Source organism: Catharus ustulatus, chromosome Z (genome assembly GCF_009819885.2).
Source record: "Catharus ustulatus isolate bCatUst1 chromosome Z, bCatUst1.pri.v2, whole genome shotgun sequence".
NCBI classification, from domain to species: domain Eukaryota; kingdom Metazoa; phylum Chordata; class Aves; order Passeriformes; family Turdidae; genus Catharus; species Catharus ustulatus.
Window position 1 is genome coordinate 43669517 of NC_046262.2, and position 121896 is coordinate 43791412.

Below are 121896 nucleotides of genomic sequence, written 5' to 3' on the forward strand. Positions count from 1 at the left end.
AAAAGAGGAAAAAAGATAAGCTTGTAAACATAAAGAATGAGAGAAAAAGAGAATATGGAATTGAATACAGTCTTTCTGTAGCAGCATCTTTGAACCAGAATATTGTTTATTGTACATTTATTTTAAAAATCTAATTTTGTGAACAATAGCACGTACTCTGTCACAATTAAAGTCCAAGTCTGATTTTTCACACATGATGTTGGGATCTCTACATGGGCAGCTGTGTTGGTTAGCACAGGAGAAAGCCAGAAAACAAAGTTTACCAGGTTATCCTCGCAGGAAACTAGAAACAGTGCTAGTAAAGATTTCAGGATCAGCAGTATCAGTTTGTATACATAGTCCCCTATTTTTCTTGGTACTATAAAGACTGCAGTGCCGGTGTAATATAATCATGGCCACTTGGCCAGAAAGAGCCTCTGAACTCCCATCAACTTCCAAAGAGCCTAGCCCTGCACTGTGAGAAAGGGGTATCATTCAGCCTGAAGTTCATCAGAGCTTGTGAGTCTGCTGGTGTAAACAGTAGTGCAGCACAGTGCGGAAATATCCTTTCATCTGACTGATGTCAGATACATGGAAAAGTGTATTTTTGAAGATTCTTCTAGCTTGAAAAGGGACTCTTTAGTGCAGCCAACTTCCAGAGAAAAGTAAAAATGGTATTTAGTACTGTTAGAGACTTTAGATTGTTGAATCCAGTGCTTTGCCTTTGCAGTCAACCATTTCATATAATAATTTTTCATCAAGATACAACTAAGAGGCATTTTAAATGTTTTCTATATACTACTTCAACTAGAATGTAATTTAAGAACCTTGCTGCTCTAATGGTTTGAAATGTTCCAGCCTAATTGTATTCACAGCTCATTTATACAATTTGTTCTTCTCTCTTACCAGGAATAAAGATAAATAGCTGTACAACACAATCATTCCTCCAGATCCATGGGACCACTGATTTGCAGCTGTGTACTTGAACTTGTTCCATGTTTGTACATGCAAGAGTCTCAGAAATGTCATGTGTGATGTGACCGAGAGCACAAAGCCTGGAGGAATACCACATTTCATAGCTCCAGAATAATGGCACAAAACCTATTCTGCATGAATTGGGCACTACTGTATTTGGTATGGACAGACGGGCCCCAGAGAGCAGCTCCTGAGCATAACTGAAGTCCATTAGTCAGAAAAGTAAAAAAGGGAAGGGGAGTGGGGCAAGCCAAGAGAGCCCTCTAAGCCGGAATTAAACATATTGAGACCTGAAAACATTCTAGATAATGGTAAACTGTAAAGCTTGGTAAAGATACAACAGCAATCAGTTTCATCAGCTTAGTTTACCTCAAAAGGAGTGGGGGTGTACATAGCTGTACACAGCTTGCACAGCTGTATGTGTGCATTTATTAACAGGCATATGTGAATTCACTTGCTAGGTACTCATGAGAACAGGACATTCAGAAAATTCTTTAAAATTAAAATGCATCCTATTTTGCTGCTCCATTCTGTGCTCACCCTTCTGTGTCTGAGTGGTGCAGCATACAGAGCATCCCACATTTCGTGGGGAAGATAGCAAGGGATAAAGTGTTATCAAATCTGAATTCTGCACCTCTCAAGCACTTGAGAATGGTCTTTCATGATTTATTTTCTTTTATTCAGTTGGGAGAGGGACAATCTACTGAAAAAAAAAAAAATCATGCCTGTCAGTGGGATGCTGCAAAGTTGTATGTCTCGGAGAAAGAAACATCTTGTGCTATTTTATTCAGACTCCACATTTTTGTATTCTTCTATCAGTTAAGTTAAAATGTAGCTTTCATTTAAAAGAAATAAAACATTAATCTCTCCTTAAGCCACTGCAGTGACAGTGCTATAAACTAGGGCAAAATTGAGTACATCCAGTTTTAATGAAAGACAGCTTGAAAAAAAAGGTCATTACTAGCATCCCAGCACACAGAAAAATGATAGTTAACTGGCCAGTGTGCCTATGACCAGTGTCTGGCTTCCTTGCTAGCCCCAGTTTACAACATGCCATGTTCTCTACATAAGATGTTAGCTTAGAGCATATTTTGCAGTTGTAACTCAGGCAAAACTCTATTGACTTCAGAGGAAATTCTGCCAGAGACAGTAGTGTGGATTTTGGCTGAAGAAAACAAACGCCGCTAAATCCAATGCAAAGCTACGCCTATTGTGCAAGGTAGTGCAGAAAGACAATGGAAAGAAATGTACCTGTGTAGGAACAGAAAGCTTCAAACGTCTTCAGTCTCTGCCTGTCATTGCACCAGCTCTTCTTCCTCTGTGCCCTGGGCTCCCTCCAGCAGAAAGGAGCCCCTGTCTCAGCGAAGGGGCTGCAGCTCCTGCAGCTTCTCTTTGCGCCCAGTGCAGGCTGCTGTCCGTGCTCTGCTCCCCAGTACCTGCCCCTGGACAACGCTCCTGCTGCCTGGATCTCAGCCTCCCCCTTTCTGCTCTTACTGACTGACTCCAGCCTCTGCTAATGCTACAGCCTAAATGGCGACTGCGAGGCTCATCCAGGCTTTTAACTGCCACCTACTGAATAATTGTGGAATATGTATATGTAGAGGTATATGTACGTATAAGCTGTAATGTTCTGGTTTTCTCGACCAATGTAGTAGATTTTTACAATTAGTCCATACAGCCTCCAAATTGTAGTTTGTCATTTAAAGCTGTAGATTCCATTAACCTGCGCTCACAATTCCCCATTCCTTTCAGCAATGAAACAGAGAACAAGCCTGTCTCTTTAACTTAAAAAAAGCTTACAAAGCCTTTGATGAGGCTAATCCCCAGGGCAAAAATCAGCATAGTCCTATTCAGATCAATGGAGCTGTGCTGATTTTTATTACTTGGAAATTTAATCTCTTAGTTCTCATATTTAATCACAAAAACCCCAAAAAACCAACCAACCAAACAAACAAATAAACAAACCCTAAACAAACGTTTTCATCCAACATAGCCCCTCAATGTTTCACTCATCTGAAACAGATCAGATTCTTTCTCCTGACAGCTCTGTAAAACAGGATTCCTGAGATTTATGGACAAACATAAATTGTTTTCTGCCCTTTTAAGGGTGTGTGGGGGGGGGGTTGTGTTTTGTTTTGTTTTGTTTTGTTTTGTTTTGTTTTGTTTTGTTATGGGTTTTTTTTGTTTTGTTCTGTTGTTGTTGTTGTTGATGACAATGTTGGGGTGTTTTTGGGGGGGTGGAGGTTTTTTGTTTTGGTTTGGTTTTTTTTTTGTTTGTTTGATTTTGTGAAAAATCTGAATGCATAATCCAGTGTCTCCTTCATCTATTTAATTTCAAAGCAGCTTCTAACACTTTCCTTTCCAAGTTAGAAGTGAGATCCTCTGCAGAAAGGAAGCATAAGTACAGGATCTCTCTACGAATCTCTGTCAATCCCCAGGGAAGGTGTATGGATCCCAGTATTTGCTCAGCTGTCTAGAGTCTGGTGCTTTAAACACCAGGACTGTGGGTTCAACCCCACAAGTATGTTAAGAGCTGGATTTCATGATCCTTCTGGGTCCCTTCTAGCTCAGAATATTGTGAGATGCTACCTTTAGAACAAAATAGCAGGAATATGAAGGACTGTGGTTCCTCTAAGCCAGCAGCCAACCTGTAGCTGAGTTGTGACGTAAAAGAGCCCTGTGCCCATCTCGGGGAGCACTGCCCTGTGGAGGGCTGGTGGCACCCAGAACCTGCCACAGCAGCCAGGAAAGAATTCAGTTTTTATGCTTGCTCTGACTGACCAGTTGAGCAGCCAGCTTCTTAGAGCTGATGTGATAATTTTTAAATGGCACCTCTGTTGGCATTTAAAATATATTTTATTTGCTTTTTAAAAATGGATTTGTTTTGATTGCTCCTATGAAAGATTCATTTATTGTGTTAAAGCTTTTGTTGAACACAGAAAAGAAGATGTTTCTTCTGTGTGTGTGTGTGTCACAAAGTATATGTGTATTAAGATACATGATGACCTGCAAAATATGGCCTGAGGAAATAATTTGCATTAATGTGTAGTTCTGCTACAAATTAATCCTGAGCCCTGTTTCCACAGGCTCCCAGGCAGCAAGCTGTGGAACAAACCATGTGCTACAGGCCTGCTCCCAGAGCCTGACAGCAAAGTCTTAACTTTGCCTTTGTCACTGCTTCTCACCAACATCTTAATCCTGTGTGCATGGAGAATCAGCTAATTAATATTCCAACATGAAAAAAAAAATGGTAGTATAAATTAAAAATCGTGGTATAATTACTGCAACACAGCAAAGGTCAAGCTATAAAATTTTTAATATTGCTCAGGGATTTTGCCTGTGATTTTTCCTGATTCTGCCCATGGTAGCATGAGTTCAGAATCCAGACACATATATTTAATAAGTCAAAGTGCTCTTGTATTTACAAAGAATATGGTTTCCAAATAATTTTCAAAGGTTAACAGATCTCAGTCCTCAGTGAGTAAATCCTTATTGCAAAAACACCTTTCAATTTTCCTTAAAAATAGTGGAAATGTCTGTAATGTTTGTAGGTTTTTACAGCCATGACTTGCCACTCAGCTCGTATTACAAGTCTTGGAAAATCTAGTTCTTGCACCATATTCTAAAAGGACGGTGTTCAAACTTTGAGAACATACTTTTTCAAAATGCTGATTCTTTCCAAAACTGAATTTATTTCAAATAAATGTATAGGTATAACCTGTCTTCATTCTTTCCTTACCTGTCAAGGAACTGAAAATTTTCATGTGCAGGTTGCAGATATGTGCCTCACTGAGAAGCAAAATGTCCATTTCTACAGCTTCCACCTATGCTCTATCCCATCAAAACCACTATGAGATTTTTCTGATAGGAAGCACAGTACTGAATTGTCATGCTATAATTCATTGTAAAGGAGCCTTGTGTGGGATTTCCCTGACCATCTCTGCTAAAAATTAACATGGCAGTTACCTCCTTCAATGAGGGTTTTGTAACATTTCTACTTTTTTTCAGGTGTGAACAGGCAAGACAGACTTCCAAAATTTCAGGCATACCTCACCAAAAAATATTATTCACAGGTGGTCCCAGCAGAGAATCCCACAGAACTTAAGGCCAGGCCAGCAGAGGAACAGCTGGGTAAATATTTTCCTACCCTGAGCTGCAGGGAGGTTGCATTGCTCTGGATGCTGATGCATGTGAACGTGGGGCAGAATGGACAGGGTCTGTTTGCAGCGAAGATCTTCCCTTTTCCCAGGGGCACCACAGAGCTCCAGTCTATAAAATATGTGCCAGTGTGCATCATCTGTTACTGCATAGAAGGGAAAGTGGAGAAGGGCACAAAGCTCTACCAGAGTATTTCTGTTACCAGCTTCCCTCACGAAGAAAAGTCTCAGGCAAGCTACGTGATTGTCAGGTTTCTGTGCTGAGCTAGAGAGGGCATTTAAGGAACAAGAGATCTGCTTAGCTAGCAAAATATGAGCTTCCTAAAGCTTGCATGCACATTTAGCACAAACCTTCATGAGTACTGAAAGTACAACTTTTGAGCTAAAATTCAATCCATGGCCTATATATGACATAGGAAAATGAGAAAGTCTTCTGTTTCCCTGGAAAAGTTTAAGATGTTAAACAGTGGCTGTCATGTAAAGATTTTCTCTCTGGAAGGCAGAACAAAATCTTGACAAAGAGAAACCAGCAGAGAGCAAGGACTAAGCTCAATTTTTTTTTGTTTTAGAATGGTTTTCTTCCTGATAACCTGGTTCTCTGGAATGCTTTCACTAAACCACCACCTGTCTAAAATATATCCTTCTTCTCCTGCATGTTTGGAAAGCTAATGTCTTAGTTATGCAACATCATAAAAAAAATTCATTCTTCCTTCCAACCACCCTTCAATATGGCAAATAGTGTAAATTTATAATACAACTTTGGTGTCTTCTTATGCTGTATTTAGTTGTACTAAAAAATTAACTAATCTGTTGTCTACATCATCAGTAGGGAAGACAGTGAAAAAGATTTTAGCATCAGAAATATTTACAGGAGGTTTTGTCCAACAGAGAAAAATAAGTCTTCAGAAAAAAAAATATTATTAGGAGTGCTTCTCCAGGACAGCTGATTATCAGCAGTAGATCTTTTAATGCCCTGTATTTGGTGCAGTAATCAGATTCCTGCTCCTGCCATGATATGGCAGTAGGTACAGGACAGTTAATCATAAAGACTGTATTTTGTATTTGTGCACTGCATCTGAACACTAGGCAGCTTCCACCATTTTGTAAATGAAGCATAAAATCTTCATGGTATTTTTAGTGCCTGCATACTGCTTAGAACCAGAAAAACTAAAAAATAAATTTTATAAAATATTGTTATCAAGTAACTACTGCATATAATTTTAAAAATATAATCATCAAATGATTTACAGTACTTTTGCAATTCATCCAAGTACATCATAGCAAGTTTGCAGTGCAGTGAAGCAGGTGACAACCTCTGGTAGAATTACATATTTTGTATAAATCAAATGTGATTAAAACATATGTAGTATATCAGGCTGTAAGTGGTCTACACCAAAACCATGAGATGATGAGACCAAATTCCTCCTGGGTATAATCAAGGTTCTCATTTATGTTGAAGGGACCCTGGACTACCTCTTGATTTGATTGGATTAGAAAGATGAGTCCTTACCCAATATGTTTAAACAGCAAAGTTTCACTTGACAATCAGCATTGCCCTGTGTTGTACAGAAAGTAATTCTTTGGAGAGGGGCATTTTATGCTGCATTTTATGCTGCATTTTATGCTGAGGGCAGATGGATGAAGCACTCCTTTTGCTAGCTGTGGAATTTTAGGGCCTTCTTTTTTGCTTTTGGGTGGGTTTTTTTTGTTTGTTTGGTTGGTTGGTGGTTGGGTTTTTTTGTTTTGTTTTTTGTTGTTGCTGTTGTTGTTTGGGTTTTTAATATTTTTATTTTATTTTATTTTATTTTGTTTGGATTTTTTATTAGGAAACTTTGTGTTACACACAAAAGTTACACATAAATTAAAAAAATATATTGTTGCAATAAAATCCTGCTTAGCTCATAACTTGCGATTAAAAAAAAGCAGTTAGCCCACCAAAATTCAAGATGTCATTCTTTACAGACTATAGATGAAATTGGTAGGTTGGGTAAAATATTTTCAGATTCCAGAGTGCCATTTTCTTCTCTGCGAATTTTCAATAGCTTTCAGCCAGTCTTTCTCACTCACACCTCAATAGGATGAATGCAGTTGCCTCCCGACACCTTTTTGACTTGCAATCTCCATTATTGACTGTACTACTCTGTACAAAAATTTCCTAAGTTTTAACCTGATTCATGATGAAGGGAATGGAAGAAGATATTTTTGCCTTATTGTCTGTATGAGGGTCACAACTCCAGAATTTGTTTCTGAACAATTGAGAGCAAGAGATTGGTTGCTCATTTACAGTAACACGAGGCTTAAATGTCATTGGCTTCTGGGATGCCAAATATCATAATTGTGATTGAAAGAGAGAGGTCATCGAGTGGATTCTCTTACATCTTTTTGGGGTACACAGGGGAAAGTTTAATAGTCCCTGAAAATTGATAGCTAACTGCTTTTAACCTGATTTTCTGTGAAAGGGTAAGATAATGTATCACTACTTGGTATTTAACATGATTGTTTAAAAAAATATATTGATGGCATTGTTAATAACCAGAGGAACAGAAAATTTCTTTCTTGTAAGCATAAAAAAGGGTCACATTCAACTTATTTGATGAGAAAAAAGTAGCTAAGCTTTGTTAGAAATCCATAAATCATGTTTACTGTTACTAGGTGTTACTGTTATTAGATGTCGGTGAAATCTCTAAATTCAGGTTAAGAACCCTTTATAGGAAACCAGAGTATTTCTGTCTTTATTAGTATGCATAATCACCCATGGTACAATATACTGGATATAAATTTGTTTGTTAAGAAAAGTCTTTCCATTTACTGATCACTGTTCACGCTAAACCCCACAGTGTGCTTGACCCATAATCAGCCAGTATCCTAAAGGAAAATTCATTGAAGGAGGAAGGTTAAGAAACCATCCTATAAACATAGATAAATGACATTAACCACACAACATTCATTGATCTTAACTCTGCTATTCATGGCTGCCAGTAAATTAAAAGAGGTGTTACGTCTTTCTTGAGGATACTCACCATGAGAATTAGCGTCATGTATCTGCCAATGCCGTCGGCTAAGTTGAGCCGTATGGTCTTTCACTGCTTGATCACCAAGTGGGTCACTCCCCTCACTGCGTCATGAAATGTCAAATACTGCAGCAATGTTTGACGTAGTGAACAAACCTTCTGAAATCAATATCAATCAGAAACTAGACCATGAATAAGATAGTTTAAGAATATGTCTATTTCTTTTTCATTGTCACGTAATAGAGTGATAGACCCATCTGCTTCACTTTCCCTGTCCCACAGTGTCGGCCCTCTACACCACTGAATCAACACTCTCATCAACATTTCTGTTGTTGCAGAGATCCCATGTGTCTCAGGAAATGTTTTAACAAGCAATGTTCTATCAGCTTGCCAAGAATAGCTGATGATTTTACAGGTTACTCCCTCTTAGCTAGAAGAAACTCTGCCCTTTACATGTTCAAGTGAAATTAATTTTTACCTGTCAAGGCTGGAAGAGAGATACTGAATGCCATAACCACCTGTCTGTGTTTCAGCATGGTTGGCCAAGTCTGCTACAATCCCGCGGGTGACTAGAACATGCAGGCGAGGACAGCAGCTCTGACAATCTGTGCAGAAAGCATGTTATGTTCTTCACTGCTTCTGCAGGGCAGCTTGCTCAGCTAACACTTGTCAGAGTGAAAGTTGAGCAGACTACTCCTCCTCCTGGCATTGATCAGGAAGGTTTGTGTCAGCAATGGCAGGAACCTTGTGCCACCTCGCATTACAGAGATCCTCCCCTTCCCCTCTAAGATTCCTTACATTTGCTAGCCAAAGTCAAGAAAAAGGTTGTATTTGTTCTCAGTGATGAAAACTCTGTAAGTAATGAGAATTAACAATATTAACAATATTACTATCAGATTCCCCCTTGTCATCTTATTTCTAGATTTTCTGTGGTTTTCCACATAAATGATGAAAATATTTCTATCTGCCCTTTACTTTTTGATGACTTTTCAGTTTCTCCATGATCTTTACTATGTACTTCTCTGTGAAATGTATTAGCATTTCTACAGCCTTTGCTGGCATCTATCTATACGCTTATGCATATCTGTAGAGCTATATAAAATGTCATGGCATCAGTAACACCTGATTCTTCTTACCAATTGCCATTGATCCATGTTCATTATGTCTCTGTGGACTCCCTGAAAAAACCAGTGGGTCAGACACATTGATCCTCCTTGCAAATACAGTCTCTCTTCTGAACAGCTCTGCATATCCCTAGTATTACACAATCTTGAGCAAATTTGTTAGCCACACAAAAATATGGAATTGCCACAGTGGACCAGAAAACCACAATAGACTTAAGTAGCTTGATCAAACAAACAAATAATTAAAATATCTACTAATTGTTTCTTTATTGTTTATGGATTGTCTTAGAGAATGTAAAGTGAAGGTTGCTTAGTGGATATTACATAATTTAAAGGCGGTTTTACAACAATGTTAGTCAAGGTGTCAGGAAAAACATCCCAAAGGACAGTTTTGAGTAGGCAAAATTTCTTGGCAGAGATTCTAGTAATTTGGAGTGAATTCCATTCATTGACAAAAGTTATTTACCCTTCTAATCAATATGCCAAGTAACTGAACCTACAGACCTTCAATTTTTAGAACACTGCTCAAGTTTGAATAGATTATAGGCAGACTTTGCATTTTCTTCACTTACCCTGAAATATGAACGATAAGAGGGACATTAAAACTTTCTCAATAACATATTAGATCATAACCCAAGGAGAGATATCACTGTACTTCAGTGAGTAGAGTTGGGGACTGGAGAGGCGAATTCACATGTCCAAACTGACCTACTCCACTGGTAGCAGTGCTAAAAAAAGACTTTGCTGAGTCCCAGAGAGCTCACTAGCCCTTCCCACAAGTCATCGATAGCGCTCTTGAATATGTGTATGCTGCATATGTGTTGATAGTAAAGGTATAGTCTAAGCCACACGGAAAGATTAAAAAAAAATGCCTAGACAATTACACTGCCCCCTGTGTTTAGTGCATTAAAAAGTGTGCATTTTTATGAATCATAAGGTGTGTCTGTTTTCTTTTTAGGTGATAGATATCTTGCAAACTATCCCCCGAACACTGTGAATTTCCCAGTCTTTTTATCACACTTTATTTGGGTGGGAGGTCTTTAGAAAATAATTTCCATGATTAGGAGAGCACCACTAATGAACTGCAGTTCATAATGATCTACAGCTTCTGTAGCCTTTAAATGGAAAGAGACAATGAGGATGAGGAAGGAGGGAGGGAGCTAACGTGGTGAGAAAGCAAACACAGATGAAAGATGTGAGTGTAGGTCTACTGTCTCTGAGTCCTTGCATAGCTACAGGAAAAATGACCAGCCTTTTTCCAGAGAAAGAGGGAAGCAGCTAAGACTGTATCAAGGTCCAAAGCATGATAAAAGGTCAAACACTAATAGAAAATATTGAGCTGCAACCTCCCTTCACTGCTGTGTTAATACTTTCGGAAAGCCCCATTACACAAGTCCCTGCTCACTGGGGTGAATAATGCCATTAGTAGTTGTCTGCTCTGAATGAACCGTGAATCACTGATTATACGTGATGAGGCTTCCTGTATGCAATTCATGGTACAGTTCCTAAGTATAAAATAGAGCTTTCTCTCAGTACAAAATATCCCAACATCAAAAAGCAGAGCTACCTGTATTTGTAAAGTGTTCATAGGTATTTTGAGACTCCGCTTTTTTCCAGCTAGTTGCCTGTTGGTCTGATATCAATAGAGAAGAAAAAAATGTATATTCATCCTGTGGGATGTCAAGAATGTGACTGTAATAAAAATGTTCCCTGCTTGAAATATAACAGGCCTTTTAGTGTAATTTGAAGGCCTGCTGTTCATTCAAATTACCCACTGTGTGGGCTGCAAGCCATTATACTGCGTAACATGTAGGAATAGACAGAATTTGTTTTCCCTGAAAGAAATAGGAAATGTTAGCCTGCAACATTTTCAGAGCAGTATAATCATATTTACTTAAGAAAATTAGTACTTTAAAATTAAAGAAAAAATTAAAGAATTATACCATGTATGGAAATTGATTCTGCCCTTTTCTCTGCCACTCTTATCGTAATACTTGTTCTTATTAATATAAAAAAATATGGCTTTGTTTGGAGCTTTAGAAGCCTCAAAAGACCTGGACAGTAACTACTGTCTTGAAAGTCTTTGTGCAGACAATCAGCTAGGCACCTACTAAACCTAAACTTGAGTTGTTTGAACTTGAGTTGTTTCTGTTGAAGAAAGGTGTTAGAATTGGATGGTGGGTGCATGACTTCTGTTTTTAGGCTCTGAGTCATTTAGAGTCTGTCTCAAGAACAAATTTAGAGTATGTCTCAAGTGTGGAGGTATAGAGAAACTTGAGCTTGTGCTAGACAAGCTAGCTCCAAAGTCAAAACTAGTGCCACTGCCTTGGCTCATCAGCGTTGTCAAAGTAATTAGTTCTGCTGAAAAGTGAAGTGCAGCGCCTTCGGTGACACTATGCTTGCACACCTGACACCTTTGCTAGCACCTGGATCCTGTGCTGCACAGATACATCCTGCATGCAGATGTGCCCAAAGAGCCCACAGACTATACAATGACCAAAAAATCAAAGGTTTGTCTTGTTAGAAGAGTTTTACTCACCATGTAGCCATGCAACCACTACTGCATTCATTCTGAAGGAGCCATTCAGGTATATAAACGGTGTACCTAAGAAAATAATTTCCCTGAAAAGCCTACATAATTGCTAGACAGACCTTGCCTAGTAGCCCTTTTTTTTCCTGTAACAGAACTTGCTGAAAAATTGGATTTCTCAGAATAAACTGAAATTGTTTTGTAAGAGGTAAAGCAGACTTAAGCCTCACACAGTAGGTGATAGCCTACCATCATCAAAATTGGACTTCAAGATGTAGTTAGCAGAGCTGAGACTTTGAACCTTTCTGAGTAAGATGGTTCTGGTAAATGAGCCCTCTTTATCCTGTAATGCTGCTGCAGTGCTGGAACAAGGATGAATGCAGGTATACTCGGCCCAAATCGTTTGTGCTGGCATAGGAAGAGAGAATACACTTGCATTAACTGCTACCACTTCATCATTCTGTGAGTAAAACAATTTTTCTAAATCTAGCAAATGCTCTTCACTTGCTAAATTTGCTGATACCTCACAGATAAACTCTAATTCATTGCTGTGTGGACATTAAATATTTCATTTTATAAAATACTCCTAATATAATTTCAGGAAGAACTATGTTGAATGCAATTTGGAATCAGGCGAACATTTTATTAAATCAAATTTTGGCTGGAAACACTATGCACAGAAAAGATTTGCTTAGAGATGGAATCTTAATCTGTTCTAGTTAAACACAAAGGCATCTCCTTAGGGAGGACAGCTACCAGAGGACACAAGAAAGCATAGTTTAAAATAGCTCATTGAAGTTCTTTATGTACCTTTTAGCAAAAGAGGAGCTGCTACATGTAAGTCTGAAATTTGTTATTTCAATTAAACCAAAATTTTAAATATACATGCCGGTTTGGTTCAGTATGCCAACTTATTTTTCTGTTGGTTTTGGACATATATCATTACTTTACAAAGCTTCACCATGATCTTCTGATCTTCAATCATCACAAAATAACCCCAAACTCACTAAGTTCCTACTGGCAAAGGATTATCTGGATATTGTCACAGTTTTCTGTTTCAAAATGAATCCAGTCTCACGATTGTTTGTTTGGGTTTTAAAAATAAGTGTTAGCCGAGCAGTGTCAGATTTGAAGACCTTTCATAGTGTCACAAGTCAGTAGGTGCTGGCATTGCTATTATTCCACACACAGTAAAATCTAGAGCTCAGTTCAGGAGTCTGAGCAAGTATGAATTCTTGTCAGTAAGGCACAGCACTTCCAACCTCACCCTCATGAGGCATTAACACCAAAAAAGGATCAGCACAAATGTCCTGGGCAAAAGACACTTTTTAACCTACTATTTAATAAAGTATCAAAAAACTCCACTCACAACAAAAACAAAACAAATTAAAAATGCAAACAAAAACAAATTAAAAATGCAAACAAAACCAAAAAAATCCCAACAAAACAAAACAAAAGTATTGCTAACTACCTCTAAGTCTTGAATGAATCAACATCTTTTACCAAGGTATTGTGTATTATTTGTGGTCATGTTGTGACCTCACATTATTAGTGGTAGGATCATTCTGTAGCCACCAGCCTTGCCATCTTTGCTCACTTTTGTATAGGTTTGTGTACTCCACACCAGTTCCCTGACCTCATAAACACTCAAAAGCCTGCAAAAGCCATGCACATCTGGTGTACATTTCCCAAAAGTACTGCATCAATCAGTATTTCAGTGAAGCTTTTATGTGATCTAAAGTTCTGATGAGGTCCTTACTATCACTCAACTACAAAGGCAATAAACTTCACCACAAATGGCCTGGGCTCTTCACAGTTCACTTTAACAGCTAAAAACAAAGATTTTTAACATGGTTTCTACAATTAAATACACTGAACTCCCTCAGTACCCTCAGTAAGAGAGTAGTGTAAAATCTGCAGATTGAAAGCTTCCCATCCTGTTGGTCTTCTTTCAGGATATGAATGTTAAATATGCATACCTCATGTTATGAAAAAATGAGATAACTCTTTCACAACAGGGAAAAGCTGGCCCAAGCACCTGAGTGCAGTCCTGTTCTGTCCTGGAGAGCTGGCTTCAGCACCACAGCCATGGATAGACTATCATTTGCACTGTAATCTTTTTTTGAAGGTTTCACTGGACATGGTTAAACAAAACTTGCTCTAGCTTTTCTGCTAAAGAGATTTCCAGAAGCATAGTGTCCAGGCATTTACCTCAAGAATCAGGAACAGGAAACCTCCCAGTGAGATAACCAACACCATTTTTTCAAATGCTCTCTTGATGTTCTTCTGTCCATCTGGAAATTCAGTACAGAAGGCTATTTTGATAAAGGCTACAGTCACCAGAATTGATTGTCCTCCTATCAAACCCTAAAGGAAACCATGTGAAGGAAAGTTTATGCCATGTCTTATGTTACACCTTGTTAAAGTTCACAGAGAAATTTCTCTGCTCCATTTTCAGCAGTTCATCAGTGCCTATCTAGCCAATAATGGTGACCTTTGTGTGTCACCTGGTGATGCAGTGGTAAAAAAAAATCCATTTGAAAACATCTCACCTTGAACAAGAGTAAACCTGAGGAAGATTTTCTTTTTAATAGCCAAGTTATATTAGGGAAGAGATTCATTTTAGTTATACCTTTCTAAGAAAAGATTAAAAGGATAGCTTTACAAACAGTTCAATTGCGGCTTTGTTGAAACCAATGGTGTTAAAATAATTTATTCCAGAAAAAAAATTTATCCTATAGTATATATTAAGTAAATAATTTTTAAAAAATATAGAACACTACTCAAAAGTGTAATTACTATTGACAAGGCAAAATGGATCTTTATAGAATCTTTTTATTAAACTTCCTGTATCATTAAGACTAAATTAAATTTCTGGTGGCTTAAAAGACCAGTTTGCAGTTTAGTTTTTTTCTTAAATTTCCACTTTTTATACTCACAAGCAAAAGTACTGGCACTGTCTTAGAAATGTATGAGACAAATGAAAGATTAACCAGGAACACAACGTTTTAATCAGAAAGTCATAGAAATGTGGTTTGCTAATTTTTTTTCTAAAAAATTACAAAAATTTGATAGCTTCTTGTGCTGTGCTGTATGACATAATGGTTACGACACAGCTATACCAGAAATATTTCTCCACTAGCTCTTGAAAATATTGAACTGTCTGGTAGTTTCATAGAAATTCCAGTGTTCTGAAAACTCATAGAAATAATGTACAGTAATTTCACGAATACAAGCCGCACTGAGTATAAGCCGCATCTCTGGGTGTTGGCAAACATTTCGTTCTTTGTCCATAAATAAGCCGCACCTGAGTATAAACCTCTCTGTCGTTCGCAGGGAGGACCCGCGTGCAACAAAGTTGCCAAATAGTAACAGAATGGCGGCAGGGCAGGGTTTACTGGCTCGGCTCGGGCTGTGCAGGCTCGGCCTGCTCGGGGCTGCCGACGGGGCCAAATGACCCAGCCCGGCGCTGCCGCTCGGCGGGGCCGCTCGGGGCCGGCTGCCGCTACCACTGGGTTCGGTCACCACGGCCCGGCGCTGCCCCGTGGTGGCAGGCAGGGATGGAGCCCCTCCCCCGCTCCCGCAACAGCGGCGGCAGGCAGGGACGGAGCCCCCCGCCGCCTCCCCGAGCCGCGGCAGTGGCAGCCCGGGTCCCCCGCCGCCTCCCAGAGCCGCAGCAACGGTGGCACGGGGCCCCCCAGTCTCTTCCCCGGGTTGCGGCAGAGGAGGGAAGGAAAGAGCTCTCCTGCCTCTCTCCCTGCCCCCCGTGCTGCCTGCAGGCAGCCAGGCTCCACCCGCAGAGCAACAGAGTAGCAATTTGTAGCAATCACAAAATGCTGACTTTGCAGCTGCTCGACTCGGCACTCTGGCTGGCACTTCTGAGGTTGTAAATGTCAGAAAATTATTCACATATTAGCCGCTCCTGAGTATTAGCTGCATTTCCGGTTTAGGAGCAAAATCTTAGTCAAAATGGTGCGGCTTGTATTCGTGAAATTACTGTACTACAGCAGAATGCTGGTGAATGTTTGTGTAAGTTACAGAAAAAGAATTTGAGTGGGCAGTGAAATGGTAAAATAAAAACGTGCTAATTAAAATAAGTAAGAGATGCTTTAAAAATGTATTTGACAGGGAAAATAAATGATATATAGAAAACACTTAAGAGCGTATCACTGTCCATCTTTCCAGAAGAAGGTATTTTTTGACACCAGACCTCTCTACTATCACCAGGATTTGTAATAACATGTTTTTCAGTAAATAACGGTTTTGTTCCTTTTTTAAATAATTGTGCAAATTTACCAGAAATATTCTACAGTACGGTAATTTCACTACTATAAGGCGCACCCTTTGACTAAAATTTTCCCTTGAACCTGGAAGTGCGTCTTACAGTCCGGTGTGCCTTATCTGATATACAAAGTTGAGAAATTTGCCAAACTGGAAGTGTGAGCTGTGAGTCGTGGGGGCAGCCGGAAGTGCCACGGCAGCCAGCTGGGGGCAGGCCCAGAGGCCCATGGCACCGCCCCTGCCGGGAGCAGGCCGGCCAGGGAGCCCATGGCTGCTGGGTGAAGGCAGGCCAGGGGGCCCGTGGCACCCCCCTTCCCAGGTCCAGGCAGTCCCGGGGGCCCATGGCTGCCGGGTCCAGGGAGGCCCGGTGGCTCGCAGCACCGCCCCTACCGGGTGGAGGCGGGGCCGGGGGCAATGGCTGCCGGGTTGAGGCGGGGCCTCGGCCAGCAACTGCGCGTGGTGAGTTGGGGGCGGAGCCTCGCTGCAAAAAAAAATGCACCTTATAGTCCAGTGTACCTTATCTGATCTACAAATTTGTGAATTTTGCTGACTCCCGGGGGGTGCGCCTTATAGTCCGGTGCACCTTATGGTTGTGAAATTACTGTAATAACATTATGGGTAATCACAAAGCTAAGAAAGTGAAGACAGAAGTCCATGTGCAAAAAATCACTAGCACTCTGCTCTGGCTCAGTTTCTTGGCATACTAGTGCAGATTTCCACACTGCAGAACTTCCTTCAAACCATATTTTACAAATAGCTCCTTTCAAGTCAGTACAGCAAATCAAGATCTGATTCTTCAGACTCTGCTTTCAGAAAATTTCTGTTTGACTGAATCATATCTCATAATAGGTCTATCATGTATACAGGCAACGTGGGAGTGAAAAGATGTAGCATTTGCCTGGTGTTTGGAAGGGCAAGGCTATCTGGTTTTGGTGTAACACTCTGTAAGGTGGGATTCAAAAATGAATAGAGTACAGTAATTCCACGAGTATATGGCGCACGGGATTATAAGGCGCACTTCGGGGTGTTGACAAATTTCCGAACTTTGTCCGTATATAAGGCACACCAGTGTATAAGGCGCACTTGTTTTTTGCAATGAGGATCCACATGCAACAAAGTAACGAATTAGTAACAGAATTGCATGATCGTGGGGTTTACTGGCAGGTGCTCAATTTGCAAACATTTTTCACAGATTGGCGTAGCCTTTAAACGCAGGTCCCCCGTGCTGCGGGCCCTGGCACTCCCACCCGCCCCCGGCGCCAGCTGGTGCGGCTGGTGCAGCTCACGGCTTGACTCCGGCAGCTGCCGTCCCTTGCGGCTCGCACTTCCAGGTTGGCAAATTTCCGAACTTTGTCCATATATAAAGCGCACCGGATTATAAGGCACACTTCTGGATTTCGATCAAAATTTTAGTGTACCTTATAGTCATGAAATTACTGTACATTTCATGGCGTCTGTCAGTGTCAGGTCTGTGCCAAGTGGAGTCTCCTCTATCATCTGGCTCTGGCTCTGCAAGGGACACAGGAGTACCATGAGTGTATTTGGAAACCTTGCAGGCTTTTGTTCAGTTCACAAAAAAAGTCTGTTAGCTGTACCTGACCTCAGAATACACAATGCCAGGATGACTCGTGCTGATATTACACCTCGTGTCTGACTTACCCTTCGGGGCAGCAGGCTGGCTGGATCATTTGTCCATCCAATTTTTTTGCTTTGAGCCCTTTATGATGTCTGTGCTGGATTTCTTGGGCTTTAAATGGGACACTGGTGACTTTTCTGTCCAGCTTTAGCTACCACCAGGATGTTTAATCACCCCGCCAATGAAAGACCAAGTTAACTCTATGGTTTTCTCTTCTTACCACACAGTCACACAAGATGTGGACTGAGGCCAAGTATATGACTCTAGGACTCCAGTGATATTTTTAGTAGTATTTTTAAAACATTATTATCCAGGACACATTTTTTTCTGGTCTTTTTAAATATGGTCTATGTAAATAGAGCAGTCCTATGCAAAATCCAGTACATGTGGCTCAAGACAGTACTACATTTGTTGCCTAAAATTTAGGTAACACTAGAAACTTAAACTGAATTAACTGATGTTCAGTGCTCTGTTCTGCATTTCCTTAGGTGGTGCAGAACAGAAACAGGGAAAAGAAAAGTTAATGATTCAAAAGGTCATTTATGGCATATACTACTTGATGTCAAAACACAAAAGTGAGATTGTGAAATTTGGTACATGCTTTACAACAAGAAAGACTGTCAACACCCTCACTGATTTCTTGTCTTTAAGGGGTGTTGTCTACATTAATGCACTAGGTTTGGTTTGGATTATGGGGTTTTTGTTGTTTTTGTTTTGGGGTTTCTTTCTGCTTTGTCTTTTGCATCCTATTTAAAAATAGTAAATTTAAGTTAATGCTGTACTCATTTGGTGTCCCAGTCATCCTTTCATTTTTTGTCCTGCCATGACAATTTTGGCCTTGCAAACCAGGAATAAACAAAGTCAAGAAAATGAATCAGGTCTGTAATTTATCAGAGTGCTTTTTTCATTTTGGCTATCTTTAAATTACCTTTTCACATAACAAGTTCCTTAGAGTGGAACAAGTTAAACCAGCAATCATATCAGAGCTTTTTTCATTGACAGAATATCACAAGTGAGTTTTCTGTAAATATGCACTACCTCTATTACTGCAAGTGATGGATAAAACTAAATCATAAAATTTCCATATTAGTCACAAAAATGTTTTTTTTTTTCATCCACTTTGTTTACATGTGTAAGTATTTTAAGTGTATATGAACAGAAATAGTCAGAAGCTATTAAGTACAATCAACTTTCTGTATAATAGGAAAAGGGGCTTCTGGACAGACTAAATTGCTTCAAACAGGGTATTTTCAGATCCAGCTCCCAGAAAGACCAGCTTAATGTACTGAACAAGAGAACGTGTGGTAAAGGGTAATCAGAAAATGGAATAGAAATAGGAAATGAAAACTACTGTATCCCTCACCCTTTGAGGGACAAAGAGTACAGAACAAAGTTTAAAAAACAGCTGTGACTTGAATGATGTGCTAAAGGTCATTCTGCCTCTAACAAAATGTTCAAATGTGCGTTAAATCAGATTACCACAATTTTTATAGATGATAAAGAAATATTTTGAAAAGTCCCTGGTATAAAAGCTGCCTTTTTTGATTACACTGCATGAAATCTCTAGGCCAAAGTAGGGAGCATTTGTTTCACTGTAGAACTAGAATTTCGCCATAATTGTCTGAATTATAAATTTAGGTGAACATAACATGTCAACAAGCAGAACTTTACTCTATGTTCCACCAATTTCATTGTTTTTCAAAGCAGACTTATTTTTCACATTCGTGTATTGGAATGGTTAGACATCTTAAATGCAGTAGCAATAATTCCTTTGTATCTATGCAATTTTGCAGTTCTAATTATGTATTAAAATTCTGTATTTATATATCTCTGTATTTGTATGTCTCTGCAACTGTATTTAAACATATAAATACAATTATTTTCTTTAGGTGCACATTTAAAACTTGAAAACAGATTTGGGTTTTGTTTATTTTTATAACAGTACGTAGAACAGAAATTGATCTATCAGCCAGATAATTATTGTTCATTTCTAACAATGAACACCACAGTGTCACTGGTACTACAGTATATTCAGTTAGTAAACAGAACATACCATGCTGAAAATACCGTACCAAAAAACCCACTTATTTGTATTCATGGCTACTTGGCCAGTTGTCTACCTCCATTTCAAAATTTAGGGCAAACAGAAACATTTAAATTAAAGGATCTGGACAATTTCCCAGTATCTTGCTCATTCATTAAGCACATGCTACTGCCTGATTTTTTTGAGAATTTCAGCTGCAATGATCATTAAATCTATGCAGATTTACTGGCCACATCACAGTGATTGTACTTATTGTAGGGACTGGATACTATGTATTTATATATATACAATTTCCACAGCCCAACCAAAGCAAAAGTCACACATTTTGAAAGGATAGTTAATGCAATTTTTAAAATTTGTCCAGAAAATGCAATTAGTACAGATCTTGCAGTCTTTTTATCATCTGAGGGGATGGTCACAAAGTAAGAAAATGCAGTGTTAAGTCTTTTTCTGCTTTAAGCAGTGCAACATGGCTGATGAAATTGAATTGGAAACCAGTGGGTTGCTGCCAACCATGTGTTTCTGAAACTGATTGCATGTGAACACTTTTAGGAACTGAAACCCACATAAACTAACATTTCCTGAGGGTTTGAAAATTTGCCCAGTAAATACAACCAAACTAAAAAAACCTAAAAAGTAAAGCATAACCACCCTAAAAAAATAAAGAAAGAAAGAATCAAGTAGAAAAAAAATAAAGAAAGAAAGAATCAAGCAGCAAAAAACCCAAAACCAACCCTGCAGAGGAGATGGTTAAAATACATTTAAAAAATAGATTTGAGTTTTTTTAGAATAGGATGGTATCAAAGCCCACCATCATGACCTTCTTATACCAAGCCCACTTATGAGTATGGCACATCAGGAACCCTTAGGGAAAGAATGAGATTTCAGAAATGATGATGATGATGATGATGATGATGATGATGATGATGATGATGATGATGATGAAGAAACATTTAACTAATTGCTTTGCATGGGATATTTTCATTTAAAGCAGCTACTGCTTGTGTTTCAGAACTTTGTAACATACTGCACTCTCTATTTAAACCAAATTTATATGAAAAAATATTAAATCTGCAAATGCATTACTCTTCCAGTGTCATTTGCATATTTTGTCCAAAAACATTTAGACTTTTTCTTCTTCAGTCAGTCTTGAAAAGTCAGATGGGAGACTGAAGCACAAATTGTGCTTTTCAGTTTTCATCTCATCATCTGAGGTTACTGAAGGTGAATACTCTTTCTGAGATGGAAAGTTAACATAGTCTTAAAGTGCATCAGGCCAATCTCTCCAATTAATTATGAACATTCTGTGACACTCTGCTCTTCACCCACCTACAACTGCAATTACTGGATAATTCTCAGGCTCCTACATGGCATTTAATGGTACCTGGCCCCTTTCAGGTGCAGTCTGTGACCAGAATAAAATGTACCTATCCCATTGCACCAGGGAAATCTTAACAAAACACCTGCAAAAGTCATGCTTCAGATTGAGTCAGTTGTTTTGCACCTCTTTTTATAGCAGCTCCCATTGCGTGTCTGAGTTGGAGTAGGCATTAGAAATGGTTAGAAAAAGAATCAAATAAGCTTTGAATTTTCTGAAGTATTGATAATAAAGATCAAATTGTTTAAGTGGCATGATGATTATGATACATTTCTCACCTCATATCTGCTCAGTTCAGTCATGCTGAGTATAATTAAGCTGGACATATAAGTCCTACTGGTATCCTACAGAACCAGAAAGGATTATGTTCAAAGAAAATGGAAAATTGTTAACTCTAACAAAATAAAAAGAATAAACTATTTTATGGATTGATTTACCTTCTATTTCAAAGCAGTTCTATCATCTTTTAATGAATAATACTTCATAATGATCCATGGTGGAATCTGTAAGCAGGTGGAAGAAGGGAAGCGACAATTGGTCCCCAAATAAAAGAACATACAAAACAAAAAATTATAAAATCCAGACCAAGAATGGAATTTTATCTCTCTGAAGCAGCTCTCTTTAAGCAAGACATCAAGTTGCCAAAGTGCTACTTAGAAATTAGTGACGTTTTGGAAAATGTCTTTATTTTTATGAAATGGGTCAACTACAAATCAAGATGTAAAAGAAAAAAATCTTTTTGTTCTCAAAAAATATTAAAGAGGAGCCATAAATATATGATGGAACAAATCCATCCTTGGCTCACCTGTTACTGAGTCAGCACTAAAGAGGAAAGCCATCCAAAGTGAAGTAACATTTTATTAATCCAAAAAGGAAAATTAATCATTTACTTCCATATATCATGAGTGTTTTGGTTGCTGTTGCTGTTAATAATTAATAGCTTTGTTAGGGTTACATCCCAGACTCATTCTGTTCACTGAAGGGAAGCTGAAGAGTGAATGACTTAAGTCCTGAGGGTGTGAATTTCTGCCCATTTCCATGCACAAAAGCCTGTTACTGATTCTCAACATTTTCCTTCTGCTGTTCAGAAAACTCAAAAAGCCCTCAAAAAAAGGAAAAAAAGAAACAATTACCACAGAAACCCAATCTTTTAATTACCCTTCTGATTATGGGAAGAGAAAGGGATTGATATTGAATCCCTTGCTTCATCTGGATAAATAGTTGTGAGGAAAGTGTCTTGTTGACAAAGATATTCCTGTCTCTGATGCTGGATCAGCGGCTGTGGCTGTGACGTTACAGATTCTGAAAATGCTCTTCCATCTCCTCCATCTGTCTAACACACTCACGACGACATCACAGGACAAAGAGCCCTCCGTCACCATTATCTTCCTGATCCTTACTTGACCATGACAAACAGTGTCTCTCCACTGACATCCTGGAAATATTGGTGGGAGTCTTTTGCTGAACACAGTTGCAATAATAACTGCAGGTTCCAACGATTCTTCCCAGCACATGTTATACTTAGGAAGCAGAGGAGAAATATCAAAAAGTACTCTCTTGCTTTCAGCAAACCACTTGAGCAAGGTTGTAGTACATCTTTTCATCCTGTGTATTCCCCAGTCTCTAGTTAAGTGCTGATGAATGCATATATGTCTTTGTTTTTGCATATGTGCATCAAATAATTTGGACCTACCCTATACTTTTATCACCCACTCAATGTTTTTGTAAGATGAAAGTTATCTTTTCTCTGATACCTAGGAATTTCACTGAATTTATTGGCATTCCTTCCATAAATATTAAAACGCATTAGATGAAAGGCATGGAACTATTCACAGGCTACTTTGGTCTACTATTGATCCACAGATTTGTGACAGGCTCTGGCAGAGGTTAGGGACATTCTACCCAAGACAGTTTTAGTGGCATGAAACCAGGACAGATAAAGAGAAAGTCAACTGCCAGCTGCATCCTAGGCTGCACCAAAAGCAGCACAACCAGCAGATCAAGAGAGGTTCCACTGGGAGTTCTGCATCCAGCCCTGAGATTCCCCAGCACAGGAAGAATATGGACCAGCTGGAGTGAGTCAGAGGAAGCCACCAAGATGATCAGAGAGATGAAGTACCTTTCCTATGAGGAAAGGCTGGAAAAATTGCTGGTGTTGAGCCTGGAAAAGAGAAGGCTTCAGGGTGATCTATTTGCAGCCTTCAAGGACGTGGGAGAACTTATAGGAAGGATGGAGAACAAATAATTACAAGAGGTTCGGAATGACTATTTAGCTTTTTGCAAGAGCACATACTGACAAGAGAAGGGAGAATGGCTTAAAACTGAGTTGATTTACATTACATTTTAAGAAGAAATTCTTTACTGTCAACATGGTGAGGCACAGAAACAGGTTGCACAGGGAAGTTGTGGATTCCCCATTCCTGGAAGTATTCAAAGTCAGGTTAGACAGGATTCTGAGCAACCTGAACTAGTGGGAGATGTCCCTGCCCATGTCAGGGGTGTGGAACTACATGATCTTTAAGGTTCCTTGCAACTCAGGCCATTCTATGTTCATGTTCACATGTGATTTTTGTTTTGACTTACAGAACCACAAAGGTGACTTTTTCAAGCACTCATCTAACTGTGTTCTTGAGTTATATATTGCTGAATTCTTCAGCAGATGTCTTCCTTCATTCAGATGGGAGCAGATGATTGTAAAATACTTTGACAGATTTTCATGGTCACTGATGACAAAAAACCTCCATGAATTTTTATGCCTCCTTTCCTCATTCCACACTGTCTGGGTTCCAGCTAGCCAGGAGGACCCAGGGATTATTCTATATAACCTCACTTCACTTTTTGGGAATGGGGGAAGAGATCCCATCTGGATCTAGGGTAGCAGAGGGAGCAGCTCCCTATTGTCAGGTGTACCACTGTGAGCAACCGCATGTGAACTGTTCACCTTTCTTTTGTTCATTCTGTCATTGGTATTGTTGTTACTGTTCATTGTCTCACTTCATTGCTGTTTCCAGTAAATTGCACTTATCTCAACCCATGATCCTTACCTTTTGTACCTCCAATTCTCCTCTCTATCCCACTGCAGGGGCATGTAGGGAGTGGGGAGAGAACACTAAATTGTGGGAATACTGTTCCTAAACCTACATACATGTTTTTGTGTTAGGACACTGAAAACAGCAGCATCTTCGTCTTCATACTGAGACAAACTCTTCTGTTGGAAGACTTCTTGGGACAGAGGAAGAATGAGAAAGAGCTCACATAAAAATACAAAACTCCATTGTTTTACAATTTAATTCCTTTTTGCATTATATGCCTTGAACAATAAATTTTTTGCACTCAGTTCTAACAATGCCAAAATGATAGATTTGGATTCCAACAACTCTTTTTTGCTTAATCAAAATGACCATGGAAATGTTCATGAAAATTTCTGTAATATCTCTATTCTAGATAACTCTCTTTCTAGAATTTCTATCACTCAATTTTAAAATTTTCTTTCTTTTATTTTTTTCCTCCTTTTTCAACCTGAAAGAAAAAAACCCCAACAAAATAGAAAAAATTCTACAGACAAGTAAAAATTATAAATATGTTATAGTAATTATAAAACTAGTTATAAAAAATTATGAAGTCACGGGAATATGCTGATATTGCATTGTGGAATGGAATCTTTCAGTCATTTTTTTCAGAGGTTTCTGTTATAATATTTCAAGAAGTCAAGAAAATTGGCATTAATGAAGCAGAGAGTTTGGCTTCTTCCTTTAATGTTATATTTTTTATTGGCAGATCCTGACAGCAGATTTGGCCTTTGACAAGCATGTCTTTGCTGACAGATGGTTGCATTGAGTAAGGTTTCAAAGAACTCTAATAAAGTTAGCGCTGGATATGTGCATGCAATTCCCCTTTAAAATCAAAGGAGAAGCAAAGAGAGGCTGTTCTGAAAGGGCAGGGATGCTGCACAGGTGGGGGAATGAGAGCTGGACAGGCAGTGGCCTTTCTGGCCACTGGGACAGCAGAGCAGGGCTACTGACAGAAATCAGGATCAGCCAAGAGCCTGAGTGACCAGGGGGCAAGTCACAGGCTTGTGACACATCCATTGAGATGGGCATGGGCAAGACAAGATTTGTATGCAGTGGCTGTATCAGGCTAATACTTTGAAATTATCTCTAAATTGTTCTCAATGATGAATATTAATAATTTGTGTACAATTTTATAATGTAGAAATATGAGAGGAATCCCTCAGTCATTCATCTTGAACAACATTGAGTTCCTTCACATTCATGTTTTTTTACCAAATAAAGCAACAATTTGACATTGGTGTCAAATAAATTAAAAATCAGCTTAATGGTGGCAAATAGCACAGCAGTACAGACAATAGCATTTGAACCTACGTATATAGAAAACTAAAAGAAGAAAGAAGATTAAAGCATCAGCACAGTGAGAGTAAGGATCCTTTCACTTCTTTATAATACATTCTTCCACAACTGTATGAGCTAGGATTTCTAAGTATGTGATGCTGCATATCTGATGCTGAATCTGCACAGCCAACTCACCCTGCCATAAAAACTGTTTTTGAAGATTAATCTAGTCTAGAACCTAGACTGCATTAGAACATTCTAGTTGGAAGACAGCTTCCAACTGCCTCACAGAATGAAAGTAGTATGTGAACACAATTGAACACTTCAGGTACAATATACCAGAAGAAAATGGTGATTTTAAACTGGAATTATTGGGGAAAAAGGAAACAATTCTTTGTTTCATAACACAAAGACTCTGAAAAAATTCTATGAGTATCAAAAGAAGATATGATATAGAGGCTCCCCATTCAAATTACAGTGGATAAAAAAGCCAATAAAAGCAGTGAGAAACCAGAGTTTCTATAGAATGTTGGCAGGGGAAAAAGTCCCATTTGGCCCTTGTCCAAATGGTAAAACAATAATAAAATTTATTGACATATTTCCTGGATTTAAAACTTCTATACTTTGTAATTTATTTCAGTATTATAACTCAGATAAACACTTTTTTTCTTCTTTGTTTTGTCTGCTAGGTATTAAATAAGACTTTGGAGATCAGAAAAATGAGATACTAAACATATTGTTTTCAGCCAAAGACTGTAAAGTGATGAACTAAAAGCACCTACCTACTCCAACAACTACTTAAAGCAACACATAACCCCTCCCCTATTCAGCCTCACCTCAGTGCCTGGGGAGACCATGGATAGATCTTTCTAGAATCTGTGTCAAGGCACATGGAGAACAGGGAGGTGATTCAAGACATCCAGCAGGGTTCACCAGGGGCAAGTCCTACCTGGCCAACCCAGTGGCCTTCTGTGGTGGAGTTCACTCCTCAGTGGACAAGGGAAAAGCTACAGATGTCATTTATCTGGGCTTCTGGAAAGACTTTGACACAGTCCTCCATAACATCTCTATCTCTAAATTGGAGGCAGATGGATTTCATGAATGGTCTGTTAGACAGATTAGAAAACGGTTGGAAGTGGCATTCAGAGTGTAGTGGTCACTGGCTCAGAGTCCCAATGGGCATCAATGACAAGTGGTGTTTCTCAAGAATTCATTTGGACCAGTGTTATTTAATAAATTCATCAATTACATAGACAAAGGGATAAAGTACATCCTCAGAAAATTTTTGGATGACACGAAGTTGAGAGGTTCAATTGACACAACTGAGGTATGGGATAATATCCAGAGGGACCTGGATAAACTCAAGAAGTGGGAGCATGGGAACCTGAGGAGATTTAACAAGACCAAGTGTAAGGTGCTGAACCTAGATTGGGGCAAACCCTCAGTACCAACAGAGTCTGTGGGATAAACAGATGGAGAGCAGCCCTGTGAGGAGGACTTGGGGGTGCTGTGGGTGAGAGGTTGGACATGACACAGCCATGGGCACTCCCAGCCCAGAGAGCCAAACGTGTCCTGGGCTGCATCCAAAGCAGCGTGGGCAGCAGGGGAGGGAGGGGATTCTGCCCCTCTGCTCTGGTCTGGTGAGAGTGTTGCACCTGAAGTGCTGCAGACAACTCTGGCTTGTATGTAAAAGTCATATTTATGTTCCGTTTTCCAAGATTCTCAGGCTGTATATCTTCTCTTACAAGCTCTCTTATTCATTCACAAGTTCTGCTCCCAGAAGAAAATAATTCAGAGACTACCAGGTTTCCCTCTGTTATTAAAAAAATTTAGATGGTAGTTTTTATTTTTTGAAAAGAGTATACAAGACCACAAAAGCACTAGTTCAAAATCTGGATTACAACAATGTCTAACACAAATGGCAAAGAAAAAAGGGGCAAACCTGATGAAAGTTCCTTGACTGTCAACTACTTGAGTCTGAGGGATGTCCTGATACAGATATGGTATCTTCAAATAGGAAGGTTTTTGTATTGAAAACTCTTCAGAGAATTCTCTTTTTTAAGCTTGCCAACTTTACTTTTAATCTAGCACCTACTTTTTTGAAGTTTACAGCAGCATGTACCAGGGTCTCCTGAAGCTCCAAGGTTCAACACTTTGTGAAGAACAATGGCTTTGTTTTGAGCGTGTCCTCTCAACTTCAACTGATGCCCTTATTCACTCTGTGCAACTCGAGCTTTTATAGATCTCCATGAAATCTTTCCTGTCTGCCTGTTTGCTAGGTTGATGAGGCTTACTGATTTCCTCTTTATCTTAAATACTGCTTTCAAGATAGAAGCCCTCACTGTAGTAGCTCTCATTGCATAAACAGCTACATTTAAGACATAAACTCAATGGAAAAGTGAGGACCGAACATAAAACAGTTAAGTGGCAGTATGGATGGTTTTCAACAATCGTATAACACAAAACTATTCTTAGCCAAATGATTAAGTGATACAGAAATGCATAAACAAGACCATAAGGTCTGTGCTTGCCTGTCTACCTAACCATGAGAGAGAAGATGTCACAAGAAGTTTGCTTCAGAATCTACTTTTCATATTACTTTCTACTTTATCTTCTGATTTTCTAGCCAGAGAGCCACCTGAACTCCTGCTGCGGAATTTGACAAACAGTGTTTTTCTTCTAATATTTGCATGATTCCATCATACACTGGCAGCTGATTTAGGATGTAATCACACTCACACAAACATGCAAGGCACGCACTGTGGAAGTGCATAGTCATTTTAGACTACTTGTACAAAATAACAAATTTTTTTCGGTCACTGAGTCTCTGTTGATAATTCAATTTCTCAGAAAAACTCCTCTTGATGTAGAACATGATTTTCCTTTCTGGTATGAACTAACCAAAATTTGAATAGACATGTTTCATCTTGCAAATGAAAATCAAGAAATGCAATTTAAAAGAAGATCATACACAAAAATCTATCTGTAAATTTACCTTACCTAATTTTGATGATATAAACATATGCAAAACCAATAATCTAATAAATTTACAGAAAAGCAAAGTAAAAATGAGAATTAATCCAAAAGGAAAATACAAGTCACAGCTTCCTCTCTACAGACCTTACAAAACTATATTATACATCAGACATGGAACATAAATTTTATAACATGATACAAAGAGAACATGAAATAAAAGTTTTATTCTAGAATGGGTGTGTAACAGTGGGGAAAAGTCTTCTTTTCTTTTTGAAAGAAAAGTGTGTTGTTTGCAAAATTGAAACAAAACTATTCAATTTAATATTTATTTTGAATATTCAGTGTATATATCAATATTCAGTATGAAATTGTACTTCTCTACTGCAATGTACTATTTACAGGGACTATCAGCCAGGCTTTTGGAAACCTTCATTTTCTCCTTTATGTTAACATTCAGATCAGAGTATACACTATATCATCTATCTAAATAATGGTTGAGAGAGACTTGCATTGGTAGCTGAAGATGTATAGCTGAAGAAGAGATGCCTAAAACCAAGCAGGAACAGAATCCTGAAGGACGGTGCTGATATATGTACTGTAGGCTAAATTTTATAGATTACATTTTTATAGATTGTTTATCAGCCTGGTTTACCAAACATGATTTCTGCTGCTCTGTACACAAGAAGACTGCTAGGCTTGTTAGCGGAATAGTGATGCTCTGGGAATTCATGTAGCCCAAGACAATCTCACTGCACAGTTGTGAGGAGCCAATTTAGTGTTGATTTGTCTCAACCCAGATTGTCAGAGGCATATAGAGGAGAGGTTGCACATCTGCACAAAGGTCTGGGGGCTTTTGAGACTTTCTTTTTGGTTTTGTGCTTTTTGCTTGGTGGGACTTGGTCATTGGGGCCTTTTGAGAGTTGTCTTTTGGGGCCTTTGGAGACTTGTCTTTTGGTCTTGTTTTTTGGGTCTTGTACTTTTTGCCTTGGCTCCAGCCTGGCTTTTGTCTCTCCTGCCCCTGCTGGCTCTTGTCTCCTCCTCCATTCCTTTTCCATTTCCTTCCTTCTTTTCTGTCTTTATTTTTAGCTGTCTTTGTTTTTGGCAACTCCTTTTTGTTTTTCATTACCAATCTGTTCTCAGATACAATGGTTGTTCTCGCTTGACTTAATTTCTTTAAAGACTGTCTCTTTTTAAAAGAACTCGCAGCTCCCCACAGTGGAACATGACAACAGTACACCAGGAAGCAGGACTTCAGGAGCGTATGAGATGATCATCAAGGAATCCCTGGGAATACTTGCACTTAACCAGGTCAAGCTGAGCTTTTTCAGGCTGTATGCCATCAGCACTGGAGCCAAAATCAAGAGGTGTGAGAAGAGTATGTCACAAGTCTTGTAGCTGAGAAAAAAAGAAGAAACACAAGCTTTCAAAAATGCTATTGAATCCTAGAGCACCAGGAACAATTTGGAGGCAGTGAGGCCTGGAGCACTGGAAGCCACTGTTGAGGCTTGATTACAGTGAGATTGAAAACTGCTTATGTCTCATTTAATATTGTATATCTCTAACTCAGAATGAAGATCTGAGGTCTGCTAAACAGAACATGTTGCAGTAGTCCCGTGAGCCTAGCATGTGAACTATCTCCCAGTGCACACACCTGGCATGCCAGAATGGAAATAAGGGACCCTAAAATCTGCAGCCTAACACTCACACCACAGCAATGTATTCAAACAGCACATTGCTGAAATATCTAATGAGTCCTCTGAAGCACCACAGGAAAATGCTGTTCCCACAAGACATCAAATGCAGCAACAGATTCTGTAGCCACCCTAACAATCAAAGGATGTGAAAAAAAATCTTGCTCTGTGATGCTGCTAAGGCACATGGGCAACGAAAAGGACATGAGGTCTGGCAATGGACTCCTGTGCCTTTTAAGGTGTATGGGAAGACCCTTATTGATATCCAGGCTGATATCCTACTCCTGCTAAAGCTTACTAGTTTTGCTCAGCATTGAAATATAATTTTCTAGGAAGTATCCCTTTTTATTTTAAAAGGATTACTTCTGCTTCTCTGGACATTAAAACCTAAATTATCATGCTCTTAATAGAGCTTTTGTTAGAAAATTAATTTCCCTTTTGACCAGTCCACAGTGGTAAGGCAAGGATTAAGTAAATGGACTGTATTTTCAGTGGTCATGTTTTATAGCAATATTGATACATTATGACTAAATACAGCAACTAAAAAATGCTGTAACTGGATAAAAGTGCTGCAAGTAATGCACTGAAGTTTTTCCACAAAAATTTCAATGTGAGGTCCCCTGCTTGAATAGTAGCTTATTCTCGCCCACAAAAAGAATTATACAAAAGGACGAAAAAAATTATTTCAGGTAAATGCTTCCCCACTGAGAGTGAGGAAAGATGAAGACTCCATGATGCCTATTAAGTGGTACTTCATTGATGACAGTATTATAAAATGCATGTATGCATGCAACAGTTACAGACATCTATCTGATTGCAGAAATACTTTTTAACCCAGATAAAAAAAAGAAATAACCCTTAGAATTGAGAATTGTTAGTCCTCATTTCAAGCCTTTTCTGAATAGCAACTGTCAACATATCTCCCTGAAGGAATGTTGATAAAACCGCAGAATATGTTTTATTCTCCCAGAGGAGATGAACGATTTGTGAAGTATAATATGAAGCAGTGGACAAGAGTTAAAAAGAAACAATTTTATGTCAGTAAAAACTTCCTTCTAGGTGCTAGTTGGATATTGTATTAATTTCTACAGAGTCAGAAACACTAGTTAAGATATTGCATCAAAAGCAGTACATCCCAAGACAAAGGTAATGACCTTGGTAGGTACTGTGGCATGCAACAATAGAGGGATGAACGGAACAAAAGTAAACTTGCAAAAGTGAGTATTATAAAAGGCGTTGTAATCCAGGACATGAAACTGCAATTGAGGTTACATTTGGGAAAGAAGAATTGAGGATATTTTGATTCTTCACTCAATTCTGTTCTATGGAAAACACATGCAAGTACTTCTTATTAATTCACTAAAATATTACAGGACCACTCCTAATACTGGTTTAAAACTCACTCTTTACCTGGCACTTTGCTGATTATTTCAAATTACTTTGGCTATCATGCTGTGTATGACAATATTCTGAATAAGAATCTTTCCTTGTAAACCAGAAACAGCAATACTCAGTGTGGTAGTTTAACCCCACCTGCCAACTAAGCCTGTGCTCATCTGCTCAGTCACCCCCACAAAGGAGATGAGGGAGGAGAATCAAGAGGGTAAAAATGAGAACCACTGAGTTGTGATAAAAGCAGTTTAACAATGAACATAAAATAATAACAGAAATAATACAAATACTAATGCTAATCCTCATAATATTTTAGTGTAAAGAGAAATAAGAAAGAGAGAGCGATAAAACCTAAACAAGACAAGTGATACAACTGAAAACAATTATTCAGCACCAACCAAAGGCTGACCAGCCCCTGAGCAGCAGCCCTCATGGCAACCTCCCTAATCTGCTGAGCATGGCAATAAATGGTGTGGGACATCCATTTGTTCAATCAATGCCAGCTTTCCTGGCTGAGTGATCTTCCTATTCATGTTAAAAAATAAACATTAAGGAAAAAAGAGTAGAGAGAGAATAAGAGCTTGTCAAGGTAATTTTTGCAGTCTTCTGAATCTCTATTTGTTGTTGACACACCTCCTAGCTAAGACGTCCAAAAAAGCAGATGTAGTGTCAAAACAAACTTTGTAAAACCGTCTGACTTTCCATATAAGTACACTGACCTTCTTTCAGATTCCAAAAATTGTAGCCCAAAGCAGAAGCTAGTATTTTCTTTTTAGACAATACAAATTAGCTCAGGCATTGAAGAAATTAATATGTTCCTTTGTTTAAAGCAGTAGTTGGACTCTTGTCTGCATAACTGCCAATACTAAGAAAAATTTATCATATAATATTTAATAATAATGCTTATTTCACAGATAAACTGATGCCTTAATTTTAAATAAATATTTAAATGTTTGTGGTCACTTACAGGAATGTACATAATTGACAGAACATGCAAATTTATTGAATTATTTAGAATGGTCCCACACTTCACTGAAAGAGATTACCTCATTAACTCAAACAAGCTACAGTTCTGTCATCTTAATCAAGTCCCTATCTAAATACAATTAATTTATTTCCCTATTTTGGTCTCTTTCATCTGACATAAAAAAAATTTAAGTAAGTTAGGGCATGATTTTAGAAGCCTGTGAATAAGAGAAACCCATGCGTCAAAATTTATGTCCAATAACTTTAGTAGGGTATTCCTCCAACAGTGTGATCTACCTTCCTAAACACTGTAACTGAGACGGTTCCACAGGTAAACCTATAGTTAGACTTTCATTCATCCAGTTGCAATGAAGAGGAAATCACTGCTCACATAATCTCAGTCTTTTAGAATTTAGACATTTCACCTAAAACATTTCCAGTTTTTTAAAAGAGAAAGAATAAAGTAGGTAGAAGATTACAGTAAATTCACGAATACAAGCCGCACTGAGTATACGCCGCATCTCTGGGTGTTGGCAAATATTTAGTTTTTTGTCCATAAATAAGCCACACCCGAGTATGAGCCGCTCTGTCGTTTGCAGCAAGGACCCGCGTGCAACAAAGCTGCCAAATAGTAACAGAACGGTGGCAGGGCGGAGTTTACTGGTTCGGCTCGGGTTGTGCAGGCTCGGCCCGCTAGGGGCTGCTGACAGGGCCAGGTAGCCCAGCCCGGTGCTGCCGCTCGGCGGGGCCACTGGGGGCCAGCTGCCGCTACCACTGGGCTCGGTCACCACGGCCTGGCACTACCCCGTGGTGGCAGGCAGGGACGGAGTCCGTCCTGCTCCCGCGGCGGAGGCGGCAGGCAGGGACGGAGCCCCCCACTGCCTCCCCGAGCCACGGCAGTGGCAGCCCGGGTCCCCCGCCGCCTCCCAGAGCCGTGGCAATGGCGGCACGGGGCCCCCCAGTCTCTTCCCCGGGTTGCGGCAGAGGAGGGAAGGAAAGAGCTCTCCCGCCTCTCTCCCTGCACCCCGTGCTGCCTGCAGGCAGCCAGGCTCCACCCACAGTGCAACAGAGTTACAATTTGTAACAATCGCAAAATGCCGACTTTGCAGCTGCTCAACTCGGCACTCTGGCTGGCACTTCTGAGGTTGTAAATGTCAGAAAATTATTCACATATTAGCCACTCCTGAGTATTAGCCGCATTTCCGGTTTAGGAGCAAAATCTTAGTCAAATTGGTGCGGTTTGTATTCGTGAAATTACTGTACTTTTTCTGGTTAAGTAATTGGTCATCTTTCAGTATTCCTTCTTTGTTGGATTCTGGATGACTTGTCTTTCCTAGTTATACATACCATTTAGATAAAGGAAGATGTCTGGAATTAGATGGGATTACTCTCACGACTTCTGTGTGCTGTGGATTAACATGGAGTTTCCTGCAGAATATAAACTGTGTAAATTTGCTTCACAACACATCACAAATTATTCTGCTCAAGTAGTCTACCTCCAAGCTTGACACACTAATTTTATCTCTCAGAATTTTGTCCCAAGAGATTCATATTTTCACCCAGGCATGAGATTCCAAAAATGGAGCAAAGCATTGTGCCTGTACTATTGCTGGAAGATACGATGGTAATAGAAGTGCAAAAAGTGCACTGCAAAAAGTGATGTTACCAGTGTACATGTATTAGGTTCTCTGGAACACTTTCCAGTTCATTTTATGCAATTTGTAACTTCCAGATACCAAAATATCACCTTGAGAGTATTTTTTATGTTACATCTCTTTAGCAAAATAAGGCAAAAACTTATTCTGTGTGCAATCAGGAAACATCTAAGGATTGTGAACATTTGCATGTGCCTGGGGCTAGGAGTGCTATAAGCTGCCTGCTGGAAACAGAAATAAATCTATTATGAATCTCTATTAAGCCCAAATTCACATTAGTAGTAGTACTACTTAATACTAGAAAATGAAACCTGGAAGGAAGAGAGAGGTTTTCCATGTCTTCTGTACCGGAAGAGGATTGGATGAGGTATATGCCAGAGAATTGCTCTGTAGACTTTAAGAGACAGTGATTTCACAACCTCTCCATATTATTTATCACCCTCCTTATTACAGTAATTTCACGAATACAAGCCGCACTGAGTATAAGCCGCATCTCTGGGTGTTGGCAAATATGTTGTTTTTTGTTCATAAATAAGCCGCACCTGAGTATAAGCCACTCTGTCGTTCACAGCGAGGACCCGCGTGCAATAAAGTTGCCAATTAATAACAGAACTACGGCAGGGCGGGGTTTACTGGTTCGGCTCGGGCTGTGCAGGCTCGGCCTGCTCGGGGCTGCTGACAGGGCCAGGTGGCCCAGCTCGGCACTGCCGCTCTGTGGGGTCACTCGGGGCCGGCTGCCGCCTCTGGGCTCACTCGCCCTGGCCCGGCACTGCCCCGTGGTGGCAGGCAGGGAAGGAGCCCCCCGCCTCCTCCCCGAGCCGCGGCGATGGCAACACGGGCCCGCCCCCGTCTCTCCCCCAGGCTGCGGCAGAGGAGGAAGGAAAGAGCTCTCCCGCCTCTCTCCCCGCTCCCCGTGCTGCCTGCAGGGAGTCAGGCTCCACCCGCTGCGCAACAGAGTAACAATTTGTAACAATCACGAAATGCTGGCTTTTACTGGCAGGTGCTTGGCTCGGCACCCTGGCTGGCATTTCTGAGGTTGTAAATGTCAGAAAATTATTCACATATTTAGCCGCTCCTGAGTATAAGCCACATTTCCGGTGTGGGAGTAAAATCTTAGTCAAAATGGTGCGGCTGGTATTCGTGAAATTACTGTACAATATTTTTCCTTATTTATATCCTGGACATTTTTGTCTGTAGCTTAGGCATATTATTTCTCATCCTAGCTATTTTTCAGACAGATAGATTGTTTCTTTTCCTTTTCCATACTCATTCTGTTGCATAAATGTCACTGTCTTTAGTACAGTCTTATGTTTATGTTAATAGCCCCATAGGTCATGGTTCCAGGATGTCTCACCAGTTCTGTGGAGTGGAGTGGACTACCTCTAAATGACTGTGCTCTAGACAATGTCTTTACATATTTCTGGAAATACATGTGGTGACAACTGAAAATTGCACCCCAGTCACAGTTATAGTAATGCTGTTTAGAGTACAAGTGATGATTGTTCTCCTTCTCTCAAATTCCAGTACAAGGTGTTTAGTAATATCATGATATTTATAATTCATGCTAAGACTGTTATAAAATATAACATCTTCATCACTTTCAGAGCCACACTTACCTTTAGCTGACTCTTCCTCATCTGTGCCATTGATACTCATGTATTTTCTGGTATTTCTTTATGTCAAAAATTGAATAAATCTTCCTAAACATTCCTCCAATCTGTTGTCTTTTTTGAAATCTAATACTGTTTTCCAACATTTTCAGCCTTCCAGTTTCACTTCACTCACAATTTTGAATAAACACACTTCATATTCAGGCATAATTGGATAAATACTCTGTGCAGAAAAATGTCAATGCCAAGAGTTCCATTGTCATGTGAAGGAAAGCTTGAAGCTCTGTGTAACTATGTACACAACCACACCTAAGTATACGAGATAGGACTGTAGAAGATGTTACTACTGTTGGGGAAGCTCGAACCACCTTATGGCTTTTTGTGCTCTTTTTTGTCCAAACTACTTTGTCTCAGCTGACACATATTAAAGATAAAACAGCAGCAGGCAGAGATTTATTGTGACAAGGTATGCTGTTGTGTCATACAGCTCTGCCTCGCTTGCATTTTCAAGGTGATTCTTTTGTCACAATGGAGTTTAGTTTAGGGATGCATACACAGTGAGAAGGCAGATTGTTCTTATTGTCTCTTTCTGTGAATGAGCAACGCTTATGTTGAGGTCAAAATGACATTAGGGGAGTCATTCTCACCACACCAGCTGACTTTTCTTCATTGATATTTGCTTTTTCTAAATTAAAAATATTTGCATAACTAAATATTATTTACAGCCATCTCATATTGACTAAAGTGTGCATTCCAAAAGTAGTTTTAGACCCCAAGGTCTATTTCATCCAATCTTTAAGCATTCAACATCCAAGTACCTATAGAGTGATCAAGCACTGCCATCCCTTAAGAAAACAAATCAGAAGGAGAAAAACTATGGACGGACATAGCACTAATTATCAGTACTAGACTGATATTATGGGATAAAGATGCTTAACTGATTCACAGAAAAGACATAATTTCAGCTTGGTGACAGTATTCAAAAAACGTGCCTCAGCTCAATTGCTGTTAGTGTCCAGTATATACAGATCCCTCTATCCATCATTCTCTATTTTCTTCAAAACTAACAAATGGGGTATCAGTTAAATACTTTTTGTGAACGTAATGATTTGCATTCTGCAGATAAATGCATTCTGCAGATAGGAATGCTGCGTGTTTTTTTCAAGTAGACAGACTTCTATATAAACCACCAATCATCAGCCATCCATTTCACGCTACTCATATTTACCTGATGTATATATTCCCTCTCTTCAGTTTGAACCCCTGGAAAGACACAGTTCAGCCGATCACATGGTTCACAAATGTTCTTGTAGGCCCTTAAATTTACAAGAACAGCTTTCAAGTACATTTGTGCAGCACAAAAGAATATTTGAAAAAAATAAAGACTTAGTTTTTCCTCTGTCTCACATTCAAGTCCTGAAATAATCTCTGAATTTTTTTGCCCACTGGGAAAAATTAATATAAACAAAACATAGAAAAAGGCGAATGCTGTAGATGGAGTTGCAGCACTGCTTAGCACTGAGGTTCATGACCTTTCAGAAAGCCCTGATGTCAGTTGTTTATAACTTCATCAGACCATGACCTTTAAAAATGATTTTTTGCATGCTTCATTGTCTGCATAAAATTGGATCATTCATGATTTCATTTAAACTTTATCAGAAACAGCTTATTTTTCCCCTCATAATGCTAGAATAAAGGGCTTTTTTTGCTATTCAGCTATTCAGTGATGAACTGTAGAATTTTGAAATAAGGATCCAATAAATATTATGGGATACTTTGTGAGAAATTTAATGGTTTTCTCATATTAGTCTGGCTAAGTTATGCATTACAGTTACAGAGCTCGGATCCCAAAAGATAAGATTCAAGATTAAAGTCACATGTAAATCACTATAAATCCACTATGCGCATGCTGTATAATACACAACCCCTAGTTGTATAAACACAATTTTTTGCAAGGCCACTGCTTCATTCACTTCATGAGGGCATTGACAGTTACTCTGCAAGCCAGTATTTTGGGTTTTTTATTAATGCTCATCTGCCATCCAAATGTCAGCGCAGCAGGTTATAATCCAGGCTGACAGGACATCAGCTGTCCTCCTAACCCCCTTGTGCAGGCAGACAGTGCCTCCCCAGTACAGAGAGGGAGGAGGAGACGTGGATGGGAGGAAGAGCCTTCCTCTCTGAAAGAGCAGTAAACTAACACACAGAAAGATTCTCCCAGCTGTAGTGAAGAGTAAGCACAGAGAATGGTCAATTCAAAATTACTGTCCTTTAAACATCAATGTATATATAAAGTTTAGCACTTGCTTCGTAGGCAAAATCCTCATTCATCAAATAATGTCCAGTCCAGCTGAAAAACCCAATGGATTTCATCAGCCATATTCATGTCTATCCAACCTGATTCACTACCAGAGCAAGTCTACCCTATCTATGCTTTGAGTCAGGGTTCCTGGAAAACACAGTTTGAGGGCCATGGAATTTCAGAAGACAGATGCAGTCAAGCAGGGTGACTTAAAACACTGCATAGGATCTTCAATTCTAGCATTTCCTAGCTTCAGATATTTAATTTTGTGAATTCAATGTTCTTTTATTGTATTACTTCTATATGCATGTCAATGCATACTGTTTCTTAGGCAAAGTATCTTGTCTTCTTTTATTTTTTATTTTCATATTTTTCCTATCTACACACATGAACATTATTATTTGTGATGTTTGTTTTTACATCCATGAGGCTGGGGATTTGCCTTATTAATCCCTGAATTTTCATGCAACTCCATGATATTATATAAATAATAATAATAAACGGAAAAAATAAATCAGAAATTTACCTTGTGGAGTCCCACTATGAAGTATTGCTGAAATTCTGAATTAGATGTTGTTGGGAAGAAGGGGTTGAAAGCAGAAGAATGGTGAGGAGGATGGTAAATTATCTCAAGTAACCTTGCAGTTGAGAATGTCAAAGCTTGGAAAATAGTGTGGGAAATGCCACATTTTATGCCTATTACTGTTAGTACTTTGTCTGTTTTGAGAAGTAGAATTTCTGTATAGAGATAACACTGGTGTTTGGAGAGATTTGGAGGCACCCTCATTGACATGCTTTGGCTGCCTCTCTTGGGAAAAGAGAAGACAAGAGAGGACCAAAGCTCAGAGGTAAAAAGAAATGTGCAAGGGAGGTCATAGCAGGGTGGTAAACTACAGGTGCATTAATCCTTTATAAATGGGTACAAACAAGAGTTCCACCAGCCACCAAGGTGGGGTGAGCTTGACAGTGCCTCTGTTCCTGCTTGAGTGTCTCTCAACAACTCCAGGTGTTGCTCCGGGATCCCATGCTAATGAGACAATGAAATAAATTTACTCTGCATTTCAGCCATAGTTTTGTGCTGCCTGCCTGCATCGACTCACACAGGTATTTACTGACTTGGTACAATTAAAAATAAATTTGAGGCTCTGACATAATATTTTTCTGTACTTTTATGTACTCAATAGAAAATTATATTGCCTTAGTTGGTCTAATGCAGCACACAAAGGCAATATAATTTTGTATTGAGTACAATAAGGTGCTGCTGAGGAGACAGAAACTGAAAGGTAGTGATACTTGCAGCCTGTATTTGTATAAGGCCAAGTTGTTAAAATAAAAAACGTGCTGCCCTTTCACTGACATTTACTTTTCTGAAAAAATACTGTTCATCTTACAAGAGCACAAACGTGAAAAAAGAAGAATATATAATATGGAGAGACAGGAAGAGAGAAAGAGAGAAAGAGAGAAAAAGAGAGAAAGAAAAGCATGCTGGGAACTCCAAATCTGCACAAGTACATGAATGGATGTAGAGAATCATAGAAAGTAAATGTTCTTTCCATATGGTCATGGATCTACTACTACCTTGTAGCAATATAGATACACACAGCTGAGATCCAAGTAAGTTAAACAATGTTCATCACTAAGCATTGAAACATGAATAAGACAAGATATATTAACAGAAACATAGAAAGTGAAAATTTCAACAATATAAATGTTGTAAACTAAGGCAGTAGTAGCTTTTAAAAAATATGAACACAGGTTTAGCCTCAAAGTAGACTAAAATCTCTCATAAAAAATGCTTGTTCCATGAAATCAAAATCACCTCAATAGTTCACCACTTCTCTTAATACATTTAATGAAGAAACCGGGAGGTACCTTCAGGATGCCCTGAATTCCCTGAAATACCCAACTAATGGAATTGACAACCTCTGTGGCTCCTTAGATCCAAAAGCCAACTAGGACCACCTGCCTAAGTTTCTACTGATCCATTTTTCAAGCTATAAAAAATGTATGAATAAGTTGGGAAAGCATTACACTTTGGCTGCAGCAACTGCAGCCCACGACAAGAAATTAATAACTAAATAAAATAAAGTGGTATCGTATAAAAATAAGTAAGGAGGGAAAAATAACCAGAATATTCTTCTAGATGGATTTTGGAAGGCCTAAAAGTGAGGTCTGAAAAGGTGTACAGTCCCCAGCAAGAATCTCACAGTACATCACACAAATGCAATGAAAATGCCTCTTCAAAATAGAATCAAAGGGAAGTTATTACAGTATAAATATTTGTCTAAACTATAGTCTTGCAATCACAATCTCCTTCATCCACCAGCATATTTTTATACACTTTTTCTTTTATGACTAGTGAGTTTGATAAAAAGTGCAACCACCGTGAAGCTGTCTTTAAATCATTTGAAAGACTGCAGGATCAAAGAATAACTGAATACAGTCTAGGGTAATGATATCCATTTGCAGTGTCTTTCTAAAATCTTGGTGAAATTCAATTATTTCTGTTTTCCAAGGTGCATGTCTTCCATCCTTGCAAACACATCATGCAGGAGTCAGATACACAGTTTGGTTTAGCACTCTGGGTTCTGCATAGTTGTATGACTTGCAAAAGATTAATCATGCTAGGTAGGGACTAGGAAATAAGCATCAGCTCTTCAGGTATTTCAGTGAGGCTCCAACACTCCAATGTTATTTGGGTGTCTGGAGCCATCTGGAGTCTTTTGAACACATCTGCCTCCAAACTTTTCCCAGCGTGTACCTCCTTTCAAACACAAAGTCTGATTTTCCCTGTTATAACATGACAATAGATAGACCTTCAAGAATAGACCTTCATGATTTGCACTTGAAAAATGTTATATACAGATTATATAAAAGATTTTTTACTCAACAAAAACCACTGACAAAACCACCCCATCTTACTCATCACACATTTAGGCATACATTAAAAAAAAAAAGTTGAAAGGAACCTAAAAAAAAAAAAAAGGCTTTTGATGCTTCACATATGACATGCCTTATTTCTTTATCCCTCACTTGCTGTTAGAAGTGCCGTGACTGTGACTCTTCTGGAAGGACATTATTCATATATGATTAATGTTGAAAGGCACAGTCTAGTGCCTCTGCTTCCACGGTGATGGGGGATACCTGCGGTACAGTGTCTGACTAAATGCCACAAGTGCTGCTTTTTTAACTACTGTTTTTTCTCTTTGTCACAAGCACACGTCTACATTTGAAAAATAATCTAGGAAAATGCTCCTTTTTTGTGTAAGGCTTGTTCATTTCATTTCTCTGTGCAGTTTCCTAAGAGTTTTGTTTAACTCTGAAAATAGCTAGAAACAACATATAATATAGGCATAAAGGAAATTTTGACGGCATTAATTAAGAAGTCTACCAGACATAGAGAAGTCACTGTTGTATAACATCAATGTAAATGAGATTTAAATCAAGGTAACTTCTGCTTTCTGTTTCAAAGCCATGAGATCTCAAATGGTTTCAGTTCACAAGGAGCTACAAATGTTTTCGTCTGTGCACTTGGGTCAACTTTGACAGAAATTTGGTTGAGATTGTTTTTTGCATGTTCTTATTTGGGGAAGATAAAAGAGGTGTTTCAACTTCCCATATTCATTACTTGTTTTCAGTTTTATTTAAAATGGATATTGGTCCTGTCTTGTCCCCTAGAGCTCAAAAGTTTTTCTATGGCCATGTCATGCTTCCATTCTTGCACAGAGCACCTGTACCTTTCCTGTGGTGTAACAAAGGGAAAAAAAAGAAAAAAGCTATTATGCTGATTTAATTCCTTCTGATTGCTCTGCATAATTCTATAAGCAAGTGTGTTTTTAAAGTAATGCTTGAGTTTGAACTGATTTAGTACAAGATATAACATTAGAGAATGTTTAAAGACATTTCAAATGTGTGGGTGTGGGTGTGTGGGTATTTGTACACCCAGAGGGAAAAACAAGTTATCAGATCTGATCAAGCAGTATTTCCTTCTTCTCATCTGTACAAAAGAAAAACTAGAAAATCAGCCTAAAATTTCAGGATTAGTAATCTCTGATTATTAAATCCTTCTGGTTTTGGCAGAAAATCTATTTTCTTGATGACATAATAGCTGTTAGAAGTACAGTTCCTTTCTGGGAAAATTCTGTTGTATGTACAAAATTAGGTAACAAGTACCAGTATAAGTGCATATTCATTCAAATAGCCAAACTTCTGCTTCTTTTGTACAGTAAATTCACGAATATAAGCCGCACTGAGTATAAGCCGCATCTCTGGGTGTTGGCAAATATTTCGTTTTTTGTCCATAAATAAGCTGCACCTGAATATAAGCCGCTCAGTCGTTCGCAGTGAGGACCCGCATGTAACAAAGTTGCCAAATACTAACAGAACCACGGCATGGCAGGGGGTTTACTGGCTCAACTAAGGCTGTGCAGGCTCAGCCCGCTAGGGGCTGCTGACGGGGCCAGGTAGCCCAGCCTGGCGCCGCCGCTCGGCGGGGCCACTGGGGGCCAGCTGCCGCTGCCACTGGGCTCGGTCACCACGGCCCGGCACTGCCCTGTGGTGGCAGGCAGGGACGGAGCTCCCCCCGCTCCTGCGGCAGCGGCAGTGGGCGAGGACGGAGCCCCCCACCGCCTCCCCAAGCCGCGGCGGTGGTGGCCCGGGTCCCCCGCCGCCTCCCAGAGCGGCGGCAGTGGCGGCCCAGGTCCCCCCTCTCCTCCCCAGGCCGCGGCGATGGCGGCGCGCGACCCCCCCATCTCTCCCCTGGGCTGCAGCAGAGGAGGGAAGGAAAGAGCTCTCTCGCCTCTCTCCCCGCCCCCTGTGCTGCCTGCAGGCATCCAGGCTCCACCCGCGGTGCAACAGAGTTACAATTTGTAACAATCGCAAAATGCCGACTTTGAAGCTGCTCGACTCGGCACTCTGGCTGGCACTTCTGAGGTTGTAAATGTCAGAAAATTATTCACATATTAGCCGCTCCTGAGTATTAGCCGCATTTCCGGTTTAGGAGCAAAATCTTAGTCAAATTGGTGCAGTTTGTATTCATGAAATTACTGTACATTGAAAAGGATGTTGACATCCTTGCAATCCAGGGATCCCCAAATAAATTCCATCCTGGATAAGATAGTGGCATTCGAAGCATTTGGAAGAGTTCAGATTGGTTTGGTTTTTTTAACACACTTTATTGTAGTTTTTATTCCAAGACAGGCTGTGGAAAAGTTAGTTAACTGCTAAATCAAGTGTCAGAAAATAAAATACAATGGAAGATTGAAAAGTACCATTTATGAAACTTCAGGATATTACCTTGGACTACATAAGATAGTAGTAGACCCCAGATAATTTGCAGCATCAAACAAGTCAAAACTAAATTATTAATGATGACTGATATTAACTAAATATTTATTCTGACTGTAAAAGCAGGAATTTGGGCCATATTAACAGATAATGGATATTTTGGATTATAATTTTATTGTATTTTGTAGACTGATTCATTTGAAAGTGAATCCTGGATTGGAAGTGCCCGCGCTGTTCAGCTGGAAGATATATATGACTGCCATTCAAGGTCAGCTCAGATCTGGCAGGACTCATTAGTTCAGGTGCAGTGATGTGGAAATGCTTCATAGCTCTTCTAGAGCTGGCACAATCCAGAAATAGTACATCTGCCTTTGGTGCATCAATCAGGTGCTGAGACAATTATAAACTGGCTTCACAAAAAGACATATTCTGTGTCTCCACAAGTTGTTCTCACAAAGAGGAGTATTTCTTGTTATTTGGTATACTCTTTCTGCTTCAGAAAGCAGTGTGGGTCCAGCTCAGATTACTAGTTCTGAGCACCACCGGTGACAGCTAATTCATTTCCTGGAAGTGTTTAATAGACTAAAGCATAAATGCGCTGATGCTGCCTGTGCCAGCACTGCATTTAAGCAAATACAAGTCCCTTGACCACAGTGCAAAGATCAAGTGACTGGCTCTATAGGAAACAGCTGACAAATGGTACACAGAGAACTACAGCTGCATCCAAGCTGATTCTTGCAGTCTCTCTCATGTCTCGTCAATGTTCCTTGAGGTTAGAGAGGAGCTCATTGACAAAGGCGTGATAGGAGAATTTAGGAGAAATAGTATAGAAAAGACCCGTGAGTGGGTTTATAATGAATTTGCTTCTATTTGTGAGTACACACATACATATACATGTACATGTATATGTGTATGTGTATGTATATGTATATGTATATGTATATGTATGTGTATGTGTATTTGTGTAGGTGTATGTATAGCTAAAACTATTGAAGTAATTTGTACTGTTTACTCAGTCCAACCATATTTCAGTAGAAACTAAAAAATCAGCAGCCTCTTGTAGGCTTACAATGGGAATATTTTTTACTATTTTCATTTCTGCATCTAAGGAGCTGAAAAATTCACCTATTTGTCTCTATTTACTTATGTCCTTGATTCAGCATAAATGTGGCTGCTTTTATTATCCATATGAATATATAATAGCCTTAGAATGAAATTGGAGATGCTTAAATGCCAATGCATGTGACCAAGAGGTGTGACAGCCAGTAATACAACGTCTCACTCAGTGCAGTCCCCCCTCACAGTACGTTTCCAACCAGTACTGCCCTGCATTTCTAAGACAGCAGCAGAGGATTGCCCATCTAGGCATAAATCATTGCAGTACACAAGAGGAGGAGAGGTGGATTACCAGACCCATTAATTGATCCTGCAACCAGGGGGAATCACAAACGGAATAGGATGAAGTAAAATGTGCCCTCCATTTGTGCTCTATGTACACAACCAATGATGAAAAAAAAAAGGCTTCTGTTATGGTGTAACTTCATGTCAATGAAGTTATCAGCAACTGGCATGGGCTTCCAACAATGTTCCTTTTGCTGATTGTGACAGTCCAAGATGGTTGTCAGAGGCTGCATACATAACCAGCAGGTTACAGACTGAAGTGCTCTGGAAATGGTGTTGAAACAGAATCCCCCCACAGCTACTCAGTCTTCTGACAGTTAAAAGGTGATTATGCGTCCTACCTCTTTTCTATTTTTTTCATCTTCATGGTGATCTTCATTCAAAGCAGAGATTAGTAATGCTACTAATTCTTCTTAAGAATTTTTCTCAAATCTTCTCAAAAATCAGTTTATCTTGTCCTTGTTGCTCACCGCCACAGTTATTTTCTGTGCTACTATTAGGTAATTATTTTACAGAAAGATTCACTTTTTAAAAAGTGCTGGTTTTTGTCTAGCCATAATGTGCTATTGTATATGCCTTTCCTTCCTTCAGCCATTGCTTTCATGCAATGCACCATTCTTTAATATTCATTTAAACAGACACATCATTTCTATGAAAACAAAAACTGGAACCAGGAATTAGTCATGAGTGTGCAGTAAAGGAAATCATAAAGTCTGCATTTTCCCACATAAAATTTTAACCTGCATTGTCCCACATAAAATTTTAAATTTAGACATCATACCTCCTCATATCACACTCTTTAATGTGTAAAAAGTACATCCTACAACTACTCTTAATCACTGGTGAGCAAAACTAACACTTTTAAGTGTGATACATTTCTTGTTTTGAGGTAAAAATAGAGGGGAAAGGTGATAAATGTGGCTGTTGCATGCAAAAAATAAAGTATTAAAATAGTTATATTGATATAGATATAAAGTAACACAGATATGTTACAATACTGTGAACTGATAAGGAAAATACCTTCACAGCCCTGAATTTTCTTGTTACTCTTGATTTCATATAGCAAAGAGCATTGCTACTGACATTTCTGGTCAAAGCAGTAAATTAGTATGTAACCAAAACAGTCATAATTTATAGATTCTTGCAATGAGTAGGCAATTCAATTAATTTGTTGGACATCTCCCCAGTTTACTTCTGTTTAATAGTACTAAGTTTCCCCTAGGGATTGCCACTAGTATTTTCCATTTATTCATCTGTAAGTAAGTGAAAATTTTATGGAACACATATACCTGGCATCTATGAAATCTATGAAACATTTCAGTCCTGGTTCTTATATAAAATAGAGTTCTTTGCAACTCCTTGGATAGCAAAAGGAGGCCAAAAGATTTGAGATTATGGTACTTACTTTTTGAAGCTTCCGATCCAGTCCAGTTTTTCTGACTCTAATACAGGATATCTGTAGTGATAGGTGTCTCTGCCTGTGGCAGGGGGTTGAAATGGTCTTTAAGGTCATCTCCCATCCAAACCATTCCGTGATTCTGTGACATTTGCTTTTGTGTCACAACATTGCTTTCCGGCTATTGACCCTTGATTTTTTCTAAAACTTGTTTACTGCGATTGTGCTAACATGGAATCATTGCTTCCATCAAAATTACAATTAAGTAGATAATAAATAACTCCCAAATAGCACATGTTTTGCTCAAATCATGATTGAATTCAATGATCCGTGCAGAAATTTTATATGCCTTAAGCAAAATGAGTCACTTCTGCATTGTTTTTGTAGAGATGTACAGACCCATCTTACTGACGCTAACTTCTTCTATCATAGAGACCCTTTACTTTTAGCTGTGAGTATGATCATATGTTGAGAATTAGATCCTCAAATAAAATTGTCTGTCACTGGCATTGTATCTCTTGTTGCTATGCATTTTAGGGAATTTCGCATTTTATCAGACAACAAAGCATCAGTTTAACTTCACTGTTCCCTACAATAGAAGTGGAGATGGCACTTCAGAAAACGCCCACCTTCAGCCTGTAATTCCCTAAACGAATTACAGGACTACCACAGTATTACCCCTTGCTCTCTAGCAGAATTCTAGAAGGGCAAACAACATCTGCAAAAGTTGCCTGCATTTGTAGGACAGAAACCAAACTAAAAATTCCCTCTTGGAGAATGAAATACAAAATAATGCCTAATTATGGCAGCTTTGCTAAAGTAAGTCTTCTTTCAACATATCTACTTGTATTTTCTCCAAACCATCCAGTCCTTGTAACAATGAAAACAGAAGGAAGGCAACAGAATAGACACTTTATTATACATATTTGCAAATTTTGGAGATGCCCAATTACATAATTTGTTCTTATAAATTTTACTTATTCTAGTCAGTATAGTAAAGAAATGAGATTTGAGAATATTCTAATAAATCATTTAAGCATACAATAATGACCACTGAAAGTAGAGGTCTCTCAAAATATATTACCATAGTGAAAGCATTGAAACTCCCTCAGATACTCCCAAAAAGTATGGAGTATTACAAAATTAATTTCTGCTGGTTTTATGCTGCACAACTAGTTGAACACCATGTAAAAATTAATAATTTCTACTATATATATTCATGTAGGGTAAGAAAATCCACAGATTTACTGAATCTTCCCAGAAAATCCAGATTTATGCTTAACACACATTTCCAGAAGAAAAGGAGGAATTATTTTACTTTATTAATTACTGGCCTTAAATAGAGCTGGCCGCACATCACAGGAAAGCTTCATAATAATGTATTTGTTAGGGTATACTAATATACAATATTACATGTAGAACATTAAATAATACACTCCACTGTTGTGAGTACTGTGGACAGACTAAAAATTCTTTGCTTCCCTTACTGGAATTCCCCTCCACTGGTGCAGTAAGCTAACCCAGGCCAGCCAAGCACCCATACAGCTGAATGTTCAGCTCCCCCTGCTCAGCAGAACTGAGGACAGAGTAGGGAGATCAAAAAAAGCCATGTGTCAAGATAAACATAGTTTAATAGATGAAGGGTAAAACAACATCACAACCACACCAAATGATGTAGAGCTGGTCACCCACCACCTCCCACAAGCAGTGACAACCAGCAAATATCAGATTGGTGGTCATCTTGGAAGAAGTCCACATCCTGCCACCCGTCTTCAATTATCCCCAGTTTTCAGCACAAATCATGATAAGAGCTATCCCTTTGTTCAGTTGCAGGCAACTGCCCCAGCTCTGTCCCTTCCCAGCTTGTTGTGCACCTCTAGCTTGGGTACAGGGGTAGCACAGAAAGTGGAGAAAGTCTTGACATTGTGCAAGTAGTGCGCAGGAATAGACAAATTATTAGTGTGGCATCAATCCTCGTTTACCCAAATCAAAGATACAGCATCATATCGGCAGCTGCAATGAAAGCTAATTCCTTCCCATCAAGGTCCAGTACAATTGCTTATGCAGCACTGGTGATTTTTTACACCAAATTAAGGTAAAACGTCCCCTTAAAAAACAGTTCATAGTCCAATATGACTTTCCAAAAGCTTTTCCTGTAGATCTGCTCACACTTGGATGTTGATAGGAAAAGAACAACACCATGAAAACTGTTCTAAGAATTAGGTTTTCTAAGTCTTCTCTTTTTTCCAACATGCAGACAATGCCAATAAGAAATGCACTGCCATTACAGCAATTGCCAAAAGTCTCACTGAAACAAACCAAAACCAGAGACCTTCTCAAACGGTATGAAATAAGAGGCATTGATACTTAGGCAGCTCTACTGAATATCAGGTGGGTGTACAATCCATATTGCAGTAAGGAAAGAGAGACAGTCTTTTGACTGAAAATAATGCCTGTATCCCACATGAGTGCTAACATCAATTTATTATGGGGAAGAAGGAAGTGGACTTTTTCTGCTGCCCATCACGGGACAGCACACTATGTCACACAGTACAGTCACCGCTGAAGATCTGCCCACTCCGGCCCGACCCAGGGCTCCTCGAGACACTCAGTCCTGTATGACCCGCACCAGGAGCGGTTTGTCCCTGGGCTGCCATGGGCAAAGGACAGCAGCACTTTTTGGCTCTATGGTCTGATCTTTCACAGGAATTAATTCCGTCACACAGGGTGCTGAGGAGGCCTTGAAGAGGGACTTTCCTTCAGGCTGGGACACTGAAGTCTTGTTCACAACTGGAGTTGCTATAAACGTTCGATAAAAATATGGTAGAATTTTGTTGTGTGACTTTATAGCAGGAACGATCATACTGCTCTATGGCAGGCCCCCGTGCTGCTCCAAAAGGAAACCCTCTGAGAGTCCTTTTCCCGGCGAAGTACACACAAAGCACCAAAGGACACTGAACATCAATATTCCAGGATTCACCAATTCGCAATTGGCGTGTGCACTCTTTTTTCCCTTCAGAGAAGCCCGCAACAGGCACACTTCGATCCTCTGTCCCCAGCATGGTGCTGAGCAATGGCTCGTCCCTCTTCCAAAGCCAGACCTCCGAGAGGCGACGCGGGCGCAACGAGGAGCCCAAGCCAGGGTCGCAAGAGGCCCGGCACGGCGGGGTCCCAAGGACAGCCCCGACATGCGGCCCCAGGGACCCACGTCACGGCGTCCCGAGCAGCCCGTGCCGCGGGGCCGGGGCACACGGACGGTCCCTTGCCCGCGGGACAAGCCAGGCCGGCGGGGCCGGGGGCAGCAGCGGTGCCCAGCCCTCAGGTCGGGGCCGCCGCCGCAGAGAGGGGTCCGGGGGGACGGCGGCCGCGCCCGCTGGAGAGGAGGGAGCGCTCGCCTACACCGCGCTGAGGAAGTGGCCGCGGCTGCGAGAGAAAACGAGGAAGCGGCGGATCCGGCGGCGCTGAGAGAGGGTCCGGCCCCGCTCCGGCCGCACCCCGGCGCTGCTCGGCACGGCAGAGCCGCCCGCCCGAGGGCTACCTGCCGGGAGGAGGTGGCGGCGCGGAGCCCAGCGACCTGAGGAGCGGTGAGCAGCGGCCCGGGGCTAGCACAGGGAGCCCGAGGGCGAGCGGCCCGGGCCCACCGCCCCTTCCCCGCAGGAGCCGGGGACGCAGACGGGGCCCGGGCAGGGGCTGGGGCTGGGGCTGCGGACGGAGCGGGAGGAGCGGGCGGCGCTGCTGCCCCCGCTGCGGGGCTGGGGATGTTGCGGAGCCCGGCAGAAAGGAGAGTAGGAGCGCTCAGCAGCGGCTGGGAGGGAGGGTGAAGTGCTTGGGACGCGGCAGAGTCCTAAGGAGCGGCGGCGGAGAGGGGCACTGGTGTCGGGGTGAGAGCGGGCGGCTGGAAACGCACCGCCAGCCTGAAACCTTCTTCTACTGCAGTGCTCCGAAAAATAAATACTGCTAGCCTGGCGTCTCAGGAATTTAAATCTGAAACTTAGGCGCAAAAGAAAATTGATTTTGCTTTGCCTCGAGACGTTGCTGTGGTAGCAGGTTTTAAACTGAGCCAAGTGTATACAAAAGTAGGGCTTACAATCTGAATGGTGCATAGCCTGTGAAAGATTTGTGCCTGGGAAAAAAAAAAAAAAACCCTTTAAAAATGCGGATTTTCTTAGCAAACTTCCCTATTTTGTTTCAAAGTAAACAACTGTGCTTATTGTATCACTAGCAGTCGATTCTACAAGCCTGGTGCCAGAGAAATATCTCTTCATTTTGAGTTCTGATAGGATTATTCCCTTATCTTTGTTAGCACTGTACTGCATGCACTTTATGTTGTAGCTGTCTAGATTAGTTTGAAGTGATGTTATTTTGGACAAAGTAAAACAAGACTTTTGTTAGATGAAACAATCCATTGCACTTGCCAGTGCAAGTAGAGTCCTAGTCTGGCCAAGTTACATGATATATTATAAAACAATTATTTAAAGCAAATTTAAAATGAAATTTGTTCTTTAGGGGATTAACAGTTTATAGGATTTTTTTAATGTTCTTTTCCATTATTTTTTTTATGCTCTTTTTATCCACAGCTGCTTAGATCTCCTGAGGTCTTGGGTTGAATCCTTGGGTGTAATCCATGGACACAGCCATCCAGTGCAGATGCATGCAGTTTCAGCTTGCAAAACTCTGTATTTTTACAAGCTTGGAGGTCATACAGTGTAGCAGTGCAGATTGAGGCAGTCCCCTTAGAGGAACTGTGACTTCTTTTTTTTTTTCTTCATCCCTCTGTTGAGCATTGAGAGATAAATAAGGAAGTTTGAATGTTCTTTATATTGTAACAGTTGTCTTGTGAGGGAGAAAGATTATAGTCAAAGATTTGTATATTTTAACTGAAAAGTTTAAAATAAGCTGTGATTCTTTTAAAAATGGCTGAAATAGATAAAAGTGTATAATTATTTTGGTTTTCACAATCACTTGAAATCACTACAAAATACTATCAGAAATACAGTTGATGTGTTCTAGTTTTTCTTCAGTTAAAAAATATTAACACTCTGTCAAAGCAAGGGTGAGCTGTGCAGCTTTCCCCTTTGCACATTGTTGCAATTCTGATACAAGAGCAAAATTAGATCCGAAGTCACAGGAAGAACAAATTTATTTTTAGACTTTGCTAGCAGTGTATGTTAAGCACAAAATAACAGTTCAGCAGACTGATGGTGAAATCAGAAGCTTGTCTTGTCTATAAGCACCTTTGAAGATACCAATGGCCAAAAAAAAAAAATTAAAGAAAAAATCTAGAACAATTTCGTTAGTCTACCTTTTTTTTTTTACTTCTGTATCTGTCCAGAAGTATTGGAAGTGAGAGAAATCACTTCTGAAATATGTGTTGTATTCAGAAGTCATGATCTCTTAATAATAATTTTCTCCTTTTTTTGCAAATTACACTTCTCTTTTTTCTTCCTAATCCTTTTTCAAGATGCAATATTTAGCAGAAAACAATGAGTCCAATGCCATTGCTGGTTTGAATACCATGGATATAAGAAATTCTGTTTGCATCTGAATCTACAAAAATTCTAGGTAGTGTTATCCCTTTTCCAGCTTTATAGACTTTTGGGTTAGTGCCCCAAGATCTGTTGTTTACACATTACACAGGCTGTGGCAGAATATGCCTTCAGTTGCATGTGTTTAGCTCCAGAATAGCACAGATGAAAGGGGGAGCTTGTCTGGGTTTATATCGTAACTAAATGGAATACAAGAGTTTTCTATGAATGTGAGTAATAGAGACAGAAAAATCATTCCAAATGAGTCTTCTAATCTGTTATGCTCAACATAATCCACTAGCTGCTTCTAAAAACTACTTTTTTTTTACTTGAATGTAAACATGTGCTTAAGCGAGTTGCTTCACTGGGGCAAGAGCACTTATACCACTCAAGGTATCTGTTACAAAGCTGAACACGGACTTGCAGGTGCTTGTGGGTGTCAGCAGGAAGGTTCAGTCATAAGAATGAAAACTTCTCATCTTGCAGAAATTTACAGCATCATTGTCTTAATTTATAATTTAAGGAAAAGTAAAATACTAATTCTTTGTATGGAAACAATTTTGTAGTTCAGTTTAACGTGATTTTGTTTGCATTTTGCAAAAGAAAGAAATCTTGGTGGAGGAGGAGAGGGCAGCTCACTACTTGTCTCAGCTGGCATTTCTAGAAATGTTTTCACAAAAAAAGCTTCTTAATATCTCTACTACTTTACCAGAAAAACATTATTAATTTCTGCACTTGGATTTAAGCCTTTTAACCGCTCTCAAGAGTAAAAGAAACCTTGGGCTTTGCAGTATCTTTTCCTAATCTCTGGTACAGTGTAGGATAGCACAATACATGACGATTAATATTTATTTGAGTCATGGTAAAATAATTTGATTGCAAAGCTCTTGCTTTGTATTTGCATTTTATTTTAATATTGCAGCAGCAAGGGAACTTAGCTGATGGTGTCTACCTTTTAATTTCATGACATGGGGTAATGTGAAGGCATACAGTTAAGCAGAAGAAAGCATTTCCCAGTGACTTCTTCATTGCATGTTGGGGTGATTGCAAATGTAAGAAATGTGAAGGAACCTGTATGCCACTGAACCAAAAAGAAGAAAATGCCAGGATTTGCTGTAGCAAATGACAATTAATAAATATCGTGTTTGACACAGAAATATTACCTGCCTCAAAGAAATAATTTTGTAGTTTGTGTATGCATTCCAAATTTGAAATTAGATTTTAACTTCTTGTGCTTTTACATACAATGATTAATGATACTTCTTAAGAGTGGCTCTTCTGAAAATGAAAGAAAAGGTAAAAATAATTCTGTGACTCACAAAGATCCTAATGCTTTAAAGAGACTTCAGTATTTTGGGGCCACTGTTATTAATATCTTCATTAATGAAGACAATGTGATCAAGTGCATGCTCAAGAAATTTTTAGATAACACAGCTGAGAGGTTCAGTTGACACAACTAAGGCATGGGATAATATCCAGAGGGACCTGGATAAGCTCAAGAATTGGAACCATGGGAACCTGAGGAGATTTAACAAGACCAAGTGTAAGGTACTGAACCTAGATTGGGGCAAACCCTGGTACCAACAGAGTCTGTGGGATGAACAGGTGGAGAGCAGCCCTGTGAGAAGGACTTGGGGGTGCTCTGGGTGAGAGGCTGGACATGACACAGCCATGGGCATTCCCAGCCCAGAAAGCCAAATGTGTCCTGCATCCAAAGCAGCGTGGGCAGCAGGGGAGGAAGGGGATTCTGCCCCTCTACTCTGCTCTGGTGAGACCCAGCTGGAGCCCTGCATCCAGCTCTGGGGTCCCAGCACAGGAAGGACATGGAACTGTTGGACGGAGTCCAGAGGAGGGACACCCAGATGATTAGACGGGTGGAGCATCTGTCCAGTGAGGAAAGGCTGAGAGAATTGGGATTGCTCAGCTTGGAAAAGAGAAGAGTTCAGGATGACCTAATTGCAGCCTTGCAGTACCTGAAGGAAGCTCACAAGAATGATAGAGATACATTTCATAAGAGCATGTAATGATAGGACAAGGTACAATAGCTTGAAACTGAGTTGGTTTAGATCACATATTAGGAAGAAATTCTTTACTGTGAGGGTGGTGAGGCACTGGAACAGTTTGCCCAGGGAAACTGTGGATGTCCCATCCCTGTAAGTATTCACAGGCTGGGGCTGGTCCCCCAGGATGGGACTCTGAGAAAACCTGATCCAGTGAAAGGTGTTTCTGCCCATGACAGGGGGATTGAATCTAGATGATTTTTAAGGTCCTTCCAACTCAAGCCACCTTATGATTCTGTGATATGCAAAATGCTGCAAGCCTTTCCTTTGTATCAGGTACTAGAACAAAAAATTAAAATTTTAGATGTATTAGAACTTAAATAACCAGCATACAGAAGTGTGATTACAGATAGTTTATCCAGTTTCACTAACACTCAGTGTGTAGTAAACTGATGCTGGAATATGTTGTTGACCAGTTAGGACTACTCCGTCATTTCTCCAGTTTTTGCCCTCATTTGCTTTGGGATAGCATTCATTCAAACAGATATGGATTTCCAGGTGTCTTGAGTGGACAAAATATCCAGTAAAAATTCCAGCAACTTCTCCTCCTTTAAAAATGGAAAAGGCAGCAGAAGGAATTTTTCAGCACTGACACTGAGCAGAAGTAAGATATGAGGTGCTAAAAGCTTTGGTAAAGAAACAGGCATGGTAGTATATAAGTCCAGCCATGTAAATCCCTGAGACAATATCTTGGCTAGGGGTGGAGTTGAAATTGGCAGGAAACACAATCATGGTTGGAGGGAACTAGAGAAAACACATTCAGGAAGTGTTATAGTAGGATGTGTACCAAGGTAACAGGCAATTGTCAAATATTTTAATATCACAAATCCTTATCCTAAACAACAGATTCAGTAAAATGAGTAAGTTGTCACCATTTCATGCATCAGCCACAGCCTATCCCTACCCTCCTGGAGAGACATGCTCTTATTTTTTCCACTCTGTTTGTATAAAACAATGAAGTAAATGAGTGGGGGGGCAGGGGGGAAGAGGAAGAAACCACTAAACTTCTAAGATCAGAGCCTGTAGAAGAAATAGAATCCAGAACATATAAATATAGTATGTGTCTTAGCTAAAGCCAGTGCAACTGAGAGCATGTGCTATGCTGAATCTAAATACTAAAGTGTTGCTGCTGACCATTGAGTGTGTAGTTCTGCTTGTAAAAGTTCTAGTATCAATTTCCAAATTAGCTCAGTTTAAAACAATGTCTAAATATTTTTAAAAAATGGATAGGGTTTTTGATAGGGGGTTCCCTGATAAGTTGATTTTCTTCACCTAGATTCAAAAACTGAGGTTAGAAATATGTTATAAAGACAATCCTTTCCCCACTAAAGTGCTTGTGAAGTCCATTAAAGAAAAACTTCTACTGAAAAGAGATCTTTTCATTATTTTATTTGGAAAGAATAGAAAAGGAAGCTAGTATGTGTGTAATAAGCAGTTGCTTATGGGTAAGTTCCTACTCTGGGAAATAGATCAGATTTGATTACTTGAATCAAGAAGCTTAATCTGTGCAAAAATGCCCAAATCTAAAATTTTGTCAAGGTATTAATCTTTGATATCATAGAATCACAGAAAGGTTTGGATTGGAATAGACCTTAAAGATCCTTTGTCTCCAACAGCACTGCCATGGGCTGGCACATTTTTTGTGTGAACCCAGTTGTTCAATATCTGAAATACAGGGAATGTTGAGCAAAGCAAGCAGCACAAATATTGTCAACTTCAGCATAAAGTTATAAATGTCACTGCGTCGTTTCACAGAATTCATATGAATTCCATAGGTCAAGAGTTAGTAAAGCAAGCAGAATGTTTAAATAAAGATTATTTTTGCAAATCATATAACTGGATTAGCTATCTTTTGAAACAGTGAGGATCTTGCTGCTGTGAAGTAAAAATAGCAAATTGCTTTAAATAAGTGTCAAGTGGGAGAGCAGTTCTCTGAACAACTCTGATACCCCAGAATTGAGATGGTTACTGAGGGATGCTTTAAGTAACCTTTCAATCCTCAGTTATCAGGTTGGCAATTGCCAAGAAATCTCATGTTGCCTCAGGTACCCTGAACAACTGTGTGACTGTCATCATCCAATAAATGCATCAAAATCTGGTCTGCAGGTATTTCTATGCATAGAAGTGCAAGGCAAACCCCCAGCATGGGATGACTAAACTCAAGCCCAATGGAACATGCTTTCTGAAAAGGACACAGAGCTGTGTTTGTTTGGAATCAGCAGTGTGTTGAGGCCATGATGTTGCTAGTGTGAAATCCAGTTGCCTCCGACTCTCAAGAGACAAGTTTCATCAAATGGTGGTGGCTTTTTGTTATCCTGATATAGCAACCATCCATAGTGACAATTAACAGTGGACCCAATGGACCATTTAGAGATGTAGATGTTGATTATGTGCAGGGAACAACACACCATAAAAAAGGAGGCCTGACTAAAGGCTGTTTTTTCCAACCTGGCAGTTTGTCATGCAAGAGATAGGGAAATACTGCCTATTGACCCGCAACATGCTGAGGCCAGGTGCATCCTCCTTCTGCCCAGAGTGATAAATTTGCCTTGTCAAGAGCATTTAGTTGGTCCAGGGGTTACAAATGGGCTTACTTTTTAAGATGTGAGGGTTTGTGCCTCTGTCTTTCTCTCTCTATCTCTCTCTCTCTCTCTCTCTCTCTCTCTCTCTCTCTCTCTCTCTCTCTCTCTCTCTCTCTCTCTCTCTCTCCCTCTCCCTGTGGTGTTTCTGGAACATTCTGTGTTTTGTGTAAGAGGAGAGGTTAGGTTTCAGTTTGTTTGCCGGCTAAAGTGAGTGCCTGCCTGTTAAGAGACTGTCCTCTGTTTATACCTATGAGAAGTAAGTTTTATCTGTGCTGCTTGTTTTGATGATAAGTGCTGATATGGGGGAGATACAGTCTTAGTCTTTTCTGGATGGCTGATTGGCTGATGATGCACTAATTATTATGAAGAGTCTCTTGTAATGCAGTCTGTCTTTTATGATGCCTCTGTCCTCAAAAATCCTAGTCAGGAAGAGCTGGCACAATTGTTGGATGATAGTGTAGCTTTCCTTTCCTAACAAAAATGCTGTTAAATTAAAAATACTTTCTGGGAGAGTGTTGAACTGGTTGCCCATTGAAGTTGTAGAAGTCCCATCCCTGGCAGTGTTCAAGGCCATATCGGATGGGGCTCTGAGCAGTTTGGTTTGGTGAAAAGTGTTTCTGCCCATAACAGGGGGGTTGGAACTAAGTGACCTTTAAGGTGCCTTCTAACCCAAACAATGCTGTATTTCTATATTTCTAATTATTCAATAGATTTTAAGAAACTGACCCTTAATGTTGTCAGCCTGGCTGTGTGACCTAGTATCACCTCTTCCTTTCAAAAAACCAGAAATGTTTGGCCTTTTTTTCCATACCTCTGTGGGTATAAATTCTTTCTGAGTGTAATTTACACCAAGAGATGGTGCTTACAGTGTGTTTGTAGAAGAACACTTACCTGGCTCCTAGCAGAAGCTTTTCAAAAAATAAGGTAACATGGCATGGATTTTATAGACTTTAGAAAGTGGCACTGAGAAGGCTTGGCCAGTTTTATAGAAGCTTGCCTATTCCAGCAGTATTAAAGGCAAGTTACTTTTGTTTCTGCAATAATTTCTGTGCTTTATATATAATAAAACAGGATACTGCAGGCTGTTTCAGATGACAAACTAACCTTGGCCTGAAAGAGGAACCTGCCTAATTCTGCCACTGTGACTCATGGGACCAGTCCATTGAGGCATCTATTCAGCAAAGATTTTAGCAATTCTAAAGATAAACCAATAAATTTCAAATGAAGAAATAAAGTATAATGGGGTCCAAGTGTTCTTGGCTTGTTTGCTTGACAGTAAGTGAAGGCTAATATTCATGGCTGAGAAACTGAGATAAGTTATACATCTGTACCTCTAGACTTCAAACTAAGTAGAGGCAGACTTGCACAAAGAAGGGGAGTTCATACCTTCATGATAGCTTTGGAAATGTTAGCCTGCAACAATTAGTGGTTTTAAAAAAGTTAAATGAAGACACTTACTGGACTGTAAAATAAACCTATCTTTTGGGTCTGTTGACTAGCAAGACCTAAGTGGTGTTTATCTGAAATTTTGAGTTAAATGTGGCATTTTGTCTTGGTCCTGTAAGACTGTAAAACTTTGAAACTGCTGTAATAATGTTTAATTTCTCCTGGGTTGTTTTTTTTAATGGATGAAGCTTTTGATTCACCTTCTGTTGGACTGTAGCTACTTCATTCTAGCATTCATGATGCTTTAGTTCTGAAATGCGTTGTTTACCAGCAAATTTGCTAAATGTGTCACAAGGAAGGAAAAGCAAAGTTATGGATTGTGGATCCATCCACACTTGGACCCTGATCCTTCTGGATGAAACCAGCCTTTCTCAGTTCTCATGGTAATGAAAATTCACGGTATCATCAGCTCTCTGCCCAAAGCACTTTTTTGTGTGTGTTTGGAAAATGGACAGATATTCCAGGTTTTGGCTTCCTGGAAAAAGAAGAATGTTTTGAATCAACATTCCAGGTATAACACTCTTGATAGATCTTTTTCTGGAAACTTCTTTCTGAGTTGTAAAAAATAATAGGTTTTAGTGAACTTTGAAAGAAGATTTTGGAGTAATTTGGGACTGGGGGGAAATTTACTAATAGTTTGATGTGTCTTTGTTTTACTGTGCTATCACTATCTTGTCCGTAAGAGTTTTGTTATTGCTGTCTCTGTAAAAACTGTTCTGTAAAAAAGGAAATATATTCTACTTGGTAACATGCTATGCTATCATATTTAATGTAATTGTAACTTTGAACCTGAAAATATGCAGGCCACTGACTAATCACTTCAATCTCTTTTTAGCGATTTTAGTAATTTCTTGCAAGAAAGGTGATAATTTTTAAATTTTGCTCTTGATGTATTTTCACTGATTTTTAAGTTCATTTCACATCTCCCTCTGTGCAATCATAGTGGGATCTATGGCATGTAAAGGAGTTTTACTTTTTACTGTAGTTCTGGAAAGGAAATATATGCTTGAAGCAAAACCATAAAGGAACAATATACACATGCATGTACATATATATGTGTGTGTGTGTGTGTGTGTGTGTCTGCATATGTGTATATATATATAAATATGTATGTGTATGTGTCTCAGCAGTTCCTGAAGGGAGGTAGTTGGAGTTCCCTGAGTAATGCTTTTGTAACTGCACCCCAACACAGGCTTTTTTTTTTTTTCCCTTTTTTTTTTCGCCTCAGGTTTTTTTACTTGGCATTGGGAAGAAGCAATTATACCTGTGCTCTTCCACAGTCACTACAGAGCCACAGCTGGCCTTAGTGAAGATGTGTCTGTGCCCAGAAAAGTTTGTTCACGTCTTGTCACAGCAGGAAAGTGGGAGATTAAACAGGGGTCTGCCTTAAATGCTTTCCTGCAGGTGTAGTTCATCTCAGTGGTTCCATTATTTATAGGGTGCTTTAACAGGGATTGATCACAGTCGAGTACTTTATCCAAAAGGGAGCAGGCTTCCCAATACAAATGATGCCACCCATTTTAGGTCTGAAATTCTTGCTTAGACTGGATACGTGTTTAGTGAGAAACAATGTTTGCATTTGTAACAAATGCACAAATGCTCTGTAAGAGTGGAAAAGGAGGTAAGGGAATGACTAGTAGAGCGTGGTAAAGATATAGAAGAAAATGCTCCCATTTTTGTGTAAGTAGCTATGACTTTTCTTTTTCTAAAAGGAGAAAAGTAATTGTTTTGGTTTTGGGTTTTTTGGTTGTTTGTTTCTGTTTTAATATGTGTGAAAATCATAGGATTTTTACTCCCAGGGAAAGAATTCACAGTAGCATTCTGAGCTTTTTAAAAGATCAAAGCAGAAAAGCCTTATTAGATGAAAACTATGACACATGAAAAGATTACTGAAGACATGAGAGTCCCAAAAGAAAGTTGCTGTATAAGAGAGACAATAGATTCCTAGCATCAGTGAAGAATGCTTTTTCAGTGTTGAATGCTCCTCCATGAACTCAGTGCAGAAGCTTTTATAGACAAGCCCTGAATAGAACATGAATGCTGTGGTACTTTTCTTAAGTATCTGTTTGCCTTGTAATAGAGTAGTAATTGTGTTGACAGGTCAAGTAGTTTTTCCTCAGGAAATATTTCAATAGCAAGAGTGCCTGGAGAGATCTGATAATATCAGAATGCCAGATGCAATTTAGAGTAAATGAGGACATTTCTGGCGTAGTTCAGTGGAGGAAAAAAATCTATCTATCTGTCCTCAGTATGGATTAGGGTGACTCCAGAAAGTAAATTTATAGAAAAATATTTTTAAATCACAGGTTTTTTAATGCTAATGTTGATTTTAGGTGTGTTTGTGATGCTCCTTTTCAGTTCATTTTATGAATGACTCCTTGATACAGGAGGGGAGATAAATAGTGTTTCCCCTAAACCTAGTAGCTGAAATACAAATACCACCTGTTCAGTTGGCAGTTTTTTGTTCTGATATGGCCAAAATGCTGAGGATTTACGTGAATGAGTGCGAAAACTGTTTCCTCTAAAGCTGAGAAAATGCTAGCTAGGCCACTAACTTTCATAATAATGATAAAACACAAACCTGTGGATTGGGTAATCCTAAAGCTCACTGATCATATTTTGAATCCATCAGAAAAGTCTTCTGGGCCAAAGCTACCACATTCCCTATATTTACCTGACAAATTTTAATTAAGCTATGTTTCTGGTAAAGAATACATCTCAGTGTTTAAAAATTGTAGCAGAAACACCATTGTCACCCTAAAAGCATCACAATAAATTAAGTATAACTGAAAGAAAAAAAATGCTTCTGAAACTGAACTGTTAAAGTGAAATACGGAACTTGACACTCCAGACAAATATTTTTACTAGGTAGAAGTGCTAAGGAAAGAGCCCAGGGCTAAAGAAATAATAAAAGTGAAACTTGCTAAAACTAGCGCATGCTTTGTCTGTCTGTCAACACTGGCCAGGAGCATGTGTGGAATAACAGGAAAGACTTTGGAGAGGAAGAAGGCATATTTTTAGAGTCTGAAGTACAAGGAAAAAACCAGAGCTGTATAGCTTAGATTGGTAAAATGTTGCAGAATTTAGAGAGGAATGTTTGATGAATATTTTCATGGAAGAGCCAGAGAAAACACGTGGAGAAGGAGGCCCAAGTATGAGTGATGGAAATGTTTCTGTAGGGTCTAAACTGATTAGAGACATGGTAGGTGCAGGCTGAGACACAGTGTCCTAACCATCTGTACTCAACAAGGGCACTTCCCTGAGGAAGGTCAGTAACTCAAAGAAACATAAGTGTCACTTTTCCCTTTTAGACAGTGCTACAGTACATCCCCTTTCAGTGTGATGAAGGGGACACTGTTTGAAGATGTCTACAAAATTTGCAAAATCACCAGTACTACCACTTCAATTACACAGGATTTCAAATGTTTTTCAGTAGTTCAGTAAGTTCAGTGTAGTTTTCTGATCAAAATCTAGTTTGTTTGAATTACTTGATGAAATTATATTCTGCTGCATTTCCTGCCCTAATGACTTCCTTTTATACCATTGCTGTGTTTTTCCTTTGTTTCTGCATAATTTGCTCATAAAAACTGCTCTCCTAAGGTGAGGTTAGAAATTAAATCTTCTGTTTATGCAGAAAGGTAAAGGAGACATTTAGAGGTTATCTGATGATCAAATTAAGACCACCATTCAGCTGCCTACACACCTTGGAAGGTGATTTTAAAGGTGCAAAAATGAAAATAGAACTGTAATTCAAATCCATTTTCTTTGTTAAACTTTTTCAAATTTAGTTTCTTTAAAAGTGAGGTAGTAGCAATGGATTTATAATACTTCAATGCTAATTAGGTCAAAGCGTGTATCAGTTTGGAGTAAACCTTTAAGATTCTCCTTAAACCCTGGTACTACCAAAATATTTATTATAGCACCTCAAGTCATAATCAAATGTGCATTTCTGATTCTATGCATGCTGAATTTCTTTTAGCTTTCAGATGTTACATAACTTGAAAATGTAGAGAATAATCTTAAAAAAACTTGTACTGCTTTTCTCAGAGGCGCACATCTTGATTCCAATAATCCTAATTAAGTAGGAACTTCAGAAAAATGCACATTCATATTACTTTGTTATTAATGTTTTCCTGTGTATAATTAGAGAACAGTTGAAGTTCTGTGGGTGCTTAAAGTATCATCCCTGTCCTAGAACTAATTAATTGTTTCAGTGAACGTATTTCCATCATTTGGCATTGTCTATTGAGCCTTATACGTATGTATGCATGCAAGAAATTTGCTTTAAACCTTACTTCTTTACTTTCATACCCTGCTCACAGAATACTACACTGAAAAACAAGAAAAGGTAAAAAAAAAATAACTGCTCAAATAAGGAACATTTTTTGTAATTGTTTCATCACTACGTGGCTTTTGATCTGTCACATTTCATTCATTTTACCTATGGAGCAGTAAACTAATCAATCAGAAATCCCTAAGTCTCCCACCACACTACTGTTTGGTCTTTTTAGAAAGATTCATATTCGTATTTATATTTTTGCATGTTAGACTCAATACCTTGTTAATATTATATTCTTTGCTAGGCAGACTTTTCAATGCAGCACTTATTCTCCCTTTATCCTTGTCTAAATACGAGATCAAATAGAATTAAGCTAAGTATGGCAGTATGGGTAGTACAGGTTTTTTCTAACACCTTCCAGGTGAGTTTTCCTTAGTTTTGCTTACCTATTCTGAGAGAATGTTTTGCTTCCTGGTGTGCATGAAATGTGTGAGGTGCTAAACTCTTGTGCTATGTCAGAAGGACCTTGCTGAGTTGATGAGGAAGCTGCCTGAGGGGAAGTGAGTACCTAATTTTCTTATGTATTTGCTTAATACTTTTCCTTTCATGTGAGATAAGCCTGACATTTGCGTGCATTTCTAGCTTCCTTAAAAGTCAAATTTAACAACTAAGGGGAGAGTTGCACTTAAGACCCTCATTTGCTGTTATGGTCAAGCATCTCTCTTGCGTAGCCAGCCACACTTCCTTCAGCACTCTTAAGGGTAAAACCATACATTCAATATTAGGAGGCCTAATCTCCATTTTACAGCTTCACATTTGTAACTGCACTGACTTGAAAAACACTGCACTATTTGTGCACCTGGATAAACATAAAGGAGGAGAAAACTCTGAACTCAAGCATTTTCTTCAACTCCGTTACTCATCCTAGAAGGGTATTACACTCCCAAAAAGAAGGCAAGATTTTGAAATTCTAACTAAAGAGAGCAGCAATCTTGAATTCAGGCATTCTTCCAAAATTGCTTAGAAGTTTTTAACCATTATCTAAATATTTTTGTGATTATTTGTCTCTGTGCATACCCAGGAGATGCTGCTTCAGTCCAAGCATTTCCCACCCTTGCTAAACACGAAATATTCTTTACATATTAGAAAATGGGGTAGAGAAACGTGGCCTGAAAACTACCAATGGTAACCTATTTTGTGAAAGTAAATCAGGCCATTGTTTTCTGAAACAGTTATAAATAAATAACTTGGAAATATAAGAGATACGAATCCTGATGCTGTTCTTTCTATAAGTGAGAAATATTCTTCATATTTTAGAAACGTTTTATATATCAGGCCTTCTCCTTCTGAAGATTTAAGAGAGGGTCCCACACCAGTGCCGTCATTGACATTTCATCTAAATTGCAAAGTATATTTTTCCCCCCACCTCTCTTTTATGAACTTCTTCCTGGGAAAATCATCCTGAAGAGTATGTAGAAAATACTAAAATTAATCCGAGACAAAACCATGCTCTGACAAGTAGCCTGGTCTGGAACACATCATAGTCAAAGTGAATTTAAGTTTCAGTAGCCATAAAGGTTTTTGTAATCAGGGATGATGTGTTTATCCCCTCTAACCCTGTCTCCCACCCCACTTCTGTTTTATTAGCTGTGATTTTCCTTTTAAAGTTCTTTATCTTTTTTAAGTCTGAAACTAGAAGTATGGCAAAATTGAACTTTAATGAAATACATTCATGAAAATTAATTTCTACAGATGAAGAGTGTGGTGATATTTTTCTGTTTGATATTTGTTCAGTATGTGTTACTGAGGTGTTTTGGGCAGGCACTGCAGTGCAGTACCATTCTTGGCATGAGACACACTGTGAGATTATTTTAAAAGTTCCCTTTCTCCGAGTTGTACATTGCTGGTGAAGAGCCAGTGTCAATCAGTAATGCATCTAAATTCTTTCCTTACTAAAAACCTAGCATTAAATCTGTTTTCTTCCATCATTCCTGAAGCTGGTGCTGAAGACTTGGAGCTTAGCTTCCAGGATCATTTTGCTAGAAGCTGGATAATGTAGTCGTCTCCTTAGCAGCAGTATGTGTTGTGCATAGTGGAGTGAAGAAAAAAACTGAAAAAACATGGGGGTGTGTGAGGAAAATTGGTAAGCAGGAGTGAAGGAAAAAGGAACTAGAGCATTCAAAACATCCATATTTGTAATGACTTTCAAAATAATAGAATTGAAGAGTCATACAAATATTTAGATTGGAAAAGATCCTTAAGATTATCAAGTCCAACTGTAAACCTAAGACTACCCAATCCACTAGCCACCTAATCACCAGTCTGTAGGTCATTAAATCTCTTCAGGGATGGTGATTTAAATGCTTCCCTGGGCAGTCGGTTGCAATACTTGATAACCTCCTCAGTGAAGAAATATTTACTGGTGTCCAATCTAAACCTCCTCAGTACTACACAAGGCCTTTTTCTCTTGTCATCTCACACATAGGAGGAGACTGACTCCAGCCCTGCCTGGGATGTCTGGCCCCATGCCCCTGTCCCTTGCAGCAGAGTTGCTTTCCCCCATGCCTTCCTAGTGTCTGATGGCATGTTCTGCCAAGGGAGATGTACAAAGGGATGGGGCTTGCCTTGCCCTAATGGAAAACTCAGGGAGGTATCAGAAGACTGTGGGAGAGGGAAGAGCCTCCTGATGTCTCTCCTTGAAGAAACTGCAGTCCTGGAACAGGGCAGAGAGATGTGGGACTCAACTGTGCCTGTATCTCTGCAACCCACTGGAGGGCAGGGAGAGATGGCAGGGATGGAGAGCAGGAGGAAAGCCATGATCTCCTCCACATCTCCCAAGTGCTCGGGCTGAGATTTATGTTGCATGTGGTAGGCTCTGTCAGGATGTCAGGAGGGCTTGATATAAAAGCTTGTATATTCACAAACCTAAACCCCATACCCTCCCCCAGCCACCTCCAGCTTAGCACAGTGTACCTGGGCGAAGTGGTCGGGAAAGAAAGAGGAACTTCACAGGAGTGTTCCCTGCCACCAATGCCCTGGCATTCTTGTGCCTGCTGTCCCAGGACAGGCTCCTGTGGGACCCGCAGCACTGTGCAGCTGGGCGGGAGAAGGGAAGCACTGGCAAGGGCTGCCCTTGTGCAGTGCCCAGACCTACTGTCCCCCATGTCAAAGCTGGTAGAGCAGGCTGAGAGTCCTGATGGAGCCTGCATGCCTTGGGTGTGCATCTACATGGGCCCTGGAGAAACCGTGGGCAGATAGACCCTGCTGAAAAGCATCCTGGTCACAGACTGACCTTCCATGGTGACATCACAAGGGTGTGAGATGCTGCCTAGCCAGGAGGGCAGATGCCCAAAAAGGGGTAAAGTCTACTCCGCAGAATGTTTGCCTTTGTTGAGCTTCATTAAATTCCTTTCATTCTAATTTCTTAGCCTTTCCAGGTCCCTTTGAATGGAATCACAGCCCTGTGATGTTTTAGCTACTGTGCCATTTCGTATTATTTTGCATTATCCCCACTGCCCACCACCTCAATGAAAATTTTTAATAATATTGACCCCAATTCTCACCCTGGGTTACAATACTATTAATTGGAATCCAAATGGACATTGTTTTATTGATTGCAATCCTCTGCCCCTGCATTAAGTTACTGAATGAATCTACTCCATTTGAAGAAAGCTTTGTCTGCTACAGTCGGAATGGTCATTTTGCGTAAGGAATAAATGTTTGGTGGTGGCTGAGGGCTGCCTGCTCTGTCATCAGTTACAACTTTTCTCCTTTGCAATTAACAAGCAAAACTTATGTTACTAGATTAGTTTGGGAACTTAAACCAGTAACTTTTAGTTCCAAATCAAAAGAGTAATAAGTAATATGTTGTACAAAGCTCTGTTTTGTAGGGTTGCAATATCTTTGCAACTTTGAGGTCTCCCTTATTTGAGGTGGTGGGAGAAGACCGGAAGATCTGCACAGCATGTGGTTTGTCATGACTCTGCCCTGTCTGATTTGCTATACTGTGTGAGCCTTGTTGATTTGACTTTCCCTCCCCACATCAACCCTTTATGTATTCATAGCATAGCACAGGTATTTCTCTACTGTTTTTTGACAAAAGTAGAAGTGACAGTAAATCAGCAAACTGACAGATCAAGTATGAGCTAAGCAGTAGGACAGCCTGCAGGACTGCAGGGAAGGTGTCAGTTTGAAGTGCTGTGTGCCAAAAGGTCCTACATTAAGACTCCCATTCTTTGGTTACACCTTTGCATTATGGACCCTTGCATTTTACATAGTTATCCATAAAGTCTTCTGCACTTTCTTTCATATAACTCAGTTACACACTTTGGCCAGCTACAAGACAAATGTGGTATTAATTCCCATATAGCCTGAACTGTTTAATACTGGTTCCACAGATTGCTGGATGCCTTTCCTAAAATCATGCTTCACTTTATTGTGAGGGGCTCATATTTTAACTCCTATGTGCTTCACAACAATGGAAGCAGAAACTGAACGTCTTATCATTTTGTCCACTTCTAGCCAAGGTGTTGGGGAACAGGAAAAGAGAGCTGCTGGGATTTAGAAAGACACCTTCGAACAAGATAAAAATAAAAATGGAATCTTCACTTTAAAATATATTTTTAAGATTGTTTAACATATGTATCACTAATAAATGTGTTAGCAAAATTGCCTCAAGCTGTGCTGGGGGGGTTCAGGTTTGACATCAAGAGAAATGTCTTCACAGAAAGTGTTGTTAAACATTGGAATTCTCTGCCCGCGGAGGTGACATAGTCACCATCCCTGGAGGTGTTCAAGAAGCAAATGGACAGAGCACTCAGTACCATGGTCTTGTTGACAAGGTAGTGATTGGTTCCAGTTTGGACTCCATGATCTTAGAGGTCTATTGAAGGCTAAATCATTCTGTGATTCTACAAACATACTGCAGGAGAGCTGCCATCTTACTGGTTTATCCTCTTTTTTCTACTGACATTTGTGTCTCTGTCTTTGTGTTTTCAGATATAGTGTTCTGGGCTTGCTACTTGGAAAAGAAAACAAACATGGCTTCCAGCACATCAAACCCTGCTAACCATTTGCCATACTTCTTTGGAAATATAACACGTGAAGATGCTGAGGAGTATCTGATGCAGGGAGGAGCAAGTGATGGACTGTACTTGCTCCGCCAAAGCCGGAATTACCTGGGGGGCTTTGCCCTGTCCTTGGCCCATGGAAGGAAGGTTCACCACTATACAATTGAGAGAGAGCTGAGTGGCTCATATGCTATTGCAGGAGGCAAGTCGCATGCCAGTCCTGCTGAGCTCATTAACTATCACTCAGGGGAGGCAGATGGCCTTATCTGTCTACTGAAAAAACCTTTCAACCGGCCACCAGGTGTGGAACCCAAAACAGGACCCTTTGAAGATCTGAAAGAGAACCTCATCAGAGAGTATGTCAAGCAAACTTGGAATTTACAGGTAAAACCAGATTCATCTTTCCATAGAGTAATTTTTGAGCTAGGATTAAAAAAAAATTCAATATTTGTTTCCAGCTGTTGCTGCTGCTAGGTAGTACTTTTTCACAATGAAATCATAGCTGTTTGAGTTCTAACAGTGACGGGTTTTTCTCCCAGTAACTTGGCAATAAGTGTAGTTTTCCTGAAATTTAAACCCTTGGAATTTCTACTAGGTCCTGGGCTAGCATAAGCTTATCTGCCTCTGCACTAACATATGCTATCAGATTTGTACCAAAAATTAATACATGTAATAAACAAGATACAGAAATTATTTGTCTCATTGCTTTTAATTCTGATTTTTTATGGATTGATATGCAGGCAGGCATGATGGCATGATGACTTGTTTTACATCCTACTTTCTTAGCTGGCCTTGTTCTGTGATGCTAATTTAGATTATTTCCAAAACAGAAATTGTTCCTGAAAGAGAACAGTTTCTACACTGCAGAACATTGCCTATACATCTTCAGTTCTGCAGGGGTCAAGCAGGAATTTTCCATGTGGAGGACAAGATGTTGAATTTTTTTCCTGAGAATAACTATGAAGATACCAGTCTTAACATGGAAACACTAGTGTAGGAGGATGCAAAAGGAATATTATTTCACCTTCAGATGCCATGAATTACCTTTATGAACTCATGAAGTTACACAAGATTTCTAATCTCTTTTGCTGCTAGCAAGTAACCTTGTGAATTCTGCTCTGTAAAATATATGGGGCAACCTCCAAACTGAAAAAGCCTGAAACTTATACAACATTTTCTATTACTGCTGAAGTTCACAGTGTCTTTTCTGGAGAGTCTGAGCTCAATGTAGAGGGAAGTTGATGAACTCTGGTTAAACACTGCTGAAACTAGTGAGGGTGACCCTCAGATTCTGGGCCGAATTTAGAAATAGTAGGTTGTAGATAAGGTTAGAAATGTCTAAGTTAATATTACTCTAAATAATTTACTCTAAAATGTGGACTGTTCTGTTGGGGAAAATTTACATTGATGTGTTTGACATCAACAGTGCAAAGCATATTCAGTTTATTTTAGTACACTGCCATAGGACATATAATTTGGAAGTGTTTTTGAAATCTCAGACTGGCACTAATTCTATTTAGCTATGTCTCATTAGCATAACAATATTACTATATTTTAAGCTTAAATACTGATATATCTGTGGTTTTATTTATTGGTTACTTTTCCTTCTTTTTCTCTGAGGTAAAGGGAGAACCCTGGTTTTGTGATGTTTAGCTTGCCATATGTTAGTTTCTGGTTTAAAATTGTTATAGCTACCAGGCCTTCACACACAACAAATATGTGCAGATTTTGGATGTCCCAAAAGACTGGGAGTCTGCCTGTCATCTCTTTATTGTGGAAGATAGTTTGACCTTTTCACGATGTTTTTACTGCTCCCTAGGGGCATGCTCTTGAACAAGCTATCATTAGTCAGAAGCCTCAGCTGGAGAAGCTGATTGCCACTACAGCCCATGAGAAGATGCCATGGTTCCATGGGAGGATCTCTCGGGAGGAGTCAGAACACCGTATCCTCTTTGGATCAAGAACCAATGGAAAATTTCTGTGAGTTTATTTTCCTGCAGTATTGCTGTTTGCCTCCATTGTTACTGTACAGCTCTTTTGAGTAAATCTCAAATGAGACTATGCCCTAAAACATGGTTCATCCCAGTGAGGGCACCCAGATCAGCATCATTTAGATGACTTGATGCTTCCTGCCCTAAGCAAGTCCCTCACTTAACTAATGATGGAAAAATACAACAAAAACCTGGAACACTTCCAGGGGTGTCCAGCAGGGCCTACTGGAACCAGTTGTGACCAGCCCAGGACATCCCCTGGCCTTTGCAGCCCTACTTTCAAAGCCTGACTACCTGCACCCAATACACAGACTTTTAAAAGTGGTACAATTAGATACAAACTGCCTATATTAGTAGTTATTGGGATCTGTATCTGTCAAGTCTCCCAGGGACAGTGGTAGTGCTTTGGTTTGTAGTTAAGCGACAGAATCAATCACTTCTACCTTGACAGCACTATTTTGTGTCTGCTGCTTACCCTCTGCATTTACCCAGCCTAATGACCTTTTGTTTTCTGAGCACAAATGTGTCATTAGGATGATGACTGAGAGCCATCATCTTGTGAGGACTAGAGCAAGGGGCTTTTTTGGAGAACCTTTATTTGAAAATTTTAACAGAGCTGTCTTTTGTCACTCCCACCCCACACCTGGAAAGTATATATATAATGATAAAAAATTAGGCTTAAAAATCAATGGCGAGTAAGGATCACTTAGAGCTGTATAATTTCTGGGGGAAATTTCATCACCTACCTATGTAGTTTTCTTTAGCACTCAGCCTTCTTTGCCTGTTTGTAAAGGTAGTCCAAAGCAAAACCCCACAAGTGATTGCAGGAAGGATGAGCTTATTCAGTACCAACTCTCTCTTTACTGATTTTCTTTAATGGGTCATACTAATTGCTTATGTGGGTGCAACCCTCGCATATTTACACATTTCAATCTTAATTCACAGGAACCAGTAATTCCTTTAAATCCTATTCCCATTTGAGTGAATTCCTATGAGGTCTTAACCACAAACAATTTGACTGTAGTGACATCTCATTTCTTGGACTCTCTTTTCTCCCCTCAGTCCTTGAATTTTTTGCATTTCATAGCCACTCTTGCCCAAGTATCCATGCGTGCCTGTTTTCAGCCTCATATTCCCTGTTCCCTATTGATGGGGATCACATCCAGAGCATGTACCCAGTTGCTGTGGCTGCCATGAGTAACAAAATATTGTAATAAACTTGTTACAGATGTTGTTATACTTGTAGTAAAAAAACTGTTACAGAAGTTGCAAAAATGTGTGGACCCATATATTTCTTGCTACTGCGTAGGAGTTCAGAGGATTTGATGAACGCAGTTGCTGTTGCAGATTACCAGACCAGCATCACCACCCAACCTCTCCTTTTTCTTGTCCACTGATTTTGCTAGTTTCCTTTCCTACTTTTAAGAGATAAGGTCCAGTAATTGAAACAAAAAGCAATCCTTTCTTTTTATGACAATTTTATACCTAAAGATATGTTGATTTTTTCTTTCTGTTTTAACATCTTACCAAACCGACTCTGTGTCAGCTGAGTCACGATGTTTATAATGTATTAAAACGAACAGCTTTTCCAGTTTGCCTCTGGCAGACATTGGTTTCTCTGTGGCCAAAGTACTTCTCCTTGGGGCAATGGTGGAGGGGAGAGGAAACAAGTTTTTCTTCAAAGGAAAGGATCCATCACCTAGCATTTCTTAACAACAGGGATAGGTTTTGGAGTAACTGAGTGAAATTTTTTAAGGGAATTGCTATTTTCAGCTCAGTTATAAACACTGGTCTCTCTTTAGTCTTCTATAAGCATTCCTACTGCTTTGGCTGGAAATGTTTCACCAGCATTCTCCTATGTTCCTTAAAGATGACCTAGGAGGCATTTCTGATGCTATTTGCAGTGACATGCTCAATGAGTTGTGGGGGAGCATTCAGACCTTGTCCCACGGGACTGGTTATGTCATTGGAGCCATATTTTGTGTAGTTTGTATGGAACTCAGGTGGCAGCTTTCATATCAGGGAGGGAAACCCATTGAGGAGAAAATGCTAATTTTAAGGCTCTGTTTAAATCATGGGAACTGCCAATGGAGCTTAAATAATGTGAAATGCTAGTTTGTTGATCTTGGGTCCTGCTTATTAAGGACAAGATTGTTTACTTCTGCATCTGTGGGATGCTTCTGATGTATTAATTGTTTGTGCACAGACTTCCTATCTGGCCATTTTAAAATGTAATAACCACTCAGCTGCCATTTGCTCCTATGCTCTCAGGGAAGACACAGGGAGAGAATTTTATTTACACCATAGTTCAGTAGACAGTGCTGCAAGAGAAATTGTGTTGTTCATTTGTGTTGCAATCAGTTATTTTACATTCCTGAGCCATTCTAGCCCTCAGACCCATAGATTTAGGGCCTCCTCACAAATAGCTAAAGAACTGTCTAATTCAGAGAGGTTTATTGCTTTCTTCAGTAGGTTTCCTAATGTGGGCTTACTCGGCAGGTGTTGAGAAATAAATCACTGGTTTCTGGCTAACTGAAGCAGAAGCAGCAAAACTGTTGAGTGCGAGAGTGGTGCATTGTTTTACATTTCAGGCACAGATATCACGTAGTTTTACTTACCCAGCAGCAGTGCTTGTCAGAATATTCTGTATGTCTGTGTATTTGGTACATCTGAAGGCTTTGAAGTTGTGACTGTGAATTAGTGCTTTTTAATACTAGTCAAGATAATCAAGCCCAGTAGCTGACTGAAACGTTAAACTTTCAAACATTTAACGTCTAAGAAATGTTTGTTTGTTGAGGTTGGAATTGGAATCTGGGAAAAAGAGAGGAGCTAGATTTTTGAAGAGATTAGGTACTGTGAGGTTATTTAACAAGTCCACAAGTGGATACTTGTGTGTGACAAATATAATATTGTTTATTTTGGCTAAAATAATAAATATTCGAAAGCTATAATACTTCTGTATATTTTTAACAAGGGTCTCCAAAACATCATTTCACCAGAAATTTGCTATCCATCTGACCTATCTATCTTTAAAAAAAAATCCAGTACAGCAGTTTGTGTAATAATTCATCTAACATATCTGTTTCTGTAGCACTGCTTTGCAGCAATACAAGATTATCAAATCTAGAATTATTTTTTATGGTTTAAATATGGAAATAGTAGAAAAGCTTCCTGTCTGTCATTCAAAATATCATGAATAACACCATACAAATAACACTACAATGCATCCGAGGAAAAAATCTGAGCTAAACGTGGATGTTTTACCAGGGAATTTTCTAAGATCTTTTCAAAGGGTTTTTCTCCTGGCATAAAAGTCAGTAAAGTATGTATGTGGATGCTAGAGAGTTTGTTTTCAAAACCAAACACAGAAACCATGCCATCAAACGACATGAAATGGGAAGTAGTTTCTATGTCTTCTGTGAAGAATGTTTATGTAAGATTGCCACTCTAGGCACAGACTTTGGAGGGAAAAAAATAGCAGTGGAATAGAAGTAACATATCTCTAAAATTATCTGTAAAGAAACTAAAAATAGGGAACTTTATGTCTGAAGCCCCACCTAATTTCACTAATTTTGCATTCTATATTGGATGATGGTTCTTTACCAAATTTTTGGTGTTTATTACATCTTGCCTGTTAAGGAGTATTGATCATAAATCAGACTATTGATATTTGTAATACTTTTATTAGTATTTTAATAGTATTTTTATTAATAATACATCATTAACTATTTACAATACCGTTGATACCTATATGAGTTCAGGCATGCATGCCTGGAAGGGTTGAAAAATAAATTATAACTTTGCTAAAAGCAAACAACAGAAGAGTTAATTTTCTCTGTATTTTCACATGCGAAACACCTCGGGTATGTGGTAAGGGTTGCCATATCTTGCCATCAGGACTGACTACTTGAGTTATACAAGCATGTGATCTTGCATATGTGTTAAAAACCAGAAGTTCTGAAGTTGCGGGGGGGATAAGGAATATTCAGAAATACTGTTAAACTTAAAAATTCAGTATTAGGGAAATTGTGAGTGAAGGCATTGCAAATTAGCAGTTTAGTCTATATAAATCATAGTTGTATGTAGTTCACATAAAATATGAAAAGTTGTGTAAAAGGAAAGTAAAAAATATTTTGGTGCCATATGAGCGTCTTCAGTACGCAATGAGAATATTAAAGAGGACAAATCTAGTTTAGACTATTATAATGAGTCACAGTAATTCCATGACAACTAGAAGCTAAACTGTCTCTTTTATGTCACAATAGTTAATACTAGTAACAATATTTCAAAATAATAAGGTTTGAAGTGCAGTTTTCTACAAGAGTTTTCTTGTCTTTTGTCAGACCAAAAATTTCTGTTTCTGGTATATGTAGCAGTATATATTTCTACTAATAGTGCTGCCTTCTTCTAGGAGTTTACTGCTGAGCTAGGTAATTTTTCTGACCTTGTAGAGAATTCTTTAGATAATTCTATCAGTATTAACTTTGCATCCACAGAAGGGGCAGGACATGGTTGACATCATAGAAGATGAAAACAATCCTATTAAATGTTACCTTAATTCACTTCCTCTTGATGAAGTTCCTCTTGAAAGTGCCAAGCAGTTGTTAGGCTTAGATGACCATAAAATTTTTTCAAGATGAATTATAATATACAGACTGTGTTTCTGGAGGTGCTCTCCACAGCAACCTACATGATGCCCATGACTCTTTGGGAGAGCTGTTTACTGATCTTCAGTTAGATATGTGTTGGGTGACACTTGCAGACCAGTGTGGCAGAGCTGTGGCTTCTCTAGACAGGTTCTGCACTAGGTGTTCAGCAGCAGAGTGGGTCTGAGGTGTGAAGAAGATCTAGCTGAGATAGCTGTACTAAGAACGTCCCCTATTTCAGGTGCAGTTTTACTGCAGAGCTGTTTGTTAGTGGTTTGGTGGAGCATGGTGTATTTTGCTGCCAGGGTGAAGTCAACTAAATAGACTAATGTCATGCAATCCTTCTCACAAAATTTTTTTGTAACTGCGTAGCCAACTCACCAATAGATGAATTTTTAGATTGCATTGTAGATTGCAGTAGGGTGAAACTGAGATATTGCCCAAATTCTGTAGTGTTCTGGCATTTCTGAAACAGTTTTGAATGTGTTAGTGTACACGGGAGAAGAAATGATGCAAATGAAGACAGCAGTCAATCCATTTTGCCCTTTATATAACTCTTTTACAGATGGCACCAAATTCATGTCTTACTACCCTCAAACTTGGAACATATGCAATGTGCAGCAGATCTTTGAAGTGATAATGAGTAACCATGTTGTTAACAGCACTTCCAGAGAGATGGTCATGAGGGCAAGACAAGCAGGGGATGCTGGAGCTCCATCAGCAGTGGGGAATGTCAATACCTCTGACATCAACAAAGCTGTAATTGCCGAGAAGGCAAAGCAATGCTGAGAAGAAAATTTAGTATGCCTTTGAATTCAGGACCAAGAATAATTTCACACCATTCCTAATGCAATCATTTTGCTTGTTTATTTTCTTCATAATTCTCCACTGAAGAATGCTGCAACTTCTGTTTTTTCTATATAGTCAATGAGGCATGTTGTAATAGCAATTTATTTCTTTGACCCTCAGGGATATTTTCTTTAGAAAGAGTGGGATCGTTTGGGTTTTCAGCTGGAAACAGAAAAAACTGGGACATTTTTCTTTTTGCTTCCAAATGAAAATACCAAAGGAGGGAATGTATAGCTGGATAGCTATTTACAATGCTCCAATTTGTTATTGGTTGCTATCTAGGCTAGACTCCCAAAACCACAAAAAATACTCAAACACACATCACATGAAATATAAAATCAATACGTAAATATTCTCTTCATTGCATCAGGTATCAATTTGAATTTCTACATTCCTTATTTTGCTGTTTTAAAAATGTATGTTATAAAAAATTTTGGTACCTTGGAACATCTCTAATATGGCTATGTACTCAAATCTGTTCTCGATGAAGTTGTTCATATTTTTAATTAATCTCAATGGATGAAATAACAGTGTTTTTTATTTACAGATGTTTATTATCTTTATGTTTTTCTTCTGTACATTTGTGATTCTCTGCAATAGCATGGAATGGAAAATGGAAGACCAGGTGATACTTCCCTGCTGGCTTCCTTCCTTGCCACAATTTTTCAATTAAGACTTTTTTTTTTAAACGGTGTTTATTGAAGAACAGTAAATATTGTGTTTCATTTCAGAGCACTTTAAAGCAGAGCATGCATTTGGAATTTTGAATTTTTTTCTCAACATTCTGAAAATTGTTACTTTCCACACAAGGATAAGTTCCATATATGAAGTGAGCTCCAAGATCTGATGTGAAGGCCATGGGTAGTACAGGCAGTACTATCAAGAAGATGTGAAACTTTTATTTCTATTCAAAGAGGTTTCAGTTTACAACTTTTTTGGTTTGAACAGCATTTGCCTTTAATTTTATTTTTTACAGCAACTGTTGACATAGAACTGGATACTGTTACCCAGCTGCAGTTCGGGAGGCTTAGCCTAACCCAGACACCCATTACCACAGCGTGCAAAACCAAAATGTAATTGTGAAACATGGCCTGGGGCAATCCATGTCACCCAGTAAGGGTTCTGTTTGCCAAAACTAAGACTTGGGCTGTCAATTCAATGCACTTGATACTTCTGCTTCTCAGACATATTTGGAAACATGGTAGTATCTTCTGGTTTCATATTTTGTGGAGATCCAGGCTGTGTACCTCTTGATTTCATTTTTTGTGGAGTCCTAGGCTGTGCTGTAGTTGACTGACTACAGTTTAAAACCCACTTGCTCCATTACCTAAGAGAACAAAGCTCCCCCTGGACCTTAATTTGTCATGTATTAGGATGGATTTTTAGGATGTGCAGTGATAGAGCTGTCTGACTGAAGCTGACATTACTGTGTACTGTAGATGACTCCAGAGTTGTGTAGCTGTTGGCTTGAGGGAAGGAAAAGCTCCAAAATGCAATTACATTATAAACTTGAACTTCACCTAAATCCTGCACTGATGGATGATAGAACTGTTTAGGTCTGTGCCATGGTCTTCAGAAATCAAGAATCTCTCCTCCCATGGTGTGCCTGTGTTCTTGAGAAGTGTTTGCAATGCCTCTCGTGAAAGTAATAACTCCTGCAAATGAGAACCAGTTTCAATAGAACTGAATTGTAATGGAACCTCCATTTCTTTCTGTGAATTATGAAGGATATTTGTTACTGAGAAGAAATCCGTTGCATTTTTATAATCGTATTTGTGCTTTATTCTGAACAGAAGCCTGATTGCAGTGAAATGCTATTTGTGTTTTAGTAGCAATGCCGCCTATTCTGAAAATATTTTTCTAAGCTTTATTTGCTAAGGGAAGAACGCAAAGTAAAAGTCACTCTTCATTTTAGCAGAGCCTGCTGCTCTTCACTGGTCAGTCAGCACAGGAAATCAGCATGCTGAGGAAACACCTACATGCCATGAAGAAACCACAAGGGGTTCAATTTGCTTTCGAGACTTACGCAAGTTGCTTTGTTTTCAGAAAACAAAAAACTGACCCTACTTCCCTTTTCTTTTAGCCATTGTCCTGTTCACATCTTAGGCAACAAGAATCACTCCACTTGAAAGAAAAAGGTGCATGAGTAATTCAGACAAAACACAATTTTACTTCAGCCTTGAGAGAGTCTGCTGAAGAGAATAATTTAATATTTGCCTCTGCAGTCTCCTAAGATATAACAGCAAGTACCAGTGTTGCACCAGCAAAGCTTCTTAACATCTTAGTGAGAATTTACTGCTGTATTTTTTTTCAAGGCTGTTCAAAAATTCGAGGGAAAGTAAGTAGATTTCTCTGCACACCAGAAATGTTTTAGTGCTCCAGAATCCAAGCTTTTCATGAAAAAAGAAAAAAAGGCAGATAATTTTATTCTAACTCTATTGCTATCACAGACAGCTGTAAGTGAGCGTGGAAATCCATCTGAAAGAAAAAGCCTTCTTTCTAAACTCAGGAATTTGTTACCAACTCCCTCACAGCTGGTACAACATTTCTATTTACTCTGAGTCCAGTCATCAGAATACACTGGTCCCAGTGTCACCTAGCCCCGAGTATACATAAAACAATTCTTTTTAGGCATCTCAGAGGGCAGTCACAGGTCTCCCTGAAGAAGGAGATCATCCTACCTATGAGTTTTAGACAAAGTTTTTATATTCCATTCAGAGATCTCTCCATGGTGAAATTTAGATAAGATATGTACACTTCAATACCATGTGAAATTTCATATGAATTTTGTGTGAAATCTGCAACAAAACTTTAATATCGTTCCTGAAATTCTAAGAATTAGTGATTACAGTAATATATTATTTTCTTTAAATTCCCAGCCATGTAAGGGTCAGTCCAACAAGCTATTTCAAATACAAAAAAATTGCAATTTTTATATTACATTCTTTCAGTATTTTACCATCTGTTCTTACTATCTTCTCTTTATTTCAAAATAAAAGATACAAGAGCAGTAAACCAGTACTGCCGAAGTTTTAAAATGCACATTTGCCCAAAGAGGACATTATGCAGTATACAGTGTTCTGTAGCTGCCTCAGTGCCTTGCATCTTTTTTTTTTTTTTTTTAATCGAATGTTGCCTTTTGAAAGAAAAAGAGAGGCTTTAGGCAATTTATCTGAAAATTAATTACACTAAGAAATAAACTAAAGGCTTAACAAAATGTTTTCAGAAGTTGCGTTGCTGATTTTGATTTGTTTTTAATTCAAAATCTTTAAGGAAAGGATGATTTGTAAAGAATGTTCATGCCTGGTAAAGTGTAACCCTGAAAATCTCTCTTATTTCTACAGTATCCGAGAAAGGGACAGCAATGGTTCCTATGCCCTGTGCCTACTGAATGATGGAAAAGTACTGCACTATCGTATTGACAGAGATAAGACAGGAAAACTCTCCATACCAGATGGAAAAAGATTTGACACCCTGTGGCAGGTCTCTTAAATTTGTATCACATCGATATCTGTCCTTACATGTCCATATAACTGACCAAGGAAACATTGTTTTATTTTGATTTGTGACAATAGTCTTAGACTGAAACCAAAATGTTTTGGCAGGTTATTTGTCATGTTTCCAACATTGTGTGGTTTCTGTACATTAAGAAAATATATATTAATGTAGAAAGCTATGTGAGTGTAGAGAGTTTAATAATTTTTAAATGTGATGCTACAGCCGAGTTCAAAACTGAGATTAATCATTCAGTTAGCTGAACATTCTCTAGAATGGGAGTCCGTTTTCATTTGCAAGTAAACATTCTCAATAATGGATATGCTTGGTTTATTCTTTTGCTAATGTCCTTTATGACAGCAACCAAGAGAATTCTAGCAAGCAAAAAGAGGATGGTTTAAGATGTTGCATATGTAATGCAGTCTATAGCTTTGAAATTCTCCACCTTCAAGTCTGCTAAAGCATGAGGTCTGCTGAGGCTTACCACCAAAATATGTTTGAACCCTGGTAAAGATTAAGCAATTAAGAAGTCCATAGCTGATTATGCCACAGTTGATACTGAAACTGAATACTAGTGAAATGACTAGGTAAATTGAAAATACTAAGGGAATTGAAATCCCTGCAGAAATATCTTATGTCCTCTTGCTTAAAAATCTATTAAAATAAGAAAAGTGAGTCATAGATCTAAAATATTATTCTTTGCTTGCATATATTAATTCTTAGCATTTTTGTAAATGTCCTACATATTTCTTTCTTGATGTCACTGGAAACTTAAAAGCAGCTCTTAAAATGCAATTTTTGTGAACACGTCTGGAGCTCTTACACTCACGGACTTCTTTATAACCAAATGGAAAATAGCAGTAATAAACCTGTAAAAAATGATGTGGAGAGGACAATCCAGGAGCACAAATGGCCACAACTATTGGTGCTATACATTTATTAACTGTGCACATACCATTGCAATTCTGAGGTCCAAAGAAAGCATTGCATACTAGGGCAATTCTTGCATTGTAAGTATGCCCAAAAATTTAAAATAAAATAAAATAAAATAAAATAAAATAAAATTAAATTAAATTAAATTAAACAAATTTTTGAAAAAGTAAAAAATAAAAGAAAAAAAAAAGAAAAAAACCTGAGAGTGGGAACTCAGAGATTAAAAAGAAGTTATTTGCTCAGTTACAAAGCTGTTTGGAAGCAGAACTGGGGGGTGGGGGAATACTGGCTCTTAAAAATCCAGTTGTAGGATCACATTTCACATTTAACCACAAGGTTGCTTCAGAAACATGCACCCGTGATAAATAGAAATAAAGAATATGTGCGGTAAAGATCTGCAGTATGCCAAGGTCATTTCTTATAACATATATAGATTATTTTACATATGCACACATTTCTACAGAAACAATATGACAATATATTTAATGATACCATCCTCATATTTTCATATCTTTTTCTCTCATTATTTATTTTTTTCCCTCCCCTCTCATTCTGCTAGTTAGTTGAGCATTATTCATACAAACCTGATGGATTATTAAGGGTTCTTACCATTCCTTGTCCACAACCAGAAAATGGTGAGTTATTCCTATTATTTTCATATGTGTTAAAAGATATGATAATTATGATAAATATGTGCAATTTTTTTCCACTTGCCATATAGGTGGGTGCAGATTATCCACTTTTTCCAATGAGATAATATCTGCCAGACTATGCATGATGGAGGCAGACCCTGTAGCTTAAGGCTACCAAATCAAATTACTGCTGGGTCTAAATTATTGTTAGATCAGAAATGTGCAGTGGCAATGTGTGTTACTTGAACCACAAACAAGAACAAGGTGGTCTTCCCAGTGGTCCTTACTCCAAGGTACAGCAGCTGTGCTGCTGCAGGAATTCGGGTTGGGTGCACCCACCAGGTGAGTTCCCATGTTGGGAAAAGCAGGGCAGAACAAGGCACTGGCTGCACCTTGCACTGAAAATGAGGTCAGAGAGAAATTCCTAGATAACTCGTGGGAAAGTAGGAGAAGAGGTGGGGGAAAGTGTCAGTGTGCTTTTCATCCTGTTTCTTCTTTAATGTCATGTCACATTGAAGAGACATTTTCCTCCCTCTTGCCCTGACTGAAAAGGGAAAAAGAGATGCAACTGACTGATCTATGTCCAACTTGTGGTCTTCCAGAACAGATTTTCTTTCTCTAAGGCCACATTCTGTCATTCTAACTGAATATCAGTGCCATGGTGAGAGGATGTAGAATAATAGAATATAATCATAAAACCATTTACGTGGGAAAAGACACTCAAGATCATCAAGTCTGACCCTGAAGTTTTTACTTTTTCCATTCCTTTGAATCACTATCTGTTTTATTCCACCATTATATTCCTTCTCCTTTGAGTAATTTAGGATCTGCACTTACTTTTGTCTCTGTGGCTAGAAGTACCAGAGTCTGCTTCATATAAGAGACAAAAGCAAAGAAGACAGTCCAAGAGAAATGCTGTAATGTGATCTGAAAACTAGACAGTTGGTCCCCTCTGTAAAATTCTGTGTTCCTACACAAATTTCTCACCTTCCTCAGTGTCATTTTGCATTTGATTCTTTTGCAGATAATCTTGGTTTTAATACTCATCCTTCTTCTGGAACACTTCCTAAGGTAGGTGAAGGTGGTGGTATAGCAGCAGCATTCATTTGAGAAGGATTACAGTCACATACTGTTCTGCTAATTCTAATTTTTGAGTATTATTATCTGTCAGGTTTGGATCTGTGGATCTGTTTGGATCTTTACATGGACGTCCATGAAGTTTAAGCACACAAGATCACATTTATATAACTGTATACATGCAGTTGTAGAGATAGGGCAAGCACATTCAGTGTGGTAATACTGTGTATGTTTCATAATATCCACAGAAAAATTCACAGTATAAGTGTAAATTTAACTGCTAGTGCTTAAGACTTGTCATGATGGCTATAAGGAAAGTCACCAAATCTAAGAGTACATATTTTGCAAATAGTCTACTAAAATATTGGTTTAAGCCTCAATATATCTGTTATTTTGAACTTCTTAAAACTGAAAGCTGAATTTTGTGTTTTCCTTGGAACATTTTAAAAATGACTCTGCTAAATTACTTTCTTGTAATATAAGCATAGAAAATGGGAAATTTTAAATAACTATTACTGCTTATGGAGCTTCAAGTCTTCACTTAATATTTCCAGATTCTCACACCTAATACTTTTGTGCAAAAGCAGTAACTCATGAAGATTTTTAATATGCCTGAAATAAAATTATTTAGATTACACAAAAAAAACCAAAAAAAAAAAACAAAAAAAACCAAAAAAAAACAACCTAAAGAGAAGTATTACAATCACAAACATACAAAACACAAATATAATTTTATCTGGAAGATGTTCAATCTATCTTCATATTATTTACACCATGATAATTAACAATTAGGAGTTTCTGGCATTTCTAGTATACTGCACAGATTTTTTATTTATGAAATGCATTGTCAAAATATGTAAATTGGAATAGTGATTTTTTGAATTTGGTATCAAAATAATTGTGATGAATTAGAGAAATGTCTTGGGGGAAAAAAGGGTGAGGCTCAGTAGAAACTAGTGCAAGATACTGCACTTTTAATAGTCAGATATAAACCACAGAATAGCAAGCAGACACAGTTTTTCAGAAGATGTTATGCCTGCAATAAATCAGAATGGGAACAAGGATGAGCAACCACCATGCTGGTAGAGCAAAGCGAAACATCAATGTGTTTCCAGCTTGTTCAACACTGGCAAGGTCTCAACTGAAAGACTTCCACCAGTTTTTGACACTGCACTGAAGAATGTTATCCGGCAGGAGATAATCCAGAGCAAGGCAACAGGAATGATCATGACTTGTGTGTAAGATTTGATAATAATAAAGAAGCAAAAGAGAGAAAGTAAAGGAACACAACATAATGTCCAGTTCTAAGCAACAATCTAATGCTGACAATCCCATCCAGGCCAATTTTTCACTATTTTTTTCATTTTTATATACATTACAACCTAAAATACCGTGGTGCTATTCCAAAGTCTTAGTGGAATAGCGTGTCCAAATTGGAAGTTGTTTTGAATTTAGGAAAGTACATGGCATGTAGAAACATCTGTTGCATGATATGCAAGGCATATCCATGCCCAAACGTTTTATCTGTAAACTGTTGGTTATAAGGGCTTGGAGTAAAAGTTACATCAGGGATGTAAATCTACATCACATTTGTCTATTATTTGTAATTGTTCCATGGACAAATTTGGAGTAACAAATTGCTTAAGTTTATTGTAATATGGGCATCTCACTTTTAGTGACACTAATATGCTTCCTCTGCAAAAGAAAGGACTTTATGCTAAATGTCTCTATTGAAGGTAATTTTCCATGCAGAATATGGAGAGCTGCTTGTTCTGGTTTCTCCCAGAATATGCATAGACTTTCACTAGAGGCTCCATGGCTAGGTTTAAGTGGATATTGATCCCTTCCATTTTGTAGATTACTTTTTTCTCTCTGCAATCAATTTCACCCCAATATATATTTAAACTGGCAGAGTAGCTTTTGAAATGAGTCCTTAGTTCAGTTCTGCAGTTGATGACATAGTGAAACTGCCAACTTCTGGCCATTTCCCAAATTCCCCTCTTAACCTTTCTCAGTATTGTGTAGTTACAGTCTTTCGTGTGGTAATTGACAGACCTAAACTTTATGAGTACAGCCTAACTGTAGCTAGTTGCTGTGCCTGATGAAATATTCATCTCAACATGTATTTGTAGGTCTAATACAAACACATGAGTTAAGCAGTATTACCATCACTACAGGTGGCTGCTTACTTAAGTGCTAGAAGATACTCTTGTTGAAAAAGCATCATGAAAACCAGGCTCAGCTTGTGCAAGAGAGCGCTTGACCTCTTAGAGAATTTATCTGTTGCAAAACAGCAACTAAGTAGTACTTCAGGTTTCATTTATTCCCAATATGGAAAGAAAATTTCTTGAAGTAAAAGACAATGTCTGATTCAGTAACCATTTTCAATATGCAGTGTACTGATTTTTTTATGCATCACAGCTAACAAGAATGTCAAGCATCAAAAAGGTTTCTGTTCTTCCAGGGACCATACATACCTTGGTGTCTTGAAACAAAGGACACCTTTGTAATGTGAAATCAGACATTTTCTTTTAAATGAATACTAGGAAATATACCGATCTTATCAATTAAAAAAAGATGTCTTTTCAGAAAATAAGAAGTTCAAATGGGCTATTAAAAAGTTCAGAACATCTAAGTGAGTTCAAAGGCTGCTTAAAGTGAGACTGAGAATGTGGCTCAGATTATTGTTTTAGCCTTAGCATCAGTCTAAATGTTTGAACAACAAGTTCTCTGTCTCAGTTTTTAATAGTCAAGTATGATCTCTCAGTGACCCCTGGAAATGCTAATTTGTTACATTTAATTAAGTTAATGTGTTCTTGTAAAATATATTTGCATATCTTTTAATGCTATCTTTACACAGAACATAAGTGCATGTATAAAATGTAAAGCCTGTTCGTTTTTGTTTGGAATTAATATTACTTTGTGTGCTTTCTGCTTCAATAGCTGCATTGTATGTTATAAGACCAAGGTGTTTGTTTATTGACCAAGGTCAAATTTTGCTTGATACATTAGTCATACTTCCAGATAGGAAAGTTATCCTCTCATTTCTAAATATGTTTGGGGTTGGTGCAATGGAGACTAAAGTTCGGTAGCAGAGGCAGGAGAAACATACAACATATTCTATAAATAAAGATCTGGACAAAGGGCAGTGCATTTGAATTTAAAAACTGCCTTAAGGTGTGTCTACAGGCTCAGGATGGTTTGACAGTAATACAAAGGAAAGAAAATTTGGTACTAAGATTTCCAGTACTACATTTGTTTGATGCATCATATGGGTACTTGCAGGCATATGCAACAGAAAGTTTGGGAGTGTTTTGTTCTTTTAGAGTGTTTTGTTTTGTGAAATACCTTAGCTATTTTCATGACACATTTACTGTTCCTCTTTGACATTGTGGTTTCTAGAGTTGGGCAGGAGGTGGAATTATCTCAAGACTCAAATCGTACACCTTTCCAAAGCCTGGCAGCAAAAAGGTGCCTCATATACTTTTTTTGACTGAGTTAAAAATGCTTAAAAATACTTAAAATACTAATTTTACTGTCTTCTCTCCCTCCTTTCACTTGCTTCTTGACTACTAACAATTAGGTTGTGAAGATTTTGTAAGCTTTCTGCATCTATCCTAATCATCTGCATAATTATGGGCTTGATTTTATAACTAAAACAATAGGTTTGAAGGAGTTTTAAAAATAGAGGGACTCTTTTTATTTAATTTCTGGCATACCAAAATAATGCAGATCTCAATATATCTGCAAATGAAATGTAAGTGATAAAATATTTTTCAAAACCACTCAGTTATAGCAAAACAAAATTATATTTCTACTCTCCTTCCTAATCAGAAAATTGTTTTGCTTGCACAATTATGTTCTTACTGAGCACATTTATGGTGCAATAAAAACAACAAAACACATCCTTACATAACCTATATGCATAAATCTTGTTATGCATTCACTTACATTTAGGTAAGATGTCACAAGATCAAGTAGAATAGGAAAATTGTCAAGATGCCAGGGAGCCAAGAGAAGCCCAGCCCTGTCCTAGTGAAAATGGTTTTGCGTAGCCAGAAAATGATGCTGTTCAGTAATTGATGTAGTTCTGAAGCATGTAGCTATGAGTTTGTTTGCATGCTGAGTATAGTATATATGCCCCTATTCAATCCATGAGTCTCTCTTTATGTTTACTGATTTATTTCCAGTTGCTCTTCAACAAAAACGAGCAGGCAGGAAAAGTCCTAGAGGTATGCTACTGTTCAGAGTGAAAAACTGTGTATTTTACAGTATATGTATACTGTATTTGATAATCATGATAAATAACAAATATTATTTTCCAACAACTTCAATTCACTTTTGTGCTGAGGTACCAATAGCTGTTGCCAACTGTGTATCCCTACAGGACGCACACCTCTTTTTCAATGTGTGTTTACCATATATACATACAGATGCAGTCTCACGATCTGCTCTCATCCGTCTGAAATACAAGGCCAAACTATCACACATTTTGGGTTGATTCAGAAAAGTGAGGGTCTGAACTCTGTAAGCATGTTTTTGGTAACATTGCTGTCTGTTAACCTGGTAAAACCTGTGTCTTGCTCTGGTCACTTTCTGCAGTCAAATACCTATTTTCTGCCTTCTGGGCCACATATAGAGTAGAGGCTGAAGTAAAACCAATCGTTTAAGAAAATAATTTCATAAACCACATTTGATCACCATTTACATGTACTTTACCCTGTATACTCAGACCCATATCATACTGCCAGATTTTAGACTCTAGACAAAAGTTGTGCTCTGACCAATTCAAAGATTTACCATTCATTAACCCCAACAATCAGTTTAGTTTAGACCTGATTAATTAGGCAATTACTTCTACTATGTCAAAAGCTTTCAGACAGTAAACCAGAAAAAAAAAATAGTCATATTATATTTACTCATTCTTGGGAATTTTTTAAAAATTCACAAATACACTATTTGTATTAAATTTTAGGATCCAAATCAAAAATTTTCAGTGTTTTACTAGTGTAAAATTGTCAATTTAGGCAATTTAGGTGAAACCCTGCCACCTAGTGGCAACTGAGATGCCTTAGCCAAAGCTCCTCATGGCTAGTGAGATGTTTGCTGTAATGTCATGTAGTATTCAGCTATTAATTTTTAATAAAATATGGTACTTTATGGTCTGCATTTTTTCAAATCAGAGTTATTTGCTTGAAAGAATATTGCACTTTCTAAACAAATTACCTTCATGAGAATATTACTGTACTATTTACTATAAATTATAATTGTCACTGTAAAGGTCAGATTTAGAGTAGTTGGAGCCATTTCATTCATATGCCACAATTTTAAAAGGCTCCTTCAGAGGAGTCTTTTCCTATATACTTTTTTCTTGATTGAATAAATCCATGGTCATCTTACCCATTCTCTATTTCTCATAAGAATGCAAGAAGAAACAGTTATTCTATACCTTAGATATATTAAGACAAAGATCTTTTTGTCTGAAAAAGATCTTCAGAATTATACTTGCTGTTTTAAAAGTGTAGGGCAGAAACAACTCTGCATTTAAATTACAGTTAAATAAAAAGGAAATTTTATTTTACTATCACTCAGATCACTGTATATGCAATGATGCATACCTCCTGCCCCATTTCTAGTCAGTATTGCTTAATTTTAAGAGAAATTCCAATTAATGGTAGAAAATCCTATTTGAAGTTATGCAGGATGCTACATGCCATGAATACATGACTGTCAGGACTAAAGAAAAATATTTGAGGCTTTCTAAGTGCTGCATAATTTTTCCAAGTTAGTAATAGGAGCTGAAAATGTGCCTGTGAAATATTAAATTGTACTTCAGCCAAAAATTATAGAATCAAAGAATGTTAAGGCTTGTAAGGGGTCTTAAGGACCAACTAGTCCCAGCCTCTGTCATGAGCAGTGACCCCTTCCACTAGACCAGGTTGTTCAAGGCCTTATCCAATCTCTGCTTGAAAACTTCCAGGGATTTGGCATCCACAGCCTCCATTAGCAACCTGTTCCAGTGCCTCACAACCCTCACAACAAAGAATTATTTCCTATTATCAAAACTGAATTGTCCCTCTCTCAGTGTGTGCACGTTAGTCCTTGTCCTATCACTACCGTTCCTGATGAAGAATCTCCCTCCAGCTTCCCTGTAGGACCCCTTCAGATACTGGAATGTTGCTATGGGGTCTCCACACAATCTTCTCCAGGGTGAACAGCCCCAAATTCCTCAGGGTAGGTGGCCTTTTTCAATTTTGTGGCCTCCTCTGGACTTGCTCCAGCAATTCCGTGTTCTTCCCATGTTGGAGGCCCCAAAGCTGGATGGAGCATTCCAGGTGAGGTCTCACCAGAGTGGAGTTGAAGGGCAGACTATTCTCCCTCAATCTACTGGCCACTCTGCTTGCCACGCTGCTTTGGATGTTGACTTTTTTGTAATTCCCAAGTCCTTTTCTCAGGGCTGCTCTCAATCACTTTTCTGCCCGCCCAACCTGTACGTGTATCTGGGATCACCCTGACTCAGGTGTAGGACTTTGCACTTGGACTTGTTGAACTTCATGAATTTCACACAGGTCCACATCTTCAGCTTGTCCAGGTCCCCTTGGATGGCATTCCTTCCTTCCATCATGACTGCATCACACAGCTCAGTGCCATCAGTGAACTTGCTGAGGCTGCCCTCAATCCCACTGTCTGTGCAAACAACAAAGATGCTGAGCAGCATCAGCCCCAGTACTGACCCCTGCAGACACCACTTGTCACAGTGGTGACAGTGACAGTGTTCCACATGAGCATTGGGCCCTTGACTGCCCCTCTTCACATATAATCCTCCAGCCAATTCTTTTTTCATCAAGTTGTTCATCCATCAAACCCACCTCTCTCCAGTTTAGGGACAAGGATGTCATACAGAGAAGTGCCAAACACTTTGCCTAAATCAGGTAGACAGTGCCAGCTTCTCTGCCCCATTCACCAGTGCTGTAGCCCTGTTATGGAAGATCATCAAATTTGTTGGGTATGATCTCCCCTTAGCAAAGTCATGTTGCCTGTTATCAAACACCCCTTTTTACCCCATGTGACTTACCATAATTTTCAGGAGAATCTGCTCCATGACCTTGCCTAGTACAAAGTAAGACTGACTAGTTTGTATTTCCCTGGGTCTTCTGTTTTCCCATTTTTGAAAATGGGGGTCATGTCTCCTTTTTTCCAATCATCAGAGACTTGACCTCACTGCGACAATTTTTCAACAATGACAGTGGTTTAGCAACTTTTTCTGAGAGCTCTCTTAGTACTCTCAAATGAATCTCATCAGGTCCGTGTGCTTGTACACATTCAGGTTCTTTAGATGATCACAGACCTGATCCTCTCCTATAGTGGACTTAGGGTGTTCATCTTCCCAGTACTCACATCTTCCTTTCTCAACTTGGGTGGCGTGCCTACAGTGCTTGAGTTGAATACTGAGGCATGGAAGCCTCAGGCTTCTCTTTGTCCAGTGTAGTTAGGTCTTGCATTGCAAAGAGGAGGAATGTCTCACATATCTAATTTGAGAACTAAGCTACGTCTTTGCCAGAGCTGTGTTTTACCAGCTGTGCTTCACTGGTGAATGGAATCTTGAGGCGTACAAAATTTGGTGTACATTAATTACATTTGGCCAGTTCAAAATATGCCAGTTGACTTCCAGTCTTAATGGGGTTTTGGGGTTAGTGAATTGCCTGTATGAAATATAGTGACACAGGTCTTGGAAAGCTGTCAGGGTGAATCAGTCTAGAAAAACAAAACTAAAGCTAAGGATCTTGGTTTATACCTTCACTTCCCTTGAGAATGGTAGATCAGAGAGTTTTTTCTTTCACCTATCCTAGAACTGTCTCAGGGTTTTATGGCTTGCTTTAACAACAAATGTTTAACACTGTTCCAAGTCACAAATATTACTCTTACTGTGCCTGATGTCAATGTGTTTATCCTACTAGGCCAGAATATTGCTGAAAACTGGTTTCCTACACGTTTTGCAGTAAAATCTATGTAGTGAAACCTTTTCTATTTCATCCAGCTGGGCAGATAACTTCATTATGATTTCAAAGTCTGTAGTTCCCACGACAGGTGTTTCCACTCTAAGTACAGTTTCCAAATGATAATCCTTCTATTGCATCCAATAGCTCACTATAGGAAACTTCACAGAATCACTGAATGGTTTTTGTTGGAAAAGACCTTAAAGATTATTTCATTACAACCCCTTTGCCAGGGACAGCTTCCACTATAATTTTGTTTCTCTTTGCTCGAAGAGAAATTAACCTGCAGGAACAGGTTCTGTAATTCCATGTTCCCAGCAGCTCACAAAAAGAAGTGACCAGATCAGTAGTTTCTCTCACCTGTACTTTATTGTGCCATTCCCAAGCAAGGAGCTCCACAATGGATGAGATGTTTTGTGTACTCCATATTATTTCTCTGACAAGAGTAAAGGCAGAGGAATTGTATTTGAACCAGATGCTTAATTAATTAAGTAATCTTGTCCCTCCTCAGAGCAGACAGACAGGCCAAATACCTGGTCCATGATGTTTGTCCCTGTGTTACACAAGCCTATTAAAGTATTAACTTTTTACTACAGTTGCTTACACTTCTTTAAAATAGAGTAATATCCACAAAAGAAATAGGAAATTGTTTTTTGTTTTCATTTGTGTGCTAGTAATTTCTCTGTGGCCTAGTTAGGAGGAGAGATAACTTGAAGAAGAAGGAAGAAAAGATTAAAGACAAATCCATCTGACTACTTTTATTACATGGTAAATTTGAAAAGAGCATGTAAATTTAATATTTGCAGAATAAGATTTGTGCATGACCCACTACAGTTAATTCTCTCTTATCTAATGCTCTTAAATATGTAATATCTTTCTGTGCTTTTGGCCTGCTCTAACAATAACCTCTTTTGGGTCCTTTTCCTTCTAATTCTCACCTATGGGTCTCTTGCAAACATTATGCCAAAATTCTTGAGGGGAAAAATGCTTTTAACATACCTATTCATTGTTAAATAAAAAAACCCTCCTTTATTTGTGTGCTACAGCTTCAGTCATCTATGGGCCACCCAGCAGAAGAAGCACCTTTTAATCCCTATGTGCAGCAAAAGAACAGAGGTCTTACAGGAGCAGAAAGAGGTAGGCAGAGTAATATATATCATTAGTGCAATTTTCTTCCTTATGGCAGAACTCTCTCTCCATCCTTATTTCTTTTTTCTTGCATTCTGTTATGTATTGGTATAGCCACTATCATAAGTCTGGTAGCAGAAGATGCTAGATGTCACCATCTATAAAAAAATTCATTTAGCAGAAACCCCTTTTTCCATTTTGAAGTGAAGTATTCTTTTCTGGACTCTAAAAACTATATCCTTGCATGTCGTAAAAAGAATTGTGCCGTTGCATCCACAGTGCCAAGCATAATGCAGTTAAAGTTGGGTGCCTAAGAATGAAGTACATATAAGGCAGCATTCTGAGTGAAGAATTGTGTGAGGTAACTAATGGGAAGTACTAAGGAGAAGGGCCAGCCTTTAACCCCCCTTTTGCCAAGGAGACTCCTGGTTTCATCCTGCACAAATGTTCAGCAGTTACAGCATGTCACCAGGGGGAGGCCATTGCCTTTTCATGTGCTCTAAAATGCGTATAGATGGACTGCATGTGGTTTCTTTATAATGCCCTTACAAGTCAAATACACTGATGCTCTTGAACATGGAAAAGGTGAATATGTTAGCTGTGGCAGCAAAAATGTGTGAAATCATGTCTAATTTTTTCATTGTTTGGACTGCAGGTGATCAGAGAGAGGCCTTACCCATGGATACTGAGGTCTATGAAAGTCCATATGCTGATCCAGATGAAATTAAACCAAAAAATGTCACTCTTGACAGGAAGTTGTTGACTTTGGAGGAAGGTGAACTTGGCTCTGGCAACTTTGGTACTGTGAAGAAAGGGTTCTATAGGATGAAAAAGTGAGTGCTGCCTTCTATTTTCATGGTATCTAATATGTAAAAGCTCTAGCCTTTACTTTTTGGAGCATGTTATTTGGGATGATGGACTGTAACTAATTCGAGATAATATTCACCAGTTTCTCTCTTTGTATGTACACTTATGCACTCATTTTTGTCTGTAAAGTGGGAAAGTGCTGTCTATGAATGTTTTCTCTCTTAACAGGGATAGTAGAATGGGACTTTGACTCTGCCTTCCTCCATAGTTTGCAAAAGTACTAATGCTACGCAGTATTTCCCATCTGCACAGCATCTCTGTCAGAAAACATGGAGAGGGCCATGGACAGTTTACCTGTAGCAAAGAGACTTTTGCCTGAAGTATCACAAATACCAGTTTCCTGAAGCAGAAATGTTAATTTTCAAGAAGACAGAACATGTTCTAACATTTTCTATCATGTCATGTCAGTAGGAAGAGACCTTGTTTATACTTGACTCTTCCTGCATTTTCATAGTGAAATGTTATCAGTATGCTGTTTATGTGCATGAACTGATAATGTACACTCTCATCTCCTGAGGTTGGAGGCATTTCTTTAACTGAGGTTTTCAGAGGCAGAAAGGATTTCTATTCTCTAGTATAGGCTGTAGGGATTTGAGGGGCTCTGATCTCAGCTTGTGTATATTTTAATCTTTTTTCACACTTGAGCTATGTTGATCTTATCAGTCACTCAGTTTGCTGTATGAATGGAAGGTTGCAGAAGTAGGCTTAGATTCTCAGGATTTCAGAGCACTGCCTTGGTGCCTGACAGTGCTGCATATTACAGTCTCACCCTCCAAACACTCCAGTGCTTAGAAAGCCCTTTATAGCTTTCCTTGCCAGAAGAGCTTTACGTCATCCTTGCCAGAGTGGACAAGAAAATTTTGTCTAATTTTTTTTTTCAGGCTTCTTTACCCATTTTTATGGCAATCTGTAGTTTGCTTGGGTTCTTTTCATTCTCGCTCTTTTGTTTAGCTGTTTCTAAGCATTTGCTAGAGAGTTGTTCCTGTTATAGCTGGTTTTTTTCTCCTCTGAGTGTCAATTCTGTCTTTTATCACAATTTGCAATTTGTGAACAGAAATATCTGATGAAGATTGTGTGCATTAGTGCACAGATTTTTCAGCAGCTAGTCCAGAGCTGAATTCTCTTTTGCAGGGGTTCCAAGCCTGTGGCTGTAAAAATTCTAAAGAACGAGAGTAATGATCCAGCCATAAAGGATGAATTACTGAAAGAAGCAAATGTAATGCAGCAACTGGACAACCCATATATTGTCCGAATGATAGGTATATGTGAAGCTGAGGCCTGGATGTTAGTGATGGAAATGGCTGAGCTTGGGCCTTTGAATAAATTTTTGCAAAAAAATAGGTATGTAAACTTTGATTCTATTCCATAGGATACAGTTCCTTTCTTTCATTTTTCCTCTTTCTTTAGGGACTATTAAGACTGATATGTTATTAATGTAATAATTAATCATAGTTAGTCTTCACTGGAACATGTCTCCAGACTTTTCATGTTAAAAGCAAGTCAAATATTTCTGCCAAAATATTTTGAATAAATGGAAGACTTCTCACATATTCTTCAACTTCTTTATTGATCACAAATCAGCTTGCCCAGGACAGGAGCATAGATTGCCTTTTCTAATTGAAGCTTAGCTAAATGTAAGGCAATCAGGTTCCCAGTGCAATGTAGACAAGCTCGGAGTAAAGATTTGTATTTGAACTCCATGAAAAGTCATGAAAATTAACTACTGACCTCTTTAAAATTCAATTGTGATTTTCAGACATGTCACAGAGAAGAATATAACAGAGCTGGTGCATCAGGTTTCCATGGGGATGAAATACCTGGAGGAGAATAATTTTGTTCATCGGGATCTGGCTGCAAGAAATGTGCTGTTAGTCACCCAACATTATGCCAAAATTAGTGACTTTGGACTTTCTAAAGCTCTTAGTGCTGATGAAAATTATTACAAGGTAACGTCTAAACACAACATGAAAACTGTTTAGTAGCATAGCTTAATAAGGATATTTTCAGTTGAAATGCAGTTGAAAATTAGAAATATTATGTATCATTCATTATTTTATAACCTGATATTAGATTACCAAATTCAAAATATGTGATCAACATTAAGAGATGTAGGGAAGAAAAAGCTTGTCCCTCCTTTTACTTGTCTACTTTCATCTACTTTTGATAAACTTGTCATTAGAAGATTGAAAGTTATTGTGGAAATGAGATACTACTTTATATAAAAGTGGGAAAATGTGTTTGTTGCAAAACAGTTCTCATCATGTCCAAGAAAAACGTAGGCTAGCACTAATACACTATCTTATAGAACAGAATTTGTTAAATAATAAATTAACCTAAGCAGAATTTGTTTATCTTGGTTTTAAATTCCTTGGACCTCTGTACACCTCAAGGGATTAAATTACAGTAAATTCACGAATACAAGCCGCACGGAGTATAAGCTGCATATCCGGTGTGTTGGCAACATTGATGTCTTTGTCAATAGACAAGCCGCACCCGGAATATTAGCCGCACTTTAGTTCGCCGAGAACTTTCACAAAATCGTCATTTAGTAACACAATCGCGGGATCGTCGGGGCTTACTGGCTTACTGCCGACCTCGGAAACATTGTTTCCAAGTGAAAAAAGACACACCCTTTATTTACAAGCCGAAAAAGACAGGAAAAATAGTGTGGTCATTTTGCGAGCATTCCCAATGGATCCGCGTTGCCTTTAAACAGCTGCTCAGCCGCGCGGGCAGGCAGCTGAGCTCCGAGCGGAGCCACATCTCCGTGCTGGCACAGGAGTGGCTGTTGTAGCCCTCGCGGCCCGCAGGGCGAGCGCCACTCTGGCCCTCGCAGCCCCGCGGGGGGAGTGGCCATTGTAGCCCTCGCGGCCCGCGGGGGGAGCGCTGCTCTGGCCCTCGCAGCCCCGCAGGGGGAGCGGCCGTTGTAGCCCTCGTGGCCCGTGGGGGGAGCGGCCGTTGTAGCCCTCGCAGCCCCGCGGGGGGAGCGGCCGTTGTAGCCCTCTCCCTGCGAGCCGAGTGGCCATTCTACCCCTCTCCCCGCGGGCTGAGCGGCTCCCCCAGCCCTCTCCCTGCGAGCCAATTGCCCGCTTCATCCCTCTCCCTGCGGGGAGAGAGGCTCCCCCAGCCCTCTCCCTGCGAGCCCAGCCAGCCCCGCAGCCGCACAAGACTGAAAACACTTTAAAAAGTACAGAGAAATATCACACACTTTTATCGAACTGCCGAGGTAACTCACCCCGATAACAACCCCCGCCCCTCAGTAACGCCGCCATCCACAGGCAGGCAATAAGCTGTTCTCTGATTGGTTCATCGTCGGAACAACGGGAAACCATGGATTTCAGACTGTTTTGGCTCGGGACTGGACCAGTATGATACTAGGTAAGGGCAGATATCACATTTTTGTCCATAGATTAGCCACACCGGAATATTGGCCGCATTTCCGGGTTTCCACCAAAATTTTAGTCTTCTTGCTGCGGCTTGTATTCATGAAATTACTGTAATTGCAACATTTCATAAGGTAAAAGGTGGGAGACAAAGGCTGTTACCATGTCTGTATTTGTTTTTCTGTTATATCACTCTTGCAATTCAAATTACTTTTTCCTTCTGCTTATTCCCTTTTATCATCTGTTTGAAACTAATAATCCAACCTCCGAGCACTGCAGAGGAGAATTAAGCACATACTCCCTGCTGATGAACTTCCTGTACAGGAACAGTAGTCACTGATGCCAGAAAAGGCATCTTAAATCCCAGTCTCAGGGCCTCGAGAATTAGTCTCAAAGTCCATTTTCCTTAGAACTCCACAGGATGAAGAAGGGTTCTCTTGCTCGATCTAGCACTGTGCTGGTATAGCTTGACGCTTGAATGGTCATAATGCAGTTTATGGCATAATTTAGGTAAACTATGGCAGCCACTGTGCTTTGAAATAGAACACCTCTACCATCTGGACACCTCTTACCCTTTGTGAGAGCCAAAGGGAAAAACCGATTCCAAAGAGCAACTTTAAATTAAATGCCACTAAAAGTATGACTCAAAGTCATTTAGCTAAGCTTTTTTTTACCATAGATTTCATTTCAATGCTCTGTTTTGAAAGTGGAAGATTAGAACAATTTTGTAACACTTTTGAAGAAGCTATTAGCCATTCTCTCTAATGCTAACTGCATCAGAAATGTATGGTACTTAGTACAAATGTGTGCAGATCTAAGTTAACGTAAATTATGTGCATTCAGGTGTTGTTTATTACTTATCATGGTATCTAGTCTGCTTTTTTTTTCTTTCTGTTATGATAAATTTTAGGCACAAAGTCATGGAAAATGGCCAGTCAAATGGTATGCTCCAGAATGCATGAATTTCTACAAATTTTCTAGCAAAAGTGATGTTTGGAGTTTTGGAGTTTTAATGTGGGAAGCTTTTTCTTACGGACAAAAACCATATAAGGTGAGTGGTCATATTTAGCCATGTTTTTTCTTTTAAAATTCAGAGCAAATTTGAACAATATCTTTCCCTAACTAAAAGGAGTTGCTGCAACAAATGAGTCACAGGATAGCCCAAAAATCTGTTCCAGGCCTCTATTTGATTTATGTTATCCTGTGTACTGTAATCATTTGCAACTTGGATGACTGTTCTGGTCACCCTGTTCCAGGGAATGAAAGGTGGTGAAGTTGCACAGATGATTGAAAGAGGAGAACGAATGGAACGTCCTGAAGTCTGCCCAACAGAAGTCTACAGTCTAATGAAATTGTGTTGGACATACAAGTGAGTATGACTGGAAGCTCTTTTGATAGAAGTATATTTTAATCTACATGGTTAATAACCAGAAAGGGGGTCAGTAGGGGTTACTTCAAAACACATCTTTTCAGCTGTTTTCTCGCTTACAACCATACTCCAAGCTAAGGCATCAATTGCACTTTCAGTTATAGTGAATTTTCTGAGTTATAGAATGCACTACAAAAAGCCAATTTTGTAGAACAAAGTTTGCTGGAACAGTTATATAAAAAAGGTACCATAAAAAAGTAAGTCCACAAAAAGGTCAGTCTAATGCATTTTGAAAAGAATATTTGAAATTAAGCAAATAGTTTTGTTTCATTTTGAATTGTATTTTGTTTAATTTTCATTTCCAAGGCTTTAGCTTTACTGAAATTTCAAAGTCATATTGCCAAAATGTTTGTTCTAGTCCTCAATATTTAACTGTTTTGAGCTGTTTATCTCTTCTCTCATAACTGAATATGTTCAAATTGGATCCCACACTGTCTTCTTATCAGTGAGAGGCAAACTATCTTTTCAGGTCATACCTGATACATCAAAAATACTTTTTTCTGTTTCATAACCATTTAGAAATTAGAATTATGAAATATAGGAAAGAAAAAACCCTACCTGTTTTTTTTTTTTTAATTAGTAAACTGCAAAAATACATTAAAACTGGTTTATGATTTATTGCTTTAAACTATTCTGCTGAAGCTACTTTTAACTTAACTGTAAGAAGTCTCAAGAAAGTATCCAAAATGACTGTAATATCACTTATTCTTCCAATTTACCATCTGGAGAATAGGTTTGTCCAAAAAGTCTACATTAATGAGCTCTGGTACTTCATTTTTAGGTACCTTGCTTCTTTGTTAGCTTTATTAAACATAGTACCCCAGAAAGAACATGCAACCAAAATGTCATTCCTGCCTTTTGGTTTGACTCAAGGAATGCTGTAACAGTTCTACAGTGAGAGGGATCAGGTTTTTGTATTGGAAACAAACCTATCATAAAGCATGCTGATTTTTAATTTTTGTGCTAAAATGTCTTTATTATTGGAAAGAAAATAAGTTTTAAAAAGAAAGTTCAGGTCAGGCAGAGTAACTATCTCAGTATGTAATGTAAGATTGGGAGAGCTTGTTGTCAGTTTAATTGTGTTCTCCGGATAAAGAAACAATTGCAGATATAAAATAAAGGTGCTACAGTCATATAGTGTGTAAGTAGGCTTCTCTCAGTGCTTCTGTGTGATGGTACTACCCATTTTAAGGTAGGTATTGCATGGGAAATATACTTTTCTCCAGATTATTACTAAAGTAAATTAAGTAGAAAATTAAATGGAGCTGGTTTACCATTTCTTTGTTCTAGGACCTTCACCAACCACAAAATAACAGCATGATAGTAAATCCACTGACTGGATGCTCTCTAGTAGTATTTGCCACCTTGGTATTAAATTGTAGTGTCATTTTTGTAGCCTTAAAATATTACAAGCATGTTTAAATGAGCTGTCACTGAGGTAGAGCCTCAAGGGCTGTAAGGCCCATGAACCTTGACATCTGTGTCCTTCCTACACAGTGACACTTGTCATCTTTCCACAGCGTTGATGACCGACCAGGATTTGTTGCAGTCGAGATGAGGTTACGTAACTACTATTATGACATTTCCCACTAACAGCGTGGAGAACAGCAGCTTCCCCCAGCCAACACCCTCTGAGAAGCAGCTCATTTTCCAAAACCAAGCAACCTCGATTTTTGTACTTCCATTTTCTACCTGCACAGCTCAGAGCTGAGCTTTGTGTCTGTAAGGTTGCCTTTTCTTACCTTCTGCACAAAATCCAGCCCCAAAAGAGTATTGGAAGTGTAACAGCCTCAAAGTCCGCAGCAAGGATGTTGGAAAAGATGCTTGTATTCTTGCTACATTCAATTTAATTTTATTTACACCTCTATTTGCATTATATTTTGGAGTCCTGTAAAACTTATTTAGTGACTTTGAACCCTCTCCTATATCGGAATTGGAATTTAGATTCTTCTCATTAATATTCTTAGCCTTTAAATGTATTGAGTTGTTCCAGCCTTCCCTCTCTTCAAGGAAGAATAGCATAAACATTTCTCACAATGAAGCAATTTCACTGTGCAAGTGTGAGTGACAGTGTGTTTGATTATATCACCAAACCCCCTTTAAACCAAATCACATTCTTCTTAGTAGTAAAGTAAGCAGAGGCGAATTGGAAGTTCTGAATTTCTAACGCCATCTCAGTCTTTAAATGTGTCCGTCTTCTTTTATTCCTCTTCTCACATGTGCAACCCAGCTGTTTCTCAGGGAGTTATTTTTTTCCCAGTGACCACTGGGAACTCACAGCCTTGATCTCATCTTGGAAGATGCAATAAGCTCCAATGCTGCATTACAGAAAATACACGTGTGATGGAGCAGCACTTACCTTTCTCTCCAGACATATATTTTCTATTTATCTATTTGAGTATACCATAGCTCCTTGTGTTGTGTTTTGAGCAGCAATCAATTCTGCCTTTTCTTCAAACCTTTCTTAAAAAAGCATCTGTGAGAATTTCAACACACCTTATCACCTTTAAAGTTAAATTTAACCTCAAGTTCAAATATTTTATAATGGGCATATGGACAACAAGATTACTCCAAAATGTTATTATATGTCCTGTAGGACAAATCACTGTGGACATCTCAGGAAAAGGCATTTGTCTTATCACTCTTCAGTAAAACAGCATGCATCTCCATTAAATTGCAAGAATAGTAGAGTAATAACAAATAATGTAAGCAACTTCTGATTCTGTTTTTAGCCTTATGCTTTGCTTGCTCAATCTCATTTTAAATATTATCAAGAGCAACATTTCTATCACTTATTACTCACAAGCAGCTACTTTATTGTCATTTGCATATATCTCAGGAATCTACGTACATTTTGTCTGCTAGATAAAGAGATTTTTGAAGAATATAAAGAATAGGATTTAGAGTTAGATATATTTATTGCATATGGCTGGTTAGAGTATACGTGTTTAATTTTGTGTGAATAGAGTATTCTTAGAGATGCAGTGGTATTTTTTTCTCTTGTAATTTTGTGAGCAGTTAAACTGAGAAAGGATGAAATAATTTTCATAAAGGACAGGACTATAAACAAATGTAGAAGGTACTGGGTTTTTTTTTTTCTTTTTACTAAGTTTACGGTCTGTTTGTTAAATAATATCCAGTACAAGGCACCACAGACTACTGGAAGATACTGAGTGCAAATAGATCATGTTTCAAATGTGACCAAATGTGACTTACCTTGAAGATGATTTAATTTTTGTTTTGTTTTTGAGAAAAAATTTTCTACAAGACTAGCTTGTGTAGAAGTTAGCCATAGTTATACATAGGTGGTTTGTCACTTTAGTTATGTTGCAAAGAATTTGTTATCTCTACATGTGCAATTAGTACACTTATGGGGATATTAGTTATTAACAATTGCACAGATCTCTATAACCAGCAAGTGACAGTACTCGATTTCCCAGAATGAGAGATATATTCCTCTATATCTCTGACTGTCTTTAGAAGTGATGTCTGATTCAATGAACCTGGAGGATTATTTCTTCTCCTCTCTTCTGAGTGAATGTCAACATCACTTTCTGGAATTACTTGATTATTTTTAACTTCACTATTACATAATAAAAGTTTACAATGAGAATATAAATTATTGTGAAATAAATGGATTCGGTTTTAACATTTTGATTAAAGATAATTTTACAAAATATGCTGTCTTAATAGGAATCCTTTCATGATTACATGCTTTGTAAAAAATCCTGATGCTGTTCAGTGTGTGTATGTACTGAGTTACTATGATTGTTGTGGAAGACTGAAAGGTACCCAACTGGACAGAAAAGCCCACTGAGGCTTGGGTTGCTTTTGGAGCAATCCAGGAATAGCAGAAAGTTCCCACAATATGCTTTGTTATTGTAAGTAAGTGTTTTCAAAGTGATTTACAGCAATACTGTGATGGATCAGGAAAGTTAGAGATGGCAAGAGTCAGTGCAGTGTATCAGCTAGCCAAGAATTTCTGCCTTATAGATGTCAGCTATGCAGGGTTTAAGTCACACTATATAACATGGAGCCTCCCTCAGATGCAGATAGCTGTTCTAGGTATTCTAAAATAAAAACAGCGACATCTCAACCTTTCATTTAGCTTTGTTTGCATGCTCAGGTTCTCAAGAAAGCTAAGGCTAGATGAGTGTGAATGTGAATTTGAATAATAAACAAGAAAGGCAGAAAAGGTAGACAACTCTTCACACAGGTACTTGCCTTTGGGGGGGATCAGACAGTGACTGACTGACGTTTTTTTTGTGGTTGTTGTCTTGCATAGCAAATCTGGCCTAATTGCTGCACCTTCCCACTTGTGGGGCTGCACCATCAACTGATATGAAGGGATTTTTTGTCTTTTATCTGGATCTGTTTGCTATTTTTAGGTTGACTTGTCTCAGCAATTCCACTTGGTGGTGTAGGCCCACAAGCAATTGTCATGACAGAGTTAAGGGGTAGAAAACTGCAGCATGTAGTTGGGGAGGCTGGTGGAGAGGAAGGACCAGGTGGTAACATGCTAAAAGGGCTTTTCACTGGAGAAAAACTGTATTTACACCTTTGGTTAGGGCTCAAATTTGCAAAATCATTGAGTTAATTGAAGTATGGGAAGCATGTACTTTTTTCCATAAGGACATACCCAAACATCTTAAAAGCTCTGGTTCAGCTGTCCATGCTTCTAACACTGTGCAAAATGGTGACTTTTAATCAGACAGTGAGAAAAATCCCTAATTTTCACCCCTGAAATCATTGCAGTCAGCACGGCCTGTTTGCCAAAGAACCCATCTACAAGCCAGGTTCTGCAGCAAGGCAGCAGTGTGTCCTCTCCCCAGCCCTGCCAGAAGGTGGCAATGACTGAACACTGTTGGAGTGAAACACTTTTCTGGCCATTGCCAGCACTCTCCACTCTGCCCCGGCTGTTGTTGTGCCTGCGTGTTATAGAGGACACACTCTCTTTGCTCCTTGCTGTGAAGCAATATTGCATGTGGGGACGAATCATCATTTATTTATATGGTGAACAGTCAGCTGTGGATGATTAACAAAGACTTCTGAGACTCGGTGTCCCCTTGTCTTTTAAGTGATGGCAGCAGTGAAAGATTGAAGAGACACAGAAAGACATAGACTGCACCCCACACGTGCCTAGAAGGGAGTGAGGGTGGCATATGGATTGGATAATACAGGGAAATATTAAGCAAGCAATTGTATTTACCAGCCCCAAGTTTAGTGAGGACAGAAAGACTGCAAGGCATGCAGAAGAAGAAAATAGATTCCTGCTAACAAAACAGTCAGAGTGATGTTAGGTGAATACTGAGAGCAGTCCTCCAATCACTCAGAGTTCCCTGTAGCCAAGCTAGAGCTGTGCATGTATCATCTCCAAATAGGTATTTTTTTTCTTTTCTGTCACATATGTGATAATTGAGGCAAAGACCTACTGGGTTCCTTAGCATATAATTAACTCAACCTGGAGTATAACAACTGCTTCCCTGAGGTAGTGGAGGTGTGCACATGTCATGATAACCAGAGAAGAGAAAACAAGAGGCAGCTGGGGAAAGCCTTACACTACTGTCCATTAAAATTCATTACTTCAAATGTAAATAGTGCCTAGATGACCAGTCCAGTGTAAATGTGCAGAGATCATTAAGTACCCTCGTCTATCCACTGTTGTAAATGCCTCAAAATGTCACGTTAAGAAACTTGCTTAACTTAAGGTCTTGCTTAAGTGTGTCAAAGTGCTTGTGGGAGAATGCCATTGCTCTTGCAGCTACACTGCCCACCTAGCACACTCCACGTGTCAGAGGTTCAGTCAGCTGAGTGCCAGGCTCCCTGTGCCTCTGCCACGTTAGAAATGCAGCACGTTTCTGCAATGACAGAAAAAAAAATTTAAAAAATTTGCAAAGAACAGTTCAATGGTGCTGTCCTGTTACATTGCCACCTACCAGTGGCTGCATTGACATCAACATCTGTTCTTCCTACTTCCTGCTTTAATAAAGAGAAACTGTGCCAGTTTCAGCAACAGCAAGAGTACCAAGACTATAATTGCATGACTGAGCAGCAGAACAGGTAGCAGAGAACTTTAATAGCTGTCTCTTGAACAGCTTGAAGATTTTGCTTTAAAAATATGTGCATGTATATTTAAAAATATATGCACAAGTATTTCTTGTCATTTCACACTTGAGTTCAATTATGACTTGTTCATCAGTTTTTACTGCACAACCATTGTAGCTGTATCTTCATGTCTTGTTCTAATTTATGTGCGGATTTCATCAGTGTTATCAAATGATTTCTCTCTGACTGGCGTATCAGATTCCACCTCCAGCAATCTGAGGCTGAGACCAGCTAGCAAGAATTAATAATGATGGTTTTCAGTGACTTTTCTAGAAGAAAACAAGGAAACTACATGGAAGGAAACAGCTGTGGGAAGCCTGGATGCATCAAGAAATACATGAGAGGTATAAGCTCACTGAGCTTGTCAAAGAGCAGCACTTTGGGGCATTTTTCTCTCTCTGCTTTGGGGCAGATGTAAATTGACTGTTTGGCTAGGTTTGTTGTTTCTTTTCCCAAAAGATATATATTCAGAGTCAATAATTCCTTCATTTTCTCCAGTAATAACATATCTTCATACCCATAGTTGGGTATAAAAACCTAGATCATCAATGACATTTTATTTCAGCAAGATTTCTTCTGTTGCCAGTAAAAGCCCCAAAATGGGCTTTTTCTATGCATATAGTTACATTTCTGTTCTGGCAGCTTCCATGGCCCTCATTCTACTGTCTAACATATGGTTAAGTTAAACAGCAGCACCAGCAGACAGCCCTCTCCCAAAGCCCTCAAGCTCCCTCTGACAATCATAGGGTAATGCAGAGAAGCAATGTACAGTAAAGTTTAGCCACCAGAACAAGGAAGGTTCCCAGCCTCCTTCTCCCTCTATGTCCATTTTTTAGACAATATAGCCTCTCTAAGACAGTAAATACAAAATTGTACCAATATCTATTATCAGATTGTCCTGATGTAGGAACCCTACACATGCCTTGAACTCAGGAACCACCTCATTTTTTTAAGAATTCTAATGCGCTAGAGCACAAATCTTTTTTTTTCTCTTTCTTCTGTAAATGTGTTGTTGATTCTGTCATAGATACATGCATATCTCTGGCTATTTTAAAATTCTATATTCACTGGTATTACTGCTTCCCCAGAGGCATGCAGCAATGAGGTGCTATTTTTAAACTTCTCAGTCAGCCATGACTTCCCTTTTGTCTGTCCACTCTGTAGCTGCCATAGGGAGTAAGCATGGCATTCCTCATCTTTTTGTGGTTTCTACTTATATGGAATAAGCAGAATAAGCAGTGGTTCTTGTTGGTGCTGGAGTACTACACAAGTCAGATTACAGGAAAAAGCACAGACTGAATCATGTCTCAGAAATTCACCCTCCAGTGTCACATTGTACCCGAGTTAATGTAAACCAGAGCTCCTGCTATACAAGCACAAGTACAAAGCTCACAGTTTGTTCCCAAAACTCCCACAGCTTTTTCCATGCCAACTATATAAAAGAAGAAAACAAAACCAAAAACCTAACCGAACACCAAAACCCAAGAAGATTTAATAATATGACACATTCCTGTGTTTGTTTGCAGAACTGTATGTGAGTAATTTTATGAGTCATTTAATTACAAGGAAGCCAAGGCCTGGACAAAGAAATACACTCAAGGTTTGCTTGGGTTGAAGACAGTCTCTCTCTTTCTTTCCTCCAAAATGAAAAGGTCTCAGTGTGTTTGAAATGCAGCTAGAAGGAATTAAGACATCAGATGCCCCACCAAACTGGACTCTGAGACAGCTGGGAGACTGATGGTACCTACATCTTCTGCTTGAAAGCTGCTTTATTTGGTGGTAATATGCTGTCAGACCCACAAAGCCAGCACATCCCACTTCTTGGCCCCCCAGGCCTCAGCAGGAACCTGCTGATTAAAATACACATTAACAAACTTTTCTGGAAAAAGCACTCAAATAGAACACTCTCTTCAGCTAACATAAACATCATACACTGAAAATGTCATACAAACTGGGACATGTACTTGAAAGGGAAGGAGAATTTATGCTTTTAAATATATGTATCCCAGTAAATACAGCCAGTCTTTGCTCCTTCTTGCCCAAGGAGCTGACCTGCTGCCAGCATGCCGGTGTATTGGCTAGATGTTATTGCATAACTTTTGGAGGTCACCAGGAAATCAGTAACTTCAAAAGGTGAGGTAGGATGGGAAAAGAAGGGGGACAGACTCATCCCTATACTCATATACAGATATATGAACCCTATATAGAGATCTATGGGCACTGTACTATACTCATGACTTGCAAAAAAATCTATGAAACGCACTTTCACTCATAAGCTACGAAATTTAAAGCAGCTGAAAACTAGGTCTGAAACATTCAGATTGCCAATAAGGATCAACTTTCAGCCTAGCAAGTAGTACCATGTTTGTAGAGGCAATGTGATAGAGCACAATTTTTAAAAGGCCTTTTCATTTTTTAAAAACTTTGCCCATGTAAGATTAAATTCAGGGGCCTTCCTTGGTTGATTTATTTATTTTCCTTAGGCTGTGCTTAGCAACATGCAACCATGTATAAATATGCTTTACTTCAGAAATATTTTATTCTCACCACTAATTAACAGGCAAGTACCTTCCAGTCTTGCTCTTGGTTGCAGGAAGCCCATAGCAGCAGGACAAACTTGATCCAGATCTACCCATTTCAAGGAAGAAAACTTGCAGACCCTGCTGCATGCTCATTGCTCCCCTGCTTCTGCATGGCTATTTGTATTCCCTTTGGGCTGACCATAACTGGTCAGCAATTCCTCTGCCACCCTTTTTGAAGAAGCAACTCCTTTGACCCTCAACTGCAAGTTGTGTGCAGGGCACTGGACAGCTGCCAGCCATAAGAGACTTCTGTGGGAAAATGCTCCAGACAATGATGAAATGGCAAAGAACACCTAGCACCACCTTCTGCCCCTGCTGGGGAACAGGATCTGGGTTCCTGTTCCACTGAGGTGGCAACAGCCCTGGCGCAGCCATGCAGCACAGCTGTCCTGCAGTAGCACTAGCTGCTGGGGAGGCAGGGGCAGAGCCTGAGCATGCCAATGCAAACCTCAGGTGAAGAGTTGGTAGCAGTGCTCTTTCTGTCTTTTAAACAAATGCTGATCAGCCTAATGAAATGTTTCCTCTTCCCATATTTCAGGCAGTCTCTTTTGTGGCTCTCCCAATAGGAATGCCAGTCTACCTGTCTGTGTAAAGACAGCAAGGGAAGAAATGAGGTTCTAGATATCATCACAGGAATGATGATGTGCTGAGCAAGTGTTCATGTTGATGGGGATCTTTTGTTGTATTCTAGAAAGGTGTCTCTTTTCTGAGGCAGAGTGTGAGTTTTGAGCTGAGCTCTGTCCCTTTTCTCGTTTAGACTGAAAAGCATGCACCTAGCTTTAGCTGACCAAGTGAAGCCAAAGGACACAGAAAGAAGTCTTGTACAGTGAATAGCCAAATGTCCATAAATTTCAATTTTCAAATTTGATCTGTAACTCAAAACCACTTCAAATTGGTTCTATGATGCTTATTTGTTTCTCTTCCTCACAGTCTACATGTGACAATGAATAAATCAAAAGGTCACTTCCTTTAAAGCTCTCCAATAAATGCTCCTCAGCCATAAACTCAACAAGGTCACAAAGAAAACAAGCTCAAGCCTGCCAAGTTTCCAAAACTGCTGAGAATGACAGGGAAGATGGGGCACACACCTGTAGATTAGAATGGCCTGAACGATGGTCTCATCTAACCTCTCTCTGTCCCAAAGGACAAAACCCCCTTCCAGCCGAAGAACTCTATGGTGAAATGGGTGTGCAGGAAGCTCACCAGAGGTGACCAAAGTTTAAGAAAAAAGAGAACTGTTTTATTTCTATCTTTGTGCGCATGCACACACACATGCACACACTCACACAGAGGCGTCCCTGGTCAGGGATACTTACCAACCAACATGCCTTATTAATAAAAGGCAAATAGCAAGAACCTGATTCTGAAATTTCCTGCCTTATCTATACTCATATTTCTCTAGCAAATCTCTGTTTCTGTTGTCAAGTGCAACATTTTATTACAAGCAGTTTTTCCTATATTTTCAACTCCACAGTAAAATACTGAAAAGGTGTTGGGCCTAGCATGGAACGCATCAGATTCCCTCAACAAAGATGGAAAGGGAAAGCATTTCCTGTCATCTGTCACTTTGCTATCACAAAACTCACTTAACCTAGAAAAAAGGGTTTTAAAGACCCTGGAATAATAGCACTGAACTGACAGATCACACAACAAAATTGTTTTAATACATTCCAGATGTATTGCTTCAGTGAATTTAATACAAAGACTAATCTGAATCACTGCTTCTATGGTTGTCACTCTTCAATTCTCTCAGGGCTACACGCCAAATTTTTTCTGCTTTCAACTGCATGGCTTTCAACAAAGTCAGTCTAAGGGAGTACACAATTTGGTCCCAAGTAACTAGTTAAGTATTTGAAGCTGTTGCCAGCCTTTTATGAGCTCAGTTCAAAATGACATTTAGGGAGGTTTGAAGCATCTTAGATAAGAAAAATGATGAAGAAATAGAGGAAGATCATTAGCAGAAAAAAAAAATAAATAAAAAGATAAAGAAAAAAGGAAAATTGCTATCCTACTGACATAATAGAAAATCCATATATAAACAGATCTGTAGACATGTTGTTCCCCTATTCCCTAAGTAAGTGTGTACCATTAATAGAAATTCTCAAATTATGAAAGGATATGCAAAGTTGTTTAAATCCTAAACCTTCAGTTATAGAGAAGGGATTTATTCTGTATCATTAAAATGTTTCACTGCAAAACAGAATTGAATGTTCTGTTCAAATACTTGTATAAATCCACAGTAAAGCTGGAAGACAGCTCTGATACCATCTTAATGGAATCAGTATTATTTGCTTAAGGAAAAACTGTATTTTCAAATGCCTAAAGAGGAACAAAAAAAAAAAAAAGTTTGGGCTATGGTAATGGTGAAGCAATCCATATTACCTCTGAAAAAATAGCCAAAATTCAGAAGAAAATATTAATGTCAGAAAATCTTTTGTAAGAAAGAATATTAATTTCTGCTGTTATGAATAAATGAATTCTAAATTAGTCTTTGATGGATTTTAAGAAGTGCTACCATAATCACATAAACTTCCTTTCTTCATATAAAGCTATGTATAGCGTAAGTCTTCCCTTTCAGATCAGAGAAGCTGTTTGAATGAAGACACTAAAGGAGTGAGATTCCAATTAGTGTATGAAACACTCTAAATCTGTCAAAATGAGCTGCTTGGATTATTGCTAAACCCAGAAATCCCCAAATGATGGAAGATGAAGGTGAATAGAAACTCAGATGTAGAGCTGTATCCATTCCATAATCCCCTCTCCCCACTGTTTGACCCCAGAACATGTCATTTTTTGCAACCAAATTGTCCTTTTCCTGGTCTACAGGTAGATGAAGAACAAAGTTTTATTCAAAATGAGAGTCAAGGAGAATTTGTCACATAGAGCAAGTTTGAAAGGCAGTGACCCTATCTGTCTTGCTGAACGACTATAATCTGTCTGATGTAGCTGTGTGTGGAAGAGGAGAAAAGAGAGCAATGTTGATGCCTGGGCTTAAAAGAGAAATTTTACATAATAGCTGAAAGAACAAGATTCTTGCACTGGAAAATTTGAAGCTTCTTGTCAGAAATTAGCATAAAGCTAAAGAGACCTGACAAACAGTTGTTTCATGTAAAAATGTTTTATGGGATTTCTTTTCAATATATTCAGTTCTTCACTGCATCTTTTATGTCTGCCAGGCATGCACACACAGATACACAATCAGGAAAATTTTTATGGACATACAGATAAAATTGTTATTCAAAAGGAGTAAATTAAGATGAATTTACTAACCCTGCAGTGAAGTGACACTTTTCATGCCTCAGTGGGTCCCAAGTAAACTCAAGGGTATTATTCTTTACTTGAAAACAAGCATATGAAAAATATATTTCTATACTGTCCTGGAGTCTGGTGAGCCACAGACCACTCAGTGAGGCCACAGAAAAAATGAAGAAATTATCCAGTCTTACCCCTGTGCTGAACCACTGACCTTACTGAGAATACCCCTCTAGTAAAAATAAATATTTACAAAAAATATTCCTTCTCTCTCTGTGAAAATCACCTGTCTCTCTTTCCAGAGGCCAAGAACTGATAGTTGATGATTTCTTCTTTGTCCTGTCCAGAAAATATGTGCTGTGGGGAGCAGACGTGAAAATGTCTTTTTCTGGGCTGGGTGACACTTTGTGGTCGTTGCAGTGGGAAATGCCTGGTCCTAGCAGAGCGAGGCTCTGTGCTGATGAGGGCAGGAGCCAAGGTGTCCCCAGCACAGAAAGGATGAATGATGGGGCACAGGCACCAAAGCCCACAGCACATGTGCCAGGAACCATGTGGGAAAACTGTCTGTCAGGGCAAGTTGCTCCTGTGGTTGCTGGACGCCTTCTTTGCCTTCCTTGGCTGTCCAACATGTGACATTCTGCAGCTGCTGAAGCCACTTTGGCCGTAGCAAGGCTTGTAAGGAGGAAGACCTAGTATGGAGGAGAGATAGGGAGGCACAAAGCAGTATTAGACCACATTTCTTTTACTCTTCTCATTCATTATTAATAGAAATATGCACTCTACTCTTCATGTGTTTAGAGGGGCCTGAGAAAAAGTGAAACAACCAATGTTCACTCTCCTCTCTTCAGTTTCTGAGTACTTACGTATTTTTCATATTTTCTCAGTGTTGCTACTAGTCTGCCTGGTAGTCATACTGTGGGCCAGATAGCCCGAGGCGGCACTAAGCAAGATCATGATCTGTGCTTGGGACAGATGAATGGTAAGTGTGACCTGTGGCATCACTACCTCCAGGGCTTCAGACAGTTCCTTATAGTACCCAAATTTTATCCCAGTTTCACTTCAATAAATTCCTCAAGCTGTAAGAGGAAGTGGACTGAAAAAGGTACATAAACATAAACATAAATACAGGAGCAAGCCAGTTGTCCTAGGAAGCTTCAGCTACCATTCTCTTGTCTTAGGTACCTTTTGGATCAACTCTGACTGGAACAGACCTTAGCAGGACAGATGAAAAAGATTTGTTCCTCAAGCATCATTCCCACATAAGAGATCCAGCATAACCTCCTCTCTTGATTATTGATCTTAACACGTTTTCTTCCTTCAGTTTTCTCTGACAGTAATACCATTGTGAAGCCTTCTGATGGTCTAAATGCACCTCATAATCTATACCTCCGTGAAACTGTGTATTGGCTTAGAATGAGTAGTTTCACACAGTAGCTCTACGCTTGATTTCAGGAACAGCTGTTAAGCCTAGAAAATGTATTCTGGTGAGAGCACAAAACTTATTTTTAGGGACACTACAGCTATATTTTGAAACTGTTGTTTGTTATAGGGATATCAGCAGAATGATCATCCTCTCTTAAATTCATTCAAACTTACTGTTGTCTATGGTATTACTTGAAAATGCTGTAGTAATAAGCAGGTGTGTCACTTTGCTGTACCTTTCCCAAGACTTTAAAAAAAATCCTTAGATAAATGCTTTTACAACACACTAGGTAACTTAGCAAATAGGGCATTCAATATTTGCATTATTGAAAGTGATTACTAACATATGAAAAAGGTCTTTTTCATATATATTAAAAAGGTTGTAGTCATATATAATTTCTATATGATAAGTTGCATTTGAAGAGTAATATCTACTAATTCCACTGAAACTATATTAGGAATTAATTTTGCTCATGATGTCTTGTGTTCCTATTTTATATTAGCTACATTGTATTATCTCCCTCCACAGGCACAATTGCATGTACGTCAAACTTGATTTGATGTAATTATCTAGGAATAAATGATCTTGTTTTGGCTTGTTTTAACAACTTGAGCCATTTCCACCCTGTTCCCACAAGATTTTTCTGCCTGCAGAATTCTCTTGGCAGTTCTTCAACTCTGATCTAAAACTCAATCTGAAAAGCTACAAATCCTTTTTGTGTACCTACTGTACAAACACAGTTGTTGCTTTTTATTTTTTCTACAGTACGTCACAGCTTTTGCAGGTGGCTTATGAGAAACATTATTTAAAGCATTTTTGGGACTAATACACTTGCCTATGAAAAGCAAGGGTATCAATGACACTTCAGTTGCTTGTGAGAAACACACACTTAAATATCTATTTCAGCTTAAGCTCCTAAATCGCTTCCATCCTTATAGAAAAGTAGGCTGCCATTTGTGTGTGGTTGTTCAGACATATTCTGGTCTATTGACAAAAAAAAAGAAAAAAAAAAAGCTTGGTTTTTATCACTAGTAGGGAAATTGGCAACATCTTGGAGAAGGCAAAGAGCAAACACTGATCTGGGCACCCTCCCTTCTAAATTCCTCCACAGGAAAGCTCTGTGTTGGTTAGCATGCAGATACACACTTCTCTTGCCTTTCTGTGGGTCTAGTGCTGTCAAGTCTCAGTTTTGACTGAACTAACACCTTCCAGGCATATCAGGAGCAGAAATGAATTTGGCAGATACATCAGACAAAACCCTGTACTTCGTCCCAGGGCAGAGGGTGCTTCAAAGTGCATCATAAGTTGCTGAGAAAGCAACTGGTACTCCTCATTCTCTGGTTATTGCCTAATAGGCGTTCGTAAAACCTGCACGGTCTAGCACCAAATCAGGCATCCAGCAAATATAGAAACAGCTGAAGAAATGTAGGGGCTATCTACATCACCCACTGAATTCTGCCTGCTCTTTTTCACTAAGTGTTCTGAAGGCTAGCTCTGGTGAGTTGAGCTTGAGCCTTCTTGCTGCATTTGAACAATGAAAATCAGATCCAAGGCCTTAAGGTACTGCTGGATTAAAACTGATCAATATTACTGTTACCCTAGCAGTCAGGAACTCACCTAGGACCAGGACTTGGTGCCAGCCCTCTGTACCATTCTAACCTGGAAGGAAGCTAGCAAGAATATCTATTTAGTACTAGATGTCACTGCTCCATGGCACAAGATAAATCCCACTCCACCTTATATCTCTCATTTTCTCATCAATGCTTGGTACTAACATCCAGTGGGGTGCCCTATGTTCTCTGTGCTTCCATGCTCTTACATAAGGCTGAAGAATGACAGCCCCTCACTCTGTCCTCATTTTGTGGAATGGAGAAACTCACACAGGATGCTTTGTGTAACAGAATTATAAAAAGTTGCAGAAAGACATTAGGGAAAGCCAGGGATGAAAGGTCTACTGAAGAAAGAGAGGGAATAACCTTCAGCATGGCAAGTCCCTGAGCCTGGATGGTAGGAAGTCTTGTACCAAAGAATGCTCTAGGAGCATGGATTTTTTCTGGTCTAAGCATATGTCAGAGACACGTTATGTGAGTAGATGAATTTTTCTTCTGCACTCATGTGGTCGGTTCTATACTGTCAGTTTAGTTTTCCTTGCTTCCCAGACCTACCAAGATATTGCAGGAAGAAAATTAGAAGGCCAACTAGATTTTTATCTGGCTGCAGATATAAAAGACAATGAAAATGGTTTCTGTAAATATATCAGCAACACAAGGAGGGCTAAGGTGAATCTCCACCCTTTAGTTGATGCAGGACAAAAACATAGAGACTAAGGATGTGGAAAAGATTGAGATGCTAATGACTTCTTTGCTTCAGTCTTTAACACAAAGGCCAATTTTGATCCAAGTACCCAGCCCTCTGAGTTGGAAGAAGGTGATGGGGAGCAGAAGCTCCATAATACAAAGAGCAATGCTCAGCAACCTGCTACATGATTTTTTTACACAAGCCTATGGGACCAGATGGAATCCACCAAGGAATAGTGAGGGAGCTGGTGAAGTTTTTGCTGAGCCACCTTGAATCAGTCCTGGTCAACCAAGGAGGTCCCAGGTTGCTGGAGATTAGAAAATGTGATGTCCATCTCTAAGAAATGTGGGAAGGGGCACCCAGGGAACAATAGGCTTGTCAGACTGATCTCTGTGCCAGGGAAGGTAATGAAACAGATAATTTTGAGTGCCGTCATACAATGAGTACAGGACCACCAGGTGATGAGACCCAGCCAGGATGGACTTAGGAAACACAGCTCCTCATGGACCAACATGATCTCCTTCTGTGACAGGGTGACCTACCTAGTGCATGATGGAAAGGCTGTGAGTTGCCCACGTGGACATTAACTAAGCATTTTCCGCCATTTCCCAGATATTATCCTGGAGGAACTGGCTTCCCATGACTTGGGCAGGTGATGTCTTCGGTGAGTTGAGGACTGTTTGGACGGCCAAACCCAGAGACCGGTGAGTGGAGTTACATCCACCTGATGGACAGTCATGAGTGCTGTTCTCCAGTGCCCAGTATCAGGGCCAGTCCTGACCAGGGCGAGGGAACACCCTTGGTAATTTCTCAGATGACACCAAGCTGGATGGGAGTGTCGGTCTGTTGGAGGGTAGAAAGCGTATGCAAAAAGGATAAGGACAGGCTGGATCAATGGGCCAAAGCCAGTGGTGTGAGGTTCAACAAGACCAGGCACTGGGTCCCACCACACTCACAGTCAGTGCCACAGACTTCAGGCAGTGTATGGAAAGTTGCCCAGTGGAAAAGGACCTTGGAGTGCTGGTCAACAGTGACTGAACACAAGCCAGCTGTGCCCAGATGGCCAAGAAGGCCAATGGCATCCTGTTCTGAGGCAGCAACGGTATGGCCAGCAGGACCAGGACAGGGATTGTCCACTGACCTCGGCACTGGTTGAGGCTGCACCTTGAATCCTGTGTGCAGCTCTGGACCCCTCAGTACAAGAAAGACATTGAATTGCTTGAGCAGAGAAGGACAACAGAGCTGGTGAACAGTCTGGAGCACAAGTCCACTGAGGGAGTTGGGGATGTTATCCTGGAGAAAAGGAGGCTCAGGGTGACCTTATTACTCTCTACAGCAAGGAGGGTGTAGTAAGGGTGGGTGTCAGTCTCCTCTCCCTGGTAATGAGTCAGGGCAAGAGGAAATGGCCGCCATTTCCACCAGAGGAAGTTTAGGTTGGATATCAGTAAATACGTCTTCTTCAGCAGACAGGTTGTCAGGCGGTGGAATAGGCTGCCCAGGAAAGTGGTTGAGTCATCCTCCTTGGAGATACTTACAAGACATAATACTTAGGAACATGGTCTAGTAGTGGACTTAGCAATGCTAGGTTAATGGTCTTATGTAATAGTCTTGAAGGTCTTTTCTGACCTAAATTATTATACTACTCTATTAACCTATTACTTTTTTCTCTCATACTCTCATTTTTTTCTCATACTCTCACTCTTGTCGTGTAGTGGTTCTCACAGAAAATAGAAAAATCTTCTGTGGTTAAAGATTTTTCTGGAAGAAATAAACAAACTCCTAGCACACCATAAAATATTGCCTCTGGTAGGCTGTAGAGATTGTAAAAGCCATGTCACAGAGGCACAAGAGAGGTTGTGGTGCCATCACTTTGCTGATGAAGGTGCCAGGTTATTGCTTTTCTGGGTGTGATGCTTGGCTCATTTTCACAGGTCAGTACACCTCCCATAAAGCCAAGAACAACCAGATTTCAGCCAGGTCTGAAACACCCTGAACAAAACATAACAGCCTCTTCTGCCTAAGAACATTTTGTGTTCAAAAGCAGCACTTTTGCATGATTTCACAGATTTTAAGGAAATTGGGAGAATTTGTGGCATGTTTTTCATAGTGAGATTAACTGAAAAATATGCATATGTGGTGGTCAGTAGCAATCACCGTCTTCAAATTCTGCAAAGCATAGCTCTGCCCCTGGCAAGGCTAGGAAAGGCCTAGGGGGAAGCACATGACACTGAAAAGAGAATGACCAACAGGAATCTTGACACTAAGAACACTCTTGAATATGCAGGTTCAAAATTATCTCATATTCTGCAGTGCAAAACACTCCTCTTCTGCGAGGCCAGATGCTCAGACAGTGTAAATCATCTTCCACTGCTGCCATCAGTGATGTCTACCAGCTGGCGTCAGCTGTGAGTTTGACTGTATGTCCTTCTTTACCTGAAGCCAAAACTACCCAAAAGTAGTCAGAAGTCTTAGGTCTTGGTCTTTTCTTTCTCCCACCCCTCCTGGTGGCAAACCTACATGCCAGCAGCCTGCTAGGAAATGCATGTCAGCTTCTAAAACCACAACTGCAAAAAAGAAAGGAAAAGTCCCACATATCTCCTCCCTTTCTCATTCCCACCCAGAGGAACCCTGCCATCCCATGGAGGAAGAAGACTTGCTGGACAGAAGCCCCAGCCCAAGTGGAACATTTCAACCCACTCAGTGAAGGGGAACAGTCCCGTTGCTGTCAGGCCAGAGCCAATGCACAAACATTTTGCACAACTGTTTTTGTGGTGGGATCTAATGGCTTGGTATCTGAGACATCTGCTGAAAATCAAACATCCTTCGTACACAGCTCAGCCAGCCTTACACTTCTGGTTGCTGAAGCCACAGCTCTGGACTGCTTCTCTGGTTTTGTTAACGGCAGACAAAAACAGCAAACCAGCTTGCTTTAAACTGCTATCAATCATGCTTAGTGTTACTGCGTCTGGTACACCTTGTGCAAAAACCAAAAAACTGCAACATCCCCCACATGCCTCTCTGCTTCCCCAAATCCTATTTTTAAGAGAGGAGACAAAGTAGAAGCATGGTTATAGCAAGACCTCATGACTTGCAGGATAATTGTAGGGGAGTCTTGATCTGTCTCAACAGACAAACACCCTGCCCCCCTCCCCAGATACACATTCACACTCACTTTCTCAAATACTTTCATTCAAGTGCCAATTTCAGGTGCTGGTTCGTTCATGGGAATACAATGCAAATATACAGTAATAGTCTCAGTGTTATTTTTAATCTATTTTTCTTCATTTTAACCTCTGCATTATTTTTATCTGCATATAGATGATTCTTAAGCTCAATTCCATGATGTGAAATCCAATATTTAGGTCCCTTTTCCTAAACCAAGGTACCCATACTCTTAAATCAGTATCTCTCAGCATCAGTGGGTGTTCCAAGCACAAAAGGTGGGCGAGGAAGCAGTAGATGGCTTTTCAGATTGATCCATTACACTTTTGATGCGAGAAGGAAAACCTTGTCACTATCTAATTGCTCTGCTTCTTGCAGAAATTCTGGCAGCACTAGTCACCTGTGCTACGGTGAAATGAAACACACAGATGTTTTGTATTCAGAGGTAATGCTGTTTGGGGCTTTGGGAAGGTAGCGTGCAGTCATGATGTGTGAATCCTTCTGAGGTGTTTTACTTTATGTGTGGTTTATAGTTTAAATGAAGTCAGGGATATTATCTCTTATGAGCCTGGCCCATAGGTCTATCTAGACATACATATATATTCCCAAAGATGTATGTGTACGTGCATGAAAGACAGAATAGCATTCAAATTCTATTCTGGACATTTTGTAAAATTCCTCAGTAAAGGGCATCCCAATGTCTCCACACAATTCTATTTCTGGAAAATGTGATTTAGCTTTTCAGAGTGGTTCCTTTAGCTTCATGACTCAACCCCTTGGCTTCAAGCAACCTGATGGAAAGCCAGAGCGAAATATGTTGACTACCTGACATGAAAAGAAGTAGTGTTCCATTTATTCACTTGCTCATCTATCGAGTGAGGATTTGCATAATCTGTGAATCAGCCAGGCTGAGGCATGAGGACCACCCAGATGACCCTATGGTTAATACCCTTCCTATGATCCAGTCCACATAATTTGTGGCTGAGGAGATGGCTCATTGATCTCTGGGCAGCTTCTGAGGGCCCCCAGCTCAAACACACCACAGTTTTCCTTGGCAAGACAGTGGCATGAGATTGGTTTGTTCTTTGTTGAACTCCAAATCCAAATCTGCATCCTTTGCTACAAGTTTAAAAAGATCATATGCTATTTTGGATATGTAACAACAAAAATGTAGTTGCAAAATCAGTGAAAATTAAAAACAGTTCGTTACACTCAAATATTCAACAATTACATGTGAGTCATCCATAATACACAGTTAATAAAACAGGAGAGGACAGGCAGAAACCTCAAGGAGATGTACATCACAGGGAAAATACAGGGGAGGATAGTAAGATTCTGGAAGAAATTTCAAGAAGCCATCCACTCTTTTTCTTAGGACAAAATCACTATCTCTGTCATTCTCTACAAATGCTTTTTTTTTATTTTAGACAAGATAAGATAAATATCAAAAACCAGTAGTGAGGATTCTACAGCTTCTCCAGGCAAACTAGACCTACCCTTCACTATCTCTGCTTTAATGCATTGCCTAAGTCTTCTAACCTTTACTTTGATTCTGTTCCTTCATGTCATAACCAACAGGGACAAGAAAATGAGTAGAAATCAATTTAGAGAAATTATACTGCGTTTTGAACAAGGAACAGCAAATGGTTCATCGTATGTAGTTCTGGTTTACAACTATGGTTTTTTTCCCTTTTTCTTTTAGGGCCATATTAATTTCCACATGCTGGCAAAATTACCTGCTTCAGAAAACACATTAGTGACAATAAATCCTTATAAAGATGTACTGAAGTCTTTCCTGAACCTATTTAATAGTACTCCTGTTAGAAATCTGAACCTGGAGATATGCTGGGGTCTTCAATGCCAGCACCTTGAAAGGCAATTTCATATTCCTATATGTAAGGATATACGCTGAAGTTTTTAGATGTATTCTGCTTTGGCCAGAAAGTTCCTCTCAGGCAACAAGAGTTTTACCACTGATATAATTTGAGAGTTTTAAAGAAGAAACTGGTAAGAAATAGAGTCTGAGTTCAGGCTGTGGCATAATTGTATTGCATTGCCAAAAAGAAATCAGCTCCTATGCAGCACAAAGTAACTTTGCAAAAGTTATGGTTTTGACAGTGCTGCTCTATTCCAATGGGAGGACATTAGTCACTGTGGATGGCCACATTCAGCTTGTGCCACATTATCCATACAAAGACACATTTGCAGAAGCCAAAAGGCAGATCTGCTGCAGGGAATGAGTTGTCATAGCTTCACCAACTTCCACTGGGCAGCAAAAAGTTCCATAAATTAAGAAACTTGTTCCCAAACATCGGCATACTTGATTTCCTGCTCTGTTTACTCTCCACTAAATATGCAGGCTGGTGTCAGGTCTTTTTGGATGTGTTCCTGAGCACCTTATAATTGTTCAGCTTGGTGTGATAATAAACATTTCAGTACTGCTAGTAGGTACAGAGCAGTCAGATCTTTAGTAAGTGAATGAGAAAAAAAAAACAAACAACCCTATGTCTTACAGTCATGTTAGTTCTGCATTGAAAAGAATATATTTAATGTGGAATTACTACAGTTTGTATGGGACAGTTATAGCAAGTAAATAGTGTGATGTAAGTTTTGACATGGGTTTGATAGTTTGAAGTCGGCAGAATGTATTCAGACATTAATATATGACATATCTAATGAAGACTAATAATGCTTATACAAAGACTTGACATTTGTCTTTTATTGAGATCCTACTCAAAGATTTAAACTATGTGTAGAGAGTTAGAGACATGTGTGCGGAAGATATCATGCTGTACGGTCAGTTAGGACACACCCCCTCTGCAGCCAGACCCCTGCCCTGTACCTGGATGTACCTTGCTGACGTAAGCAGGAGGAAGTGACACTAACTACCCAAGCTATAAGAACCCTTGTGACCCCTCAATAAACGCCATTTGTTTTCCACCACGTTGGTGTCAGGAGCATTTGGACCGAGTGACCCTGGGGTTGGGTCACCGTGCCGGGCCGAAAACCAGGTCGCCACGCCTTGAGAAGGCGACATCTGGTGCCGAAACCCGGGAGGAATTTACGCCCGGAATTCGGGGTTCGCCTGGACAAGGTGCTGGCGGCCGCACAGCTGGTCTAGTGCGGCGGGGAAGGACGCTTCCCGGACCAGCGAAGAGCATGGATGCTATCGCGAAGGTCGTAAGTCAGATTCGTATGCAGTATGGTATACAGTGTCAGCTTAAAGATTTTATTCTCGCAGTGCCGAGATTGATTAAGCTGGGGGCGATAGAAAGCCCAGTGGACGTTCTCCATCCGGAGATATGGGATAAGTGCACAAAGGTGCTGGCTGAGGACACCATGTCCTCGGGCTCGGGAAAAACTCTGAAATCGTGGGGGAGGGTGATGCAGGCTTTGCAGAAAGCTCGGGAGGAGCAGGAGACCTGGAAAGCCGCGCGAACTTGTTTATTAGCCACGCCGCAGTTGGGTATTGGGGCCGCGACGCAAACTGTGGAGGAATTGGAACCGGTCGGGCGCGGGGACTCCGGCACTCCGGAACCCGCTCCGTTACCCCCGGGAGAGAACTCACCGCCATCGGAGGGGGGGGAACACGCGCGGGCGTTTTGGCAGGGGCTCGCGGAGGAGGCGCGGGTTGCGGACATAGTATCGGAGCCCGAAACGGCCGCGGAATTAAAGGGAAAACCGCCGCCATATGGGTTTGAAAATGGCGCCGGACCGCGTGTCTATGACGCGGGGGGCGGAAATGCCGGGAGCGCAGCGAACGGCGCAAGCGCGGGCGAGGGGGGCGGAGGGATGGCCCCTGAGAAGGCGCCCAAGACCAATCAAAGCGCTCATTTTAAATCAAGTCCTTATAGGGCAAGAACCTCCCCCAGCAGGAGGCGGAGGGAGCCCAGGGGGAGGGAACGGCCCGACCCCCGCAAGAAGGGGCGGGGTCGGAGCCCGAGAAAACGGCTGAGCTCTCCGGAAGCGCCCAGCCAGTTGACTTCCGGCTCGTACTCTGACTCCAATTCGGATGAGCTCGAGAGTTGGTCGGAGGACGAGTCCGATACCGGATCGGGCTTTAACAAAAAGGGAGCAGCGGTATATAAGATCACTAGCTGCAACGCTCCCGCATGGGTTAAGGGGATATCAGAGAAAGATCGAACCCCGCTTACAGACTGGCAGAAAATAAAGATAGCTTGCGCGGAATGGACTCCGTCTGCCAAGCTGGTGTTCCCGGTCCGCGTGGGGGGCGCGGGCGGAAACCAAAGAACCTACTCGCCGGTAAACCCGAAAGACGTGCAAGCAATTGTTAAAGCGATTGCGGACAGGGGGATTAATTCTGCCATGGTTTCCACACTCATCGATAGCATTTTTGGAGGCGATGATATGCTTCCCTTTGATATCAAACAGACGTGCAGGCTGATTTTCAATGGGGCGGGGATGATCGTTTTTAAACAGGAATGGGAGGACAATTGTGCAAAGCAGCTAGCCCTGGTAACGGGGGCAGACCATCCACTGCACGGCTCCAGCATACAGAGGCTAATAGGCACAGACCCCACTATGATCACCCCCCAGACACAGGCAGAGGGCCTGCGGGCCCATGAGGTTATGACAACAACCTGTGCTGCCCCAGAAGCCATCCGTGCTGCTTCTAAAGTAATAGCCAAGCCATCGCCATGGTCCACTATAAAGCAGAGTGAGAGTGAGAGCTTCACCCAGTTTGTGGACCGCCTTCAGGCAGCACTGGATTCCTCAGTATTACCCTCAGAGGCGAAGGGTCGTGTGCTAGCAGACTGCCTGCGCCAGCAATGCAATTCAGCCACCAAGGACATTTTAAGATCACTGCCACCTGGGTCCAATGTTGCTGCCATGATCAGACATGTTGCAAAGGAAGAACACCTAGCTCCCATCCAAGCAGCAGTTCACACTGCAACAACCAGTGTTATGGCATGCTTTAATTGTGGCCAAGCAGGCCACGTGGCAGTCAACTGCCCCCAGTCGGGGCACCCACCAGCAGCTGCTCCATCACGCCAGGGGAAACTTAGAGGACCATGCTGGGCTTGTGGAGAGAAGGGACATTTAGCTAAGGAATGCAAACCCGAGCCACAGGGAAACGAGGAGGAGGCAGCCGGGCCGTACCCAGCCTCCTCCCTCCTGGAACATGAAGCGGCCCAGCTACAGCAACCCCCAATGGGGCACAGGGCTTCCATGCCCACCACCCCCTCAAGAAATGACCAACTTCGTCGCCCAGCCAATGGCTCAATCAAACCCATCTGCACCTCAGGAATACCAAGAACAGCTCCCTGGGGGCGAGGCCCCTGGGTGGCTTTGGCCATGAAAGCATGGGAACGAGACCCATGGGTGGCCCTCGCCGTGAAGGTGGGCAAGCACCCACCAATCGTGTGGGCAGTGTGTCGTCTCCACAACAGCTCCGACGACTCAGCCATCTGCCTTCCTTTTTGGATGGACACAGGATCAGACGTCACCATCATCCCAGACATACACTGGCCTCTTCCATGGAAGCTCGAAGAAGCCCCCATGGTGGGCGGAGTTGAAGGACTGTCCCGAGCCCGCAAAAGCACCCAGCCAATAGCAATAACACTCTGCACCGAGAAAGGACCAGGAAGGACTATCACCCTTACGGCTTACATTATGTCGGATTGCCCACCCTTGTTAGGGAGAGATGCCCTAGCCCTACTGGACGTTAGGGTGACAAATTTGTTCTAAGGGCCACTGTCGCATACCCACCACTGCCCATCAAGCTGACCTGGAAATCAGTCGATCCGGTGTGGATCGAGCAGTGGCCCTTGTCCAAGCCTCGAATGACTGCCCTCCTTGAGCTAGTTGGCCGTGAGCTGCACAAGAATCATATAGAACCCTCCACAAGCCCATGGAACACCCCAATCTTTGTAATACCTAAACGGTCTGGTGAAGGCTTTCGTCTCTTGCACGACCTGCGAGAAGTGAACAAGAGAATCCAGCCTATGGGCCCCGTGCAAACCTTACTGCCCATGAACTCGATGATACCGAAAGGACAACCCTGTGCAGTGCTCGACATCAAAGACTGTTTCTTTTCTATTCCCCTGCACGAGGACGACAAGGAGCGGTTCGCCTTTTCCATCGTCTTTCCGAACAGCCAACGGCCCAACCTACGCTTCCAGTGGAGAATGTTACCCCAAGGAATGATCAACTCCCCTACCATCTGCCAGATCACAGTAGACCGAGCACTAGCACCAGTCCGGCAGAGCAACCCGACCGCTACCGTCATGCAGTATATGGACGACATCCTGATCGCCGCACCATCGACGAGACAAGTAGACCAGCTGGTATCAACCGTCTCCGAGACCTTAAAGACAAACGGCTTCGAGATAGCGAGTGCAAAAATAAAAAAGGGACCGTGCGTCACCTTCCTAGGAGTGGGGATCACAAGCTCCTACATAACTCCCCCCCAGATGAAGATCCGCCGAGACATCAAGACGCTCCACGACGTGCAGCAGCTTGTAGAGTCCTTACAGTGGCTCCGCAACATCGTCCTGATTCCTCCCGAGGTCATGGACCCTCTAAACGACCTCTTGAGAGGAAAGAACCCATGGGAGCAGAAAACCCTGACACCAGAAGCGATAAACTCGCTCAACTTCATCGAACACCAGATGTCAGTGGGCGCACTCACCAGATGAGATTCAAGTGCACCAATCGATCTGTACGTTCACTTTACAAAAAAGGGGGGAGTGGGTGCCTTAGCCCAAGGACCCCCCGACAAAGCCCAACCGATACAATGGGTGGTCTCGGGGAAACCGTCACGTGCCTTTTCCCCGGGAGTCGAGTGCCTCAGCAGCCTCATCATGAAAGGCAGGAAGCTCGCCCTAAGACATCTGGGCATCGAACCTGCCAAGATATACCTGCCCTTCCGCAAACAGCTCTCCGCACAGTCAACAACTATATCCGAAGACCTAGCCATGGCTCTCGCAGGCTTCGGAGGAGAGATTCGCTACGCGGCAAAACCCCCTTGGACTCGGCTGCTCACAGTCGTCGACATCGATTTCCCACCAAAGATAATCGACCGACCACAGGCAGGACCAACCATCTTCATGGACGCGTCATCGCTGAAGTGTATGTCAAAGCTAGCACCACAATGTTTGTTAATGTTGTTTGTATACATTGCACTAGCATTACATGTTATTAGCCATCCAGAGAAACTTTAAAATATTACTTTCTTTAACATTATAAGTTTAGTGAATCAAAATTATGTGAATTGGTTTAGTGAAAAATATTTCACAGTCAAATTAAACTTGCATAGTTTTCTACCACTTATTAAAATTGAGTAAAAGTTTAATCCAAAAATATAATAGAAAAATATTTTGCCTAGTCTAATGTTTCAGCCCTGGCCAGGTTGGAATATTAGCTAAGCAAAAGAATGTTTACTATCAAAACCCTCTCAGTCTGTTTCAATTGTGGCCAGGTTGAAACTTGCTGACAAAGGGAGAAAATTGTAACATTCAAATATTTCTGAGTTAAAATTGAAATCAAGTAATTTGGACTAGTTAATTTAGCCTTGCAAAAGCTAA

The 121896-nt window shown here is 39.8% G+C and overlaps 2 protein-coding genes across 4 annotated transcripts in view; one reads left to right on the forward strand and one right to left on the reverse strand.

Annotated features, from left to right (window-relative positions):
* The window catches only part of DIRAS2 (DIRAS family GTPase 2), a 16803-nt gene extending 14222 nt beyond the window's left edge, over positions 1–2581 (reverse strand). The window contains exon 1 of the mRNA XM_033085982.2: positions 2206–2581. The gene's annotated coding sequence lies outside the window, so the exon portion shown is untranslated. The remainder of the gene's footprint in view (positions 1–2205) is intronic.
* Positions 2582–49502: 46921 nt separating this feature from the next.
* On the forward strand, positions 49503–117292 carry SYK (spleen associated tyrosine kinase). 3 transcript variants are annotated; one of them, XM_033085327.2, is made up of 16 exons: positions 49503–49723; positions 67030–67484; positions 68920–69080; positions 77931–78069; positions 79574–79649; positions 80671–80717; positions 84126–84194; positions 89767–89857; positions 90504–90681; positions 91847–92056; positions 92472–92661; positions 95009–95149; positions 95355–95467; positions 108351–108445; positions 111800–111891; positions 116052–117292. In XM_033085327.2, the coding sequence occupies exons 2-15, from the start codon at positions 67071–67073 to the stop codon at positions 111841–111843; spliced, it is 1968 nt and encodes a 655-aa protein (XP_032941218.1). In that variant the 5' UTR covers positions 49503–49723; positions 67030–67070; the 3' UTR covers positions 111844–111891; positions 116052–117292. The 3 variants fall into 3 exon arrangements, with proteins under 3 accessions (XP_032941218.1, XP_032941219.1, XP_032941220.1); XM_033085328.2 differs by lacking the exons at positions 108351–108445; positions 111800–111891; positions 116052–117292 and adding an exon at positions 97048–99498; XM_033085329.2 differs by lacking the exons at positions 84126–84194; positions 108351–108445; positions 111800–111891; positions 116052–117292 and adding an exon at positions 97048–99498.
* Positions 117293–121896: the final 4604 nt, after the last annotated feature.

Excerpts from the sequence above, each read along its gene's own strand:
- SYK (XM_033085327.2), top strand. The coding sequence starts at position 67,071 with ATGGCTTCCAGCACATCAAACCCTGCTAACCATTTGCCATACTTCTTT. Across the intron at positions 67,485-68,919 it reads AGCAAACTTGGAATTTACAG|GGGCATGCTCTTGAACAAGC; the intron begins GTAAAACCAGAT and ends ACTGCTCCCTAG. Across the intron at positions 95,468-108,350 it reads AAATTGTGTTGGACATACAA|TGTTGCTACTAGTCTGCCTG; the intron begins GTGAGTATGACT and ends ATATTTTCTCAG.